This window comes from Antechinus flavipes, chromosome 4 (assembly GCF_016432865.1).
Source record: "Antechinus flavipes isolate AdamAnt ecotype Samford, QLD, Australia chromosome 4, AdamAnt_v2, whole genome shotgun sequence".
In the NCBI taxonomy this organism is placed as follows: Eukaryota; Metazoa; Chordata; class Mammalia; order Dasyuromorphia; family Dasyuridae; genus Antechinus; species Antechinus flavipes.
The window spans coordinates 43639211-43762311 of record NC_067401.1 but is presented as its reverse complement, the minus strand read 5'-3'; the positions used below and the strand labels follow the sequence as shown (position 1 = coordinate 43762311).

General features: G+C 35.6%; 1 protein-coding gene across 1 annotated transcript; it reads right to left on the bottom strand.

Moving 5' to 3' along the window:
• Positions 1 to 5021: 5021 nt before the first annotated feature.
• WARS2 (tryptophanyl tRNA synthetase 2, mitochondrial) lies at positions 5022 to 81052 on the bottom strand. Its single transcript, XM_051992899.1, has 6 exons — positions 76500 to 81052; positions 40336 to 40593; positions 29539 to 29619; positions 27658 to 27743; positions 12798 to 12916; positions 5022 to 10550 (listed from the first exon to the last, which is right to left on the bottom strand). The coding sequence occupies exons 1-6, from the start codon at positions 76587 to 76589 to the stop codon at positions 10102 to 10104; spliced, it is 1083 nt and encodes a 360-aa protein (XP_051848859.1). The 5' UTR covers positions 76590 to 81052; the 3' UTR covers positions 5022 to 10101.
• Positions 81053 to 123101: the final 42049 nt, after the last annotated feature.

Sequence of the window (123101 nt, the reverse complement as noted above, 5' to 3'; positions counted from 1 at the left end):
TAAAGATGAATCAACCTATTAAATTAACTAAAAGAGCTAATGTGAATTTATGCTTTATGAAGAGGCTTAGTGTTCAGGTTGAGGGAAGGAAAGCTGGTTCTCTAATCTTCCCTAGTGAAACCACGGAAATATTGTGTTCCATTTCTGGAAGTCACATTTTAGGAAGTGAAAAGTAGGAGAACATCAAGAGGAGGGTAACCAAAGTAGTGAAGAGCCTTGAAACCATGATCAATGAAGGCTGGCTGAATGATCTAGAGAAAGTCTGTTGGGACTGAGAATTATCCCTGTGTCCAGGTATCTAAAGGGTTATCATGAAAACAAAATGGACTATCTCTGTTTAGCTCCATAGAGCACAAGTAGGAGTGATAGGTAAGAAGTTGTAGGGAGGCCAATTTATGGTTGTTGTATGCAAAAACTTAATGATTGACTTATCCAAAAATGAAATAAGCCAAACCTAGAAGTACTGAGTTAATTTTCAGAGATCTCGAAGTAGAAGCTGACAATTTTTTGTGTATGTTGTAGGGGAGATTCTTAGAATGGTTAAAGAAAGGTTGGACTAGATTCCCTTTGAAGCTATTTCCAAATCAGAGATCAATTGACAGGGAAATAAGGCTAGCAAACGGATGTTATCTAATGGATCTTGAAAATAACTTGGGTAAGAAGTATCATAGGGTCCAATATTCTTCTCCTCCTCGTTCTCATTAGGGAATAACTCAAAGATACTGTTACAGCTGGACTCTTCTTTCCAGCTTGACCATAGCCAAGAAGTTTTTCCCTTATAATTCAAACTATTTCCCTTGGTCCCTTCATTTTTAAGTTCTTTCTGTAGCATGAAATACTACACAACAAATTTGCTTCTTGGAAATGTTCTTTGCATAAAATGAAAGAACCAGGAAAAGTTGCAATGTCAGGAAAAACAATTAGAGCAATCCATTAGTGAAATGGGCTACCATGGGAGGTAATAGATTCCCTCTCAAAGGAAGTTTTCAATTAGAGACTGGTGGACGATTTAGAAGATACGCTTGGTACAAATTCTTCTCTTTTCAAATACAGATTGGACTAGATGTCTGCTAATTTTCTGATTCAAAAATGCTAGAAGTATCCAAATGAGTAGTTATTTACTAAATGATGGATCAAATAATTCAAAGGCATCATTTAGGAGAGGAAGTGTGGTAAGAAGTGAAAAAATTGCTGTATCCTGAGTCATAAGATTTGAGTTCAAATTATGACTAATGGTTACTAACTTTGTGACTATGGACAAATCAATTAACCTCTTTATACCTGTTTCCTCATTGGCTTAATGTGAATAATTAATAGGTGTGTTATCTACCCAGAATTGTAAGTAGTGCTATATATGTGTCCAACTTTGCCTAATGCATTAATTTTCTCTACTACATTCTTGAAATTGGTCATATTGTTTTTATTTGAACACCTAAACAAGGGAAAACTGTAAAATTCTATTTTTGGACAGCTCTCTATATTAGAAATTTCTTTATTATAATGAAGCAAAACTTGTCTCCTTATAACTTCTATCCATCTATCCTACTTTTCTTCTCTTATTTGAACACCTAAACAAGGGAAAACTGTTAAATTTTATTTTTGAACAGCTCTCTATATTAGAAATTTCTTTATTATAATGAAGCAAAACTTGTCTCCTTATAACTTTTATCCATCTATCCTACTTTTCTTCTCTGAGGATAAGCATCACAAGTCTAATCCTTATTCCATTCGGAAAAACATCACTTTAAACCCAGCACTCTAGCCACAACATCATATTCCCTTGCAAATAAATCATTAATGAATGTTTTCTAAATTGTTCATAAGTTGTTAAAATGATTAGGTGACAGTTTGTCTCAAGCTAGGATGGATTCTTGAATATAAAATATAAATAAAATTAAATATAAAACAAGTGTTTATCTATGTGGTAGCAAATCCTAGAGAGATTTGCTTTAAGAGCTGGATTGCAATCTTATTTCTGACCATGAGTTAATCAGTTAACCATTGTGTACTATAAACAGTTCATGACATTTTACTTACTAAGTCATAATTGGCAGAGAGTTCTAACATCTGAAATTCCCAATCGAGGATGAAATAATGGATTCTTTCAAACAATTTATTATTTGAGTGTCTGTGCTAGGTGACGGGGAATATAAAAACCAAAAAAAAAATCAGTCCCTGTCCTCAAGGAGCTTAGCTTTTGCCAGAGGATACAGCCAAGGGCAGAAGTAAATACAAAAGGGACATAACTTTTGTGAAATTCTTTGCAAACCTTAAAGTTCTATATACATGCTACTATTTATCATCATCCTCATTATCAACATCACTGAAAGAGAGAAAGAGGGAGCACTAATAACAGCAGAAACCATGGTAGGCTTTATGAAGCAGATGGCATATAAACTGAGTTTTAGGAAAAGATGAAGACTGAGAGAAGTGGGACTGAGGAAGAATACATTCCAGACATGTTAACAGTTTACAGGATATATGCAGAATATATATGCAGAATGTCAAGTTCAGGCAGCCTCAAGCAATCTGGTTTGCTAGAATTTGTGAAGGGGATAATGTAGAATAAGCCTGGAAAGAAAGACTGAAATCAGGCTGTGAGGACTTTTAAGTTTTATCCTTGAGTTATCGCTTCTTTAGAATAAATAGTGCTAGCCCCTTGGGTCAGTCTTCTAGGATCCTAATATTTAGTTGGAAGGACAATGCTTACATCAAACATAATCTGCTAAATTCAACCCAATCAAGCTTCAATGTTGAGAGAATTCATATTAAGAGTTCATTATTTCTTAAATGGATGAAAAAATCTCATGAAGATTTATGGGTTTTCTGGGGGTTTAGGGAGCATTTTTTAAAGTAGTCCTCAATTTTCTTTTGTAGATAACTAACACTCAGCAAAGGGTTAACTTGTAAGGCAGTGTCACAGATCCTGGTCGGGCAACATAAGTGAACATTATGATGTAATTCTTGTAATATGACCCTTTCCTGGAGAGCTATACCTCCTTTGGAAACTCAGAAACATTTTTATAGCTTGCCCACATAATTCAATTTACTTTCAATAAAAGCTCAATAAAAAGGTTCACTTGATTAAAAATATATTAAATACTTATGAGACACGGGGCTAAGTGTTGATATAGTTTGGTAAAGTGGCAAGAGCTCTAGATCTGCAATCAGTGGATCTGTGAGATCTTGAACAAGTCACAATTTTCCTGGACCTCAGTTTCCTCATATGTGAAATGAAGGGTTTGAACTAGAGAGCTTTTGAGGTTCCTTTACTTCTCTATTATTCTATATTTTAAAAAAAGACATAGACTTTGCTTTTATGGAGTTTACAATCCAGGGGGAAAGATATATAAAACAACAAAACAAAAACAGAAATCTCTCTTTCCCTCAAAACAAATAATGCCATGGAAGATTTTAGAAAAGTGAGATCACTTTCACCTGCAAGGGACAGAAGGATAAGGAAAGGGATAATAGAAGTGAAAGTCGAATTGAGGCTTAAAGAGAGGAATGACAAAAGATACAGAGAAGTATGGGGAACAGTGATAGTAGTAGGAGAGGAGAGGATGAGAAGCAGGAACAGTATAATTCAGTTGTGCTAGAAGGTTAAGTATGTAAAGAAGTAGGATGATAGAAATGGAAAGGCAGGTTGAAGCTTACAGATAAGTATCAAGGATTTATATTGTATTCAATAAATAATGTGGAGTTATTTAGTATATATTAGAACTATTACTTGAGATACAATAGAAAGGAGATGGAAAGACTAGTTAGGAGACAACTATAATAAATTAGTTGGGAAGATAAAAGGGCCTAAACAAGGGTGGTTGCAATGAAGAGGATAAATGTGAATTTATTGTGGAGATCAAATCAACCAACAGGATTTGGCCTGATAAATGGTGGAAATTGGAGTTTTGAAAAAGGGAAGAGGCAAATATGACTATTGGGTTATGAATTTTGATGTCTGGGGAGAAAATATTGCCATCTGTAGGGAGGGGAAGTTTGGGAAGATTGTGAATTCAATTTTGGACATATAAAACGTGAGGTTCTGATAAGATATTCAATTATGGATATATAGGAAGATTTAGGGGGAAGTTGGGAGGGGGAGAGATATAAATTTGTGAGTCATTTGCATTTGGTTCAATATTCAAGAGGAGTTCAATATTCAAGATGAGATCACTGGGAAAAAGGGGGGGTAAGGAAAGAATTTGGGGGGATGTCAATAATCAAGGGAAGGGAGGAAGAAGCTCCAGGAAAACAGAAAAGGTCAGAGAGGTAGAAGGAAAAGTACAAGAAGAGTGTCTCAGAAATCAAGGGAGAAAAGAGAAAAATAGTGGTCAAGGAGGATGAGAACAGGCACAGGGAGAAATCATTAGATTTAACAAGAAACTTTCTACACGGGAATTGGAGACAGAGGATTTAGATGATCTTAGACAAGCCAGTTAATCACTTAATACTGAAGAGCCCTAATTTTCTCATTTGTAAAATGAGGAGGATGAACTAACTGGATTTTAAGGTCTCTTGAAACTCTAAATTTATGGTCTTATGATAGATAGAGACAGAAATCAGGAAACTGAGGTAAGTGCCAAAGCCATAGAGAAAGGACAGTGACTTGATATGACTTTAGTCTCGAGTACTTTTGACTTCAAACACTGTTATCTGGCATGGAAGTCCAAAGTGATGATGCTTAAGAAACCAGGCAGCTTAAGAAGTCTTAAAAGAAAAAAAAAAACGAATTCTGACATGATTTCTATTGCTACAGAAAAATCATACGGGATGAAAACTGGTTTTTCAACAGTGATGAAACCTGAGCAGATTGTTCTAGTAATTCTTACAGCTCTGAGAAAATCAGGTGAGATTGGATATAATAAGCAATGCCCTCTCTTTTTAAAACGGCCAGATGTCAGTTTAAGTTTCAAGCCAAGATGAGTTTTAATATATATTTTTCTTTTTAAACAAATGTTTGCCTACATGACAGCGAATCTAGAGCTTTGGTTTGAAGGTAAAAGTATGACAATAGCAACAAATGCAACACAGAAAAAGTCATTTATTTATGAAAGCATCAATATGGAAAACAAATTAAAGTATATAATTATAAAACTTTGTCCAGTGTCTATCTTTATTTATCATAACATCAATTTTCACATAATGCTTTACAGTTTTCAGAAAATGTTCACATCTATATCATTTGACTTTTCTAATTTTAGATATTGTAGATCAATATCTTAAATCTTAAATCAAGCCCAAGATTACACAACCTTGTGTACATGTAAAAAAAAAACTCCACCATCTAATATTCCATTTAACACCTATAATATGCCAGATATTGTATAAGACAAGGAAAATCAATGAGTCTATCACTTAAGTGCCTACTATATTTGGCAGGTAAAGTTCTAGACTCTGGGGAACAATTCTTTCTCAGGGAATAACACTCAATCAGGTGAATTAACACTTGCATATAAAAACACAAAATCTATACAGTGTAAACACACAGACATTTTAGGAGAGGGATGAGAACTAACAACTAAAGGGCATCATGTAGGAAATGGTTCATGAGCTGAGCTTTGGAGGAAACTAGGGACTCAAAGAGACAGATGTACAGAAAGAATGCGTTTTCAAGAAAATAGAAAATAGACTTGTTTGTAAAAGGAACTATAAATTGGTCAGTTTAGCCTTTTGGCAGAGTGGAATAAGAAGAGTAATATATAATAAGCCTGGAAAGGTAGGCTGGAGTGAAATTGTTAAGGCTTTACATGTTAAAGAGTTTATATTTTTAACCTAGAGGCAATAGGGAGCCACAGAAGCTCTTGGAGTTGGCAATGAAGATAACTAGTATAACTATAGTTATATTATTAAATAGTAAATAACTAATAACTAATAAATAGTAAATAACTAATGAATAGTATAACTATAATTATAGTTATAATATAGTATAACTTTAAAGAGAGAAATTTTAGTTGGATTATAAGGCTAGAAATCAGGTTGGAAGGAGCTGAGAACTGAATGAGAATAATGGAAGGAAAAGAGAGGAAGATGAATGGGACAGTTTTTTTCTAAAACTTTGGCTATGAAAGAGAGGAAAGAGATAAGATAATAGCATAAAAAAGATAGTAGTCAAATGAATGTCTTTCAAATATGAATAAGATTTGGGCATGTGAATAGGGTGCATAAAAACATACAGTACTTTTAAAACAATAATTTACATCTTAGGACAATACATAAATAAGAACACTATCAATGCTTCCATGGCTCAATGATTAATCTAGTACATTATTTTTGTTTTTCGTTTTTTTTTTTTTTTTGCTGAGGCAATTGTAGTTAAGTGACTTACCCAGGATCCCACAGTTAGGAAGTGTTAAGTGTCTGAAGCCAGATTTGAACTTAGGTCCTTCCTCCTGACTTCAGAGCCGGTGCTCTATCCACTGCTCTACCTAGCTGCCCCTAGTAGATTATTTTTGAAAACACTCTGTAAATGTTTACAGATGTTGATAGTATTAATAAAAGATGATAATGATAGGACAATTACCTCTTATGATACTCATTTCAATGTTAATGATACCTTCTGAAAATCATTAACATAATTTTGTGAATCTCTCCTCCATGAATTTCAATTCCTCTCAGACTTATTTACATTTTCCATCTGCATAATTCTGCACTGTGGTAGTTTACTGTTAAGAATAGAAACTACCTTTATGTTTCCTTTTTGATTTAGGGGGTGCTTCCTATTTCTAGTGTTCCAGACTTAGTTCATTGCTCTGAAGCCACCTTAATCCTTAACCATTAGAACTTTGCAGACTTTGGTCACATCCCCTTTCAACCTTCGTACAGGTCCCTGAGGCTATATTTTTAGTTCATCTGCACATAAATGCACATAGAAAAAATACAATCTAAACTGAATCACTTTTCTTTAGCTGCAGCATGAGATTGATGGTATAAGTGCATGGACTCAACTGCAAATTATCATCACCTTGCTGTCATTGGAGAAGAGAATATTGTTCAACTGTTAGTGAAATGTGTATAGGCCAGATTAAAATAGGAAATAATCACAATCTGGAAAAGGAACCAGAAGTGTGTGTGTGTGTGTGTGTGTGTGTGTACATATACATATAGACCTATGTAATTTACATAATATACTTATATGTATTGAATGATTATATATAGCAATACATATATTAAATGCATCATATACACATATTACGCTACATATTATAGCTATTGCATGATATATTACATATGCACCATATACATATATGTATATATTTATGAAATTGGAGGAGTGAAAGTGGTTGTCATTTTTAGGTTAGAATGGATAAAATGGGGTTGTTAATGCTGTTCTTCTCCTCAGCTAATCAAAGTGTCTAAAGGGCTTTGAGGTATACTTCTTAGAAGTATTTCTGCAAAAAGGCCATGTTGAAAAGTAATTAGGTGGTATGATCTCTGAGAAGCTGTTCAAGGTGTAAAGGATAGGGACAAAAGGATGAAAAGAAAGATTGTGAGAAGTGGCAGGGATATTAGGAGGAGTGCTGGTGGCTGTATTTAGAAGAGGCAGCAGAGAAAAAAAAGGAGTTTGGTATGATGAGCAGGAATAGGAAGTCACCCTTAATAACAGGAGGCAAGGAGGAGCTTGACTGGTACATTTCTAAAAGAGAGGGACTATGTAGAAGACAGGAGGCTCTACTAGGAAAAGTGTAAGAGAGAAATATAATAGGAGTGAAGTGGAATTTTTGTAGTTACTTATGGAGATAAAGAAACATGCATCAGAGATGATGGAAGCAGAAGCAGCTGCCGCTGCAGGCTTTAAAAATCAACCTGGATCTGAAGAGTAAAGAGCGTGGTTTCTAGGATGCTCTTGGGGTCAAACACATGGTGCTGTGTGATTATCAAAGGAGCTATGGTCAGCAGGAAGCTGTAATAGTTCATACCTCCCCAGTCCTGAGCATGTGGGAGCCTTAAGAATCTCATGAATAAGGAGTAAGTATTACACAGGCATTGGAAAAAGGCAGGCAGTAAAATCAATGGAAAAAATAAGATCATTCACTGGGGAACCATCAACTTCAAAAATTCCACTGTTGGCTATTTTTCTACTGTGAGTCTAGGAGAGGAAAGGTTTGTTCCCTCAGAGCTGTCATAAAACCCGCCTGTGGTCTTGTATCCATGTGAGTACTTGCTTTCAGTTCAGGTGCAAGAGACTTCTTCTAGTACACCTCTTTATATATCAGAAGAGATCTCCTGCCCACCCATGTCGGCCTCTGGTTTCCACTCTACACATGTCTATTTCTAGAGTCTATTTTTCACTGATATGACTGGGCCAGTCAAATGTCAGTTGGTTATCAGCCAAGTCACCTTTTTTTTTTGAAAGCTCTCAATTTCTGAGGGCTTTTTAGGGGTCCCTTTACTACTACTACTACCTTCGGTTGTTCTCAATAGATTCTCCCACAGGACCCCATAATGAGTTAACTTAGCGGTAGGTATTTAAGATGGTCATTTGTGATCAGTCCCCTTCATTTCAAAACCTGAAATGATAACCTGGATTCTATTTCATGAATGGATGCAATAAATTTATAAAATTATCCCTGCCAATTCTGAATACGGTCACAAATCATTCGTTGGAAGGCATAAAATATATCATGTTTGTCTCCTTTGTTCTAAAGAGTTTTCAAGAGAATAACTGTGGACTTGGTTCAGGGTCAGAGGAATGCAAGATATTAACTTACATCTGCTAAACTCAACATTTTTTTTAAGCAACATCCAAATACTCCGTCCATGTGAGGGCCAAGATATTAGTCTAGAAGCCAAATGTTAATGAGCTAAAATAGCAGATGTAGGAGACAAAAACTATAATCCTTTAAATTGGATTAGAGAGAGGGAGAGAGAGAGAAAGAAGGGGAGGAAGGGAAAGAAGGAAAGGGAGAAGAGAGAGAGAGAAAGAGAGAGAGAGAGAGGCTTTCTTAGAAAGCTACTCCAAAAGATTACAGTGCCTTTGAGCATCTTTAAAGAAGCCTTAAGAGCTGAAGAGAAGAAATGTCTAATTCTTCTGCTTCTCTTTCTTATAGATGTGAATTAGGATTACATGCCTTGGTAGAAATTGTGAAGTAAAAAGTCACTTTTTGTTTTGTGAAAAATCTCTGGACTATTTTCTATCTTTCATTAGATATTTATTGAGAGCCTGCAGTGTGTTCTGGATTGAGACTGGGGTAGACTTGCCATGAGGTGACACCACATAGAAATTTGAACTGTGTGCCTGATACTACACAGATGGCTGACTGGGTTCATCAGTTCCAGTGGTCCATAAAATATGCCAGCAGTATAAAAACAACACACTCTCCTTTTATGGAGTAACTATCATACAGACTTTTTTTTTTTGGATTCAGCTTCTTGGTTTAAAAAAGTTAGTAAAAAGTGGCTATAATATTTTGAAGAACAATATTCCACATATAAGTTGACCCTCCACTGTCTTATTTAATGCTTAACCTTCAGAGAGAAGCTATTACATAAATTGAATGAATGAATGAACAATGTATTCATTAAGCTCTTATTATGTTTAAAGAGAATAATGCTATGTGCTAAAAATAATCAAGGAAACAACTTGTAAAAAGTAGGAGCTTTTAATCTGACTATGTGGCTTAGCACATAGTAGGTGCTGCATAAATGGCTATTTCCTCACGAAATCCACTCTTCTCTGGAAGAGGTCAGCACAAGATATGTTTCTGATTATTCAAAATTACTTTTGTAAAATGAAACAGATGGAGATTCATGGGGGGAAAACCCCAAACCTGCAGGATTATTTGAATCCTAACCCCAAAAAGAAGAAAAAGAGAAAAAGAAAGAAAAAAATGAAGAAGGAAGTTGGAGCAGCAGCAACAACATGGCTTTTTGAATATTTAGCCATGGTTATTGCTTTAATTTCATTTTCCTTTTTTTCTGATGGCAAAATTTTGTTTATAGGATTTGGGAAAGTGCTACTTATTTAGGGTCACAAAACACTGCTTGTTCATCTGAAGTCAGCAGGTAGGGATGGTCCAACAAAAGAGTCATAAACAATACAGTTTTCTATGCCTGAGGTCAGCTCCCTCCGTTAGGGATATACATGATTATTTTATCAGAGTCTTATAAAAAACCTACTAATTTCTTGACTTCTTGGCACACTGGTTTGGCTAGTTCTCTGGCTTTTTCTGCCCCAGCTTGTAAAACCTTTTTCAAGTGATCTTTCTCTACCCTCAGTCTCTCAACCTCTCTTTTAATTGGTGCAAATTTCTGAATAACAGCATCTGCCACCACATCTTTGTAGCGAGCAGTATCAAGGCCGGCACTCTGGTGGATCACTTCTTCCACCGTGAGGCCCGTCACCGCAGCGTGAATGTCCACCATATTGGAGACACCCAATCGAGTAGATGGGTTGTAGGTCACCTCCGAAGTAAAGTCTGTGACGGCTTTACGGAACTTCATCACAATCTCCTCTGGGCTGTCTGTTATCCCAATGGTGGCTAGCTTGTCAGGGTCCGATTTTGACATTTTGGCCGAAGGATCACGGAGTGATTTTACTTTCTTCATAGAGGCTAAGAAAAAGCACAAGAATTGTTAATTAGCTTTTAAAATAAGTGATGGATATTGCCCTAACTGCTGTGGTTCTCCTCCAGGAAGAATGCAACAAGTAGAAAATGGAGAGAAAACCCCAATGTTTAGCACAGTGTAGGTACCTAATGAATGTCTGTTGGATGGAATGGAAACTTATGTGTTTATTAATGACATTGCTGGAAGATTAATGATGATCATAGCAGTGAAAAGTGAAGCATTTCATAGATCATAATTTAACTTCTTTGAATCTTTTAAAACATATATGCTTTATGAATTTTCTTATTTTATATGCTACGAACTATTTGGGTTGCTGTTTTGTTATGTTAATGAGTAGAGAAGCTTAAAAATAAAAATAGGTCTTATTCTAATTTATTCTAGTTTTATTCTAGTTTCAGTGGATTCTTCCCCCACTAATTGGTAATGTACATGTGTATGTTACATATTCAAGCAATTTTTTTTTTTAAATTCAGAAATGACTTCTTTTTTGTTTGAACAGAAATGTAATATTTGGCTTTATCTCACAAAATAGTGTTTCCTGTGCAGTATGCTCTAAAGGAGCTCATTGTCTGGATAATATCTATCAATTCTGTAATAACTTCCAAATATTAACTAGTACAAAAATTATAAAATAATGCATAATTATTTGAAAGAGACTCAAATATAAGGAAAATCTCCCAATAATTATAGGATTACACTACTTACAATACTTCTGAAATTTAAGAATTTTCCTTCTTACATATGTAATCTTCTGTCATTTTATTAATGGGGAAGAAGACCAAGAGAAGTTAAATTATTTGTCCAAGTTGATGTAGCTAATTAGTAGTAGAAATGGGATCTGTAAGTAATCCAGCAGCTAGATGGCACAATGAATTGAGTATTAAGCCTGAAGTCAGGAAGTCTCATCTTCCGGAGTTCAAATCTAGCCTCAAACTCTTATTAGCTGAGTGACACAATTTGCCTCAGTTTTCTCATCTGCAAAATGAGTTGGGGGGAAAAAAAGTGCAAACTACTCCATTATCTTTGCCAAGAAAATTCCAAATGGGGTCACAAAGAATCAGATGCAACTAAAAACAACTTAATAATATAAACAACAAAATCTTACTCCAAATCTGGTGGAGGTTTTTTGTTTATTTTGTTTTGTTTTTTTACTGTATCCTGCTATACCATTTACGTTGGACTGTTCAAAAATTGCATGGACTGCCTTGAGAGAAGATCATCAAGAGCTAGCTATACTATCGTATTATATTTTCATGAACAGAGCCAACTATAACAGAGCCATCAGTATTATAATTTCACAAACATTCTTTTAATTTATTTACTTCTTTGGGTTTTCAGTTCTTCTTTTGGTTCTTATGACTATATGACATTTAGACAACATTTTAAATCTGTGTAGGTATTTCAAACTCTCATAATTTATTTTTTCCAATGGTACGGCCTGTTGTACTATTCCTATGATAAAGAATGAGACATAGAATAGGAAGAAGAAAACCAATTTTCCACAAATCATGAACTGCCCATGGAAGACTATTCATTCAATACAAGTATTTACTAAATACCTAATGTATGCTTGACATTGTCTTAAGCAAAGGAGAAAAAAAGACCAAAAAAAAAAAATTTACTCAAACCTCTCAGATGCTTAAGGAATGGACAGGGATAGCCATAGATTAGAGAATGACTTACCAATCTGTGGCATATGAATATAATGGAATATTGTACAGTGAGAAATGATAAATATTAAGAATTTTTAAAACTATGAGGACATTTGTACAAATTGATACCCAGTGAAATAAGGAGAATTCCTCCCCTCCCCCCACAAAATAAAACAGACATAAAGCCTATGACAACATCAATTAAAAATTCACTAAAAGAAGCCAAATTCTGAATAAATGAAAAACCAATAATGGTCCTGGGAAAGCGATAATTTAATATCCCATGTAATGGCAGTGAAAAAGAGGAGACTTCTACAGCAGAAGTGACTCCTTCACTATTATCAAGCTTTTTTATTTCACTGCCTTTGTTTATTAAAGTGAGAGTTCATCTGGATCCAAGAGAGAGAATATTTCTAGCTCTCTCTCTCTTTCTCTCTCCCCATTTCACTCAAGCATATTCTAAGTTGTCACCAAACTTTTACTTTCTCCGTAGTTCCCAAATTTAATCAGCATGACTTCAAGTACAGATTGGCATCTTCAAATCAACCACAATCTAATAATCACAGACTCACTACTTACTTAAAAGGGATTTGGGTACCGGAAAGAACTCCCCATACTTCTTGTTAAAACGTTGTGCTAGATCTCGGACCAGTTCCATATGTTTGATTTGATCTTCCCCAATAGGGACGTGTGTGGACCTTTTAATAAAAGACAGAAAGTCTCAGAGAAGCTTTTTGGTCATGTTGAAATAACTGCTGTGGCTTATTTCACTATTAGTACTCACAAATGTTTGTCAACAACAGAGCAGGAGTGGAAACCCAAACTAGCTCTGCATGTTACAGATGACAAAGAGATTGTTGTCCAATCAAATTTGTGGGTTTTTGTTTGTTTTTCCTAGATCAATAAAGTACAGAACACTGAGCAACCGCCTGTTTCTGAGGAGATAAAAGATACCTGAAATAGCCTATGCTCTATATTAAGTTGGCACAGTCATAATTTAAATCTATACCCCCCATATATCTTTATCACCCCTACTCTGAATGTCTGACCCGTCTTCATTTTTGTCTCTAAATTTCCAAACAATCTTGAAAGGCTCAGAGAAAAGCAGAGGCCATGACTACATAGAGGGGAGATTTCAGAAAAATTAACTAGTGTCATTTGAAAGAGTTTTTTCCTGTCAGAGTGCTCCTCATTTTCTTGGTGAATTACCCACAGGTTATAGATAATAGATAACATGAGTCACTTTGGATATATTTGGTAAAATAATAAAGAGGAGAAAGTGATAAGTGCAACTTCAAAGCAGAGCAATGAAAATCAGCTTATTATCTATAGAGATAATCTAGAAACTGCATACCCAACTTCAGCAGATCTCTCATCAATTTATGCCAATAAATTACAGATCGGCACAAGAAGCGCCAATCTATCGCAATTCAAAGTATAAACAGTACAGCTAATGTGTGTACCAGCACAACATCAATATTGCATTTTTCAAAACATGAGAAGAGCTGGGTTTTGCTAGCACTCAGTAAAAAGGAATACTTGAAGATTTAATATCGTTTTAATTTTTTATAAGATATCTTAAAACTGAAGGGTGTATTTCAAAACACTGCTTTTTAAAAGCTCATTTTTTTTTTTTTTTTTACTATTATGCTTTACAGTCACATATGGTTTTCTACTTGTTTTCTTGCTTATACTATGTTTTGTACTTATTCTTTGTATAACTTAATCTTTAAAAAGCTACTTTGGTCTTATATGGGCCCAAGGTACATTTTTTAAAACTGAATTTCTAAATAGTGGCACATTTTTATCTCTTGAGAATGGATTTAATTTTTGTAAAACATTCAGAGTCAACCTGGGCAAAAAGATAAGTGATGAGGCTGGATAATCCCGTTTGGATCAAAAAATTATCAAAGTATGTTAAAGGAAGGGGCTCTAAAGCCCCCTTTTAAGAGTAGGTAAACACCTGTTGTGAGAACTGCTACATTCCTGGAAGGAGTTTCTAACCTCCTAAGGTATTTGCTTTGGTAGAGACAGAACTCATTTTAAATGCATGTATTTTTAAATGTTTGATTTAAAAGGGGGAGAGCATACCATTATCTCAGAGTTGTACAGTATGATTAATGAGAAGAGCACTGGACTTGCAGTCCTGGAAGACCGATTTATATCTCTCTTCAGATACTTAGTAGCTGTGTGGATAAGTCACCTAACTTTTGCGGGCCTTATGTAGAAAATACGAGGGTTGGACTCAATAGCCCGCAAGATTATTTCCAGTTCATTTAGAGGTAAGACCTTATGGTCTTAAGTATTACAAATACTGAACTGCTCACTCAAAGTTGTGGAGGCTTTCTTTACTTTCTCTTGATATCCCTCATTCTTATTTACATGACTAGCTCATTTTCTTTTCCTATCATACATTTCCCTTGTGACAGCTTCAAAACTCTTTAATAGTTTTATATTGTAACCTATTATAACCACCACATACTTCTCTATTATCCTCATTTCTTCAGAAAATGTTGTATTCTATCTCACAGACACAAGTAATACTGTTAGAAAGTTGGTATTCACAAATTGAGTCTTCGCGTCTGGAGTCATTAAAACGGGACCTTCAATTTCCTGAGGCAATGAAACTTATTCCCTGCCTTCTGTTTACTCTAGGTCCAAAAAATTAGCCATTTGCACTTTGTTTCAAAGACACACACACACACACACACACACACACACACACACACACACACACACACAAAAGCAAGCTCTTTAAGTTGCTCCTACAACTGCATCTTATAAATAGGACAATCATCCATTTGGTCTTTCTTATGAGCCCAAGTCACTCTAAGTTCCTTTGAATTGCTATGTATCCACTCTAGGAAGTTTTGCTACATTCTTGGATTAAATACAACTTAACTGTCACAATGTCATTCACAAGCAAGAGCATCTGGAAGATTCGATGGGGACTCCCTCTTTGACTTGAAATCTGTGTTGGATTTCATCCAGACAGGGGCAAACACCTTTAGTGTATATTTCTCCCTGATATTTAGCAGCAAAGGATAGTTGAAGAAAGTTAGTTCTGTTATATTATTCAAGGAACCTTGAATGATTTTGATGTATAGATGAAAGGTACCTTGGAAGAGAAACTTTAAGGATCAGTTCCCACCCTCCCATAATTAACAAACAATAAGCACTGTGTGATCTTATATTATCTACATCTTTCAATGAATTGTAAAAGGTAAAAATTAGTTCCATAACAGAATGGAGTTTGTGAAACTCCACCACCAGGAATGACATTAATATGTAAATGAGTTTCATAAATATTTGTATAGATTAAAAAGTAAGCTTACAGTTTGATAGCAATTGTTTTCTCAGTTGCCCCTTTCCAATATTTATAAAGTCTTAAATTTTTCCCCCTATTCCTTTGGTATTTTCTCAGAAATCTTTTAAGAAAATTCCTCAATATTCTTATAATTGTGTCACTTCAACACAAATCTTCTCTATGCTGCTTTTCACATCTTTGTTCTTTTTAATACAATTTCTATGTCACCATTAATCTATCTGGGGCTGTGATACTAGGATTAGAGTGTCTCCACTATCCCTAATGGCAAAAAAAAACAGTTGGATGTCAAAATCTTTGCAGATATTTTCCATTTTCTTTTGTTTGATGTTCTTCCATTTTTATTCTTCAATGCCAGCAGGGTGAATTGGCTAAGTTTGATATGTAGTGTTTCTTGTACTAGATGTTCCTTATGCGTGGAATGCTCTCCCTCTTCCCTTCCTCATAGAAATCAGCCTCTTCTTTCACAATGCATTCTACTAATTATTAGTATCCTCCCTTTCAAAACACCTTGTATTTAACTACTTTGTATTTATTCTCTTCATACTTCTTCTATACATAATAGGATATATTTTTGTTGTCTCCATTGTTAGAATATAAACTCCTCATAAGTAGGAATTGTTTCATTCACTCTGTTTGGATCCCTGACAACATAGGTCCTGGCAGATTTATCAGTTGCTTAGAAAATACTTGATTGAGTGTGGGATTGATCCTTTCAAACTTTCTTTATTGGTTTTACTCTCTCCTGTTTATCTCTGATTAACAAGATTATGCCAATTATATTATTTATTATCCTTTTTTAATAACATCTTACAAACTCTGACTAGTGCTGCCTTTGTTTTGTAATTTTATATATTTTGTTTGTACATAGTTATTTATATGTTATTTTCCCTATTAGAACATAAGATCCTTGAGGGCAGAGGCAATTTTTTTTTCTTCCTTAGTATCCCCTGGCCTTAGCACATAAATGTACAAGGAGTGGACATACAGCTAGTGGAACTGAATGATATGTCTTTACATTCTTGCTATAAGCCATGATAGAAGAAGAAGTTTCAGCTAAATGGAAGGATAACTCACAGCATCCTTGATAGAATGGGGATAGGGGTAAAAAAGAAAAGGGTTAATTTGTTTGTTCATACATCCAAAATGAAGAGGAAACATTATTTTGTTGGACATTTGGTCATTCCATATAGCAGTACTGAAAAGTACTGGGAAAAACTTCAATAAGGTATAAGTGCTTATAAAATGACTAATCTTTGGCTACTATATCTCTACACTTGGCAAGTAAGTGTTTGCTGACTAAAATATTTTCATGGTTCTTTTATTCTTGTCATGGCATCCAATTTATATTGGTTAATCTTCTGCACAATGTTATACTTTGCAATATTGTCATTTCTGTTGTCTACTGCCTGTTTTTTACTAACAGTTGCTGGTTTAAATAATTCAGGATTGAGCTATTGTAATTCCACAGCAACTGTTTCATCTCTGTTCTCTCCTCTTCCTTTTTCTTCTCTTCTTTCTTCTTACTCATTCTCATCTTTGTTCTGACATCTGGTGGTCTGACCATACACAGGCTGCTAATTCCAGGATGTTTTTCACATCAATAATTTTTCCTGTCTGAAAAAATATGATTAAATGCATTTTTTTGGTGATGCTATTTGTTGCTTTCCATGTCTATCATCTACCAATTTTTTTCTTGAAGAAAATGTTTATGATGCAGCCATCAGTATTTTGGGTAGCTTATAAGTATTTGGCCTCTTTCATTTTCTCTTCCTGAATTGTATTTTCTGATATATCTTATCATCCTTATTTATTCTAACCTTTACTTTTAAGTTACTGAATATTAAAGTTTATATTGATTTAATTTGAGGGCCTATAGTTAAAAAAAAATTCAGAAAATTTCTCTATTTCCTCCCCTGCAATCAATGTTGGTATAGTGCAATTATTTACATATTGGTCTTTCTGCAAATATTTATCATGAGTACTATAATATGAGTTAACTAAATATCCCACAAAATAATGTTTCTTGTTACCTTTGGATATAAGAGAAAACTAACCCTGGAAATTACTTTCTTTCTTTCTTTCTTTCTTTCTTTCTTTCTTTCTTTCTTTCTTTCTTTCTTTCTTTCTTTGTTTCGTCCCTTCAAGAAATAATCTGTGACTTGTCCTTCCATTTGGTAGCACCTTTTCCCTCCTTCTGGTTTTCTTTAAAGCAAGGATGTCAAGACTGATTATTTTCTCCAGTAATATGTCCACTCATTGGTCCTTAGACAACAAGAATGTCATTTTTGGAACAACAGCAGTCATTTTTAAAAGTTTATAGTTAGTTTTAAAAATACATACACAAAGCATAAGAGATATAATTATCAGGGCCATGTTTGTCGTTGTGTCCTAGACAGTTCTGAGTTTTTCCCAGTGATGAGCTTTCTGAGTTGCAGTAGTGCAGTGGATGGGAAATGGGTAAAAAGGGAAATAAAAACTGAAGTGATGATTTCATTAACATAAGGAACTCCCAGGAAAGGAAACTTCCTCTACCAGCACAAGGCAGCACCTTCTCTGAAATTTAAAGCCTCAGAGAATTACCCAGAGCACAATAAGATGTTGCACAATAAGTGTGAAGTACTAAAAATATTCCTTATTATTTTATTTTCTCATGTCTAGTCCCCTGGTTTGGCCCTCCCCATTTTGCAATCATTTCTAATCTTTGACCAGACTTGACTGCTCCTCTCGGTAATGACAGTGAAATTGATACCCAGAGGTCAGCATGAACTCCCCAATTCCAAATTAGTCTGCAGGGCAGGTTAAAAAGCAATTGCAGTAGCTCGTAGGAAATCACAATGGCCTGCAACTAACACAGAAGAAACAATGACCATAATCAATGCACTTTAAACACATCACAATGAATATTTCCACATGTCAAAATGGTTCCAGATTCACAAAGCAACCAAACTAAACAGAAAACACATTTAACTTGTATAATAACTCTTTGGGTATCTTTGCTGGTATCTGTTTCTTGCCTCTTTTCTCACTTTTTTTTTGGCTTTTGTTTTTTAAAGGAAAAAATAACAACTCATCTTTTTCACCCGGTCCTGTTACACATCACGGCCATTTCATCCTATGTTAGTCTTTTTTTCCCTCTCTGACCTTTCCTCCCCTGCTTCTGGTATTCTTTTTACCTCCTACAATGGATGTTGGTCCTCACTTCTTGCCCACTGCTTTTACACTTAACGTTATTTCAGTCTGTGTTTAATTTCACAGTTGTGCAGCTCACCGTTTACATTTTCAACCTTTCTCCTCCAGCTCTTCCTTTCACCTCACATGTTTTGGCTTTACTCATTATTCATGTGTATTATTATATCTTAGGGTGTAATGACATCTGTCCTTTTATTTTTTTCTTTCTTTCACTCATCCTAATTAGGTTTTTAAAAATTTACCATAAAATAAACATTTCCTTATTGGGCTGTGTGACTCTAGGCAAGTCACAGTGCTCTGGGTAATTCTCTGAGGCTTTAAATTTCAGAGAAGGTGCTGCCTTATGCTGGTAGAGGAAGTTTTCTTCCCTGGGAGTTCCTTATGTCAATGAAATCATCACTTCAGTTTTTATTCCCCTTTTTACCCATTTCCCATCTGCTGTACTACTGCAACCCAGAAAGATCATCACTGGGAAAACCTCATTGTTCCGCAAGAGGTCATCAGTCCTGGTAATCATAGCCCATCACTTTCCTCCAAGCCTCTTACTATAGCCTGGACATGAGCTCCAAAAGTCCACCAAAAGAGGGGATTCACAGATACCTCATTTCCCACTCTATTTTGGATCTTGCCTGATACGTTCCCTCCACCTTCCTTTTGTGTGCTGTTTTCCCCCATTAGATCGGAAGCAGGGTCTATGTTTATGGACATATGTATGTTTCGATATCTAACACTTAGGCTACTTGATGGTGCAATGGATAGAGTGTTAGGTCTGAAGCCAGGAAGACTCCTTTTCCTGAGTTCAAATCCAGTTTCAGTCACTTGCTGTGTGACTCTGGGCAAGTCAGTTCATCCCGTTTGCCACAGTTTCCTCATCTGTAAAATGAGTTGGAGAAGGAAATAGCAAACCACTCCAGCAATGAAAACACCAAATGGAGTCACAGAGCATTGGACACAACTCAACAACAAGCTCTTACTGTAGTACACGTAGCAGGCACTTAATAAATGTTCACTGATTATTCTAGTTTCCCTTTGATCTCTATCTTTTGTAACTCAATCACTTTAAATTATTTTTAAGCTCACTTTGGACTCTACAGTAGTACAGCCTTGAACATCAGAGCCAACAGAGGATGAATAAAGGAAAAAAGTCTTCTCATCATCACTAAGACTGCTTATGAGCCTTTGTTCTCTCCCATTCTTCAATTACATCTTCAAATTTTCTCCTAGTCTTCTTTGGCTATAAAAACATTTTCTCACAAAAAAGTTTGTACTTTTCTCAAATGAAAACTTCTTCTAACAGCAATAATATTTATTAGAAGAGCATGATCTGATGGAGCTAATCAAGGTCCTTCTAATTTGGTGTCATTTAAGCTACTCAATCATTGCTCCAAAGCTTGCTAAAATCTGTTTCTTTACTGTCTTTGACTTTGGCTGATAATGTTTCCTCTTTTCTAGTTTCCCTACATACTATATTCCTCCTTCTCCAGCTAGCCAAGATCACCCATTTCTCAATGCCATGAATAAGTCTTTCCTTCTTCATAAATTCATCCAGAACTATTCCAGTCCACTGACTTATCTTTTCCCTAAATTCTTATAGCATCAAAAGAACAGCTGGAATTTTCTGTTTTATAATCTTCTTTTCTTGATCATTTGCTTTCTAAATATAGCTTTACTCTTGTAAAGAAGAAAAAGGAAAGAGAAATAAAAGTTCAGAAAAAAAACATTCAATTCATCAAATGTACCCCACCTTTGCAAAAAAAAGGGAGGGAGGCTCATTCAACTCATTTCTAGGACCAAGCTTAGTCATTATCATTACATAATATTCATTTTCATTGTTTTGTTTGGTTTGTTCCTTTGTACATTGGTGTAAACACTGGATACTATTGCCATACTTGGAGGTCTTCCTATTATCTCTATAAATTTTTTATATTGCTTATTTCTCACAGTACAGCAATAATCTATGACATTACTGCATCACTATGTAATTAGCCATTTCTGAACCAGCAGATATTTGTTCTGTTTTCAGTTCTTTGACACCACACAAAGAATCTTTAGTGGCACTCTATAGCATCCAGCACATTGTCATGTATAGAACCCTTTCCAATCTGGATACAGTTTGCCTACCCAAGTGCATTACACATTACTCTCACTCAATATTTTATCTGCTAACTAAATTGGCTTACTTGCTCTCCCCCTGAACACAATATTCTGCCTCCTGGCTTTCTGCTTTTACCCAGGCACCCCACCCCCATCCCTTGTCTAGGATGTTCCTCCCTTTCATCTCTGCCTTTAAGAAACCCTGGACTACTTTTACTGCCATTGTTCCAATCAATGTGTATTTATTTGTCCAAATCCTGTGTTTACTTATCTTTGAATATGATGGAATATAAGTATCTTCAGGGCGGGGATTTTCTGTATTTTGGGTTTTTTTTTAATTCTATTTCTCAGCAAGAAGTCATTGTTGGTAATGCGTTACAGATATATCAATTATAGTTGGTAATGTGGTACAGTTACACTGGTAACTGCCATGCATCACTCCCATCGTCCTTGAGACAATTTTGATACCTCTGAGATCTTGGAAATCCCTAAGAGAATACTCACGTTAAAGACCTGGACTTTGGAGGCAAAGGGCAAGTTGGAGCTTGAGATCATTTAAAATGCTGTGTAATTTTCAGAATTTGATTTAACTCAATCTTTTCTTATAATTTTGGGCTCACCTTACTATTTATTTCCAGTACCTATCCAAGAGAAACACATATATAGATGGGCTAACCCCATGGTCTACTCATATAGCTGCAACAAGCTAAGCAAAAAGCATTTTTCATTCATTGTTTCCTATTATATAGATGATTAAACTAATCTTTTCCCGAAGATAAAGCTCAAATTCCACCTTCTATCTGAAGTTTTCCCCCAAAATTTTCAATAGCTATTGACTTCCACCCCTAATCATCTTTTAGTTATTTATTCTGTACATATTTATTCTACCGTTGTCTTCTCCTATAGAACATAAGTTTGAAAATCAAGATGATTTTTCATTTGTGTTTGTATCCTTAGTTCTGAGTATAACCCCTGAGCATGTTGATTAACTGACTGAAATAGTGATGGTTCTTAAATCAGAAGACTTGAGTTCAAATTCTACAATCGTTGCCTACTATTCAATGGCATTGGGAAAATAATTTTCTCTCCTTGGGCCTCAGTCCCCTAATCTGTGGAATGCAGTGAGTAGAATAGATTTATTTCTGAGCAGTTCTGTACCCATGACCCTGTCAATTAGTATGACTTGAGCTAAGAATGATTTCTACATTTATTTTACTTTATTTTAAAATGTAAAAACAAACAGGTAATAGGCCAGCTTTGTCCCTAAAGATCATGGTTTGCCAATCCCTATTATAAAATCTCAATAAATGCCTTGATAATACTCATTGACCTCATTTCAGTGTGAAGACAAGCAGAGAAGACAGAAAGATCTGCCTTGGGAGGAAAAAAGAAGGATCAAGAAATGAAGGAGTGCAAAGGCTTACAGATTACTTACAAACATCAGACTTACAAATGACGAATACTTTAAGAAGGATGTCAAAAGATAGTGAATATGGTAAATACCAAAACAACGCCATCCAAATTAAAAATGACTTGAATGAAACTCGAAGCCATTTTGGCTTTCACTAATCATGTTTTGATATAAGAAAAGGGTTGGCTTCTTCCACTTCTAACACCAATTTTTCAATTATGAGGTCAGGTAGCAATGGGAAGACTAGGTAGTTAGAAGGATGAGACAACTTCTCTGGGGAAATGGAATAATTTATATTTGTATATTGACAATGACATTTTATGCCTTTGTATCTGAAAATTACATATATAAGAATCAAGTGTTTTCAGTTCTTCAAACATGAATCAGGTTAATGAAAGCCAGTACAAATGCCTTCCCTAATCATAATAATTTCCTCATGCATGCCTTTTTATAGGTGGTGGAAAGCATTTTTGATTTTATTTTGAAGAGGAAAAGGTCTAAATAACAGAGCGTGTCCAGGACCAGGAGATTAAAAAAAAAAAATTTAAGTTTGGGGCAGCTAGATGGCATAGTGGATAGAGCATCGGTTATGGAATCAGGATTTATGTTCAAATCTGACCTCACACACTTCCTAGCTGTGTGATCCTGGGCAAGTCACTTAATGTAATGGGCTGAGGCTTGAGTTGATGCACTGAGGTCCCAAGCACATGAGGCTAAATGGTAATTGGACCATACTCTATTAATATATAAGCTTGGAGAAAGAATGGCCCCCGCCCACTCTTTGTGCAAGTCCTGATGTGTTGTATAGGAAATGACAATTCTGGTGGGTGGAGGCAGGGGAGTGAAAAAGGAAGGGGAGGAGAGCTCAGGCCCACTTTCTCTGCTAGCTGGCTTCCTGTTTGTTTCTCTTCTTCTTTTTGCTTTTTTTTTTTTTGCTGAGGTAGTTGGGGTTAATTGACTTGCCCATGGTCATACAACCAGGAATTGTTAAGTGTCTGAGGCTGGATTTGAACTCAGGTCCTCTTGACTTCAAGGCTGGTGAACAGAAAGCCAGCTAGCAGAGAAAGTGGGCCTGAGCTCTCCTCCCCTTCCTTTTTCACTCCCCTGCCTCCACCCACCAGAATCATCATTTCCTTTATAACACATCAGGACTTGCACAAAGAGTAGGCGGGGACCATTCTTTCTCCAAGTTTATATATTAATAGAGTATGGTCCAATTACCATTTAGCCTCATGTGCTTGGGATCTCAGTGCATCAACTCAAGCCTCAGCCCATTACAACTTAACTTCAATTGCCTCAGCAAAAAAATAAATAAATAAATAAAAATAAGTTCATTAAAAAAAAAAAAAAGATTGAAAGAAGCTTAAAATTTGAGTAGGGAAAAAGAGAATAGTTTAGCCTATGTTTAAAACCAGATACTTACTTAAATGGCAGAAAAAAATATATAACAATTACTGTGTAAGAGCTGTATCTTCAGATTCATAAACTATCACAACCCAAATCAGCAGATCCTAACCTGACAATTTCAGGTCTTAGGAATTCCACTATGTATCAAGACTTTACTCCAGTCCTGGGCTCTGCAGAGGGTTTTGTAAAACAATTTTTGAAAATCTTCCCTAATTTTGCTTGGAAAATGCTTTAATTTGTGGAATCACAGAATTTAGATCTGAAAGTACCTTAAAGGTCATCTAGTAGATTCTTATTAAAAAAAATTCTCATAATATAACTTTCTGAACAACTACATTATATTATACAGAGACAATGTAGATTCTATGTAATTTTAAACTTAATAAGCTTAATATATTACATATATTCATATGGATATATGTATATGTAAAAATACACATATATATGTGTATATGTCCATATTTACATCTAAATTTATATGAAAGAACATAGTAGACAGAGAGCTGGACTTGGAATTAAGAAGAAATTACTTTGAATTCTGCCTCAGATACTAGCTGTGTGACCCTGAGCAAATCACTTACCCCCTCTGAAACTTATTTTTTCTATAAAATAAGGGGTTGGATTGGATGGTATCTTAGGTTCCTTACAGATCTCAATCTTCCCCCTCCACACACTCTTTCTTGTTCATCAATCTCAACAAATGCACCACTGTTCATCCACTTATAAGATAGTTTCTGTGTGGTTGGGGGAGACAGAGAAAAGAAAGGTAGGAATGACTGGTGTCAGCCTCAGTGTTCACCAGTTTACTGGCCCAACAGTTCCAGGCTAACTTCATGGGGTCTGTCACCTGCTGAAATCAAGCCCAGGTGTCAGGTCAGAACTGCAATAGTCCTGACCCAGCCCTCAAGAATCCCGGGTCATTTTTGTGTTCTGGACAGACTGCATAGGATTATGGAGCTTGGAGGGACCATAACAGCCAACTACTTAGTCCAGCCTTCTCATTTTGTAAATGAGGAAGCGAATGCTCACAGAGGTTAAGCTTTTTGTCCAAGGCCTCTTAAAGGGTGAGCAACAGAGTTAAACCAAGATCTTCTTCCTTCAAAATCCCATTTTTCTACAATTAACTTTACTGGGTCAAAGGATCTCCTGAAGGAATAGGTTATTCATAATGTTCACCATGAGACAGGAAAGACATGTTCAGGCTAAGCATCTCAGAATATACAGAACAATGTTCTAACGGGAAGGAGATGGTCTCCTATGCAGGCCAGGTCGGTCCCCAAGGATGATGTTTTGGTACACATCATATAAAATATTTTCAGCTTCCCGGCTGAGGTAGCTAAGGGACCTAGCGTTTTCTCTCTCCTCTTACAAAGAGGGATATAATAGGACAGAAAAGGAATCTTACTGACTTATCTAATAGCCGAATAATTGGCCAGATTACTGAAAAGAAAGGACAACTCACAACAGATAAGAAACACTTGTGAAATCCTGCTACTGGATAAAGAACGGGGATAACATTTTATCTTGTACACATGTTGTTTTTTCCATAGCTTTTTGCATGTTCCCAAGAACGTGAGCTCCTTGAGGGCAGCTATTGATTTTTGCCTTTCTTTTTATTCCCAGGGCTTAGCACAGTGCCTGACACATAACGAGGGCTTGTTGATAACAAGGGATTACGAAGAAATACCACATGTTTCTCATGACAAAATTCCTCCTGTGAGAATTCCGCTTGTCTTTGGAGGCTGAAAGATGGAATCGTTATTGGCAAGTGACACTAATACCTGGGGGACAGAAGTGTAACTTTAGGGCCTGGCAAGGATGGATATCTGCATAATAAGACAGTATGAGCTTACCCAACCGTGTCTATAGTAAATCATAACCAGATGTGGCAACATCTGTTACAATTTTTTTAAAGAAAGGGGAGGGGCATAGTCACTCTATGGAGAAAGACTGGCCAGACTATAAAATTCCAGGTAGCTGATTCTCGCCAGTCTTGCTGAGATCCTTCCTCCTTTCTTACTGTTAATTAATTAATTATCCACAGTGTCTGTGCATGTGCGCAGGCTCTTTCCTAAGTTCTTCTTCTCGCTCCCTTTAAGTCTCAGCCCAGCCTCCATCTCTTCCAAGTGGGATTGCCTGATTTCCTGAGTTATTAGTGTTCTTCCTGACTCCCCTCACTATGTATTTATTTTGCATATAGCTTGTATTTACTTATCTGAATGCATTTTAAGCCCTCAATAGACCACATATTCGTTCTCATCTTTGTGTCCCCAGAATGAAAAGGGCCTTGAAGTATTTGGCACCCGGGCACTGAAGAAATACCTGTGGATGGATTATTCTTTACAGTTTGGTGCCTGATTATATTTTATTGACCAGGACATAAATTGTCCTGGATGGTTTCTGCTTGTTTCACATATGCCCAACTAAACTCTTTATGGACAGTGCCCCAGAATGAAAGAGTAGAAATCCAGATTCTGTCCCTAGCTGGGTAAAGGACAGAGGAAGGAGAAGAAGCAGAGTAAATCTGACCTCTAAAGAGGATTCTTTCTGGCTTTTAAATTCTGTGTGGGCAGCTTTTGGTACATCAACAGGACTTGACATAACACCAGGAACATCACAGATGTTTGATAAATATTTCTTGTTATTACTGCCTTTGGGTCAATGGATTCTCCCCCTTATCATTCTTGGGAATTAACTACTTTTAGGTTTCCCATATTTTTGTACAAGAGTTTTTTTTTTTTTCCATTTTAGTACTTCTATAAAAAATCCTTCATCATAGAATATGAAGATAAAGATATTTTATATTCTAAACAACGCACTTCACTAAATAACCCATTTTTTGGCCTCTGATTCCCTTTGTAGACCAAGAAAATTCAAATTATTGAGCATGAGTTGAAGTCCCTATAATTCTTAAGTTATAATCAATATTGAAATGGTCCCTACATGCCCAAGGATATGCATGTATCATTATGCCTAATTAACTGAAAATTTCCAGAACAGAGGCACAAAAACTCTTCACTAATATTTCTTGGATTACCCTGTAACATGAACCAATATGGTCATTCTAGTTGATGATGAGGCCATCAACTCAAAGCTATTGTACTTCCATATTTTAAGAACTAAAATTGCCCCCTGTTGTTTCTAATGGCCACTCCAAAAGACATGAAATATGAAGTATTATTTACTTTAGTATTCCTACTTGGAAAATGGTAAGATTTCATTCCACATGGCTAAGACAACAATGGACTCAAGATTAAAAATTATAAATAGGATTGCTTTTTATTTCTATATTAATGTTGACTCAGAGCTTTTTAAACAAGCATTATTTTTTGGAATCCCAACCATGTGAAGAGAATATCTTCAGTATGGGAGGATTTTTAGTTGAGGAAACTAAGGTGCAAAAAATGTACATTTGTTCAAGGCCATATAGAGAACCTATGTCTATAGGTTTTTTTATTACATAGTGGTGACTGAATAATTAGTGAGGCAGTCAGGTGACATAAGGGATAAAGAATCAGATGTGGTGTTAGGAAAATCTAAGTTCAACAGATACTTACTAGCTACGTGATTCCAGAAAAGTTATCTAATCACTATCTGCCTTAGTTTTCTCATCCACAAAATGGGAGTAGTAATAGTGTTTACTATCTTCCAGAGTTGAGGAACAAATAAGATACTATTTATAAAGGGCTTTATAAATCTTAAAACATTATATAAATATAATCTACTTAATATTACTAATACATGGAAACTGGACTCAGACAGCTCAATTTATTTCATGTCCCGGATTGATTATTCTCTAATTTAATTTCCACTAATTCAAAATGAACACAAACTAATGCTTAAATGAAAAATTATCCAAGTTTCTAATTTCTTTTAGCATCTTGTCCCACTAAAGTGCAGGGCTCATTCTCATTTATTAGGAAAAAAATCCATCAAACCCTTTTAATTCTTATAGGTTGCTGATAGAATAGACAAGATTGTATGATCCAACTTTTCAAACCCTTACTTACTTGTACAGCAGAATGTCTGCAGCTTGAAGTACTGGGTATGTGAAGAGACCCACTGTCCCCTCTTGTTTCAGGCTGGCATTCTTAGTCTGAGCAGGCACAAAAGGGGAAAAAAATTCAGATATCTTAACCATTGACACTTCCAAGCCCAGGGAAATAGCACAGAAAAGAGGAAAGAGGAATAAGATTAAAGAGACTTGGGTTCTATTCCCCAACTCTGTCCTGCATTTTCCATGTGACACACTTGTATAAATAAACATATAGAGCCTTTTATAAAGGATGTAGGGGAGAACACAGATAAGACCTACAGAAGATGTGTGATCTCTCCCATCAGAAAAAGCTGCCAGGTTGATAGGATCCCAGACACACTAATATATATATATATATATAATATATATATATATATATATATATATATATATATATATATATATATATATATATATATATATATATATATATATATATATATATATATATTTAAGACAAAATTATTCTTTATTAAGACTGTCATATCAAATCATAAAATAGAAATCAATAAATTTAAGTTCAAGACAGCTAAATGTTTTCAACTAAAGGAAATTTAAAATCTTCAAATTATACATTATTATCTCAATTTTATTTTTTTTTAATTGTAGCTTTTTATTTTCAAAATATATACATGGATGGGATAGCTAGGTAGTGCAGTGGATAGAACACCAGCCCTGAAGTCAGGAGCACCTGAGTTCAAATCTGGTCTCAAACACTTAATACTTCCTAACTATGTGACCCTGGGAAAGTCACTTAACCCCAATTGCCTCAGCAAAATATATGTGTGTGTGTGTGTGTGTGTGTGTGTGTGTGTGTGTGTGTGTGTGAGCGAAAATACTATGTTGGACACATTAATATATTGATGGAGAAATGGCTTATGAGATAATGCACTGAGTGATGGTAAAGACTGATGAAGAATACTGAAAAGTATTCTTCACACTCTTCACACTGAAGAGTGAAGAAGTGAATGCTATCCCAGAATTATAGAGGAAGAAGGCGCTTTGGTTTGAGATGATGAGAACCACGCTGAATTTCAGGGCTACCATTTTATTTCTTCCCAAGGATATGGAAAGGATTGGTAACATTGCCTCTTAATTAAGCACTGGAACTTCAACATATTATTGTTTTTCTCTATGTGGATCCTATTTGCAGGCATTGATTTTAGAGGAAAGTGTGGCAGTTCCGGAAACTTGCAAGGTGGAAAGATGCCTACAAATGGGATCAGTGTTGACATGGTTGTAGACTAATTTTAGGCTATCATATTGCAAAAATAAATGGAAGTAAAGTACTGAGAATTATCCCAACTTAACTTATTTAGTTGAGCTTCTTTGAGAAAGTACAGCCTTTATTTTGCTGTGGATTTGAACTGTTGCCTGGACTCATCTTGTTTAAATGTTACATAAAAATGTTATTTCCCTTCTCCCCACAATGAACACATTCTTGCCTAACCATCAATTAGTTCTGGTGGGGATGGAACACAGATTCCAAGGGCAATGGATCCAGACTGTTAATCATAATAGGGAAGGTTCAAGGTCATTAGCAACTTAAACAAAAAGCAGACTCTAGGTCATCCATTCTGAGATACAGAGGAAGAAAAACCATAGATTCATAGAATTCTGAAGCTTAAAGGACCTTGAGATTCTAACTACGTTATTTTAACTGTGGCCTAAAGACATTAGTTCACATACCACTTACTAATTTGCCAAAGTTAGCACAGCTAATTAGATGAGCTAGAAGCTGAGGTTCTTGTGATATGGTAAGACAAGCCACAAAACAGAAGAATATAGAAAAGAGAAACTTCCATAATGATGGCATTTAAGTTCACTTTATGTTTCCTGCTTTGAAAATGTTTACCTTCCACTGGGGTAAGTTTTGTAACCGTGGCATTCTAACCAGACATCCAAAGATCCAACTTAATTCTGAGTGCTCTGGCACCTAAAGAAATGAGAAATGACACTATTAACACATTATTTTAATATTTTAACATATTTTAACATGTATAAAAAACAGGATAAGGGTAACCAAGTATTATCTCCAAACCTGTAGAATACTCAAGAATTTTGACAGTAAATAGAAGAAAAAAGGGCTTATTTTTAATTATTGCATCTAAATTCTAAAGAAAAGTACTGGAATGAAAACTACAGAAACTTGAGCCATTCAATCTAGGAATCATTAGTCTGAAAAGTAACAAAGGTGAGAGATGGTATTCCCACCCCTTAAAGGAATATTTCTTTTCCATAGTTTTTTTTCCCCCTCTTTTTACTGGGGCCTCCCCCATTCCTCCAAACTAGTCTGAGGGCCAACTTATGCTGTAAAGTGTCTCAGCCTTGTGAGATGGGCCCCAGTCAACCAGGGAATGGATTGGGAGCTCTTCCAAATTATTTCCCCAAACTCACTGAACTTATGAGGGGGTTCTTGTCAAATGATTTTGTTAAAAGCTGGAAACAAAGTTGGGGGTGATTCTTGGGTCCAGGACAAATTCCTTCTGATGATCTAGAGTTTTATTTAGGGCAGGGCATCCCATCCCCAGCCCTTGGGATTCCCAGTCCTTCATTAATTGCAGCTTCTTCTCCATGTGATTGCCTTAAAAAGCAAGATTGCTTCCAATTCTGAAAAGTGACACCAAATGTGTTCTTTGTGGGTTCTGTGAAGTGAACAGAGAGAAATGACATTGTTTCAACTCAGGATTATTTCACTAAGGAGGATTCACCATCTGGAAGAGGAAGGTTTCTTTCTCTCTTTTTTTCCTCCTATTAGCCACAGAGAAAGAAGGTTGTTTTTCACTTGTCTGACAAGGACTCCCTCATAAAGCTATGCAAGTCACTGAGCTGCTGCCTCCATCATCTTCCTTCCAAAACAGCATTTGGGTTTCATTGAAGGCAGTGGCTTTGACAACAATGTCTGCAAATTGCTAACTGCTGCTGTAAACAAACATCTGTCAGACAAAAACTGTAGCCTTGGCTACAGCAAAATTCACTCCCATTAGAAATTAATACAATTAGAGTGCTACTTGGCAGGGGGAGGGGAAAGCTCTGGTGAGGAAAGAATTGCTTTTTCTTTAATGAAGTGGGATGAAAGAATGAAAATATAGATAAACAAGTGTGGAAAAAAAAAAAAGAAAATTTTCTGCCTTCCTGACTAGATATGATCCTTTGTTGATGTATTGCAAAAAGCTATCACTGTGTCTCAAGGAAGTCAAGTATTTTCCTTAGAGAAATATTATTTAGACATATGGAATGAAACTTTTTTAAAAATATTTTTGGGATATTCTCTTGCTGTTGCCAAAACAGGAGAAATCAACTTAATTCAAGTAAAAATCATAAAGAAAAACAGGCAAAAGATCAAAGGCAATTTATTTCTCATCTTATTTTTCATAACTGTTTTAGAATAATAACATATTACAAGGTTTGGTTCTTTTGCTCACTTTACATTTTATACAAAACTATAAATATTTGCTAAAATACAGTGTAAGAACAAAAGGAAAATAATAGCAGAACTTAATACAAAGAATCAATCCAAATGTTTTAAAAACTACCCAAATTGTTTTTGACGAGGCAAAATCAAGGCATGGAGTTGATAAAGTGACTTGCTGGACATCCACATGACAAACTAAATGTAGTGATTGGATTATGTTTGAAAATTTCAAATCCTATCACCCTAAAAAAAAAAAAAAAATCACAGAATCTTAGAATCTCCAGGTATTGTTTAGAAAATACTCATTAAAAAATATGCATTTTGACTAAATGATGGGATATTATTTGGGGAGGAGTATCCTCCAAATTTTTTTTAATACAGTATAAATATTTAATTTAGCAGATTAAGCATGACAAACTAATGATTTGAAAAATGAACATAAAATAGTTGCAGAACATTAGATATAAGGAATTAGGTAACACAGCACAAAAGATGCTATCAAGAATTGTACAACCAGAAAAAAGATGATCTCCTCAAACCAGAAAAAAGATGATTTCCTCACCTAATTGAGAAAAAAGAAAATGACCACTGAATGAACCACAAGTTCCACTGGGATCTGTGTAAATTAAGATATTTAGTGGAGAGCCTCTAGTGTATCAATGGATTCCCTTGAGGTGGATATAGGGGAAGACAGAGACCAGATCTGTAAAGCAGAGGCAATTGTGGATGGTTTACAGTATGGATTCCTGGAGGGAGAACTCACACTGTTGAGAACAACAATCCATCCAAATAACCAAGATGAAGTGTTAGTTTGAATTGGGGACAAAAGGACAACTAATAATATTTGATTAGTGTCTGCCATATCGGTCTTACATATATCATGACATAAAATATGCACATAATAACTGTTTGCTTTGTAGTCTTTGAAATCAATTATGACTGTAGCTTGTGGTCGATTTTTACACTGCACATAGTTTCTGCCAATGCCAATGGCTCATAATCACAAACAGGCTGATCTCTAGGTGAAAACAGAAGATGGTTGGGAAAATATGGAGACCTAAGAAGCATATCCAACACAATCACTGGTTCTGATGAGGAGCCAAAGGTTTCCCAGAGTTCAATATTGCAGGTCTTCTAGTTCCAAGGACAGTTTTGTGAATAAGAATTAAGAAAATTTAGAATGTGAGAAGATGCTGAAAAGAGGCAATTGGGCTGAAGAATGAAAGAGATCCTTCCCCAAACACCTGGGAAGAGAAAAAGAAACCCAACATTGCGCCTTCAATGCTGTATCAGATGATGCTAAAAGATACAGCTGCTGGGGATCAATCAGACCCATTCAAGCAATCACCCAGGGCATTAAAACCTGGATGGGAGCCCTGAGATATTTTTTTGTCTCCCAGGACTTGTCTATTTCCTATGTAAATATTATCTTCCCAGGAAGTATTTCCTGCAGCTTGGCTAAGTTGGAAAACTATTCAGACTCACAAATTCCCATTTATCACTTCCTCTCAAAAATGAGCAATTTCATGCTGAGTTATTTTCACTAGACTCATCATCCCCATGACAAATCTCCTTAGCAGGAACCTTGTTCTGGGATCTGATTTTAATTAAAAGGCTCTTGTATCAACTGATAAACCCTCACACCGAATATATAAACTTTCTTTAATTGACCCACTTCTGCTTGGTTTTGCCAATATCCATCTATCACTTTTTGGGCACCCTTGGATTTTCTCATATTTTTCTCCAAGTCAAACACTTCCAAAGTTCTAGTATAGTCAACAGTCTTTACCTGCTTTATTTTTAACCAGAGGTCACCTTCTCTGAGTTAGAATCTGTCTTTTCTCTTGTCTGTTTTTCTTCTATGAATATAAAAAAATCCAGTTTAGTTATTTCAGTTACCTGTATTAACATTACAAAACTTAGTGATGGATAATTAAAAATGGCAGACTGAATCTGATAAAGAATGAAATGATATTTTTGTCATTTAATTTGACTTTGGAATCTATTTTCCACATTTACATTCGTATAGGATAAAAATAATAATATGCAAGATTTGTAAGTGCCAGGCAACTGTGCTAAATGCTTGAAAACTATAATCTCATTTAATCATTCCAACAACTCTGGGATGTGGATGCTATTCTTATTCTTATTTTATTGATGAGGAAACTGAGGCAAATAGAAAGTTAAATTAGTTGTCCTGTGTCTCACAGCTAGTTAAGTATAAGAGGCCGGATTTGAAGGAGGGCCTTTCTGCCTCCAGGCCCAGTACTCCAACTACAGCACCATGCTCAGGATTGAAGATGATGAGAGGTTGTACATTTCCCTATATTTCCCTTTGTTTAAATCATTTATAAAATTTACTACACATGGAGAAAAGTAAAATGTCCTCTAAGCTGATTCAAAGAACCAGGTTAATCAAACTATTCTTGCCCTACACCTGGAATAGTATTAGTAGTTAAATAGTTTGGTTTAAAAGGATTTCCATTCTGTACAATACACTCTATAAGCAACTCAACCTTAGAAATCAACAGAGCCAATAATTAAACCGTCTACTTCAGGGGCTGTCAAAAAAAAAAAAAAAAAAAAAAAAGGAAAGCAAAATTTGCTGGATTATTGATAATCTTTCAGATAAGATTATTGCTCTTTGGACATACATGGATGTTTCACAGGCAAGATCAAAACATTTACCAAAAGCCCAATTCCATAATATTTCCAAATAGTCTGTTATTTTAAGAGTTTGAGTGAATGACATATTTCCATTGGTACTCCATGCTCTTTTCTTTTAAATTCCTGTGAAATGGATAATGAAAATATTACCATTTCCTGCCTACCAAATTGTGGTACATAAATGCAGTGGAATATTATCCCACTGTAAGAAATGAAGAATAGGCATTATCCAGAGAAGCATGGAAAGAGTGTTGCCAAGTAAGCAGAGTCATAAAAAGAATGTCTATGTCTGCAACAATATAAATGAAAAGAACACCAGGAACAATACAAGACAAAATAAAAACAGAGAGATTGAAAGCTCTGGATGAGGGTGACTGTGTAATAATCAGTCCTGCCTTCCTCCTGCCTTCTTTGTAGAGGTGGGGGCTACTGAGTAGCCACTGTCTATACTATAAGATTGAAGTGATGTGGTGGTTAAATTAGTTTTGCTGAACAGCTGCTTTTCCCCACTCCCACCCTAGTTCCCAGATCTTTTAAAATTCTTTATTATAAGTGAATCCTGATTGGGGAAATGACATTGATAGGATAATATAATTTTTAAAAATGCTATTTCCATTTCACAAGAAGAGGCACCAGGAGAATAAGTGATTTTCCCACAGTCACAAAAACAGTGTTGGAGCCACAAGTCAGATCCTCATCCCCAAACTCCAAGTCCAGTGCCCCTTTTCACATAGAAACATGATGCCCTAATTAAAAAGGCTGGAGACACAGTTCCAATGACACATCTTTCACACAGCTACCAAGGATATATTTCTAAAGCAGAGGTCTGACCATGTTCCTCCCCTGTTCAATAAACTCCAGAGGCCTATCTTTACATGGTTATCACATATTTTTTCCCCCTTTCTATGCTCTATAGTCCAGTCAAACTGACTTTCTTGCTATTCCTCTCATGATATACCCATGACAATCCCATTTCCATGCCTTTGCCAAGGCTGTTCCCCACACCTTAAACGCACTCCCTTCTCAACATAACCTTTTAAAATTCCTAGCTTTCTTTGAGATTCAGCTTAAATTTTTATCATTGTTTTCCCAGTACTTAGCACTTAGTAGGTTTTATTCTTTAATATGGTTTGCGGCATGATGCTGTTTTAAAGAGCACTGGATTCTGAATTGAAAAGCCTAGATTCAAACCCTAACTTTGTCATTTACTACCTGTGAGGCAGCCAGCATTTTCAGCAAATCCCTTCATCTTTTCAGTTTCTTCATCTGTAAAAGAAGGGGTCTGATTGGATGGCCCCTAAGGAGTCTATCGGCTCCATACCCAGGATCCTGCGTAGACTCCACTATGAGAGACGTCAGGACGACCATCTAATTCTCATTAACTCATTAGGAGCAATAGGACTCACACATTTAGTTTCATTAGCCTGTCAAATGTGGATGATTCAGAATGGCAGGCTGGTTCTATTTTGCCCTCTCCCTTACTTTCCTTCTCAATTTTGGTTTCTTGGGTAATAACACAGAACTCTATTTTAATTAGAGAATTCAAAAGGAATCCGCAGTCACAGATTCCATTCTCCTTTTCCTCCTACTCCCTTGCCTATCTATCTGCCTGAACTGCTTTTAGACTCACTGAAACAATGAGAAGCCTGACACATCAGGGCATCTCTCTTGGCTCTCATGGTGAGTTAGTGTCTCAAGCTATGTCCTCCACCTTTTATCTTCCATCTGCAGTGATTACAATGTGGAGAAGGCAGCAGTTGGAAATATGGAGACCCACAATTCAGAGACAGCTGTGGGAATCAGAGATTGGATCTGTATACAGGCTTGCTGGAAATAAAAGACCATTGACTCCAGCAACGGGAAGGAAACACCTACCAAACGTGTGTACACACACACACACACACACACACACACACACACACACACACCTTTCAGAAGAGAGGTAGTCAGTAAAATTCTCCACATATGGCAAACATATTTTAAGGAAAGCAACATGACCAGCAGCCAGAGAGAGAAAAAGAAAATAATGAGAAAAATCTTCAATGAGCCTAAATTGTTCCAGTCAGTTCAGAAAGAATGCAAAGAAATGGAGACAAAAACCATTGGCGAAAACAGTATTATAGCTTAGAAAATTATTTTCTCCATGCGTAATTATCTCCAGAAATAAATTAAGATGTGCAGAATTAATAACATACAGGAATAAATTTATTTTTAAAGGAAAATCAAATTTCTCCAAAATATCATTTCAGGTGTATCATACTTTCCATGACAGTTATGTTCTTGAAAAATCTTATATAAATTAATAATATTTTCCATTAATTTGCATAACTTCAGAGATATTTTATTTTAGTTTGTAATATCATCAATTAACAGTGGCTACAAATTTTTAAACAGTTATAATATTAATGAACTAAGGGGCAGGTTGAGAAATCAATATTTGAAGGATTAGTCAAGCTTCATTTATCTTTTTAATAAGTTTGGAATTTTACCCATTAGATTTCATAAAAATCATACATCTATGTTGCTTGTCACAAAAAGAAGAATAAGACTAGAGAAGGGCAAACTAATTAGAAGATTAAAGAGAAAAAGCTACTAGAGATACTGTGGTAAATAATCATGTCATCTTACGGGTTCAGGTCCTGCCTCTACTATTTAATTCCATTTTGTTACTTATAAAACATGAGAATTGGACAAGACCAGTGCTTCATGAGCCCCTTGGGAGTTCACAATGATAGTCTAAATTATTCATGCTAAAAATCCTTTAATGGCACCTTAAGCAGTAAATAATTGCCCAATTACATTACAGATACATTTTTTTCTCTGTGAAAACAAGCATGTGCATGTTTGAAGCACAAGAGTTTTATCTCTGAAGGAATCTGAAATGATCATGGTCATATACACACTGATTCTGGCATTTGGGCACTTGATTATATCAAATTCTGTCCACTTTTGACAGTTTCTTATTCTGTCACCAAATTGTTTCCAAACTGCCACAAAGATTTGATGTTCAAGTGCAAATTGATTCCCAATGGACAGTCAGACACAGGTGCATCCCCTCATTTGCATTCTGTATACAGTACCAGACTAGCAACCTCATTCTTCTGTTATCGTATCCTGTAATCACACAGCATCAACTGTATAATCACAGGAGAGAGATGGGACAAATGTTTGCTTTCTTGCAGTACAAATACCAGGCCATGTGAAATGATCTATGTTTGACCATGATTGCTAGAATTACGTTACAATCCTTGACCATCACTAACGTTCAGCAGAAACAAACTTCATAATACCTCTCATTTACAATATAAGGCTGCTTTTTGATTTTAAACTTATTTTAACTTAGATTATTAGTGTTTTATCTAATAGATTTTCAAATAAACTGTTTGCCGATGGTGGCTAATTGTTTAACAGCCTGTGGGTGATATGACAATGACAGAAGAAAAGAAAGAGAAATTTGGAGGCATTTTTTCCTTAGGCAAGTTTATGTGTAAACATTGTTTAAAATGAAGCAATGTTTGCAAATGAACTTTAAATAAATTTACCATCTAACCCAGCATTTGTCATTCACAATTGAAAAATAAATGTATTACATTGAGATTAGTTGTTCAATTTTATTGGTTGATTAAGTGATTAAAAATTAAACAAACAAGTTTCCAACTCTCAAGTAAGGAAGTTTGTAAAATTTCCCTATCACTTTCCAACACATATCTGTGCAAACAACCATGCTCACTTTATTCTTGTTTTAAATCAAGATATAGAAATAAACTCAGTGCAGAGCAAGATTTAAGATGGTGCCTTTCCACTGTTTGCCCAATATTACAAACCTTTGTTTAAATAAAGCAGAATATTGAAATAAAGTAAAGTATATAAATGATTATGTTATATCAAGCATCTTCCAAGTTGTAGCTTATTCCACTGTAAATGTTGTCAAAAACTTTGTAAAAGTAAGAAATTTAAGTCTTGCAGATAAATAGTAAGCATGCTGAATTCCTTTTAATTTTTATTGAATGTTCCACATAAAATATTTATAATTACTTTATAATTTTATGTTTAGAGTATTCATAATTATATATAGAATAAAATTTTACATTTTATAATTATAATTAAATAATGTACATTTTAGTTTGGGGCTTCATGGGGGTGAAAGTTATTATTGTTATAAGCACTTAATAAGTTAAAAGAATATTATAAACAATATATTACCCTTAATTAGAAAATATCTAAACCTTCCATCCCTAGACTACACTAGAACTGTTAAATTAAAACTCAGAATGATAAGACTGAATATTATAAATGATTTAAATAAAAACAAAAAAGATATTCTTAACAGATCTGAGGATGACACAGTTGGAAGAAAGAACTAATTTAATATTACATAACAAATCAATTTTTAATGATATGCCTAAAACAATAAAAGGACATGCAGTCAAGTTGAATGCAGATTCTTATATTTGGGCTTAAAAATAAACCGTATGATGGACGGCGGACAATCTGCCTTGACAGAAATTTGTGTGGAAAGAAAAAAAAAGATGAAAAAGTTTTCATTAGCTGGAATTTAAGTGCCAAGAATATATATAATGCAACTACTCCAGAAAAAAGCTAATCATATTTTGAGCTGTATATGTTAAAGGAAGGCAATAATCCCAATTATATTATGAATGGATAGATGCAAACAGACCCAATAGTATTGTGTTTATTTCTAAGAACATTTTAAGAGGGAAATTCAATGGATGAGTATTATTATCAATATGATAAAGAATATATAATTCATATCATGTAAAAAAAATTTAGGGAACTGCTTATATTTAACCTGGAGAAGTCATGACTTAAGTAGTTCATGACAACTCATTAAGTATTTGAAGGTTTGAAAGAGAAATTTGGCTCATTTTGGGTGACTACATGGAGCAGAAGTCAGACCAAGACAGATGTTATGGAGAAGCAGAATGTGGCTCACCATAAAGGAACATTTTCTCAAAACTGGAGCTATCCAAAAAATAGAATGAATTGTTTCACCAGGTAGTGAAGACACACCTTGAAGTATTCAGGAAGAGGACAAGTGAACAACTCTCAGCCAGAGATGTTGAGGGGATTCCCTCACTGGGAAGGTGGTTGTATTGGATAACCTCTGGCTCTAGGATTTTATGAGTATGTTAAAAAGTAAAATTCTCCTTCAATCAGGAAATGGCATTAAGGTAATACATACATTTTTCTCTTCAAATTCATTTAATAAATATTTATCAAGCATCTATATTATATATTAGCTACTGTGTCAGGAATTAAGAGGGATACAAAGATGTATAAGTCATAGTCTCTGACCTGCCGAAGTTTCCAGTCTAGCAGAGCATCTAGCTCTCTTCTAGCACATTTATTTATAGTATCAAGTGATAACATTGCAACTGAACTGTATGACACAGATTTGGCCAAGGAACATCATCTTTGACCACCCAGCCCTGACCATTCCTTTACAGAGATGGGAGGTCTACAGAAATGATGAGTGCCTATTTTCAGATGTTTCTTAGATGTGTGGATTAATTTTGTTTATGTATTTTCTCTTCTTTCTCTTTTTTTTTTTTTTTTAAAAAACAATACTTTGTTATAGGGCATGAATGAATGACTTTCTGGAAGGAGGAAGTTGGAGGGATATAGTAAGAAACCTTGTGTATTTTGTTAAGTTGTTTTTCAGTCATGTTAGACTCTCTGTAACCCTATTTGAGGTTTTCTTGGCAGAGATATTAGAGTGGGTTACCATTTCCTTCTCCAGTTCATTTTACAGATGAAGAATTGAGGCAAATAGGATTAAGTGACTTGCTCAAAGGCATGCAGCTAATGTCTAATATGCCAGATTTGAACTCAGGAAAATGAACTTTTTAGATGCCAGGTCCAGCACTCTATGCATTGTATACTATGTACTTGCCATTCAGGTAACATTAAAAACAAAAGATATCAATAAAGATTTATCTTAAAAAACTAGAGTAATTTTTTTTTTTTTAATTAGAAGCCTCCAAAGATCTATACCTTCGTGTTCCTTGGCTAATCTGATGGTCAAAGACAAATTCAAAAGAATATTGTAGAAGTTGCTTTGAGTGGCTTTGCCCTCAAGAATACTATAGCTTGGGTATGGGAACTCTGGACTACCTCAACTTCCTAGCTGGTCTCTCAGAGATCTCCTGAAACACTGTTTTCTGAGAAAGACAATGGAGTATCCAGAGAATCGGATATGCAATAGGGAAATGTCCACATTATTGGAAAATAGTAGGCCCTAAATCTCACTCCATTGTCAACACATTGAATCACAAGGTTCATTTGTCAAATGGTGCTATTCTATGTTAGTAACAAGTAATGGTTTTCCAAGAAAACCCCAAATGGGATCATGAGGAGTAAGACATGACTGAACAACAATGACAGATGGTAAACATAGAAGGGAAGGATCACAACAACATGTGGCTGCTGGGCTCTTAACTGACAGGATCACTTTTAAACCTGAAAGACAACTGAAGGCAGAAGGACCATTTATCTTTCCTCACATACAAGGAAAAGAAAGGAAACAGAATTCTGATGAGTATAACTGACCTGGGACTGTTGGAAAAGAATGCTTTTTTCTGGGTTTATGCCACAGGCAAGCAGGACAGCAGTCATATCCAAGATGCTCTGGTGAAGAACAGCTGGGTCTTGGGGCACAGTGATGGAATGGAGGTCCACAATGCTAAATAAAATTGAGCTGCATTCTTCCTGTAGACTCACCCAGCTCTCAATGGCTCCCAGGTAATTCCCTAGATGAGGGATCCCCGTAGGCTGGATGCCAGAGAATATCCGATGTATGCCATTATTCTAGAACAAAGGAAAACATTACTTCTTTCTTTTGAAGCCAAATCCAGAAATCCTTTATCATTAACCAATAGAAAAGGTGTTGCCACCAGTAGTCACTTGGGAAGTGCCAATTTATTATCTGTAAAGAACTAGAAAAAGATTCAAAGACAAGTTGAGAAAATTTATGATCTATTTTGGGAGATACTGTATATAAATAAAAGATTTTAAAAAAAAAACAAAAGAAGTATATACTAAATGCTACATGAATAAAATAGATAAGTGCTATAAGAATTTTGAGGGAAGGGAGAGGTCACTCTGGGCTAAGGCAGCTGAAAAAGGCTTCCATCAAGTCACCAAGACTAGAGACCAATACTATCTATTTGTGTGAGGCTATTTAAGTGATCTTGTGACTCAGAACATTAGAGTTAAGGTTAGGAAATTTGAGTTTTATTTTTGACATCACTTTGACAAGTCACTCAATTTTCTTATATTTCAGTTTCCTTCTAATTTTTAATAAAGATAATATTTGTATTTTTATATGCTCCAAAGGATTTGAGTTCTGAAGCACATTTACAATTTATGTTTGGTCATGGTTGTTTCTTTGTTGATTTGTACCTCCTAGTGGTTAAATCCATGATGGTAACATGAAAGAACAATGGGCAATAAAAAAGCAGTTGGTTTTGATTTGTCTGAATAATTCTGCATTTCATAATGCAATAAAAAAGAACATTTATCAGAAAATGTGCATTCCTGAAAGAAAGGTGCTACAAAAATAAAATGTATTGTTACTGCTATTTATAACAAATGTGCAGGAGAGAGATCTGGACCACTATGGTCATCCTTTATTCTTCGTGTGTGGAACTTATTTCATCTTGCCTTGTATTATGGTTCCTTATGAACATTTCTTATTTCCCCTATTAGTTCTTTGAGGGAAAGTATAATTTTATGGATTTCTTATAAATTACATAGCATTATATCATATTACCTATTACAGATAGTCAATATAAATATTTGATAAATGAAATATTTTTAAAATATAAATATCATTATAAGACAGAGTTGAAGGGACTTAGGTGTTGACCTTGGCCAAAACTTCATTTTATATAGAAGAAAACCATGGCTTAGAGAAATCAGTCATTTTTTAGTTGTCTGCTAAAAGATTAGAGGTACTCAACTATTTTTTTACATAATCATCTGCTCAGTTTATTGATAGTCTCAGTACATATTACCAGAAAACTCAGAAAGAAAGGTCTCACAAACTACTTAGGTTTTAACTATTTACTTAATTTCCATACTCCAGGATGGTACAAGCTATAAAGATGGCAAAAACAAAAGATATGGTAACTATAGTCTTGTGCCAGGTGGCACATATGCGCTAATCAGACAGACTATAAATCCAATCCCAGAGTAGGGTGGTGTAGAGAAGTGGGAGTTGGTACATTTCCAGCTCAAAGAATGTTAGAATTTGAGAGTTGAAAGGGACATTAGCAAAAGAACCTAATCAGTGGTCATGCAACTTCTGAAGACCTTCAAGGAGATGGGGTTGGGTAGGGGGAATTCACCACTTCTCACAGTAAGTCATGCCACTTTTGTATAGTTCTAATTGTAAGGAAGTTTTCCCTGACATCAAGCCTAAATTTTCTTCTATTTAACTTTTACCTGTTGCTGCTAGGTTCTGTCCTCTGGAGCCAAATAGAAGAATTACCATCTTTTTTCTACATGTCAATCTTTCAAATACTTGAAGTCAATGTATTCTTTAGACATCTCTTGAAAGCTGGATTCATTCATTTGTTTGAAATGTCAAGAGATAACACAATATGTTGTGATGTCCGAGTTAGCTCCCTGTTAACCTCAGGATCAGCCAGAGTCAGGATCAGCAAGACCAGGAGTGTGGTCTTTAGGGGAAGAAGAAAAGGAGATGGACGAAACTCCACGAGCTCTCTACAACCTCCCTTCTCCTCCAAAGTGACTCTGGCTTGTCTTAGCCACCTAATCCCACCTACAATTGTCTATAAACACCAAAAGATAGAGCCAGCACAGAATAGCGGGGCCATTTTCCAAGCATATGCTAATAGAGTATCGTCCAATAGGTAATTAGCCTTAAGTGCTCGGTTGTCTGATTCCAGTGCACCTATTCAGAGTTTCAGACCTTTACAACATATCATAACTGTTTGAGAGTCAATAATCTTAAATTTCCAAGGCACTTCTGATAAATTATACTACCAAGTACAGTAATGACTATTATAACAGCAATAGATTTAATATACTGCTGTACGTTCATCATATTTATACTTTAATAAATCTGATTTCATCAATGGAAGTATACCCTTTAAGCAGTGCAGTTTCATAACTTTAATTTTAGTCCATACTCCCCCATAAATCTTCCAAAAAGAATCTATCTAAGGCCCATAGACTTTCCCCAAAATCTTGTGTCATTCTTTGGGCACGAGTGCAATAGTGGTATTGTTCATTATCCATAAAAAAAAAAAAATAAAATAAACAGAGCACCTACTATATGCCTGGCATTATACTAAGCACTACAGACATATAAAGGACAACTTTCTTCAAAGGCTTTCTAGTCCTGCTGGGAATTCAGGACAGACACATAAAAAGTTAAACAATCCTTTATGGTAGCCAATGCTGGATCAAATAAATTGCATAGATTAATAGTCAGCAAAAGAGTGTGAAAGGGAAAAGTGATCACCAAAGGATGATCACAATTTTGTGAGGGAAGCTGGAGTACAACTGGTAACTGAAAAAAAATGGACTTAAGTAAGAAGGGTATTCTAGGTAGGAAAAATGGCATGAACAAAGGCCCAGAAATAGAATAAGTATTTACAGCCAGATACTCTTCATTTTAACCCCTTAGTTTCATAGATAAGGAGAATATTAAAACTTTAGGAGATAGAATGATTTGTCTAAGACCACACAGATATTAAACGAAAAATTCAAAATTCTTTCCATTGCCACATTTCCTCCAACCCCTCTTTCATATAAGAGTGGGTTATCTAAGATATTCAGATTTAGCAAAAAGTTGTAGATAAGGGGAGAAGCTAGGTAGTACAGTAGATAAAGTATCAGCCCTGGAGTCAAAAGAAGCTAACTTCAAATCCGACCTTAAACCCTTACTAGCTGTGTGACCCTGAACAAGTCACTTAACTCGACACTCCCTACTACTTCCCCCCTTCAAAGTTGGAGATGAAGGAATGAAGTTTAGGGGAGAAATCAAAGTTGAAAAAAATAGATTTAGGAATCATATGCATTTTGATGAAATCATGGAGATCAAAGAGTTTATTTGAGAGTGTGTAAAAGGAGAACAGGAGACCAAGAACTGGACTTTTGAGGCACATTTTGGGGCAAGTTTAGTAGATATAAGTAAAAAAAAAAAGCAATTAGAGAAGTAGAAAGAAAACTAAGACAGTGTAGTATAAGTAGAGGTGGACAATAAGTTAGAAGGGATTAAAGATTGTGGGTTTGCTGAAATCATCATGAATGAAAGAAAAGAAAAATATTTTATTAAAAATTTATTAAGATATCGATCTGGAAGATCAGGGATCCTCAAACTTTTTAAATAGGGGGCCAGTTCTCTGTCCCTCAGACTGTTGGAGGGCCAGACTATAGTAAAAAACAAAAACTTTGTTTTGTGGGCCTTTAAATAAAGAAACTTCATAGTCCTGGATGAGGGGAATAAATGTCCTCAGCTGCCAAATCTGGCCTGCGGGCCATAGTTTGAGGACCCCTGAGTAAGATCATCAGAGTTTCTGGCCAGAAAAGAAAACTGTTGCTATTTACATTCATTCTAAGACATTACTGGACTTTGATGGCTCTAGAGGAGAGAGTGAGGTGATAATTTTGCAGCCTCTGACTCACTTAAATCAAATTCACTGGAAAGTCAAGATAATACCTTAATGAAGTCATTGGTACTCTTCAAGAATGAAGGACAAATAACTAAAACAATTAAAAACACAGTACTGTCCTAAATGCTTGGGACATGAATAGAAAACAAGATAATCTGTATTTTACATGAAAATGTTTTAAAGATGGATATAACCTTGTGAACTTCAAAAGGCCTGAAACATGAGGACCAGAAGTCTAGCAACTGGAAAAATCCATGTCAAGATTTGTTAGAACCAAGACAGTGAGGAACAAAGTCCTGAGCAACCTCCTGGAAGACTCAAAGCTGAATTGAGAAGTGAATTTGATGGGGATAAATGTAGAAACTTCTTTAAGTTTCCAACAGCTAAGCATGTACCTTGATGTATTGGACAGAAATATTTACTAATGTTCTTGCTATATCTTCACAGTAAATATCCCTTTGTGAGAGCTAATTCATGTTAATTGGTTTAAGTTGACAATGGGTTTGCTGGGGGACTAATGGAAACAACAGACAAGAATGGGAGCTCAAACTAATAGCACAATAGAAAAGATACACTTTATTTCCTTCAGAATACCCCTAAAAGACTGAGGGGAAGGTTTAGCCTTGCTTTGAGGATTTTAATTATCTGAGTAGGTAGGAGGAACCATAGAACTCAAAGGCTGGATATCCACAATCACCAGAATGTCCTTAACCTTTCCTCCCTTGTTTTATCTGATGAATTGATAATCTTTGTCTTCTCTAACATCTCAAACTTTACATGTTAAAAAGAAAACTTCTTATCTTTCCCCCAAATCCAAATTCTTTATTACAGTGAAAAGAATCACCATTCTCCCAGTCAGAAAGTTTGCAACTGGATGTTATTCTTAATTCCTCATTCTCACACACTTTAAATGTCCAATCTTTCACCAAATACTATCCTTTCTACCTTCATAATGTCTCCATGTTATGTCTGTCCCCTCTCCACTTAGAGAGCTACCACCTTAGTCTTAACCATTACAGTGTGAGTTCCTTAGGGACAGGGACTTTTTGGTCTTTCTTTGCATTGTCACCATTTGGAACAATGTGTGTGTGTGTGTGTGTGTGTGTGTGTGTGTGTGTGTGTGTGTGTATGTGTATCACACTTGTTGCTCATAAATGCATTGTTCTGACTGATCACTCCTAAAGAGTTCACAATGTAACAGAAGGGATAATACATGTGGGAAGTTTTAGCTACAAGTCAGATAGAAAAGTCCTATGATCTTTAGGGACGAGCAGCAAAGCAGATGGTGATTAAAAATAAAAATGTACATTTCTGATGCTGAACTATTTGACAGTACCCAATTGATGGGAATCCCCTCAATTTCCAAATATTTGTCACAAAAAAAGAGCTCCCTTAGTTCCAACCTCAGGTCTTTGGAGCCTCCTTGCTCTCTAGGCTTCCCTCTAACCAAGTATCTGTAGTTAGGAAGAGATGAGTAGAGGCTAGCAGTTGTGGGTTGGAAAAGCATAAATAAATGTTTTAAAATGTTGAATAACAAACATAATCTTTCCCATTTCACAAATAATGAATGAAAAAATAGTCTTCCAAATTAGGAATGCTGTAGCCTATCATTCAGATACTAAATCATTTTTCTCTTAACAATTTCTGATTCAGACTGATACAGAAAATGAATTTATAGGATGGAAAAGATTAAATTTTCATGCTTCAGAGCTGGAGATGATGCTTAAAAAAAAAAAGAATCCAATTTAGGAAGAAAGGGCTGAGGGGGTTGATTTATGGGGAAAGATATGTTCCAACTGATGCTCAGTATATATGGGATAGTAGGAATTCCTTTCATGTATGGGTTTTGAATGGATGGTCTATGAAAACTATCCAATTCTCAAAAGCTATGATTCTGAGCATTTAGATAGGTATGTACATTTCTGTATGTATTTATATAATATGTACGCATAAATTTTGGGGAAAAAAAAACAGAAAAACCCTAAACTTTGTTCAAGACTAGATATCATGGTGTGGGGGAATGTACCATCCAGAAATCCTTGACCAAGGAATGAGAGGCACTGTTAAGGATTGTGAAAATAAGGAGTACCAAACTGAAACTAAGAATGGGAATATGTCCACACAATGACAGGGAAATTCCCCATGATAACCCAGAAGTCTTAAGGAATCATCTCCCAGGAGAAAAGGTGGAAATTCCAATTCTTGAGAAAACTGGAATAGGAAAAGTAGTGGAGGAGACTGTGGGAAAGAATTCTGGCCATTGGGAATGGACTAGACATGATCTAATATATCTTTTCCATTTTCTGGTTTCTGAGATTCTACACATCAGTGCAAAGGGAATGATGTTATCAAGAAATAAGGGCAGCATGAATTATTTTGCTGAATTTTCAAGGAGCTATTAAAAAAATAAAACCTCTAAATGAATACTGAATTCTTGGTCTTAAAAATATACAGAAATTGTCTTGCTCCTCTGCAGCAAGTTTATGTTCCCGTCTGTTCCCTCTGAGAGTCAGCAGGCAGCCTGGCTGCTTGGCAGGGGAGATATGCTTGGTACCATGAGATCATGGAGTTGGAATGTGGAGTTTGGGGGTCGGGAGGATGGGGGTTCTCTGTTCAAAAGCACTAGAGATGGAAAAGAATGAAAATGAAAGGAGCGTGGGCTTCCCAGTGGACTGGGAGGCAAACCACAAGGCAAACAGGCTTGGGCCCAGCCCACAGGCATTCATTCATTCACTCTGATGTTTGGAGTATCAGCAGACATTGGTCCACAAGGCTGGTCCAGAGAGCACTAAGGATGGAGTCTTTCAGAAAACTGTTCTTAATTTGATGTCAGGTGTGCATTTGCTGCTTTTGCAACAGATCTAAGATTGTCCCAGCATTAGAATTTGATTCATTCCAAAAGAACAAATGAAATGGTCTAAATCAAAAGTGAAGTTGATGTGCTCAACCATTTGATGAAGATAGTTATTGTTATTTCTGCTCTGAGATACAGACTTATCAAAATTAATATAATTTTGATATCAAATCATAACATAATGGAAAATTCAAAATTGTTAAAATAGCCCAATATAATTTTCTGGAATGTCTAAGCAAGTTTCTGTCTTTTATCTAAGGTGAACAAAATACATTTAAAGACATCTTTTAACAAGAGTTCCAATGATACTTAGAGCAAGATCAACAGCCATTGACTGTTCACATATAGTATAACTATATCAACAGTAGCCCTACAAATGAAGGAAAATCAAAGAATTTGGATGTATCCATGTATCACTGGTATGGTATGAAAGCCAGAAGGATATCAAGTACTAGGATCTCAACTCAGACATTATCTGTATGAGCAAACTACTTCATTTTTCCAATCTTGTTTCTTCATCCATAAAATGGGGAAAACACTAGCATCTACATCACAGGGTTGAGAGGAACAAATAACGGAATGTATCAAAAGGCCTTGCAAACAGGGAAACACTCTAAAAATGTAAACTGATACTATTATAATTCTGCAACTATTCCTACAAGCAAATTAACTTAGAAATACTTGGGCTATTTGCTCAGCTATCACCTAAGCAAAAAATGCACAGCTCTTCTAAGCCTCTGTAATATTTTTCAATCCTCTTTTCATCTTATTTTAAGATGCTAGACCTGGGATCCTCTAATGGAGTCTTATCATTTTATCTCAAACCTGATGGAGATAAATTGACCTCTACTTATCTAATGCTTCAATTACTCTGGGTGAATTCTGTACAACACAAAAACTTTTACAAGGACCCAGATAATAATACTTACAGCTCATATTTACATAGTGTTTTAAGTTTTATAAAGCACTTCCTTCACAATCATGAGAAACAGGTAAAGAGTTATTATTGACTTTTTAATCCAGTTTTACAGAAAAAAGACAATGAGGCTCAGGGAGGTTTTGTGATTTTCCTGGTGTCTGAACTGAAACTCAAATACAGCTCTATTGATACCACATTATATGCTTTTTCTACCACTGTGGTTGTAGTTGGCATTAGTCATTCTATTAAATCATGGTTTACACATGTCTACTAAATTTTAAGTAGCTTGGAGGTATGGGTGAGGTCTTATTCATTACAATTTATCCTTTGGACCTAGGACAATGCACTGCAGGTAATAAGATTTTAATAAACATTTCCTGTATGAATTAATTGATACAAATCAAAATGGAAATGCATAAGAGAAATACAACTGCAAGCAAGATCAGATTCAGCCATGGAAAATAATTAGCTCTTTGAAATCATGGGCTATTTTGTACTTTGTTGTATTCTTGTATGCAAGATACCTTTAACAAATATTTCTATATTTGAAGAAATAGATATAAGGAGGGGAGGATATGGATCAATCTAATTTGATAAGAGCATAGAGCACATGAGTTTAGTTGGAGCTCTACTTCAGTGAAATACCTGAAAAATAAAAATAGTATTTTTTATAATCCATATTTAGTTAAATAAAGAAATTATGGCTCTAATCAAAACTAATCAACTCAATAAATAATAGCACAAAAATACAGTTTTCTTCAAAATCTTTTTAAACTGCCTATTATGTTTTCTAAGATTTTTCCATGTGCTCTACAAATATTATCTGATTCTAATCCACACACCTCTGTTTTACAGATGAGGAAACAGACTCTGAGAGGTTATATGATTTATCCATGATTACAGTACTAAGTGTCTAAAGGGGGAAGTCAGATCTCCTGATTTTAAATCCAGTACTCAAAATATTAAATGCCTGCTCTGGGGAATTAAAATACAAACAACAAGAACAATAACAATAAAAAAAAATCAGTCTGTGCACTTAAAGAGTCTACTAGAGTTTTCAGAGTATAATTTATGGAGTGTGACATGATCAGACTATACTTTGGGAAAAACACTTTGGCATGTTTGATGGCATGGAAGATGAATTGGAGGAGAAAAGGACATTAATTACAACATTACAGTGGTAATCTAGGCAAGTGGAGAAGAGGGCCTCAAGTAGGAAAAGGACATGTGAGTGGAGGGAAAGGCATGCTGAGAGAAATGTTACAGAGGCAGAAATCTCAAGCTTTGATGACTGGCTGGATATGTGGAGTGAAAGAAAGAGTGAGGAATTAAGAATAGCACTGAGGTTAAAAATCTAGAATACTGGAAGGATGACTGACAGATATGGGAGTTCTGAATGAAAGGTAATGAGTTCAGTTTTGGACAAGTTGCATTTGAGATGCTTCAGGGTCCTTATGTCCAAAACGCCTAATTGAGTTGATGATGCAGGTCTGGACCTCAGAAAAGAGACTAGCTTGCTAGAAAGGTTAGTTGTTTGTATAAAAGATAATTAAACCCAAGAGGGCAGAGGAGAACTCGAGGGTCTAGGCAGGGGTCCTCAAACTTTTTAAATAGGGGCCAATTCACTGTCCCTCAGACTGTTGGAGGGCCGGACTATAGTAAAAACAAAAACTTTTTTTTGTGGGCCTTTAAATAAAGAAACTTCATAGCCCTGGGGGAGGGGGATAATCGTCCTCAGCTGCCACATCTGACCTGCGGCTGTAGTTTGAGGACCCCTGGAAAGAAGGGAAGAACACCCAGCACAGAAACACCCATAGTTAAGGCACAGGATGCAGATGACAATCTATCAAAGTCTCTCGAAGAATTGTCAAAGACAAAGAAAAAACCCAAAAGAGAATATTGTCACAGTAACATAAGGGAAAGAGGAACAGTGCTCAGGAAGAATGACTGGCCAAGGTGTCCAATGACCTGGAGGGATCAAAGATAAAGCCTGGAAAAAGGTGGCTGAGCCATTTTTATCTCTCCTGTTGCTGTGGTCACAGAGGTAAATGAAGCTTTGAAGGTTAAAGAAAATTTGGCTGAGTCCTACTTCAATTAGGGAGAAAACGGGAGGTGGCCTATGAGGACGAATGGTTATTGTTCACAAGCTGATCCTGTGGGATCCTCAGTCAAAACTTTGATTCCTTCTTAAGTCAGTATGCTGACATAAAGATGGAGCAGGAAAATAAATTTCAACCCTAGAGCCCCCAATAAATAAAATATTGAATGTGGCCACCTGTTATACCTACTTTCAAAACTCTCCTATTAATCTTTGCTAGAAATCCTAAGGCAATTAAGTTTACTGCAATAATGCTGATAAAACATTAAATGAGGCTAAGAGAGCCCTTTTAATGTCCTCTTTCTGAGAAGCTAGTTGGTATCATAGCTTCTGCATATAATCTCATAACCACGATTGCGGTTAAAAAAAAATGCACGTAGAAGGGTATCATAGGCACCTATCTTCTGCTCTCTACTGAAAGCAATGCTGGTCTCATGTTACATGTAAGATATTTTCATCGTTTTAAGTTTTTTGTGCTGCTCTATCATCTCATCTCCTTGAATGGTTTTGAGAGTAATTTTCTTAATTTTCTAATAATCCCAGTACCTATGATTTGGGATGCCATGGTTCTTCTACTACAACACACTTATACAGTTCATAAAACCCAGAACAAACCCTGGCTATGTCATTTGACCACTCTGAGCTTAAGCTCCTTATCTGTAAAATAAAGTGGGTAGAATGTATCTTCTGAATCTATAATTCTGATTCTGACTCTCAACTCCCTCATATTTCTGTTTTGCTTACAACTGAGTTTTGGACACCTGTTTAGGATAATCTGCTGAACAGTCCAGCAGTTGCTGGCACAGATGGGCCAAGAATTTTTAAACAGCTGATAGTCAGGACCTGTGGTTAATGACCCAAATCCACTAGTGACAAGAGGGCCCAAATATTCCAGGCTAAAGTTCATACAGCAGCCTATCTGACACCATTCATTAGAAACTAAAGGCAGCCACAGGCTACTCTGTCTATGAGGATTTCCACTAGGGCAACAGCAATCTATTTAACCTTAGTTGAGGAAAGTCAAATACATTTCTAAGTTCTAATGGCTTTGACCTTGACATAGCCCTTTCTAACCAGGCTCAAACTCCAAAGCTTTCGACCTGGGAAAGAGAAGACGGAGTTAGTTCTAAGAATATAAAGATTGTTTCTGCTTATCTGCTAACCCAGATGCTCTGACCTGGGTTTGAAAGTAGGAAGAAACATGAACTTAGGAGGAACAAGGCACACTTTGTATATCTGAAGAAAAAGAAAGAACATACACCCCAATAATTAAACACTCTCACTTTTGTACACGTGTGGGAAAATGTGAGGAAAATAGCAAATAGTCATTTCTCAGTTGTGATTCCATTTGAAATTTTCTCGGCAGAGCCAATGGAGTGGTTTGCCACTCCAGCTTTTTTTCTCCAGCTTATTTTACAGATGAGGAAACTGAGGCAGATAGGATTAAGTTACTTGCCCAGGGTCTCACAGCTAAATATCTAAGGCTGGATCTGAACTTGGGAAGAGTAGTCCTGACTCCAGGCCTGGCACTCAATCCACTAAGTCACCTAACTGCTCCTATGTTAAACATAGTAGGCTTAATAAATATTTGTTAGGTTAAGCTGTTAAAGTGAACTGAATCGTAAAGTTTTATTTTTAAAAAGAATTTACTTTAGACTTATGTTGCTACCAAATTTCTAGTACTGGGAAGCTTCCTTCACCTACAATGGTGCCTTTTCATTATATAGTGGAATGTTTTTATAGACCTATTTTGTTCCTTGTTATTAGTTCCTCAGATTTTATTGGAAATGGAATTAAAAATAAATTTCACATAATATCTAAAATAACATAAATATATGAGATAGAGGATTTTAAAAGTTCTTATACTAAAACTGCCAGCTGAACTAAATTAGTAAGGAACATTTTATATCCACAAAAATTTATGTAGCCACCATTCCATAGTTTATTTTTACAGGGAGAGGAATATTTACATACAGGAAAGATACCAAATAAATGTGAAAATGTTAAAATATCAGAAATGAACAGTAATGTTTAAGAAAGCGATTACATAGCACAAAGCCTTGTACACAGTAAGAGCTTGATAACTATTTGCTGACTTGAATTGTTTAGAAGACTATCTTTTTTTAGAACAACAAAATCTAATAATAGTCTTAATACAATAGGAATAGTTAAATTCCACTCACCCTTTTCTAAGTAATAAGTGACTTTTCTAACTACTTTTAACCTTCAGTAACCTAAGTCACTAAAAAACACTGATTCCAAGAACTCTTACTTTCAGGAAATCTATGGAGAATATGAGCCATTACAGACAAAATTCTTATTAAATTAGTGGAAAATACAGATTAGAAGTTTATATTGGATACTTAATATTTTCATTAAAAATAACCATCTCCTTCATAAAGATAGTAGGAAAATTAGTAGAGAAGAAATTTTAGCATGCAATGTATGTTCATTACACATATATACTATTAAAATGGCATAGCTTTTTCACCTTGTCTCTAATACCATCTGTTTCTTGTTCACCTCAGATGTAAGCCCAAAGAACAAATCAACTGGAGATGGAATGAATCAAATCTTAACTTCACCTACACTTAGAAATAGGTTAGTTGGGTGGTACAGTGGCCAGCACTGGACTTGAGTAAGGAAAATCCAAGTTCAAATCCCATCTCAACTGTGACAAGTTACTTAATCTCTTGGCTTCAGTTTCCTGTCTGTAACATAGAGACAATAATAGCATATTATTGCCACCAAGCCCCTTTTGCCTACTGGGTTGCCTGGCTTTCTTTAAGACTAAGTTCAAAGCAAAGACCTTTTCTGCCCTCCCCTTTATAGGATGTCCACTCCTTGAGAGCTTAGCATGGTGCCCAGGACACAGTAAGAACCTAAATTTTTATTTACTCCCAGAGTTGCTGTGAGGATCTAGCATGTAGAGTATTTTGCAAAACAAAATGTTATATAAATGCCAGTTATTATCTTCTACAACTTGGTTAAATGGAGTAAAAAAACATGTGGACTCTTCTAAAACATGCTCCTGATCATGATATCCTCCTGCTCCGTAGCTCCCAATTTCTTCCACAAATATCCAATTCTCAGACTGACATTGAAGGCTCTTCACACCTAGAGCCTCTCCCTCCCACCCACACCAGCCATTCCCTCTACAAAGCATTACATACCTTTGCTAAGGCTGTCTGTCCACTAAGCCCCTTTTGCCTACTGGGTTGGCTGGCTTTCTTTAAGACTAAGTTCAAAGCAAAGACCTTTTCTGCCCTCCCCTTTATGGGATGTCCACTCCTTGAGAGCTTGGCATGGTGCCCAGGACATAGTAAGCACCTAAATTTTTATTTACTGACAGAGGAGGCAGGTTCCCTGGGAAGCTCACTAAACCTTATTTAACATGCAATATGCCTGAAAGAGTAGCAGTAATGTACTATTCTAACTAAACCCACTACCACCCACAACATTTTTTTTTCAGGTAAATGGAATTTTTACTACTGTAAAAACAAAAACAGCAATGTCAGTTTCAAATCCCTTCTGTTTAAAATCAGCATTGTCACCTCTCTTTTTCCTCTTTTCACATAGGAAAGGGTCCCAAGTTGGAGGCTGTTATCACATTTCTCTCCAACATCTCTGAGACAAGACAGCTCTCCAAAAGGTCATCACCAGCCAGTGGGGTGCGTTTTGTGAGCTGCTGATAGAAATACCTCATGCCCCACTCTTGGTGTCTATTGTCTTGCTGGGTTTCTCTCTCATCCAACCCTCCTGCTCTTTAAGCACAGGAGTCACACAAGTCAAACTTTTGTGTATCTTCTGAACTGGAGGAACCAAGACTCCCATCATATTTTCTATCCAGCTTATTGATAGGCTGGGCCGGTTTCAGACTCAAGTTGTTTTCCAGAACGAGTGCATCAATCCACAACTGTCAGTAGATTTCATACCACTGAATACCTATCCTTCTAATAATTATAATTTTCCAGTTCTGATAAAGGCCTCGTTTCCAAAATATATAGAGAATTGACTCTAATTTCTAAGAAATCAAGACATTCTCCAATTGATAAATGGTCAAAGGATATGAACAGACAATTTTTATATGAAGAAACTTGAAATATTTCTACTCATACGAAAAGGTGTTCTGAATCATTATAGATCAGAGAAATGCAAAGTAAGACAACTCTGAGATACCACTACACACCTGTCAGATTGGCTAAGATAACAGGAAAAGATAATGATGAATGTTGGAGGGGATGTGGGGAAAACTGGGACACTGATGCATTGTTGGTGGAGTTGTGAATGGATCTAACCATTCTGGAGAGCAATCTGGAATTATGCCCCAAAAGTTATCAAACTGTGCATACCCTTTGATGCAGAAGTGTTACTACTGGGCTTATATCCCAAGGAGATATTAAAGAAGGGAAAGGGACCTGTATGTGCAAGAATGTTTGTGGCTGCCCTCTTTGTAGTGGCTAGAAACTGGAAACTGAGTGGATGCCCATCAAATGGAGAATGGTTGGGTAAATTGTAGTACATGGATGTTATGGAGTATTATTGTTCTGTAAGAAATGACCAGCAGGATGATTTCAGAGCAGCCTGGAGAGACTTACATGAACTGATGCTGAGTGAAATGAGCAGAACCAGGAGATCATTATACACAGCAACAACAATACTATATGAGAATCAATTCTGATAGATGTGGCTAGCTTCGGCAATGAGAGGATCCAATTCAATTCCAATTGTTCAGTGATGAACAGAACCAGCTACACCCAGCGAAAGAATGCTGGAAAATGAGTGTGGACCACAACATAGCATTTGTTCTTTCTGTTGTTGTTTGCTTGCATTTTTCTTTTTCTTCCCAGGTTATTTTTACCTTTCTAAATCTGATTTTTCTTATGCAACAAGAGAACTGTATAAATATGTACACATATATTGTATTTAACATATACTTTAACATGTTTAACATATATTGGTCTACCTGCCATCTAGGGAAGGAAGTGGAGGGAAGGAGGGGAAAAGTTGCAACAGAAGTGTTTGCAAGGGTCAATGTTGAAAAATTACCCATGAATATGTTTTGTCAACAAAAAGCTATAATAATAATAACAATTCCCCCTTTTTTGATTGTCTTTTCCAATCCAATAGAACTCAGAGTTATTTTAATCCCTATTTCTTTCATTAAATGATTGGAGCATTGTTTCATGTGATTGTGAATTTAACAGTTCTTTTGAGAACTGCCTGTTCTTATGCTTTGACCTATTTGTCTTTTGTTCTTGTTCTTCCACATTTATATCAATTCTTCTTATATATTGGTTGCCAAGTTTTTATCAGGGAATTGGCTTGAGGGATTTCTTTTGTCCAGTTAAATGTTTACCAAAAATATATATTTTGAACATATAGAAACATGAATTTCAATTTTCTACATTTAAAAATATACATACTAAATTTCACACAAGTACCACGATTGTTCTGCTTATACGTGTCCTCTTCTATTTTTCTGTTCTCTTTGGTATTTAATGTTTCAACTAATCCATTCTTCATGTTGCTAATGGGAATGGTCATTTCATCCTTCTGTTCAAAAGTCTTTAAGAGCTTCCCAAATAAAAATTTTATTTACCAAATAAAATTCAAATTATTTATTCTGATATTCAAAGCCATCTGCAATCTGGTATTTTCTTACTTTTCACGACTTTCCTCATAATATTGCTATATTGGGCAAGTGATCCAGAAAAAAAAAATTACCATCCCCTACAACCACATGTGACTGCCTACAATTGTGTCTGTCTTTGTTCATGCTGTTTGCTATGCCTGGAATACTCTTCCTTTATTAACTACTAAATTCTTATTTAAAGTTTAAAAGTCAAATCAAATACTGCCTCTTCCAAAAAGCCTTTCAATATTTTAATGGAGGCGATCTCCTAGCCTGACTCTTCTCACTCTGGTGTGCCAGCATCGGTAGTCCTGGACACTGATCAGCAAGCAGTAACTACTACTATAAATTCCCCAAGGAACATGTAGCAGGAAAACACTGATTTGATGACTGACAGCAAAATAATTCTAGAGAGACCCTGGCATCACCAGAGTGAAAAGAAAAAGGAGAAAACCTGTCAAGGAGAGTGACAAGAAGTAATATTGTTCTGATGGTTATAACTTGAAACTTTGGGGGATTTTTCTCTTTTTAGTGCTTTCATAATTTTGATTTTGATGTTCTCTGATTAAGTTTGAGTTGCTAAGGTTTATCATTTTTAAAACATTTCAAAGGGAGATGTCAGGAGAACCAAAACCTAAATTTATATAACACTGTCCTCAGATACTATCTTCAAACAAATGCAAAGCCTCTAAAAAGTCAATTACACAGCTCTCTATCACTGTCATTGGATGTTCAAGCTACTTTTCCTTTAAATTCACTAGTTTCCCCTTTCTTATTGGAACCAAATTCATTATCATGGAACTTTCCTTATGTTCCCATGAAATAACTCCATACCCACCTCAAATATTCTGGGTTTCTTTAATACATAGTGTGAATACACTTCCCTCAAAATACCAAAATTACAGGATAAAAAAAAAATTTATAGGGGCAGCTAGGTGGTGCAATGGATAGAACACCAGCTCTAAAGTCAGGAGGACCCAAGTTCAAATCTGACCTCAGACACTTAACACTGCCTCACTGTATGACTCTGGGCAAGTCACTAACCCCAATTGTCTCAGCAAAAATAAAGATATATGCTCTATAAAATGACTATAGATTGGTGCTAGGTGGTGCAGTGGATAGAGCACCAGCTCTATGAGTTCAAATCTAGCCTCAGACACTTACCACTTCCTAGCTGTGTGACCCTGGGCAAGTCACTAACCCCAAATGCCTCAGCAAAAAAGAAAAGAAATTTATTTTAGATGGAATAACTTCTAAGCCCTACAAATGAGAGCAAGCCATTCATATAGAGCATATCTATTGGGGTGTTGAGTATTACTGTGAACAGGAACCACCGACATTTCTGTCTCTGATAATTTCGATCTGCAGAAGCATAGCTGAGTCATTACAGAGAGTGTCTAATTCAGTTTTTGTATAAGGCACTATTCATAGGTGCTGGGAATTTTTTTTTTTTAATGAGAAAAATCCAAGTCAATAAATAGTAAGCACCTACTATGTGCCAAGCACAATAAAGTTTCCTGCTCTCAAACAGTTCAGTACTATGTTTCAAAAAGTTATTTCAAATGTTAATTGAATTTTTAAAAATTGAATATCTACTATATTTATATTCTCACATTCTTCTCTGAGTGAAACATGTATATGCAAGTATGTACCAAGTAGTACCAAGCCATTGTAAGAAGGAGAATACATTAACAGCAGGAGGGATTTAGAAAGGTCTTGAGCATCACGTGGTACTAAATGGTGCTCTGATTCTGGGGATTCTATGAGGTGGAGGTGAGAAGCCTGGAGAAATGCTTGTTCAGCGGCATGGAGAGTTATGGGAAGAGGAGTAATATGAAAAGAGAATGCACAGATAGGAGGAGAGCTTTAAAGGCCAAGCTGAAGGTTTTGTATTTTATCCTAATGGGAGTTATTGCAGATTTTTAAGCAGTCTCTACTGGATGGCGACCTCTCCCTCCGGATGGGTAGGATTGCTTTTGTTTTTCTTTGTTTCTTTGCTCGATGCAGCACCTGGCACACAGCGGGCACTTAGCAGAAACTTGCTGACTTGATTGCTCTGAGACCTTTTCTCACAGAATAGAGGTGACTTCATGTCCTGCACAGCCCAAGCTCAGGCAGGTGTTCCTGAGCTAGAAAGGCTTTGAGAACACATCTGCCAATGGGCTGTGCATCTGTTGCCTGGGGACCAATCTAGCTAAACTCCGGAAGGTCTCTGACCAAAAACTTGGCTGTCAGGAGATGGTTCTTTTTAGTGTCAGCAACTGGTAGAATTGTTTTACTAAAACATGGAAGAGCTGTGAACTGTTTCTTTAAAAGGAATATACACCTAGGTGATCTTGAAATATCAAGGGAAGCATTAATTAAATTAATAATTTAATTATTAACTTCCAAAATCAATTAATTTTTAAAAATTAGTACCCTCATCCTGTGAATATGGACCTAATGTAATCATCTACATCTTACAGATAAAATCTGAGATTCTGTGTCAAAGTTGCCTCTGACGTCACTGGTAAAATAGAATTAAAACTGAGGGTTTCTTGGTCCCACTGCACTAAATCATCCTGCCTCCTAATGTCTGCATATTTACATTGACATTAATACAATACCACAGAATTCTAACCAGGTGTCTGAAGCCCTCTCTTGGGCTAAAAGTAGAGGGGGAAGGAGGAGAAGGGGTGTGAACCCTCCTTTATATTTGTTTTAACTTCGTCACGGTGGCTCAGAGCAGGGCAGGTGACAGGGACAGTGGAACTTATTCATCTGGGCAGCAGCTTCGATGCTAATTCTAAACACAGGTGGTGAGTGAGCCAGAGAGAACAGGAAGGGGGAAGGAATCTCCGCTGACACGGGCGACAGGGAAGATTGATGGTTTCCCTCTCTCTTTTTCCCCACTGCGTCAGCTTCGGGGTAGGGATGGAGGTGCCGCTGTGCTAGGGACAGTACAGCCCCCACTGCCCTCAAACACTGATTAATGAGAATGAAATGACACAGAAAACAGTTGCTGCTTCAGAAAAATTGCACAGACATTTCTTTCTTTAATATTTTGAACAAAAGCAGTTCCCATAAAATGAAGGATTTGAATTATACTAACCCATGGCTGGAGAAGGGTAGCGGGGGGAATGCAGCAAACAGTTGAAATGGAAGAGTACTATAATGGCACAAAGAAAGGAAATGCATTGAATCAGGTGTCTGGCTTACAGGTTCCTTATTCCCCACTTTATCTACCCAAAAAAATTACGCAATTTTCTAATTGAAGCTGTTACCACTTAAACATATGATGCTATGAGGCTGACACTATTTGTTTTACAGATGAGGGAGCTGGGGCTGATGCAATTAAGTGATTTGCTCAGGATCCCATAGTGGGTAAAGGTCTGAGGCTGAATTAGAATTTGGGCCTTTCTGGTACCCTACCTATTTAATCACCTCATTGAGGTATCTAATGGGTCCAGCCTCAGATACTTACTAGCTATGTGATCCTGGACAGGTTACTTAACTCTTTTCTGTATCAGTTTCCTCAATGGTAAAATGGGCAGCACCCACCTCTGAGGCTTGCACAGTACCTGGTACATAGGAGGTGCTTAATAAATGCCTATTTTTCTCCCCTTTCCTTTCCTTCCCCATAGAGAAGGCCTCCACTAAGTACATAGATGGGACTTTTTTTTTCTGTCAATAACCACCTTGAAATATACATTAGAAAATGGAATCTCTGCATTAAAAAGTATAGACATTTTCACCACTTTATTTGTATAATTCCAAATTACTTTCTATAATGGCTGTACTCATTTCTAAATCCAGCAAATATATATTTAATGTATTTGTGTTTTCACAACCTCTCTACCATTGACTAATACCAACTTTTGTCACATTTGTCAGTTTGCTGATTGTGAGATAAATGTGCATTTTGAGTATTACTAGAGATTTAAAGCATTCTTTCATATGGTTGCTAATATTTGCAATTTTTTATTTGTGTATTATTTACTCATATTCTTTGATCAGTGATGTACTGGAACTAACATATACTTTGATACTAATTGATTTCAATGGAAAAATAGGAGTAGATGAATACAGCAAGAAATGTTAGAAAATGGGGATCAAGCATAAGGAATGAGGTCCAAGACACGTAGACTATACAAGAGTTTCGTGCCTATATATTATGAATACTTCATTTGAGAAAAGAATCAGTAGTATTGACATAGTGATCACTAAATAACATTGGAAAACATTTAATTGATAATTTTAACAGAAAGGAAATATCTTAGTACTGACAAGGAAGTGAATAGTGGAATCAGCTCTCTGTATATCATAAAACCACTAACTCATTATATCAAAGATCACAATATAAAACTAGGAAAATAAATAAAAATGAGAAAAAGGTATATAAAATGAAAAGTAAAAAGAGTCCATGCCCGTGAGGAACACATATTCTAAAAAGGAAAGTGAACATTCAAACAACTGCCCACAGGGGATTGCATCTGGGATGATTTCAGAAGGAAAGCATAAGCAGAATAAGGGTGGAAATGTGGGGAGGGGAAAACTGGGAAAGACTTCTTGTAGAAGAAGCTAGCATTTGAACTATACCTTGACGAAAGTCAAGAAAGTTAGGATGCATAGGCAAGAAAAGAGAGTTTCAGAATGGGAGACAAACAATGAAAACGTGGAGAGAGAGATGGAATGTCATATGCAAATAAAAGCAAATATCTCCCAAATATACATGAAAATGTGTCAAGATTCCTTAAAAAATATAACAACAAGGGTAACAGTGTTTATCATCACTATAAGTTGAGGTATAAACAGGAAGACAGATGCACACTAAAGATCTTCACTATTATCATGAGGCAGATCCAGTACAGATTCCAATGTGAAGTCCTTACAGATGCTGAGATCCTACAGATGCGACCGTTTTCAGATGACTTCCTGTTGCTCAGGTCAAACCTTGGAATACTGCAGTTTCTCACTACATGAGATCTGTCACCACTCAAAAAAATTTTAACAAAATTCAAACATACAGGAAAAAAATCAAGTGGATAAAGAATACCTACCATGTAGAATGTGACATGCAGTTAGATGGACTTTTTTATTTGGACAGACACCACAAATTGGGTGCAAAATTAAACAGAATGATCTCTGTATTCCTTTGGGGAAATTAAAGTCCTTTAATGACCTTCAACTTTTTTCCAGAAAAAAAAATGACCCATCTTTTTAATACTAACATGTGCATTGTCTTCTGTCTGTAAGTTATGTAGTATCAACTAAAAGAATTAAAAATGAGTATAGAACAATGAAGAAGAATGTGCAACACACAATGAATAAACTGTAAAGAAGGGATATCAGAGTAAAGAATATCATCAGAGAAATATCCGATGGATGGATCAGATTTCAAGAGTGAGGGAATGGACAGAATATGTGCTGCTCTCACTCCTTCTGATGTCAGGAGAAAGGTTCCCAGCATGGTGGGTGAACCCTCTGGGGGAAACCAATGGGAAAATATTGATAAGGGATGTGTGATACAGACAAGTGGGTCTAATTTGTGATCTGCTTTGCTGGAAGGGAGAAGCACATCAATGAGTATTCATTTGAGTATACATTTCCAACATAATGTGAAGGTAATAGTGTTCATTTTTTATTAACAAGGTTTTATCCTGAAGTAATGAAATAATTTTATTTACCCTTACAACATCATTTATATAACATATACATTTATGTAACATATACATTATATATAACATATACATATTCATGTATATATATAAAACAATATATATTCACTCACTCATGAATAGATGAATTTTATTCATCCTTAAATAAAGTACTATTAGAAGTAAAAATAATTTAGGAAGCATGAGTATGCTTACCAGGGGGTGGATTCTCTTTCAGCCATCCCTTAAGTGGAATCTTTCCTCCTGGGAAGAGGTTCCTGCCCTTCTCTGGATGGCCTCTCACCTACTGTGACAGGTCATACAAACATAGGTGCCTGTGAACTAGCCTTTAGAAAGTCACACTCTAATAATGGTCAGGCCCACAGTTTGTCATTCAGGCTGGGTCACTGTCCCTTCCTCCTCAGATCATGAAACTTTTGCCCCTCTAAAGAGAACAGAACCTTCCAAGATTCGTTTTAGAGACCAATTTTACTAAAAGAAGCTTTGTTCCCAAAGGATTAGTTAAATCAAAGTAATGCTATTCATTGTCATTGCTCCAAAACACTTTTAAATTCAAGCTTTTAGACAGTGGCATACTGGGACCTATTAATCATTTTTAATAGATGCAGCGCCTGTCCTCAAGAAGGTAAAAATCTGAATTCCACTTCTAACATAATATAAATCTTCCAATTGATAATGCCTTGGCACACAGGCTGATACCTCTCATTTGTGAAATGTGTTGTTAAGAAACTCTAATTTAAGTTTAAATTGCGATTTAATTTGGACCAGAGATTCTTAATCTTTTTTTTTCAGTTAAAAATTTTGGCCCCCTTCTTGAAATAATGTTTTTAAAGGCATAAAATCTAAGAGTTAGAACTACAAAGGAAACCAATGACACTGAAATACGATTCTCTAAATATTTTTTAAAAACAAGTTCACAGACACAGATTAAAAAGCTACAGATTTAGACACTAAAAGAAGATTCTCAAAATTAAGTTATCAGATGATTTAAAATAATTTTTAGATTATCTTGACAAATTTGCCATTTTACTCAGTAAGAAAAAGCAGCAACTTTGCCTTATAATTTAAGGTCACTTTCCCCTTTTGGCAACTTCTTATTATTTTAATGAAACATTGTGATATAAATATAGCATTAATAAGTAAATACGCTGATAGATCATGTTATAATGTTATAATGATGTGATACTTTAGTATACAGAGATTCAGTTTGAAAGAATCCAGTTCCTTGAGACATCATATGTGCCTACAGTAACACACATCCCTGCTTTATTTCACCCATTCCTTCCAAACAAAAGCTGTGTGTTTCTATACTACATTATGAATAAAATAGAGTTCATAAACAAGAGAGGACAAACATAACGGTAAGCACAGCAGGAGCAGGATGTGCTTGATGGAGTTAAGGAATAGCTTTTATGGAAAATGGAGATGGAAAGTGTTTTTTTAGGATAGAAGTTTTTGAGAAGAAAAAAGGTTTAAGAGTTTGGCAATCAATAACAGATGGTATTTGCAGGCTTTGACACAGCAAATAATATTTTAAAGCAAAATATTTTTAAAATCAGTTCCTCCTTCCCTCACCTGCGGATGCTTGGGTTCAAGGGGTCAGAGTTTCCACTGTGACAGTTCATGACATCTCAAAGAGGCAAAAGAAAATGTGATTTGGTGCTTGCGATGTCAGTGGTCATTTGAGAAGAAAAACCAAAATCCCAATATTAATTTGTTAGTAAAGGAGGAATGCATGTTTTTAGCATAAGAAAATAATGTCTAACTTTATGTTGAGACTTTGATTTGTAAGTTTGAAAAGTTTAGTTCACTGATTAAGGAGAAAAAAAAATTAAACATAGGCAAAATTGCTGAGTGGGTTAATTATATTTTATTAATATAGCTCTGTATATATATATATTTTTAATAGAAAGTGTTCAATCATATTTATTAAATGACTATAGGCTCCAAAGGGCAGGTAAGTAGCACAGTGGTTAGTGTCTAGTCTGAAGTTCAGCCTCAGCCACTTACAAGCTTTATGATCCTGGACAAATCATTTAATCCTGTTTGCCCAAGTTTCCTCATCTGTAAAATAAGCTGGAAAAGAAAATGGCAACCCACTCCAGGATTTCTGCCAAGAAAACCGCAAAGAAAGGTCATAGTCAGATTAAACAACAAAACAGGCTCCAAAAGGGCAAAACTATATCTTACCTACATTTTGCATGTTCTTTACTGCCTCGCACTGTGTTCTGCATACAATATATGGCTAATAAAATATTTGTTGACTTATATAATGAAGAAAAGATAGTGGAGGACACCAAAAGTCAAGATTTAAGTATGTTGTCTTTACATAGTGGGCGAGGACGAGCTACTAAAGGTACCTCCCGAGAACAATTATTTGATCAGAATTGCATTATACAAAGCATAATTCAGGGGAAAAATGTAGAGGATAGATTTGGGAGACTGGAATCTGGGAGACAGGTTACAAATTACCGTAATAGTCCAAGGGAGAGGGGAGTAGGGCCCAAAACCAGAGTCTGTGCTGAGAGTTCCCATTCTCCATCAGAACAAATCAGGCCATGCACCTCTGGTGTGACCTTGGCAATGATGAAATTCTAAGCGGTCTAGTTGCTTTTCTTCTCAAGCACATTCCAGAAGAAAGTAGTACGATTCATAACAGATATTCTTCTGCTGGAAGAATGTTCCCAATTTACCTACAGGTCCTAGTAGGGCCCTTCCTGCACAGAATGTCAGTTCTAAATTGAGGACTAACTCTCAAGATGCTCAATGATCAGGATCCTATACCTGGCACTCTAACTTGAAAGAGGTGCTTTCCCCTGCATGGGTTCACAGAACTCAGACGCCAACTGGAGACTGGCACTAGCCCAGGAAAGGCCACTGGGTCTGCCAGAACCAGCGGAACCACTTGGAGTGCCACATAGACACCACAAACACGCCTGTGCGTGAACATGTGGAACTTGACCTCCGCTGACCATGAGGACAAAGGCCATGCATTCAGGTTTTCCTAGTCTAGAGTTTACCCCAAAACTTTGGGAAAAGGCAGCCAAGGAGTTGTGAAAGGAGAGAATCCTGTGCTCTATACATTGCTTCTCTCAAATAAACTAGTCTGGCACCTAGAGAAGATTCTCTCTGGGTTCTTGGAGTCTGTGCTAAAAAGTTCTGGAATTGGCCTAGAATGTAGGATGTGGAGTGGGGAGAATCACACTGGAAGCAAAAATTCCTGAAGTACAAGGTTTAGCATCAACCCTCCTAAGTGAGTGAGAGTCACACTATGAGACAACTGACCTACCAATGTTTCTGCTGCAATAAGCATAAATTCAACCATAACCTGCTTCTATAGGCCCCCAAATCAGAGCACCCCACCCTGGACTCCACATATAAGATGCCCTCTAGTTACTTTAAAATGTAGGCATATGGTCTATTGAGAATATAGGTTCCATTATGCAAAGTTCTTTCTTGATCTAAGCAGAAACCAAATGGCATGCTGTTGCTTCCTATTCACATTTTAAAATAAAAAATAAGAAAAATACAGGGGCAGCTACAATTGGCTCCAGTTGGTGTGAATAATGAGATGTAGTTGTCAGATTCCTGGAGAGTTGCCAGTGTGGTCATTAGCTGGCCAGATATCATGTCTTCTCCACACAAGGGGCAATGAATGCAGTTTTAAATAAAGTCAAACTTTAAGGAAGGAGTTAAGAAGAACTCTAAAATGGGGTGATCTAGGGGAAAGGTAAAGTAAGAAATGAGAAACTTTCCCTATGAATGAGACCTCTTTATGCAGTAAACCATCTCTTTCAGGGAAAAAAAAAAAAAAAAAGGTGGGGAAAACGATGTTGCTTCAGTTTTATAAGAGCAAGGTTTTTCCCCAAATAAAACATGTGCATTTTTTGAAGTATATGATGGAGGAATTCTAGATTTGACAAGCTGGCAGCAATCTTTGTGATCTATTATGCTGGGATATATATTGTCACTGAAAAAATAAAACATACTACAAAACTGGAGAGCAGACACTGCTTGTGATCATTAGACAGACTGGACCAAGTGCTTCAATCCTTTGATGCCCCTGACATATTATTTTCTGGATGGTATCCAGTAACCCAATGCAGAATATATTTTTCTCTACTGTATCCAGATGGCAAATGGAAGAGATCAAATTCAACAGTTTCTGAGCTAACCTTAATGGATGTGAAAGGCTGGCTCCTCTACCAGCTTTTCAGGGGTCTGTAACACGAAAAGCCTTTGAACAAAGAGACAAATAATTGGCTTTTTTTCTCCCTTCAAAACTAAACACTAAATGTGGTAATCTGGTTCAAATCCATCTTCTGGTTGAAAAGGACAGCCAAATATCTGATCACTTCTGATCATTAAAAACTCTCATGACACTTTTTGTAAGACTTAGATGGGTGTTGCTCTTGATATCCTGGGCAATTTTCTTCTCAGGCAATTATTTTCACTCTTCCTTTATTTCCTCTACCGCTTTCACTGGATAGAGTACACTTTTTGGCTTACTTAAATAGCTGGATAACTCTATCATACCATAGGATTTCCTAAAGATGGCGACTAAAATGTAATGGGTGACATGAATTATAAAACTGTGTACTAGAACTTCACAGTAACACTGTATCGAGAGGAATCTGGCATAAGAAGGGTCTGCCTTGGACCTCATCCAAAACTGGATTAATAAAAGCACTTTATCATAAAGCATAAGTTTCACTTATAAGGCAATCTTTGCAGCACAGACTTTAGATAGACATTTAAAGGGTGGGTTCCATAAACATGAATGCCTTTGTACTTCCTATAATTTCTTTATGTAAGAAAGATAAAAAGATTTTTTTAAAAAACCACATTTAAGTTCAGAGGAGGAAACAGGAAAAAATATTACAAAACATTCAAATGTATTTTCTGAGACACTCTGTATATACACATACGTGTATGGGGAGGAAGGTTAAAATGGTGTCAACTAAGAATACAACAATCAAACAAATAGGAATTTACTATCTGGACAAAAATATATTTGCATTCTTTTTTTGTGTGTGTGGAAGAGATATTTTAGTGGGGGAAGGAGAAAAAATAGGTTAGAAGAAGATGGTAGATAGGAACTAAAGGGAGTTTTCTTCTCTATAATCTAGCACTTCCCAAACTTGGAGACCTAGAGCTAGTGGTAAACTCAAGTGAAACTGTACTAGACAGAGGCTCCATGTGTTCATTCAATTCTTAAATTATCATTTATTAAGTGGCTATTATAAATAAATATTGTGCGATATAGGAAAGATCAAAAGAAAATTAAGGAATGGTACAGAGGCCTTGCCCTTAAATAGCTTACAATCTAGTAGAAGGGATATGACACAATAATTCCAGAGAAAACAGAAACATGGGCCAGAATATTATAACCAATCCCCATAAAGGGAAAGAGCAGATAAACATGCACTGATATAGGGGGAGGAACGGACATGTCCAGGAGGTAGAAAAAAGAAACAGGAGTCACAGTCATTATTCTCAGTCTTTCTGTTTGTTTCTCTTCCTCCCTCCCTTTCTCTTTCCTGCACCTCTTTTTCCTTCCCTCCCTCCCTCCTTCTTTTTTTCTGTTTCTATCTCTTTCTTTCCTTCCCTTCTTTTCTTTCTCTCTTTTTCCCTCCCTCTCTCTTTCCTGTGTCTTTCTCCTTCCCTATTTCCCTTCCTTTTTCTTTGTTCTGTTTGTCTCCTTTTCTCCCTCCCTCCCTTTCTTTCTTTTTTTCTTTTTCCCCTTCCTTTCTCTTTCCTGTGTCTTTCTCTTTCCCTACCTCCTTCTTTTTTCTCCCTCCCTCCCTTTTTTTCTTTCCCTCTTTCTCTTTCAGCATCTTTCTCCTTCCCTTTTTCTTTGTTTCTCTTTCTTTCCCTCCCTCCCTTTCTCTTCTTCTCTCCCTTTCTCTTTCCTGCATCTCTCTTTTCCTTTTCTCCCTTCCTACCTTTTTCTTTTTTCTCTGTCTCTATCTCTCCCTCCTCCCCTTCCTTTCTCTCTTTTCCTTCCTCCCTTTTTATTTTTTCTCTGTTTCTGTCTTTCTCCCCTACCTTCCATAGCCTGGACATTCAGACTGATCTTACTTTGGCATAGTAGCTTGGCCTGCCTCAGTCCCATTGTAACTGGGATTAGTGTGCAGCACCACAGCCTCTCCTATTACAACTCATCTATTTTGCTGAGGCCACCTGTTATAAACTGCCTCATGTCATTTACTCCACAACTAAAAACAATATACATTTTCACCCATCCTTCCATCTTTTGCTTCAATTGCAGAGGATGAAATGGTTCTTCTCTTCTACATATGCTCTTGATATTGTTTCCATCCACCTCCTTTTGGGAAGTTACCCTATTAAATTTTCCTTCTTCCTCTTTCATCTTCCATCTCTTCCTACCCGTTTACTCAATAGAATTGCAGGCAACTCAATCAATACCTACAAATATTCTCAGGTCTCCTTAAAAAGAAAACAGAATCTTTGCTAATACTACATGACATAAAGCTAAGGTCATATCTCTCTCTCCTTCTCCACTATTAAACGACTAGAAATAATACTTCACACTTCCATTTGCACCTTAGACCATCTGGCTTCAGAACTCAACAATCCACTGAAACTTTTCTCACAAAAGTTACCAATGAGGCTAAATCTAATATTTTATTTTTATTTAATATTCCTTGACCTTGACCTTTCTGCAACTTTTGATCCTTCTGACCAAGATCCCAATCCAATCCAATCCAACAAGCAACTGTTATGTGTGAGGCACTTATTGTACTAGACACAAAGTTAAAATGCCAAATAGTCCCTCCCAGAGGGGATCTTATATCAGGAGATACATCAGGGCAGGAGACTTTATTGGAAGGAATAGGCAGAATTCAGAGTTAGAAGACCCGAATTTAAAAGCTCACTCTGATTTTTACTATATGAATGATCCTGGGCAAGTCCCTAACCTCTCTGGGTCTCAGTTTCTTTATCTGTAAAAAGAGACTGGACTGGAGCATCTCTATGATTTTCTATTTTTCTGTGTAAATAGATAAGTAGATACAAGAAAATTTGAAGAGATGGAAAGCACAAACAACTGGGAAGATCAGGAAAGACTTCTAGGAGATGTACATGAATTGAGCTTTGAAGGAGGTGAAGAGACAAAGGTGAGGTGGAAAGCCTAAGAGAAAGCATGGAACAATCAGTTCAGTTTGGCTGTGACAGAACAGTGTTTAAAGGGCAGAAATGAGCAATAAATTGGGGAGGGAAGTTTATGACATAATCTGAAACGCTTTAAAGGACGGCTGAGGAGTTCTATTTCTATTCTATTCTTCAAACATTCCAAATTCTGAATGTCCCCCCTACACTGACTGTCCCCTACCCCAGTTCTGGAATGTTCTCCTTCTTCACCTCTGCTCCCTGAAATCTCCAGTTTCCTGCTCAGTTCATCACCTATGACATGTCATTCCTGATCCTCATTGTTGCTAGTGTCTTCCCACTAAAGTGATCTTATACTCATTCTGTGGGCAGCTGTGAATGGACAGATTGTTTTCTTAAGATTGCACCTTAATGATAGGGTTTATTTCATTTTTGTCTGAATCCTAATGCCTGGCAAAGAGTAGACAATTAATAAAGGATTGCTGATTTTTATTTTAAAGACATTAGGGAGACAATGAATTCACTGAAGTGAGTAATGCATTTTCATACCGCACAACTACTTTATCATTTATTTCAATAAAAATTACCTAGAAAGAGAGCTTTTCTGATTTTTTTTTGCAGGAAGTGACCTAAATAGGGACTTTCACCTCTGTTCTCTTCACACATCTCATCTCTGTTTAAAAAAGGGTTCCAGCTATAAATCCTAACTAGGATTTAGATGTATGTCTCTCTAGTCGTCAGTCAGCATCAGTGCTTACCACCTTTTTTCTGCCCTTGGGGCTGCGCTCAAGCTGACCTCTTGGCTGTGAGCTGTGCATAAACAGAACTTCCTACAAGCATCTAGGGACTCATGTGTTAAAAGACTCTATTTTACACAAAGCAAGTCAGGCAGCAACAGCCAAATAGAGACATGGAGATAAACTTACAAGAAGGTTTTGCTCTTTTCTCATACTTCATCTAGACCAAACAACAGTGTAAAAGGAAAGACAGAAAGAGATCTATAATTTTCACTGCTCCCGGCCACCATAATAAGAAATTCAAATGGCCTATGTGAAATTGATCTTTAAGTATTATGAAATTCAAACCTATTGATTAATTTGAAAAATGATACAATGTAATTATACTTAACTCCCTGATACTTATTTTGTATTTTTTCCCATATGCCTTGCCAAACCCTAGCCCTGAGGTACTACTGTCTTAAATAAAACTGGAAAAATTGTGCTGACTGTGTCCCCTAGAAACTTAAGTTACATGACCTCATTTGGACCCTCATAGCAAAGGAATCCTTTTACACCTCCCTAGTTAACTCTCCACCCCCTCTCAAATTTCCCAAAGCCCTCCCTACCCCCAACCTCTCAGCTGAGAACCTTGTCTCTTAGTGCTCTGAAAAAAAAAAAATGAACCCATTCACTGAGTTCTCTCTTCCCTTTTTCCCAACATGGCGATCCCTTTTATTATCTACTGTATACAATTATCACATGAACATGTGGCCCTTCTCTCTCCAAGGCAAACCCTTTTTAATGGCCCAAGTGATTTCATTCCATCCCCTCTTCTTCACCAGACTGCCCCCCTCTCATCTCGACTTTCTCCCTGTATGGCTGCTTCCCTGTTTGTCTACAACCATGTTCGTATGTCCACCAATCAAAAAATCCTGATGTGATCATCCCCCTCTGCTAGTTATCATCCTATAACTCTTCTCCCTATTTTGGCTTAAATTCCTTGACAAGGCTGTCTATAATCCTGCACTTCATTTCCCCTTATTCTTTTCTTAACTCTATGCATAGTCTGGCTTCCAACTTAATTGAATTTTCTCTCTCCAAAATCACTGGGGATCTCTTGTTAAAACTAATGGTCTTTTCTCCATTTTCATTCTTCTTGACCTGAGCAGTATTTAAGCCCCTCAATCATCCTCTTATCCCCATATTCTCTTTTTTATAGTTTTATGACATTATTCCTACTTCTACTACTACTACTACTACTACTACTACTACTACTACTACTACTACTACTACTACTACTACTAAACAGCTTCTTCTCAGCCTTGTTTGCTGAGTATTTACCTAGATCATGTCCACTAATCATGGATATTGAAAGAAAAAAGAAAATATCTAATGCACCAGCCATTCAGATGGATACAGAAGAGAAAAATTTAATGATGTAATTACTCAAAAGAGACAAAAGTCAAGGACAAAGGAAAAGCTATCTGTAGCAAGCACACTGACCTGGTTCTCAAAGAAGTTATGAATACAGATGATCCAGGCCTGCAAAGTCTCAACAAGCCATTAAAGAGATTACAAAAAAGACACAGGTAATCCCAAAGAAATCGATGTCTCAGACAGTTGCTGTGGCTATGCCAGTTTGAGCTGCAGATAAACTAGTACCAACTTATAAAATCTGCTACATACCATCCCAGCAAAAAATGACTTTCAATTCTGGAGCTAAGTAAAGTTCTTTTAACTAATATCTCATAGACATCTTAAGCTCAACATGTGCAAAATGAAATTCATTATTTTTCTTCAAAACCCTCCCTTCTTCCTAATTTCTCTTATTCATGCCAAAGGTACTAGCATCTTCTCAAGCTCCAAGCGAGAGTTTGGGGCCTGGAGTCAGATGTTCAAGAGTTCAAATCCAGCTTCAGACACTCACTAGCTGTGTGACCTTAGGCAAGTCACTTAACCTGTCTGCCTCAGTTCTTCATGTGCTAAAGGAGCTGGAGAAGGACATGGCAAATGGCCAAGAAATCCCCACATGGGATCGAGAAGAGTCAGACATGACTGAATAAAAACAGATTAACTATGCTTATCATGAGTATTAGATAGGTAGAGCTTGAATTACATGGCCTTTGAGATCAATTCCAACTATGAAATGAAAAGCATGATGCTTACCACTGAGAATACAAATACAAAAAGGGAAAGTCAGTCCCAATACTCAAGAGCTTACTTATTAAGGGGAGAAAACATATATTAAGTGGAAGTGAAGAAAAGACAGAGAATTGAACAATAAGGCAGTCAACTGACACTTTTGAGAAACAGCAGAAGTGGTGATGTGACACAGTTTGAAGGGAAGAATGAGGGCTCGAATGCTGATAGCTGGAAAAAGAACATGATCAGGTCTCAGGCTGGCTGGATATAATGAGAAATTTCACCAAACGGGACTGCCCAGCCAGGGCTGAAGTTCCAAATTTTCTCCAAGGCATGGTCCCCAGAGGCCAAGAGGCAGCCACAGTAAGTGGAAAATGGTCACAATAGAAAAACAAAAACAAAACATAATCCAGAAAATATCCCAAGGCACTCTACTAAACATATGTCTACAATTTGATATCCAACAATGAGACACCACTCTCACTCTAGGGATTCAACCAAATTTATAGAGTCCACCAAATTTCTTATCATTACCATTTTCATCCTGTCCACAAGGATTGTGAAACTCTCCCCAATTTCTTTATTTACCTCTTTGAAGTTTACTTATTATACAGCCTTCCAATCAGTTTTGTTTTCTGATATCATTTATAGGATGTCAATATCCATGTGGTTCACTTCCTTCAGTAGTATATTTACAGTTACTAAATGAAGATCTCAACAAATTTTAACTTTATTAATGACACTTGGTTTCCTTTTAGACCACTGTATTCTAAAACCAAGGACTGAGGCATTTTATATCACAGGGCATAATATCCAAATAATTTATCACCTGGTGATCAAACTACTGCTTATAAACGCTCTGTACTTAGCTTTGTAGGCTACTAATTAGATATATTTTCAAAGTCTAAGAGGCAACAAGGCTAAGCAGGCAGGGAGATGGGCTTGAAGATCTGGATTCAAGGCACAGTGATCCTAGACAATTGTGCCAGTTAAATTCTCAGTGATCTCAGTAACTCCTTATGAATAGAAGTTGTAGCGAGGGTGTCAGACTTCATTGGTGGAGTTTCTTATCTAAGTATAGGGATCTTTAGATCAATGAAAAGAGAACCAATCCCTATTTCCATTCTCAAGAAGCACACTCTCCTGATTTTCTAACTACTCTTCCCAACCAATTTTTGCTAGTGACACCTGGGAAAATGAAACCCATTTTTTTCTAGCTAGAATATATCCATAACTTGATAATTGAATATAATGTGCATTCTTATTCATTCCTAACCATATATATTTTTATCAAAAATTGCATGATGCAACTCCACATGTAGCCTTAAAGTATTAGAATATTGAGCTTCAACAATACAAGTTCAATAACAATTTTTTTTTGCCAGTGTATATCTAATTACTTTATATGACCTCCCATTAGTAAATCACTTGTAAACCATTCTTTAAAAATCATGTTTTAGTATGTGTACCTATTTACAAGCATAAATAATGCTATGATTCCTTTATTTTTGTTTCCCAGTAAAAACACTCTTATTTATGGGAAGGATTGTTTGATCATAATTTCATTGTAAACTCAATTCTATACTTTTCTAAAACTGCTAACCCTAAAATGTGAATTTCTTTCCTTTGTTCTCAGCTCAAACAAAATATTTTTCACTTTCTATACATGTTATGAGATATAATAAATGTCTAATGCATCTATTTTAAAGACCCAATTTTCCCTTCACAAATCTTCGCATCTGTTCATGGAACTCTTCAAAGGAAACTTCTCAAAAGGAGAGGAAGACATACACAGGAAAAGTGATCATAAATTTTTACTGGTACTTTTAAAGACCATTTTCGCAATAACACCATTTGACAAACATGTCTCTCAGATATCTAAAAATATTGCAAAGAGAATACTGCCAAACATTTATGTGACAATTCATACTTTTAAAAGAACTGTCCTATACATCACCTCATTTGCTTTTTACAACTCTCAGATATAAATTAAAACTGGACTTATTGTCTTATTCTTGAAAAATTAAAAAATAATTCAGCACAACTTTAACCAATTTTATGTGGATTGTGAAAATTCTATGTAACTGCATCAAGCCTTGTAGCAAACCTGACACTAAACCTGAACAGTTCTTCTATTTAGTTAGGAATGTATCAGCAGCCACAGTAGAGGATGATGGAGTCACTTCTTTAGTATTTATTATTAAGAAAATTTCTCATACCAATCAGACTGTACTTTACCAACATATGTGTTAAATTCTTTCCTTTTTATTTCACCAAGCCTTGCATTCATTTATTTAAAATGGATTTAAGTGCCTAATATTAAATGTGGCAGTTAGATGAGATAGTAAAGTGCTCAGAAAGACCTGAGTTCAAATCTCAACTGAGACATTTACTAGCTGTATAACCCTGGGCAAGTTACCGTCTGTTTCCTCATCTGTAAAATGGTAATAATAATAGCCTCTAATATCCAAGGTTGCTGGGAGGATCAATTAATATACGTAAAGGACTTTGTAAACCTGTAGCACCTTTTAGAGCTATGTAAATTATAAATATTATGTGGCAAAGTACTGCCAGAAAAAAGATTTTAAAGATTACTTTTATATTATATATAGAATATTATTTTATTTTATTTTGTTAGCTACAACTTCTGAGATGAAAGAGAGAATCTAGAATCAAAGCTGAGCTACAGGATCAATTACCTATAGAGTTTAGTAAGTGTGTCATTAATAAGCTTTTGATCAGTCAAGGTGAAAATGCTGTAATAATAGTCTAACATTTTCAGGACAATTCAGAATTGTAATCTTGTCCTCAGCTAGTTTCCTACTTTTAACTGAAGGGCCTGTAGTGCAGAAATGCTGGACTGGCAGCCGCTCTTGATTTCTCCCAGTTCCACCCTATATCTTCCCCACATATTCCTGGCCTCATAATTAAAGCACCCCAATTAATGTGAAATGAGACTAAATTAATCCTGGCATGACTATCTGTCATATCTCAGTCTGATAAAAATGCAAACTCCAATTTTTTTTCAAGTTCTCATACTAGATAGGTTCTGAAGAAAGCCATTTTTCTTTATCTCTCCAGAATCCATCACAAATTCTTCAGACTTTCTCTACCACACAAAAAATTCTTCAGCCTGGAAACTCAACTCTAGCACCAAACTTTTCACAACAGGACACTCCACTCCTGGAGTCTCTTCCACTTACTGGCTGCTTCCTCTCAGAACTTCTGTTTTAAAGAGACTACAATATATTCATTCCTTCCCAGGCTGCACTATCTGATTTCTGGTACCTGCAACCTACTTTTCATCCCACTTTCTGTTTCCTTTTATTGCTGCTATTTTCCCCACCCTTAGAATATTAGCTTTTTTTTTTTCTTTTCTGAGCAGGAACTGTCTTTCTTTTGCTTGTATCTGTATTCCCAGCATTTACTACAGTATCTGGTGTTTAAAATTCTTGTTTCCTTGCCCTGCCTTTCATTATAACATGTTGTTATTCCTAGATGTAGATTCTGTTAAATTGGAAATCCTTTAAAAATGGCAGATATTGTCCAAGAATCAACCTTGTTAAGTGAAGACTCCTCATCAAAAGGCTAAACACCAAACGTTAAAAGCCACAGAAACTGGTGATTGGCTACTAGAAAAGTTTTAATTTATGAGTGTAGAATTCAGATAAAGCTGAAATTACAAATCTTTATTGAGAAAAAAGTATGATGACCCCTCCTCTGGATACTGAATACTTCCCATCCTCGATTCCAATATCTCAATTCAACAAAACACTTTGGCTACTTAAATTGTCATAATGGAACTATGGAGTGAAAAATGTAGCTTAAGTTCGGCATTTCGGATCATGTGCCAGCAAGGGTGAGTTAGAGCAGACTGATCAGACAAAAATCTATTAAAACATCATTCTTTACTGTTCGGGTCTGCACACATATATTGTTTCTAGGATATACTGCAACATATTTAACATATATAGGACTGCTTGCATCTAGGGGAGGGAGGGGAAAAAATCGGAACAGAAGCGAGTGCAAGAGATAATGTAAAAAAATTATCCTGGCATGGGTTCTGTCAATAAAAAGTTATTATAAAATAAAATTAAAAAAAAAAAAAAAAAAAAAAAAACATCATTCTTTTACCCTTCCCCCTGACGGCAGCCACCTGAGACCAAAATACCTTTGAGATGTAAGCGGGCTGCTATGGTGGGATTTAGAACCCGAAGGCAAAGGTTTGACTCTAGGTGTGATCTTGGACAGATTACAGAAGACATTTCTGTGGGTGCCGTAGCAACGAGGGTTTCCGATCTCTCAGTTAGGGAAGGAAGGCGCAACTACCAAGAAGAAGTCTAGCCAGATTTAGGAACAAGGCTAGAGTAGTAAGTACAACGAAAGACCTGGATTCCAATCCGTCCTAGGTCAATTACTGGCGAGCTGGGTGCCCCTGGGAAAAGCGTTAATTTCTCTGGGTCTCAGTGTGGCCATTGGCAAACACTGGGGTCTGGGACAGGTGATCTCTAAGGTCCCCTCCCGCGCCTGCTCCAACCACCAAGGAAAGCGCGCCCGGAAGCGCCGGAAGAAGGGGAAAGGGGAAGGGCCGGCGCCCGTAGCTCACGGCTCCTTACGACTATTCTGGCGCAGGGGTAGAGAGGAGGTGAAAGTTGTGATCACGTGAACAACGTCAGCGGAGTAGTCTCAAGCAAGCGCGATCTAAACGTCCATACGTCACTTAACGCCATCACGCACAGGGTCAAAGGCAACTCTTCCAAAATGAAAGTTACCGCACAAGGGGAGAGCCGTGCTGTCACCGCACTTGCTCTTTCCCAAAGAAAAAGCAAAACAGGAAGAATCAGAAGAGCCGTAGAGGGATGAGAAGGGCCGCGAGGCAGCGGTGACTGGTGGTGGAGGGGCTTCTTTCGGTTACCTGGGGGACGGGATCCGCTACGGTTCCGCCATGAAATGCTCGAATGAAGCTGCGGCATGCACGCGCCTTCCGCACCAAGTGCAGCGCCATCTTTAGTGGGACAGGCGCCCGTGGGCTTTTGGAGACGTCATCGGGCGGGCGCCGGAAGTTAGGCTTAAACACCCCTCCCTCCACCTGCGCGGCTGAATTTCTGTTATTGTACTTGGCTGCCCCTCGGGTTCCTCCAATCTTAAGGGTTTTCGGAGTTTGCGCTCCGCTGTCACCCTCTAGGCCTGGCCAGAGACCTTCTCTTGCACCTTGCCTTTTTACAGGAAAAAAAAAAAAAAAGAAAGGGGGAGAAGTCTGGAGAGGCGAAGGCGGGAGGAGGGGGTTTGAGGGGCGGACGAGCTCTTGGAGATTGTCTTGTGCCAAACGGGTCGGGCGGAGGTGGGGGGAAGTTGCAAAGGTTGGGGGAGGGGAGCAAAGCAATTAGAGAGAACCAGAAAAGAAAGAACTGTTTCTGCATATATTAGAATGTCCCGCCATACCGAGGTGGCTGGGGACGGAGGCGGGCCCCTTGGATGTTAGTGAGGCTTAGAATGAACGAAGTTGTTTTCAATGCACAGATTTCTGTGTTTGCTTTCCTGATGTGGAAAGCCTAAAGCAGCAAACAGAATAGTAATACCTAGCTTTCTTGCAAAGGTATTTTTTCTTTTTTCTTTTTTTTTTTTTGGGGGGGGGGGTGCCAAATAATTATACTGACAGTAAGGATGCAAATAATAACCAATTCGTATTATCATCGCTAACAGGATTTTTTTTTTTTACTGCAATTCATTCAACATTAATGTTTGCTACTTTAGACTCTATGATAGGTGGTATGTAAATAAAAAGACCCTGATCTCTACCAGATTATAATATAATAATAAAAACTATAAGAGCAGACATAACATACAGAGCCCAGAGGAGGTAATGAGAAAGTACTTTTTACATTTAGAGTGATTTGTTGTATACAGTATTTTGGAATTTATTAAAAATAAATTAGATGTGTATGTTAAATATTAGCAAAATATTTGTATTGCCAAGTTACATATCTGATTTGTCTTTATTTTCTTCCCTATCCTGCCTGAACTTCAGGTATGGTCAACCTTGGCACCATGCTAGAATATCAAACCATTCTTGACTTTTGTTATACTATACTGTTATCCCCAACCCTGGATAAATTACCATTATACCTACTTTCTTTTTTGTAGTTCTCATTCTACCAAGTTTTCCTGGAGAAAGTGGGAAAATTTCAATGATTATTCTTGATCTTTACCCTTGGCTGAGAACCCATATTATTCAGCAAACCTTTTGATATTTATTGACTACTTATACCCCTATAAAGGGTGGTCTAAATATTTTTCTCTTACTAAATACTCTACTCTAAGCCTTGTTAAACTCCCACTTGAGATCCTTTTTCACCCAAGAAGTTTCTATGTTATCCCAGGTATGTAGATTTATAAATTAGATATACACAAAAAAATTGACTAAGGATTGGGACCCCCACATTGGGGTCATGACCTGCAGTTTTAAAAAGCTAGGCTCTAGTCTACCTTAGCCCCTTCATAGCAAGTAATCTGGCTGACAGTGGTATTGAGAGAAGACCAATCCATCAGATTTAGAGTGTGATCCAAGTTAAAAGAGAAACTGGCCTTAGAACCAGGAAGATGCGAGTACAAGTCTCACCTCTGACACAAGGACTATGTGATCCACAAGTTGCTTCTCTGTGTTCTTAGCAACTGCTGAGACCTGGATTTCAGAGAAGGGATCACTTTGATAGGAATGCCATATATCAGTGAAATGAAAGAACCATGCCAGTTTCTATCCCTGTTCCTATCGAATTCACCTCCACAACTATCCATATCTGTCTTCTTTTAGCCAAAGTTAGCTCTTCCATCAGAATCTTGAGTCATGTCCCCTTCAATCTCTTGTGAAACTTCTTTCTTGCATCTTCATCTGCCTCCTTACTGACCTCTTCCTTGAGTGTATTAATCTTTCTAATTGCCATCTTAACTCTTTCACTTGGCTAGGGATGTTTCCACTTATACACACACAACCCCCCTTCTAATCAATCTTTGTCACCAAAGTAACCAAGGATACTAAATGATCTAATTGCCAAATACAACAGCCTTTCTCAGTATCCAATTTTTTGCTTCATAATATTCTTCTAGTTATTTTGAAGACAAGAATGTCTTTTTTTCCCCATTTCTTTGTACTCATTAGGGAAAATCATCCTCAAAATCAAAATCTCAGAACCTTGTTGAGCATGATGCTTTCTAATTGAATTCAATATTTCATATTTTTAATTCGTAAAACTGTGTCTTAAAATTCTAGAATATAGAAATAGAAAGCAGACACTGCCCTCATAGGGTTTGCAATCTTATTTTGGAAAAAATCCTATGCATATATTTAAAAGTGCAAAGATGCAAAAAGGCAATTAAAGTCACATCGGTAATAAGGCAGGCAAACTAGGGACAATTCTTGGCTCACACACATTCTTTTGAGACATTCTAGTATGGAGAAAATAAGACTGGATGGACAGAGCACCTAGGCCTTTATCTTGACTGTTTCATCTACTAATTGGACTCTCAGGTGAGTTATTTCATTATCTCTTTGAGCCTGGGCTGGAACAAAAATTACAGCTCAACTTCCATCCTTAGAAAAATGAGGTTGAGGTGCTGACCCATCTTAAGTGTTCCCCCAAAAAGGGAATGAGATCATTGTGCCATCACCTCTTTTTTGGGAAGCTATGCTGATGGTTAGTCATCATGGCTTCCCTTTCTTGGGTCTCACAACTCTCTCCTTCAGAGTTTTTCCAGGAATAAGAGTCAAGCATACATTGGAGAGAAATTATTCTATTGAATTGATGCCTGATTATTAAATTAGGATTGATATTTTTCCTTTCTACTTGCTCATTCAGAGACCAGTGCTTACAAATCATTCGGTCAGTCTCTGAAGGGCATTGCTGATAGACGAGATTGCCCCAGATCCTCTGGGTCCATTCTCTGTGATTTTGGCTGAGCCCCACCAACTTAGAAGGTCTATGGTCAACCTCCCCACTGGAAGTTAGGGTAACCCAAATTATGAAGGAGAAAACCAACTAGAGTGATCTGAAAAAAGATGGATTCCTTTGTCCCAATTGCCGGAGGAAGCTGCTGCCATTTATCCTTTGTTATCAAAGAGGACCATGCATCAGAGAGAGGATGCCATGACATGCAAGTGAATGGATTGAAGTGAGGGATGGTGTGCAAGATAGTGGCCTTGCTTTCCCCTCCAGAGCCATCTGGACCCAGTGGCCAGATAAATCAGGATTTATCTGTTATAAGGTTTTTCTTTTTTTAAAGCAGTTAGATGGTGCTATTTAGTACTGATCTGGAGTCTGGAAGACCTGTGTTCAAATGCAACTTCAGTTGCTTATTATGTGACCCTGGGAAAATCACTTATTCTCTTTCTGCTTCACTTACTGCTTCCATAAAATAGGGATCATAATAACAACTACCTCTCAGGATCATTTTGAGAATCAGATGAGATATTTGTAAAGTATATAGCAATAAAGTGCTAATTGGGAAATCGAGATAGAGGAAAATGAACAATAATCAACAAAGATGCCCACTGAAACATTTTTTGAAAATATATGAGAACACAAAAAGAAACACAATTGAAGAGGCCAGTTTTGAAAGTAATATAAAATTGATTGTATGCTTTTAAGTGTATATAATGAAGGTTCATAATTTCTTGCACATTTTTTTTTGTGTATTTTTATGTGTTTATGGAAAAGCTCATAACTGGGTTTTTTTGGTCTTTTAAGTTCAAAATAAAAATAAAATTAAAAAAAAAAAGATTAAGGCTCGGTAAGAAATGATGCAGAGAATGGCCTGAATCTCATGATCCAGTCTTTTTTTTTTAAATAACTTTTTATTGACAGTACATATGGTAATTTTTTACAACATTATCTTTTACACTCCTGTTCCGACTTTTTACTTCTCTCCTTCCATCCCCTCCCCTATGTTATGATATATCCTAGATACAACATATATGTGCAGAACCGAACAGTTCTCTTGTTGCACAGGAAGAATTGGATTCAGAAGGTAAAAATAACCTGAGAAAAAAAACAAAAATGCAAGCAATTCACACTCATTTCCCAGTGTTCCTTCTCTAGGTGTAGCTGATTCTGTCCATCATTGATCAATTGGAACTGAATTAGATCTTCTCTTTGTTGAAGATATCCATTTCCATCAGACTACATCTTCATACAGTATTATTGTTGAAGTGTACAATGATCTCATGGTTCTTCTCATTTCACGCAGCATCATGATCTAATCTTGATCTTAGCAAGAGGAGCTGAAGATTTTTAGCCCGTCTCATTAATATGCCCATCCCCTTTTTAATTGTTAACCAATCAGGCTTTGATTTTCATCTGTTGGGGGGACCTTTTCCAAAATTATTTAAGCATAATTTGATATCCATGGTTTTGTTTTTGGTGGCTAAAGTTTTTATTACTTGCTAGCCTAATTAATAAAGTGTTTATTAGTTATCCAGGAACTCTGTCTCACAGTTTTTCATTCCTCTCAATTTCTACAACAAATAACTTTTGACAATCTTTTTTGGGGACTGCACATTGCAATCAGAAAACCTAGATTTTTGAATTTTGAGCTTTCTGTCTCATAAAATGAGAAAAATTAGATGATCATTTAGATTCTGTGAGTCTGACGTTATACTTATGCTATTTGCAACTCAAACTAAAGTGTTTATAGTGACAAATTACAGTCCATGTGTCTGACTTTGAAGGTTTCATTTTCTTCATCTTTAAAGTGAGAATATTGAATTGGTGACATATAATTTAAAGTTTGAATTCAGGCGCCATGTTTTATATCCTCATAGCTGTAAGTTTAGTTTGAATAAGTATTTTGCTTTTTAAAATAGATTCTATCAATAAGTTACAATAAGCAATTAGAAATAATAGCTGATTGTACAGAATCAAAAGGTTTATTTAAAAAGATTAGACTAGTTTTTTGTTTTTGTTTTTGTTTTTAGCATAGCACTTAAGCCCACTTAGTATAAGAGCAAATAGACAACAGATAAGAGCAAAAGTTCCTGAATTTTTTTTTTTTTTTTTTTTTAAGGATAAATTGTATTCATCCTGTTCAGGGTAAAAAGCAGACTCTTAACAGTTTTTATAAAAATATCTATCATAAAATTTTTAAAAATCTGGTATTCAAAATGGTATGATTGAAGTATTGGGGTTATTAGCTTATTATGTAACATTTTATTTCCCAAAAATGTCAATAAGAAAGCACAACAAAAAAAATTGGATGATGTGCAACTATCCAAAAAAGTTTAAAAGAAAAAAATGCTATATTGGCATATGTCAATATACTGATATAAATAAAATACTGAATAAATATAAAAGAAAATAGGGTCATAGAATATGCTATGTATCTATGTGCATATAAATATAATACATGTATATGTAATGTGGGTTTTTAATCAATACCATTTTATTTTATTGTAACTTATAGTAGTTTTTCTCTCTTAACATTCACTGTAAATCCCAGCTTCCTTGAACAAGCAGATTAAAACCAGACTGGCAGAGGGGGAAAGGTTTCTATTGCAACCATGTGTGTCAGAAGAAAGGATTGGGTTTCTTTGCCTGAGAACATCAAGGGGAACTTGCACCTCTGCAGACACACCTCTATTCCTCAGTAATGGAGAGTTTATACTGACTTAGATTTAAATGGGGATAAGGAAAGAGTTTAAATCCACTCTTAGCTCTGGTACTCTGTACAGCCCTCACGTCTCAAGGTATCCAGTTCTGTTTCTCTAATTCAATTCAAAGTGTCAGGTTGGCATTCAGATGATGATCAAGGTAATGGAGAGAGTTCCCATACACATTTATCCACTTAGAAGAAATTTTCAGTCTCAAAAAGAGTGGATGGCATCTGTGTTCAAAACTGACTTCAAGCATAAACCATTCAGCTCTGACCTTTCATCTATTGTTGTATATTCATCTCAGATATGGAATAGGAGATGCCATGAGAAGAATACACACATTTGTCCTCTCACTGGGAATTTCTTGACTATTGTCACCTTTTGCTGAGTGAACTCAGAAAATTCCAAGTCATAATGAACACCCTCAGGGTCATTCAGTCGCCTTTTAAACTGTCTGTGATTCAGAAGGTTTGATCTTTGGCACTGAGAGGGGAAGGTAAAGAGGCTTAGGTAGGTACTGTATAGTAGGAACTTTCACCTATTCCTTTTTTTTTTTTTAAATTTTATTTTATTTAGTAATAACTTTGTATTGACAGAATCCATGCCAGGATAATTTTTACACGACATTATCCCTTGCGATCACTTATGTTTCGTTTTTTCCCCTCCCTCCCTCCTCCCCCCCCCTCCCCCCCGCCAAGATGGCAAGCAGTCCTATATATGTTAAATATGTTGCAGTATATCCTAGATACAATACATATTTGCAGAACCGAACAGTTCTCCCGCTGCACAGGGAGAATTGGATTAAGAATCACCTATTCCTAAATAAACCTCTGGTATGAGTTTAATCCCAGTATCTGAGTCAAATTCTGTTTCAGATGATCAAATTTCATTAATTTGCCTAAAATATACTAGCAAATGCAATCCTTTGTATTTTTATCAAATGGCAGGGAATGTGTGATACTCAACAAAGCATTAAACTCTTGTAAAATAGCTGTAAAATGAGAATAATATCATCTGCTTTAGTAAATGGTTAGAAGTAATTAAATTTTCTCTGACTTGGCCCTCTAGCCTAATGGTCCCAACTTTGGATTGTATGAAGTTGTAGGAGAAAATCCCACAGATGTTTGAAAGAGAATATACTAAATTTCTTTCCCTTTGAGTGGAGCAGTTCTCAACAGGACAATCAACTTTCATTTCCCATTGAATAAGGAGATAGGTACCATGTGAAGTCAACAAGCTTTTATTAGGTACCTATTGTATATTCATCATAAAGGCAAAAATGACTCTTTCTGTCAAGGAGCTCACACTACATGGGGAGACTACATGTCAACAACCATCTATGGAAAAAGATAGAAATAGTGTAAAGTAGATATAATCATAAAGTAAAGGTATGACCATTAAGGGAGACTAGGAAAGATTCTTGCAGAAGATGGATTTTATTTAGATTTGAAGGAAGCTCAGGAGGCCGTGAAGGACAGAATCCCAGACATCGATGGCTATTCTTATCTGTTTTCATATTCTAAAAAGCAGATTAATTATCTCTATAATTCTGCTATATTACAATGTATTTTTTCTAAAATTTATGGGGGGAAAAGGATTGGAGCGGGTGATCATGCCTCTAGAATGCCATCTTCACATGAGAAATTTTCTCAATTTCAGTAAAGAATCCAATCAAAAGAATTCTGCCCTCTCTGTGACTTGGTGTGGTCCAAGGCTGCACTCAGTATAACCAAAAAAAAAAAAAAAAATTAAACAGCATGGAGATAAGTTTTGTGCATAGAATTTTATTATTAATGCTTTGTGCATTGTTAACCAAAAAAGGTTTTTTTTCTATGCTTTTTATGAAAATTTTTCAAGTCTTAAGTTATGATTAGGCCATAGTCTGAAAATCAATAAATATTTTATTGAGTCTACTTTGTTTAAGTTACTGTGGTAAATAATTTGCAGGCATTTAAGACTGAATAAGAGCCAGCATGTGCTAATGGTTTGAGATTCAGCCTTGCAGTTAGTAAAAAATTTGGGCTGAAATCTGGGCCACAGGCCAATCACCTCTGAAGTGGCCCTAGATAATTCACTAAGATTAGCAGTTAATGAGGTCATTTGCTGAATTACATTGGCATCTTCACCATTCATGCTGGAAGTAGCCAGTGTAGGGAAGGGGAAATGTGATTTCCTCCATACTCTTTAAAGTCAGTAAATGTAGTCATACATGGTAAGGTATTTTATTTTGTTTTTTAGTTTTAAGAACCTTAACTATTTTTCTTAATTTTGAAATCAATTTTATTGATATCTTTTGTTTTTTATAACACCATAATTTCCAATGTCCCTTTTTCCCCTCCCCTTTTTCAAGAAAGCCATCCCATTAAAAATAATATTTTTAAAAGCAAAAAAGGAGGGGAAAATTAACAAAGTCAAGCAGCATACAGATAAAAAATAGAACAATATATACAACGAACCATACCTATGTCTCTCTGCAAAAGAATAGCATGGAATTTCTTATATCTCTTCTTTAGATGATGCTTATTCTCTGTTATTTTGCAATATTTATTATTATTTCATTATTGTTCTTTCCAAATATATTTTTGTAGGCATATATTTTGTTTTTCTTTGCTTCATTCTGCATCATATTACATAAATCAGTGCTCTTCTATATTTCTCATGTTTGTTGTTATGGTATAGTAATATTCCATTATATTCATGTACCATAAATTGTTTGATCATTCCCCAATCAGTGAATATTTTGTTTCTAATTCTGTATTACTGTTAAAAGTATATAAATATTTTGTTGTATGTGAAGACTCTTTTTATTAATGACCTCCTTGGCATATAAACCTAGTAGTGGGATCTCTGGATATGTTTTGTCATTTTATTTGCAAAGTTCCAAATGACTTTCCAAAATAGACTAGTTCTGCTTATCTTCCCACAACTCCTTCAACATTAAGTATTCCCATTGTTTTTGATCATCTCATGAGGCATTAATGTGTAAACAAGATGTCTCAAGCCTTGTGATCCCTTTATAAAGTGAGAGTCCATTTGTATGGCAAGCAAACAAATTATACATGCTTTTGAGGCTTTAAATTTCAGCATTCCAGTTCCAGAACTGAGAAATCCTTGTTTTGTTAGGGATACCCTGAAGGGCAAAGATATGGGGAATTAAAGGAGCTTTCTCTCTAGCTTCTCTCTCATCAGGGTTACCGGACCAGTAGGAAACAGTGCATTCAGCTTGATGCACAAACACATACCTGAAGCTAGACATAGATATAGAAACACTCAGCAGATGGAGGATCTTGACAAACAGACAGCAAGGAAGAATCTTAACTCTGGACTCGGGAAAAGGAGCAGACTTTGGAAGTCCAACTGAGCCTTCTACCTGAGACACTGCACCAAAATTGAGCTTTATGGAGACCTCACAAAAAGAAATTTGGAGTTATCTTCAAGGAACCCAACCCTCATAGAAGTACAAAGTGGGGGAATAATCCAGAAGGTGACTGCTACCTTAAGTTCTAATAACTACTTTTATTATTGTAATTTATTAGCTTCCATCAATGTGCTTCTCATTAAGAATTAACCAGTGAACTATTAGCTTTTGGGGGAAAGCATTTACTATTAGGGCATAGTAAAAATAATTGGTGCAAAACATTCCCCCTCAAAACCCTGGGAGGGACTCTCACAAATACAATGTCCATAGAAAGAATGGGTTCAACATGGACTAAAATGCTATTAAGACAGATATGTAACATATATGTATATAGGGTAATTCAAAATTCCTGTTAATACCCAGCATGAAACCCTTTCACAAAGTTTTCCTTAGAAATAGTGGTGCTTGTTGGTCAGACTACTCAGCTAGGATCCCAGTGCCTGATCCTTTCCTGGGGCTATAGATGACACTATTCTCTGCTGAGTCAGGTTATACTCCTTAAATCTTGTTTTCTCTTTCTGGTAACTACTTTTATATCTATCTTTGCTCTAAGCTAGATTCATTGGTTCAGCAGCTGCAATGAAATGTCATAGTTACTACTCCTCCCTCATCTTGTAGCACATTCTTTAGTCTGATCCTTTCCTGGGGCTATAGATGTTTTAACTCTGGTACTGGAACTCCAGAAATTCATCCAGGTTTTTAAAGCCCTGAAAGGAATAAATAATGTTTAATTAACTAATCATTATGTTCTCTTCATGATGGAAAGATGTTTGAACCCCAAAAAAGGATAATAGGATATAGCTGCATCTTACTTACACACTTTATTGTGTACTATTTATAGATCATATATCACTCTACTTTATCAACTGGGGAAAAATCATTTCATTGCTCCCTTACATATGCAAGTCCTGAGAAAAAGAAAATAAACAGGGAAACAGGGCAAAGCTTCAAGGAATTTACAATCTATGAGAAGAGACAGGATATATCACATAAGTGTTTTAAAAAAATAAATGGCTATAGGGCAATCACATAGCATTCAATAATATATGTAGACAATGAAGGCCAATTTGATTTTTTAAAAACAAAATAGAATTAACAAAAATAAAAATTATGAAAGAGGTTATAATAAATGGAGAGGAAGTAAAGAAAATAATCAGAAACTGCTCTATTGAATTATATGGTTATAAAAACTGAACATCTAAATGAATAAATGCTTACAAAAATATAATAGAACCAAAACTAACAAAACAAGAAAAAGATCTGAAATAACTGTGTTAAAATGAGAAATTGTACAAGCCATTAATGAATTTACAGGGGAAAAATTTAAAACAACACTCTCCAGATAATTTTAGAATGGGATTCTTAAAGAAAAATTTTCATTCTATGCCTTCAAACATAAAGAAGGTATTCTGCCACATCTTTTTTAATGAGATGAACATGTTCCTGATTCCCATAACAAAGAAAAAATACATCAGAGAAAGAACTACAGACTACTGTAATTAATTGAAATTGCTACAAAATAGTGTTTAAAATACTAGCAATAAAAAACTTTTCAATATGATCAAATTGGAATTCTATCAAGAATTTAAGATTGGTGTGTTAGGTAAGGGTGGTGCAATGGATAGATTGATGGCCTGTAATCCAAAAGACCTGAGTTCAAATTTGATCTCAGGCTGTATTAACTGTATGACCCTAGGCAAGTCCTTTAACCCTATTTACTTCAGTTTCCTCATCTCCAAAATGACCTGGAGCAGTAAATGGCAAACCACTCCTGTATATTTGCTAAGAAAACTCCCAATAGGGTCATGAAGACTAAGAAATGACTAACAATGAGAACTTTAAATGATAATAAAAGAATATCATTATCAGTTACAAAAAAGAGCATTCATTTTTTAAAATAATAGATAGAAATAAAAAGACTTTTTTCTTAAGATTAAAAAAATATCTAAAATCAAGAGCTAACATCATTTGCAATAGAAAAACTTTAGAAGCTTCTACAGTTAGAACAGTAGCAAAGTGTAGGTCTGACCATGGTAATCCCACTCAATAAATTCTGATGATTTCTTATTATTTCTAGGACCAAAAATGAAGCCCTCCATTTGGTATTTAAAGCTTTTCACAATCTAACTTCCTCCTATCTTTTTACACATTGCAACTCTCCCGGAACCCTACTCTAGCCATTTTGACCTACTTGTTTAACTCAAATCTCACCTTCTGCAAGAGCTCTTTCTCTGTTCCTTTAGCTACTAGTGCTTGATATTACCTTCTATCTATTCTGTATAGTTCTTGTGTGCACTGATTTATTTTAACTTGTTCCTCATCCCATCTCTTAGAATGTGAACTATGCCTAAAGGGCTATAAAACTCCATATTCTTTGATCCAGCAGTGTCACTGTTGGGTCTGTATCCTAAAGAGATCATAAAAGATGAAAAAAGACCCACATGTGCAAAAAATGTTTGTAGCAGCTTTTTGTGGTGGCAAGGAATTGGCAATTGAGTGAATACCCATCAATTGAGGAAAGGCTGAATAAGTTACACTATATGAATGTTATGGAATATTATTGTCCTATAATAAATAATGAGCAAGCTGATTTCAGAAAAGCTTGCTGAGTAAAGTGAGCAAAACCAAGAGAGTACACAGTAACAATAAGATTATGTGATGATCAACTGTGATGGACTTGGCTCTTCTCAGCTATATAGGGTGATCCAAGACAATTCCAATAGACTTGGGATGGAAAATGTCATCCACATACAGAAAGAGAACTATGGTGACTGAATGTGAATAAAGGCATAGTATTTTTATCTTTCTTGTTGTTGTTGGCTTTCTCATTTTTATGGTTTTTCCCTTTAATTCTGATTCTTCTTTCACAACATGACTAATATGGAAATATGTTTAAAATGAAAAAAAAAAAACATATAAGTATCAACTTTTTTAAAAAAGTGAACTCCTTGAGAACAGGTACTATTTTTGCCATTCTTTGTATCCTCAGTGCTTGTAATGGGCTGAGGCTTGAGTTGATGCACTGAGGTCCCAAGCACATGAGGCTAAATAGTAATTGGATCATACTCTATTAATATATAAGCTTGGAGAAAGAATGGCCCCGCCCACTCTTTGTGCAAGTCCGGATGTGTTGTATAGGAAATGACGATTCTGGTGGGTGGAGGCAGGGAGTGAAAAAGGAAGGGGAGGAGAGCTCAGATCTCTATCTCTCTGCTAGCTGGCTTCCTGTCGCAGCTCCCCATACTGCTATCGCAATCCTTCTTGCCCATATTGCTATCACAATCTTTTTTCACCTCTCCATTTCAATAAAGACTGAAGATTTTTCCCTTAACCTGAGTTCCTGACTCCGGCTGATTTTAAATACGCGATCATTACAAGTGCTTACCATAATTACTGGTAGTTAGTAAGTGCTTAATGAAGTTTGACCAATTGGCTCACTAAAGCCCAATTAAGTTCATGTCAATTCCTGGTAAAATTTATAACTGTTAATTAAAGGGATTATTTAAGAACATTTAAAAATATAAGAATTAATACTTGTGATCAGTATTAGTTCATTGAGTACAAATCTTAACCTGATGAGACTAATTTCTTTTTTGACAGGTTTACTAGATCAAAGAAATGCATTAGATACAATATTTTGGATTTTCAGGAAGGAATTGACAAAGTATCTCATGATATCCTTGTAGAAAAGATAGAAAGATGTAGCCTTTATGATACATACTGTGATGTGGGTTTCAAAGTTCTTGACTATTAGATCAAAAAAGTGTTGATTAATTTATTTCAACTAGAATGGAAGTCTGTAGTGATATGTTCTGTTTAACATTTCTATCAGTGATTTGGATGAAGTCCAAGACAAGCATGCTCATCAACTTTATAAATGATGACAAGCTGGGAAGGATAAGTGTTGAATGAAAGAGAGTCAAGATCAAAATAAGATCAAATTGGCTAGAACTGTGGATGAAGCTAAAAAGAGCTAATAGCTTTGTATTTAATAGAAATAAAGTTCTGAATTTGGATAAAAAACTTTATAAGCACAAGAAGGTGGAGTATATGGCTAAGAAGTAATATATAAAGAATTTGGAGTTTTAGTAGTATTGTGTACTATCTAATAAAGCTGATCTAACAATAGTAATATAATGTTTCTGAGAACAATTGGATTGTATTTAAAGTACTGGAGTTGGAGTCAGAAAGACTCATCATTTTGAGTTCAAATCTAGCCTCAGATGCTTATTAGCTGTGTGATTCTAGGCAAGTCATTTGACCCTGTTTCCCTCAGTTCCTCATGTGTAAAATGAGCTGGGAAAGAAATGGTTAACCATTCCAGTATCTTTGCCAAGAAAATCTCAAAGGGGTCACAAAGAGTTGGACATGACTGAAATGACTGAACAACGTTCAGAACGAGAGACCTGATAGTCCTCTACTTGCCAGATTACATCTAAGGTGTTGTAAACCCCATAGGATTTTGATAAAGTGGATTATGCCAGAGGAGGACAACAAGGTTGGGGAGGAAATTTAAAATCCTGCCAATATGATGGTCTGTAAAAGAAAACTAGGAGAGTTCATCATGCAGATAAGGAGCTTTAGAGGAAATTGGGATAACTCTCTTTAAATATTTGAAAAATAGAAAAAGATTATACAATCACATTTAAAGCTAGTATGATTTTTAGAAGTCATCAAATTAGCACTCTCCTTCCACCTACCCTCAGTAGTGAGAAGCAGAATGTTTAAGGGAATTACACAGGGTCCCATAGCTAGTGTCTGAAGAAAGATTTGAACCTAGACCACAATTCAGTACTCTTATCTACTGTACCACACTTAGGAGCAGTAGGTGACAAGTATAGGAAAGCAGATTTAGACTTAGCTTAAGTTAATACATAGTTCTCAGAGATGGAATGAGCCTTTTGGGAGGCCAAGTGGCAATGAGTTCCCTATTGGTAGAGATTTTCATGCAGAAGCTAGATGAGATTCTTGCTTCTGGTCTGAGTTAGAATATATGAGGCTCTAGTTCTCTTCCAAATCTTTAATTCCATGGGATATCAGTGGGAGGGAGGGAGTGGACAGGAAGTAGAAGGATTTGTGGTAGTCTATTCAAGGGAAAATTTTGAGCATCAAATGGAGTGATGAAATTATGCCTGAAAATGGACATGAGAAATAAACAGAATCAAGTGAAGATCTGAAAATAAGGGAATCAAAATAAAGGAAGAATAAGATGGCAAATAAAAGCTCAGAGATGAAGAAAAAGTATAGGAGAGAAGATTAAATATATCCTTATTTAGCAACAAATCCTTGGAAGTTCTTTTTATTTCAGACTGCAAGATCCAGGAGAATAGAAGCATTTCCTTAAATATATTCTCATTGGATAATAGATTTAGATCTGGAAGACATCTTAGAGATTATCTAGTACAACTCCCTGATTTTATATCTGAATAAACTTAGTTCTAGAAAGGCTAAATTATTTGCCCAGGTTATGTAGACAAGAGATGGTAGAGTTGAGATTTGAATTCAGTTCATCTTTAAATCTGCTTCTTTTTATCTTTTCCAGTGGCCAATGTCATATGTAATCACCACTTCATAAAACTTTATTAATTTTATTGATTTGTATCTGTGAAATCCTAATCCTAACCTGTTTATCTTGTAGTCTATTTCTTTCTTCTAAAAGTCAATGCATTTTTAAAAATATCTGATTAGTTGAAGATTCTTGTAATTTGTGTTTGATTAATGTGTATGTAAATCCAAAATATTATTACCATCCTTCTTCCCTAACTTTGTTTATGTCAAATCCTTTTGGGAACCAGCAGCATTCCTATGGTGGGTAAAATTATTTCTATAGAAATTACAATGCAAATATGCAACTTTAGTTATTCCTCAGTTTCTCTTGTTAGTGAACACTCAAATGAAAGAGTTGGAAGAGCTGGCTTTATTGTGAATCAAAGGACAATAAAAAGTATAATTTCATGGGACATTTGGTCATCTCATATTGCAATACTCATGACAAATATTTGCAAAAAGATGACCATGAAAATGACTACAACTTAAGCACTGCCATCTGTTAAAGAGGCTGAAGAAATAGAAAAACTCTATGGATGGATCCCAAAGAACTTTTAGATGTGATTGCTGAACTGTTAAAAGTTTTGGACAATAAATGAAAGGTTACAGGACTTGCAGAGAGTAACCATTACCTTTATTTTCAAAAAGAAAAAAGTATATACTTCAAACTGCAGGCCAGTAAAGTCTATGACAATTTCTGGCAAAATTATCGGAATTGATCATGTGAATGACCTTTGTTTTGCTAAATAAAATTACTAAGAAGAATCTGTGCCTAGAATTTCTGAAAATAGAAAATAAGATTTTGAGGCAAAATGGAGATGGGGGAAAGTGTGCAGAGAAAGGTCTAGATTAATAGTAGTCTGCATATACAGGGATGCGGTATAGAAGGGCCTTTACCATTAGACAGTGTCTTCTGTTCCCTGAAATAATTGGGATTGTTCTGGGAGTGAGGCACAATGGAAAAGGGGAATCCACTGGACATGCTTCTATAAGACAGTATAGAAACCACCTTTGGGGTAGAATCCAGAATATGTATCTTGGAAGATTGATTGTGTAGGGAATACAGAGGAAAGAGAGAAAACAGTTAATTATAGATATCATGAATCAGAAAATGAAACTTTATAGCAGACAGAAAGGATAAATAATGAAGAGTTAGAAATAAAAATAATAACTTAATGAAGGGCTAATTGAAGGAGAGAAGGTGGGAATGTACTTGACTGAGGAAAAAAGTAAATAAAAACAAGAGAGAAAAATCAATGTAATCATATTAAAAAATAAAACATTTCAAATTATATGATCATCTCATTATATACCTCAACAACGATACTGTATGAGGATGCATTCTAATGGAAGTGGATTTCTTCGACAAAGAGATCTAACTCAGTTTCAATTGATCAAGGATGGACAGAAGCAGCTACACCCAAAGAAAGGACACTGGGAAATGAATATAAACTGCTTGCATTTTTGTTTTTCTTCCCGAGTTATTTATACCTTCTGAATCCAATTCTCCCTGTGCAACAAGAGAACTGTTCAGTTTTGCACATATATATTGTATCTAGGATATACTGTGACATATTTAACATGTATAGGTCTGCTTGCCATCTGGGGGAGGGGGTAAAGGGAGGGAGAGGAAAAATCGGAACAGAAGTGAATGCAAGGGATAATGTTGTAAAAAATTACCCTGGCATGGGTTCTGTCAATAAAAAGTTATTTAAAAAAAAAGAATTATATGATCATCTTAATAGATGCATAAAAATCCTTTGACAAAACACGACTCTCATACTTTGAAAAATCCTATAAAGTACAAGGATGAAAGGGTCGTTTGAAAAAAAATCATAAAAAATATCAGGGTGGAAGCAAAAGCAAGCATCATGTGGAAACACATGAGAATCTTCTAATAAATACAGAATTGATGCAAGAATGCCCATTCTTCTTCTTATTATTTCTCATTATTATTATTTAAGAAATATTGTTCTGGAATTCTTAGCAACAGCAAGATGACAAGAGAAAGAAAGTAAATACATAAAGATAGATGATGAGAAGATAACATTAAATCTACTTGTTGATAATATGATGGTTTTACTCAGAAAATCTTCAGAAATCCACAAGAGATTAATTGAGACAATAGCTTCAGCAAAGTTGCAGGCTACAAAATAAATCTTAAAAAACCAAAAGCAGTTCTATATAATAATAACAAAACACAAGAAGCAATAATAGAAAGGGAGATATCATTCCAAATAACTACAAAATGCATAGAATATCTGGGGATTGACCCACAAAAGTACACAAGAGACTTGTATAGATTCAGTGATGAATTGTTCCTTAAAGAAGGAGCAACTAAGAAGTATTGCTAACAAAAAGGTTAGTAGAGGTGACAGAATTCCAGCTGAGCTATTTAAAATTAGTCTAAAAGTTGATGCTGTTAGTGTTTTACCCAGCATGCCAACAAATTTGGAAAACAACAATGATCACTAAATTGGAAAAAATCAGTTTTGGTTCCCATTCTAAAGGACAACGCCAAGAATGTTTAAATTACCATCCAGTTACCCTCATTTCACATGCCAGTAAGGTTATGCTTAAAATTATACAAGCCAGACTTTTGCAAGTAAACCAAAAATTACCAGAAGAGCAGGCTGGTTTCTGAAGATGCCAAGGAACAAGAGAGCAAATTGCCAATATTTGCTGGATCATGGAAAAAGCAAGGGAGTTGTAGAAAAACATCTACTTCTATTTCATTGATTACACAAAAGCCTTTGACTGGGTGGATCACAAAAAAATATGACAAATCCCCAAATCATTTTACCTGTCTCTTGAGGAACCTCTATGTGGATTAAGAAGCAATAGTTAGAACTTAAAATGGACAAGTGATTAGTTTAATAGTGTAAAAGAAATACAATAAGGCTGCATATTATCTCTTTACTTATTTAACTTATATGCAAAGTACATCATGCAAAATGCCAGGCTGACTGAATCAAAAGCCAAAATTAAGGTTGCCAAGAGAAATATCAACAATCTCAGATAATACAGATACTATGACTCTGGTGACAAAAAAAAAAAATGAAGAATCAAGCAGCCTTTTGATAAGGGTTAAAGAGGAAAATGTGAAAGCTGGCTTGAAGCTTAACATTAAAAACAAACTTAAAAACCCTAAACTTGTGGCAATTGGTCCTATAATTTCCTGGCAAACATAAAAAGAAGACATTATAGCAGTGTTGGGTATTATATTTTGGGGCTCAAAGATCACTGCAGATGGCAACTGAAGCCATGAAATTAAAAGACAATTTCTTCTTGAAAGGAGAGCTATGGCAAATCTAGGCAGTATACTGAAAAGCAGAGATTCCATCTTACTAGTGAAGGTCCACATTGTCAAAGCTCTAGTTTTTCAGTAGCAATGTATGGCTGTGAAAATTGGACTATAAAGAAATACTGCAGTATCAACACTGTCAAATTGTGGTGCTGAGAAGACTTTTGAAATTCCCTTGGACAACAAGGAAATTAAATCAATCAATACTTAAAGAAATTAACTCAGATTATTCACTGGAAGATTAAATACTGAAGATAAAGCTTACACTATTTGGCTACATGTAAGAAGATAAAACTTATTGGGAAAGATTGAAGGCAAAAGGAGAAAGGGATGATAGAGGTCAAGATGGATAGATGATGTCATGGAAACAATGAACATGAACTAGAACAAGAACTAGTGGAGAATAAAAGTCTGCCATGATATGGTCCATGAGGTCATGAAGAGTTGGATACAACACAATAATTGCACAACAACAACAAATAAATATCTAGAGGAATATTTAGCACTTAAAGCTAAGCTGTGTCAATACAACAAAAATTGCTATCAAAATTAATTTGTACTTTTAATATTCCAATCAAATTGCCAAGGGAAGAGTTTACTAAACTAGATAAAATAATAAGAGAATTTTATTTGGAAAAAGATCTAAAATATCAAGGGAATTAATGAAAAGAAGTAGGGATAAAGGGGGAATAACACTTTTGGACCTCAAACTATATTGTAAAGCAGCAGTCATCAATAATGGTTTTTTAAAACCATTTTTAAAACCATCTAATAATGGTTTTTTAAAAGTATACACATAAAGGGAGAATTAGAAACAATAGACCTCAGTAATGTTTAATAAATTGAAAAAATACTTAGAAAAGGAATACAAATACAATATAATTATAAATTATAATTATAAATGTGGATAGCAATATGGAAGAAATTAGGCTTTGGCCAATACTGTACTTTATTCTAAGTAGATTCATAACTTTAATATTAAACATTATCCTTTTTAAAAATTGGAAGAGTAACAGATAATATATTTCTCACAGGTATGGTTAGGAGATGTATTTTTTTCTTTTAAAAAATCAGTATGCATTACTAAAAACTATGTGTCAGGAACTGTGCTTGGTGCTGACAATACAAATACGAAGATATGACAGATCTTGCCTACAAAAAGTTCACATTCTACTGGGGAAACATTCAAGAGAAATAAGTATAGTCCAGATGAAAGAGGAAATGATTTGGGAAGAAGGGCATAAATAAATTAGGGAAAAAGAAATATTTGGAGAAAAACATCGAGACAGATAAAGAGAGAGATAACAATAATTGCTAATATTTATGATGTGCACTTAAACCGAGTTTATTTGCTATGTATAGTAGAATTGCACATATTTTAACATATACTGGATTATGGCTGTCTAAGGTAGAGATGGGGAGAAGGAAGGGAGAAAAATTTGAAACACAGAGTTTTGCAAGGATGAATGTTGAAAACTATTTTTGCACATATTTTGTTTTTGTTTTAAATTTTATTTTTAAAGCTTTTTATTTTCAAAACATGTGCATGGATAATTTGACAACACTGACCCTTGTCTTGTTGTTTCATATTTTTTCTTCCTTCCTCCTCCCCCCCCATGCCCTCCCTGAGATGGCAAGCAATCCAATATATGTTAAACATGTTAAAAATATATTAAATCCAATATGTATAAACATCTTTATATAATTCTCTTGCTGCTCAAGAAAAATCAGATCAAAAAGAGAAAGTAAATGAGTAAAAGAACAAAATGCAAGTGTATAACAAAAAGAGAGAGAATGTTATGTTGTGATCCATCCTCAGTTCCTACAGTCCTCTCTCTGGGTGCAGATGGCTCTCTTCATCACAAGATCATTGGAACTGATCTGGATCATTTCATTGTTGAAGAGTTACATCCATCAGAACTGATCATCATATAATCTTGCTGTTGCCATGTACAATGATCTCCTGGTTCTGCTCATTTCACTTAGCATCAGTTCATGTAAGTCTCTCCAGGCCACTCTAAAATCATCCTCCTGATCATTTCTTGTAGAACAATAATATTCTATAACATTCACATATCATAACTTTTATTCAGCTATTCTCCAATTGATGAGCATCCACTCAATTTCCAGTTTCTTTTTGCTTATATTTTGAAAATCAAAAACTATTATTAAAAAAAAACTGAATTTATTTGGTCCCCATTATCAGGATAAAGAAACCAAATCCATCCTGTCTTATTTGAATAGAATGTTGTGAAGCTGGACCTCACCAGGCTTTCTAACCATCCTGTCTCCAACCTCTGAGATTGTCTTATTAAAATGTTTTCTTGACCAACCAAAAACAGTGGCAATTACAAAAGATAAAGATAATTTTTGATTACTTAAAACTCAGAAGCTTCTTCACAGAAAAAGTTAGTGCATATAAGTTGAAAGGAAAATGGTTGAATGGAAAAACATTTTTTAAAAATTTTGTATATTTCTTTGGGAAGCATTGGAATTCAAGAGATAACAAAAGTACTATATATGTATGTGCATATATCTATATATATGTATGTGCACACATGCATATTTGTACAAACGTATGTGACTAAAACATTCTCCAATAAATAAATAAAAGATATGACAAACAGTTCTAAAAAAAAGAATTGCATAGTATTCACAATCACATGAAAAAATATTTTAAGTCACTAAAAATAAGAGAAATGCCCACCAAAATAATCCCAAGATTTTTCTTTAGCCTGCAAAAAAATGGCAATACTCAATGTTGGAAAGGTTGTGGAATGATAGTCATACTAATATATATCTACGCAAAAATGAGATGGGATAGGCTTGTTTCTTTATCCTGACAATGGGAACCAAATGAACAGTTTTTTTTTTTAAATAATAGGGTTTTTTTTTAATTTTCAAAATATATGCAAAAATAGTTTTCACCCTTGCAAAACCTTGTGTTTCAAATTTTTCTCCCTCCCTTCTCCCCACCCTCCCATAGACAGCAAATAATTGGTGGAGTTGTGGAAAGCACACAATCTAGAACTGGAGAACCTGAGTTTGAAATCCTGCTCTGATACCACAGGGTGATATTGGATATGTCATTTAGCCTCCATTGTCCTTGTTCTCCTGGTCTATAAAATGAAGGAATTATATTAGATAATTTCTAAAATTACTTCCATTTCTAAGTTCTGTGAGTTTATTTATATACCCAATCACTCTTCCAGTAAGTGATTGAGGAGTCCTCAGCTGAAGGGTATGCCTGTGGACCACAAGCATTAGAAAGCCCAAACTAGGTTGAACAGTTTGATTGACATAGTAGATAGATGACACTTAACTTTAAATCAGGGAGACCTGAATTCAAATCCTGCCTCTTAGAATCTGCCTCAAATGCAGACATTTAATTGATTTTATGACCTGCAAAAAGAGGCAATCTCTTTTTGCTTCAGTTTCCAGATCTGTAAAACAGGATCTGCTTTGATGGGTTGTTGTTAGGATCCTGTAAAGCAGAGCTATCAAAAACATTGGTTCATGTATCCTATAATCTTCCTGAATGGGGGGGTTAGATAAGATTAAAATATAATTGGGAAATATTTAAGAAATAAAAATGAAATAAAACATAATGTATGATTTTCTAAGTTACTAAGTGTACCCACAGGAATTCTTATGTATAATTTTATGACCACCATTTCTATTTTGAGTTTGACATCACTCTTGTAAGAAATATTTTATATAAATATTAATTATGACAATGAGTATTATTAGAGGCTCAGAGATGGATTTTTGTGTTTTTCTTCTGAAGACCAGCCTAGCTAACTATGGAGAAGTTCATCACCAGAAGATTGATTAAGAGGTAATTAATTCATTTTTCTGTTCACATATTTCCTGAAAAATAAAGAGGATGCAATCTATATTAATGGAGAGAGTGTCGACACCAGTGAAATGATAGATCATTTGAAATCTTGAAGCATGCACAATGTGAGAACAATTCATCTTGGTACCATCTTGTTCCATTCTCAACATTTAGTATTCAACATTTGACATTAGTTGGTATTTTTAGTAGTGATTCCTAACATTCCAGGGAGTTTTTACTCATCTCCAGGGGTATTGCAAAATAGTTTAAAAATGAATTAATATTCTCTTTCTAAAAACAATATGCCATGTGGTGCTTTTAGAAGCAGGGAGTACTCACTGTGAAATCAAACATATGACATGTCCCAACTCCAGAGAGATTAGGAATCTAACACATTCATATGATGATCTACAGTGAAATCTAAACATGTCAGGTTCAAGTGAAATAATGTATGCAAAATATTTTGTAAACATTAGAATTCTTTATAAATGGTAGCAAAGTAACAAATAAGTAATTTTTTGCAATTTTCCCTATTTGTAAACATATTTTTATTATTGATATATCATAAAGAGGTTAATTGCAGTAAATTCCAAACTTCCTCTCAGAGAACCTTATTTCTAGACCAGGTAATCTGAGGGCCAATATTTTCCGTTATGAATACTATAATAACAAATTTCATAGAAATTATTGAATTGATATTTATATTATTTACCTATCATAATATTTATTTGTTATATTAAAATTTAATTTTTACTTGACAGAAAGAATGCTTTACAGAGATTAATTCATTTGAGCTTCACAAGAACTTTGTCTATGTTCACACAGCCAGTTAGATTCAACAGAGGGATTTTTAACTCACTATGTATATCACTCTAACCTCTATTCCACCCTTTATCTTAAGATTCCCATGACCCTTCAAGTCCCATAGAACCAATTTGTCCCTATCTCTAAATATAATTTCAGTTCAAACTTCAATAACAAACAACATGGCAACCACATTTTAAAGTTGTAGGAGAATATTGTTCTAATTAGTATACTTATAACTCCAAAGCTGTGCTTTCATTTTGTCATGTCCTTTTCAATTGTTCCAGATTTTTGATCCTTAAAAAAATATCAGCAATCATTTGTTTATATCTAACCACTATATCAATTGTATTTGTTTTTCTCATCTTCCTTGTTAGGCTACTGGAGGTGAACCACTTTTCACAATTGTTACTATTTTCCCCTAAAACTTGGCACAATGTAATGTACATTTTAGGAGCTCAAAAAGTACTTATGACTGATGTCAGTAGACAAAGTTGCTTATTTTTATTTAACAATTTTTATTTTTCTAAGAATTCTGGTTATTAATCACTTTGATCTATTTTCTCTCACAAGGCCTCTGTGAAGTAAGTGGGCGAGAAATAACATCAACCTTATTTTATTAATGGAGGGATTTTTCTTTCCCTTGCAACCTCCCTGAAGAGCAGGACCATTGATTAGTATCTTGTGGAGGAACCAAGCTGGAGCATGCTGCATGTAGTTTTTTTTGCCTTTATACCAGATAGTCTAATTCATCCTTCTTTCTAAACATAGCAGTAGAGATACAGTGGTGAATGCAAGAACATAAGGTCTCCACTATTCAATCACTCTAAAATACTCATACATTTCCCACAAGTCAGAAGGAACTGTATTATGCACTGAGTGGGAAATCCTATGTTGGCAACATAATACCCCTCACTTGTTGCTTTGGGTTGGGGTTTTTGCTTGTGTTTTTTTTATTCGGGTTGTTGGGGTTTCAGGGTTTAGGGCTTATGTATGAGGAATGGGGTAGAAGGGCAGATACTTGGTTTTTTCAGTATGGGGATTTTCCTGATATGGAAACTCCCCCATCACTACAGATTACAAATTTGTCTGTAACTACAATTTTTGAAGGTTACCCTGACCACTCAGGTTAAAACTTATTTGGCCCCGGGAGGAAGAAATGGAAGTTTCAAAGAGACCAATTTAGGCTTGATGTAAAGAAAAACTTCCTACAATTAGAACATGCAGGAGTTGATTGGGCTTCCTTGACACTGATGAGATCTCTCTCCTAGGTGTCTTTAGGCAGATACAAGGTGACCACTTGTCTGGTGTGTGATGGTGGAGATTCCTTTTGTTTATGGGTTGATCCAAATTGTGTCTGAGATGACTTTCAGCTCCTAATCCATGATTCTGTGATTGATTTAGGAATACATGGGATATAAAGTCCCTTTTCGCCATCAATCTTTGACTGCTCAAGGGCACCAAGAATGACCATTTAGGAGCAATGAGAAAGAAATACAGTTAGTGAGATCTGTGAAACTATGCCTGTAGCAGGAGGGTTTGACAGTGGGAATTATTTACAACTAGACCAAACCGAGATCAATGTAATATTGAGAATCAGCCTGAAGGACATCCCCGGGAAAGAACAGGCCAGTTGCACTTGATATCTCCTTTCTGATCTCAGTTCAACAGTAGAGATTTGTCTTTGAGTCAATAGGAGCTGGAATCACATTCTTTTTGATGCAAACTGCCATGAGATGCTGAGCCAGTCACTTAACCAGTGCACCAGAAAACTTGTGAAGATCAGGATAGCTCCTGATTTACAATGATAAAAGAAATTTTCCTCACAGGGGAATTTCCAGTACTAATGAAATCACAAGTTCATTCCAATAATGTAATAGCAATCCAGTAGTGATTGGCAATTTCTATCTGAAAAAATTAAAAAGGTAAAAGGCTTCTGTGATGTACAAAGTAAGTTTCTTAAAAAGAAAAGCAGTCTTGTGTCTGTGTGTTTATATGTGTATATATAAATGTAGTGCACATACATACAGATAGCTATTTGTATTCTTCATAGTTCCTAAAGCAGCATCTTGCAAGCATAAGGTAATATTTGTTGATATATATATGTATGTGTATATATATGTATTTGTTGAATTGAATTGTCTCAAAGGAAAGATATAAAGCTTAGAGTATAAAAGATAGATAAAGCAATCTTTTTTTTTTCTTTTGTAATTAATTGTTTTTCTTTAGCAACAATTTTCTGTTTATCTTTTAGTTAGAAGATCAGAGTTTGGCTCAATTTTAAAGATTCTCTTCTTGGAACACCAATGTTCCTTTTCTGTGAGGGTTAGACCATATTGGAAAATTGGCCTGCATGAGAAAACTAGCTGAGAGAATCACACTGCAAGGTACTGAGAAGGGACACCTTCCCAGGCAAGCAAAATTTGCCCCTGGGAAATTAAGGGGGCCTGGTGCATCAGAGTCATTTCTGCAATGTAACCCACTGGAAATGTGCAGCCAGGCACAAGGGGAGAAAGGGTAAAACAAATAAAGCTGCTGCCCATTTGGAACACACTCTGTCTCCTTCCACATCTGCAGGACATTTAGCTGCTTGCATCTGGTTGTGTTTGTGCAAATATAATTCCATATTCACTAATAATTCCTGGGGCTAAAGGCCCCCCCCTCTGGTAACCTTGTTAATATTCTCTCAAGGCCTGGTGTGAACGCCTCACAGCATTTTGATTAGAATTCAATCTTGTGTTTTTTTTCCCCCCTCTGTCTCTTTCTCTCTCGCTCCTCTTATGCTTCTCTGGCCTCCAGTTTCCTGGCCACCCACATGACGAGACATTCTCCCTCCCTTTCCCTCTCCATTCTCAGTTTCAAGGAATTTCCTTGTGTCAAAGGCAAAGTGTGATTGACATATTTTCCCCCTCTTAAGAGCAATCTTTTTAGTGCTTGATTTAACCATCTCCTTATGGGGCTCCTATAATCATTACCTAGGTGAGTCTGAGAACCCCTGCTCACCCTTTATCCTTCATCCCAGCCCCAAAGCAAAGCTGCTCTTTAACATTATTTTTAAGAGATAGTGGAATTTCCTCTTTTTATTACTGTAGTTTAAGGCCCTTCACTAGAGAAATAGGGCCTTTGGAAAGTCGGAACAAATTTGGAAGACCATGAAGTTGGACTGGCAAGCCTTGCAACTGTCATCAGTAGTAGTCTAGATAAATGCTGAGAGCCTCATTGTAAGAAATTAGGTCACCAAGTTGTGGTAAAATCATTATCTGCCATATAGTCTTAAAATGTATGGAAACCATCATTATTTACTTACTATCCATACTTAATTGGCTCAGTAGAGTAATGCTTTGCCATTGCTATAACTTCCTTGTAGCTTTAAGTCAAAGCCAGCTCTTGAGGAGGTGGGTCCCTTCTGCACTAACATGGCCCATATAGAGGCAATATAGCTGAGATAAACTTAATGTCGTATTCATGCTGCATATTCTTCTGTAAGCCTAAATAAACCTTCTTTTTTGTTAACTGTTAGATGGTCTACAAGAGTCTCATTTGGTTCCAATCCACACCTAAAATATCAGACCAACTCATGGAATTGCCTATTAAGGAAAGAACAAAGAGCTTATGATCCACTATGAAAATGATAACAAAAAGTCTTGGAAAGTATTTTATGGGCAGTTAGGTAGCACAGTGGATAGAGCACTGGGCTTAGGAATAGGAAGAGTTATCTTCATGAGTTCAAATCCAGCCTTAGCCACAACTGAAAAATTACTGGACAACAACAACAACAACAACAACAACAACCACAACAAAACAAAACAAAAAAAAAACACAATATTTTATCAGGAAATTCAAATGGTTATTTAGTGATTTGGGCCCTGAAATTAAAGTTATTTCCAGAACAACAACAGCTCAAGCAAAGGAGATTCCTTGTACCCCATTCTGTTTGCCAGTGTTTTTGGGTATCCTGAAGGGAGTACTGCCAATGTGCAAACTAGGATGACACTTGTGACAGTCAGTTAGGGATGCTACATTTTATTAAAGCCACTGGCAAGCTAGAGAGTAGCCAAAGAATCAGAATGACCAGAGTGGGAAGGACCCTGGAGAGCAGCCAGAGGAAGAGGATGGCAATGGGGAGGACCCCAGGCAGCATATCACATAAAGATCACATATTAGGACAGCGAATTGCTACCCTGGAGCAGAGTTCCTAAGGAAGGGCATAATAATTGTTTTCAAATATCTGAAGGTGAGTCATAGAAGAATTGTGTTTGTTCTACTTAGCTTTCAGTGGCAAAAGGAGGAGCCAAATCATGTGATTTCTGTCTTTTAGTCTCTTACTTGATTTTCCTATTCTGTCTTCCTAGAGGCCAAAACAAAAGGAAAAGAATAAACTAGAATGATTATGTTTACACTTAATAGTCAATTGTCTTCATAAAGACTTCTCTAATTTCCCTTTAACTGTGAAATGACTTCAACTTCCTTTAAAATTTTAAGGCCCTTGTACAAACCTTCTCCAATTTACCTTGCATTAGAATTAATTGTTTTCTGTCTTCCTCACCACAACTTCCCTCCCACACACACACACTCCCTTCACCACTTCTACACTGTAACAGACTATAAAGACATTTTTCCTTGCATATAACAGGTGTTCATTAAATGTTGTTAATTTGATCTGGTAATCACAAGAACAAGAATTTCTGATAGGGAGGGTTGTTGAACATTGGAGAAAGTAGCCAAGGAAAAGGACTAATTCCTTGGAAGTCTTAATTGAAAAAAAAAGTTATTTTCATCTAGTTAAGTACTTATCTGACTGAAAGAGGTGGACTAGATCAGATGTCAAATATGCAGCCATGCTGAATTGGGAAATAGTGAAAAAAATTAAAATACAATGAAACATAGATAATGTTAATAATATGTAGTTTTCTGGCAAATATGTTCCAGGCATGGAACTTTATGTACGATTTAGTAGCCCCATTTCTATTTGAGTTTGACACTGTCATTGGACAAGATAACTTCCTGAGTTCATACACAGCCTCTAATCTTGCGATTATATGCTTCAATACTTGTAAAGACACCATATGTTATGGTATTGCAGGAAATTTACAAATAACTTTAAGGTCCATTGCAGTTGGTATAAAATATACTAAATGATAACTCATATATATGAAATGCTTTAAAGTTCTTTCTTCAAACTGTAAGCAGATAGTATAAATATCCCCATTTTGCACACAAAGAAATTGAGGTTCAGAAGGGAAAGGAGATTTGCCTATGATTACATAATTAATAGGACCAGAACTTGAATCTGAACCCTCAAACTTCTTACTTCCTGATTGGAATTCTTTTTAATATATCATGGTACTTCTTCCCTTCATTTCATCATAAGCAAATTACATCCCTTTTTAAGATGCTGGCTCTGTCTTTATTAATAGATCATGACTACATCTACTTGAACATTATCATAAAAATATAGGTGTGGCTGGCTTCCTTATTATTTGTTGTTCAGTCATTTTAATCATGTCTGATTCTACATGACCCCATTTAGGATTTTTATGGCAAAGATACTAGAGTGATTTGTGATTTATTTACCATTTTCTCTACTTACCATTTTTGTCATTTCCTTCTCCATTTATCACTTTGCTATTTTTTTCTCTATTATTTTCTTTCTCATGTAACAGAGGAGAAAACTGAGGTAAACAGGGTTAAGTGACTTTTCCAGGCTCACACAGCTAGTCAGTATCTGAGATTTGAACTCAGGTCTTCCTGACTCCAGGTCCAGGGCTCTATCAACTGGGCTACTTAGCTGCTCTAAGCTTCCTTGAAAAGCTGCAATTGCATCAGGGTGTTGATGGGCATTGTACCACTTGGAAAGTCTAATTAGGAGCCATTCATAGATATTTACATTTTTGTATTGTCCATAATGATTTCCTGGAGCCTCAGTACAATATTTTTTATATGTGACTTGGAGTCCATAATATCTTGTATCAGGCCATAGTCCATCTAGGCCATTTTTCTGTTTCTAATAATGGAACTGGGAGAAGGAATATAGAAAGGTAGTGGTAAGAACAACTAACAGCAAAATGAATAATTTTGAAAGATTTAAGAATTCTGATCAACACAATAACCTAATATAATTCCAGAGAACCCATGATGAAAAATTTAACTTACCTCTTGATACAGAAGTGACAAATTAAATATGTAGAATGGGACACATGTTTGGACAAAGCCAATGTTGGAATTTGTTTTTATTTACTATGAATTTTTGTTGTAGGGGTTTTCTTTTTTCTTTTTTTAGGGGAGAGGTGGAAATCAGAGCAAGAAAAGGTGAATACATGATAAGGGAAATAACAATAAAAAAAGAAACATCATAATTTTCTTTCATGATATCAACCTTAAAATATTAGATGTGCCTTTCCCCTCCCCCTCAAAAAATTCTATGTCTCTGAGAAAATTTATTTTGTAGCCATCATGCATTTCTTAATTTTAAAACTTCTTGAACTGTACATATTTAATGACTATACCATCTTTAGTGAAAATGCAACCTTGTGGCATATTGAATAAAGCATTGTAACTAGAGCCAGAAGACAATTTGGATCCTGGCTCTAACACTTGTTTGTTGAGTGATGTCGGGCAAGTAACCCAGTCTCTTCTTCCTGTCTTTAAAATTGAAATAAATAGAATTTGCCTCACTGAGTGTTGTGAGGACCAAATGAGGCAATTCATTTAAAGCATTTATAAATTGTAAAGCACTATATAAACACCCTAGTTGTTATCATTACCCACAGCATAGGGTTGCACTTCTTTTTATTTTACTTTTCTTCCTTTTATTTACTTTTTGCCTGCCTTTTTTCAAGATTCAAACAATATCCTTACTTCTCTATAATTTGGTAAACATGTTCACCCTGTTTATATTCTTCCTGAATATACCAATATTGGCTTTATCTTTCCCTTTTTCATTTTGCCAGATTGAAAATCTCTAAATTTAAAAGTCTGCCACCATTTAGGTACAGCATACAACAGCCTGTCACTGAAGCTATACTTGACACTTCTTCAGTTTGATGGCAGCCCACCCTGCAAAGTTCTGCAGCAGGACTGACCATCTCTGGAAAGATCCAAAGTGAATCTCTTTGTGGTTTTTTTAGTGATCTGATTTGGAGCCACAGGAGTAGACAATTGTTATTAAATTGATCAGATTTAGACAGTTTGGGACTAAAATGAACAGTTCAGTAAGGAACTGCTAACATGATTAGGTAGATTAGGGAGATTTATGAAAGCAGACCCTAAAAAGACTATGATTTATGAGAGAGACCTCATGCACAGGTGTCATTGATGAAAACATGAGAGGGCTATTACTTGTGATTTTCTAAAATAAAACAGTGGTTGACTGAAACATGTAGACAATTCAAAATCCTTTTGTGATTATTATATGTTGATTTTTTTTAGCATCTAGCATAAATTAATACTAATTTAGCATTAGCAAAATAATGCCTTGTAAAGAATGAATAGAGATTTCCTGATCTGTGTCTATAAAGGAAGTGCCATGTCAAGGGAAAGACATTTTTTTCAACTGCTTTTTTTTCTCCCAAGACCTGGACAAGAATTACATAGCATGGATAAGTACAGATGTGTTATACTCCCATAATTGGAGGAAATGGCCAAAGCCATAAGATCACAGATCCATGTATTTTGAGATGTTCTCTAAATAATTATAATTGAGGGCTACACCAAGGGCAATGGGAAAAGAATGTAATAGGTATGAGAAGTTGTAAGACATTTCCACTAAAAATTGGGCCGTAATTGTGTAAAAGGACATCAATAGATACATATGAAACTAAAGAAAAAAGATAGGTTACACTTAGAGACTGAAGACTAATCAGTGGACTACCCTTTTGTTCTCTTGGTAATCACATAATGGCAAGAGTTCTTAATGATAGCTTACATCATATTGGAACAACCTCTTTTAGCATATTTATGGAAGGGGATAGAAAGAGTTGCAAAGGATGGATAAACAGAAGTGACTTGTTCTTTACATTATTGAATGAAATACCATGTTGTTGAGACTATGGATCTATTGAAGTATCTAAGAATTATTTTCTGAACATTTACTCATGTCAATGGGTATTTTAAAACTTTTAATTTTAATGCAATTGTAACATTTTTCTTCTGTGATAGTATAGGAAAACTATTTTTTAAAAAATATGTAAATAAAACCAATTAATGGGGAGGAGGAGGAAAGTCAATTCAAAAGGTCAGCTCCTACATTTAACTCTTAATGAGTTTGCTTTTCTGTATTGTGAGCACCAAGTGATTTTCTTGATTTTTTTCTACTGTATTCCAACATTCTGAGGATGCTGTCCCTGGGGCTGTCTACATGGTGGGAGTGGGGTATCATCAGCCATCCTGATCTATATCTTGCCACTCTGAGGGTCTCCCCCTCCCAGACTGATGTTTGTTTGTTTGTTTTTTTAACTTTTTTTTTTTTTTTGCCTCATTTCCTACCTATCTTTAATCACTGATTAGTCATTGCTTCAGTTCAATTGAGGCCTGGGAAAGACCATAACTTAAAAATGCTAAGATCTCCAACTGAATTTCTCCAGTTATGCTGATCTCTTTCTTCTCACTGAATACAAATGTCTCTGGAGAATTGAGTGAGGTTGATGACTTTGCACAATCCTCTCTTACTTAAATTCAATTCACTTGCGAGTCATGGCATCATCTTCCTGATGTCATGATCTTTTCCAAGAATGAAAGAGAAATCAGATCTTTGGAGAAGGGAGGAATTTATGATCAAAGAAGAATTAGAGAACATTATGAAATGCAAAATGGAAAATTTTGATTACATTAAATTGAAAAGATTTGGCCAAACAAAATCAATGCAATCAAGATTAGAAGGCAAGCATAGCTGAGAAATAATTTTTACAGTCAGTATTTCCGATAAAGCCCTCATTTTTAAATTATATAGGAAATTAGCCAAATTTACAAGAATACAAGTCATTCCTCAGTTGATAAATGGTCAAAGAATATGGAACAGGTAGTTTTCAGATGAAAAATTAAAGCTATCTATAGTGATAGGAAGAAAATGTTCTTATTCACTATTCATTAGAGAAATGCACATTGAAATACTTCTGAGGCACTACCTCACACATATCAGATTGCCAAAAAGATATTGATAAATGAGGAGGGGATATGGGAAAACTGGGATATTAATGCATTGTTGGTGGAATTGTGAACTGATACAACCATTGTGGAGAACAATTTGGAACTATACCCAGAAGGCTACCAAACTGCATAAACTTTAATCTAGCAGTGTCACTATAGGGTCTATATCCCAAAGAAATCATAAAAGAGGGGAAAGGATCCACATGTGTAAAAATATTTGTAGCAGCTCTTTTTGTGGTGGCAAGTAATTGGAAACTGAGTGAATGTCCATCAATTTGTGTATGTGTGACTTATTTTTTATTGTACTTTATATTTTCTGGTTATACATGTATATTAATTTTTATTTATTAATGTATTAATATAATACATTATTATTTAATCAATTAAATAATCGATTGACCAATCAATTAATATAATATATTTATTAATTTTTTTATAATACACATTTTTTATGAATCCTATTAGGAGAAAAAAATCTGAACAAAAGGGAAGAACTACAAAAAAAAAAAAAGAAGAAGAAGAAGAAAAGGGGGAGAAGGGGAACATAGCATGTGTTGATTTACATACATTCTCTATAGTTCTCTCTCTGGTTGCAGAAAGTGTTTTGTATCCACAGTTTATTGGAATTTATTGGATCACCAAATTTCAGAGAATCAGGTCTTTCATAGTTGATCATCATACAATCTTGCCATTACTGTGTACACTGCATTCCTGGTTCTACTTATTTTGCTCAGCATCAATTCATGTAAATCTTTCCAGGTCTTTTTAAAATCAGTTTGCTCATAATTTTTTATGAACAATAATGTTCCATTACCTTCATATACCACAACTTGTTCAGCCAAAATCCAATTGATGGTCATCTACTCATTTTCCAATGCTTTGCCACCACAAAAAGAACTGCTACAAACATTTTTGCACATGTTGGTCCTTTCCCCTCCTTTATGATTTCCTTGGGATACAGACCCTGTAGAAGCACTACTGGATCAAAGGGTATGCACAGTTCTATAATATAGCCCTTTGGGTATAGTTCCAAATTGCTCTCCAGAATGACTAGTTCACTTCACAACTCTACTATCAATGCATTAGTGTCCCAGTTTTCCTACATCCCCCTTCAACATTTATCATTGTCTTTTCCTATCATCTTTGCTAGTCTAAGAAGTAGGCCCTAGTACATCAGAGTTGTTTTAATTTGTATTTCTCTAATCAATAGTGATTTAGAGGATTTTTCATATGACTATAGATATCTTTAACTTCATCATCTGAAAATTGTTTGTTCATATCCTTTGGCCACTTATCAATTGAGGAATGACTTGTATTCTTATAAATTTGACACAGTTCTTTATTTATTTTAGAAGTAAGGTCTTTATCAGAAAACTGGCAATAATTTTTTTCACAGCTTTGTACTTCCCTTTTAATTTTGTTTGTGTTGGTTTTGTCTGTGTAGAAACTTATTAAATTAATGTAATTGAAATTGTGCATTTTGCATTTCATAATGTTCTCTAGTTCTTCTTTAATCATAAATTCCTCCCTTATCCAAATAATCGATATCTTGCTCTCCTAATTTGCTTATGGTATCATCCTTTGCGGCAAAATCATATACCCATTTTGATCTAATTTTTGTATGGAGTGTGAGATGCAGGTCTATGCTGAGTTTCTGACATATTATTTTCCAATTTCCCAGCAAACTCCAGAAACTGGAGTTTGAGGATTTACCAAATACTAGATTACCCTAGTCATTGATTATTGTGTCATGTGTATCTAACCTATTCCACTGATCTATAACTCTATTTCTTAACCAGTACAAAATGGTTTTGATAACTAATGTTTTATAATAAATTTTAGATATAGCACTACTAAGCCACCATCCTTTGTATTTTTTCATCAATTCCCTTGATATTCTTTACTTTTTATTCTTCCAGATGAATTTTGTTATTATTTTTTTTTTTTTTTAGCTCTAGGGCAGTTTGATTGGTATGGCACTGAACAAGTAGACCAATTTATGTAGAATTGTCATTTTTTATTATATTAGCTCAAACTACCCATGAGCAATTGATATTTTTCCAGTTGTTTAGATCAGGCTTCATTTGTGTGAGAAGTATTGCAAATGTGTTCATATAGTTCCTGGGTTTCTCTTGGTGTCCATCAATTGAGGAATGGCTGAATAAGTTATAGTAAATAAATATAATGTAATATTATCATCATATAAGAAATGATGAGCAGGCTAATTTCAGAAAAGCCTGAAAAGACTTATATGAACTGATGCTGAATGAAGTGAGCAGAGCCAAGAGAACATTGTATACAATAAGAAGATTATGTGGTGATATGCCATGATAGTTTTAGCTTTTTTCAGCAATGCGGTGATCCAAGAGAATACCAATAGATTTAGGAGGGAAGATGCCATCCACATTCAGAGGGAGAATGAATTCAAATCAAGTATACTATTTTCACCTTTTTGTTTTCTTTTCATTCTTATGTTTTTTCCCCTTTTGTTTTGAGTTTTCCTTTACAATATAACTAATATGGAAATATATTCAAAATGATTATACATCTCTAACCTGTAAAACCTATATCTGATTTTTATTGTCTTGGGAAGAAGGGAAATAAAAGAGACGGGGGGAAATTTGAAACTCAAAATCTTACAAAAGTGAATGTTAAAACTATTTTTACATGTAATTGAAAAAATAAAATACTAATATATACACATATATGTATGTATAAATAAAATAATGAAGGACAAACAACAACAATAGCAGTTGGTCTCAAATTCCTATGTTGATTTTAAAGATAATTTTCTTCATTACTAGTACCGGGAACTCAAAGCCTATGATACATATGTATAGTTTGGGTGATTTTTCCTCAGATCCCGATAAAGCTCTAAATCTATGGTCCTATGATTCTTAAGTGCTTTATCTTATAATTGTCCTTCCAGAAATTCAAATACTCCTTTTTTGCTTATTTCATTTTATTTCAATTCTTTCACTAATTCTTCTTTTACTTTTTCTCTTCAGACTAACTTGGGGTCAACTAAAATTTTAGTTTTACTGTGTTCAAAAATGTTAAATAATATTGATTTTATCATGTCTTCCCCCACTGTTAATATTTCTCCATCTAGAGCACTCAATCTTTTTGTGTCATGAATCCTTTTGGCAATCTTATGAAACCTGTGAACCCCTTCTTAGAATAATGTTTGGCAATGCACGAAACAAACTATATAGAATTACAAAGGAAACCAAAGTTTTATAAGAATAAAGTTATCATATTTCCCACATACAAGCTGATATATTCCTTGAAATCTACTCAAATTTCCCCAAGGACCCCAACTTAAAAACTCATAATATAAAGAAATGCCTCTTTAGTATATCTTCCTTTTGTGTACTTTCTCTAAACCACTTCCTTATCTATTATAAAACAGGTATATCAACATGCTGATGAGCACATTTATGCACAGATACAATATGTGCGCATAGATACAATATATGCGCATAGATACAATATATGCACATAGACATCCATATGCTGATACAAATGTATAAAGATACACACATTCACACTCATTTGCAGATAACTTGGCAAAGAGAAACACAAACTCAAAAGAATACAACCCAGCCTCTTCCTAGTACACTATGCCCAAATAATTTTTTCTCATTAGTAAACCCTGGTCTCAACTCACTGGAGTTGTCTTTAGGTTTCTAAAACTTTAATGATCAAGTTCTCTTTGTATTCCCTAAATCCCAGACCCTAATTGAGAAGAAGTTCTCCAAGGGTTACCTTTTCCCATGCACCTGGATAACAACATACCAGCTGTTTGGGTTATTTAAAAGGATATAAAATCACAATACTACAGGGGAAGAAACATTTAAAGGCAAAGGGAAATACACAGTAGCATATGACAATTTATATTGTACAAAGCTCTTGTAGAATAATAACAAATCTTAAATATATACTACAACTCAGACAGCCTTTTTTTTTTTAAATAAAGATTTTTATTTTCAAAACATATGCATGTACTACTGGGCTTATACCCCAAAGAGATACTAAAGATGGGAAAGGGACCTGTATATGCCAAAATGTTTGTGGCAGCCCTGTTTGTAGTGGCTAGAAACTGGAAATTGAATGGATGCCCATCAATTGGAGAATGGCTGGGTAAGTTGTGGTATATGAATGTTATGGAATATTATTGTTCTGTAAGGAATGACCAGCAGGATGAATACAGAGAGGACTGGCGAGACTTACATGAACTGATGCTGAGTGAAATGAGCAGAACCAGGAGATCATTATATACTTTGACAACGATATTGTATGAGGATGTATTCTGATGGAAGTGGATTTCTTTGACAAAGAGACTTAACTGAGTTTCAATTGATAAATGATAGACAGAAGCAGCTACACCCAAAGAAAGAACACTGGGAAACGAATATGAACTATTTGCATTTTTGTTTTTCTTCCCGGGTTATTTCTACCTTCTGAATCCAATTCTCCCTGTGCAACAAGAGAACTGTTCGGTTCTGCAAACATTTATTGCATCTAGGATATACTGCAACGTATCTAGCATATATAGGACTGCTTGCCATCTAGGGGAGGGGGTGGAGGGAGGGAGGGGAAAAATGGGAACAGAAGCAAGTGCAAGGGATAATGTTGTAAAAAAAATATTACCTTGGCATGGATTCTGTCAATATAAAGTTATTATTAAATTAAATTAAATTAAATATTAAAAAAAATTAAAGGTGCTAAGGAAATGAAAAAAAAAACATATGCATGGATAATTTGATAACATTGACCCTTGCATAGCCTTCTTTTTCAGATTTTCTTCTACTTCCCTCCACTCCCTCTCCTAAATGGCAAGCAATTCAATATATGTTAAACATTAAAATATATGTTAAATCCAATATGTATAAACATATTTGTACAATTCTCTTGCTGCACAAGAGAAATCAGATCAAAAAAAAGAAAGTAGATGAGTAAGAAAACAAAATGCAAGTGAACAACAACAAAAAGAGTGAGAATGTTAAGTTGTGATTCACATTCAGTTCCCATAGTCCTCTATGTGGATGTAGATACACCTATTTTTCTTAGCTCTCTCCTGTCTAATTTTTCTCTTTTTTTTGAGACTTGAAATTACTTTGTCCTAGGACTGTCATTTTCAGCTTTCCATGGTCTGTTTTCTCTCTCAGACTCTAAACAAAAACTTGCTTTCTATTACAATTTCAAGTTTGGTCATCCTATGATAAATTACTCTCATTCTACTGACCAAGGTCTAGATGAGGGCTTTTTAAACTTTTTCTACTCACCAACCCTTTTTGCCTAAGAAATTTTTACATGACCTCGTATGTACAATTTATAAAATGGGTATGCAAATCAAACATATACTGATAATCATAATTTCATGACCCCCATATTTTAGTTACAAGACTCCATATGAGAGCCACAGCATAAGAAGCTGGGTTCTAGACAAATCTATTTTTCTCTCAAAAGAAAATGACTCCTTCCTATCCTCTCCTTCACTCCCATTAAATATTGTTAAACATGTCTTATGTGACATGCACTATGGTAGGTTCAATTATAAAAAGAAAAAGACAAAAGCAAAAGTTTCTGGCCTCAAGGACATTACATGGAGGAGGAAGGAGAGAACATAAGGGAGGGGTATATACTGCAGATATAACTGTAGATAAGTAGATAAAGAATAATTTGAGAGGGAAAGACAGAAGGTTAGAGAAGGCTTCCTAGAGATGATGAAATGTTAAATAAATATTGAAAGGAAAAAATTCTAAAGGGTAAGATGGGGAGAAAGTATATTTTTTGGCATGGGTGATGGCTTATGTTAATATTTGGAATTAGAAGATAGACTATTAAATTCAAGAGATACTTAGTTTGGATAGTAATTTGGCAGTAATCTGAAATAAGGCTGAAAAGATAAGTGGAACTCAGATAAAGAAGGAACTTAAATGTTAGGTTAAGAAATTAGTATTTTTGTCCTTTGAAGAGTTTTGAGTCTGATGGGGGGATGGGATGATTAAAGCTGTATCTGAGAGAAAATGTTTGTAGCTATATAGAAGATGAGTTGGAAGGAAGGAAGACTAGTAGCAGGGAGAATAGTTAGATAAGTATTGCAGGAATCTAGAGAAGAGGTAATAAGGACTTGAACAAGGAAACTAATACTATGAGTAGAGAGAAGGAAATAGGAGAGATGCTATGGAGATTGAATTGATAAGATATGGAAATTGATTCAATATAGAAGATAAGAAAGAAAGTAGTATAATAATAATTTCATGTATCAAACTTGGGTGTCTATGATAATGATGGTGCCTTAAACAAAAACAAAGAAGTTTTCATGTCAATCCATTTCTGTTCTGACTTAGTGCCTGATTCTAGAAGCAAGATATTTGAGTCAATATAACTCCAAGTAGAAACCTTGTATGCTTTAGATCCCATGCTTTGGACTTGTTCATCTACAATCTTACTTCAGGATTGTTCATTTATAACTTGCTTTCTATTTCTGAATTTATATTCCTACAATGGCCAACACATAACTTCACACTGTATTATGAGCCCTGCTGAAAATTTCTCCAAAGGGCCAAAACAGATTAAATCTTTTACTCTTGTCCTCAGCCTCTGGGAGGCTAATCAGTTCTTTAGCTCAGGGCTATACACTTGGCCTATAGAGATAGATCTTTATATCTAAATATTGTTACTATAATTACAATCCCAAAAATTGCAATTACAATTTTAATACTAATAATAGCTGCCACATGTGTGTATAAAATCTTTAAATTTTGCAAAGTACCTTCCATTTGTTGTTTCGTATGAGCTCCCAACAATCTTGTGAGAAAGGTACTACACAGGTGTTATCACCATTGTACACATGAGGACTATGAAACTCAAAGAATTGTAACCACATTATCAATATTTTCTCATGCTCTCCCACCCCAGTAATCAGACAGGATCATTTCACCATGGTAGACAAGTGGAAATGAACGCACAAATGGTTTGGTAGTTATTTGACAAAAGATAAATGAATGGATGGATTTATGATATAGTAGGGTGACAAAGTCTAGGTAATTGGATGAGGGAGAGAATGTAGGAGATAGAAGGAACCACAGGTTGCACCATTAATGGAACTGAAAAAGTGACATGTTTTTCCTCCCTCTGTCTTTGTTTCTTTGTCTCTCTTACCATATCTCTCCTCAGCAAGTCACAGTGGATAGAATGTTGACTTTGGAATTAGGAAGCCTGGGTTTAACTCCATTTAGATACTTGTGTGTGACACTTTCACACAAGTCACTGACATTTTTGTGCCTCAGGCAACTCCCTAAATTGTACCCACTAAGTCTTAGATAGGTTACCCTCTCCATAGAAAGACTTTCATGTAGGGCGTTTCCTATATTGATTAAATCAGAGATATCCTGACTGTGGTGAAGAAGATCATAACATCAGGGAGGTGATACAATTGAATTAGATTTAAGCGAGGGAGGGCTCTGCAAGATTACCTGCCTCAATTTTCCCTCCAGAACCATCTGGATCCAGTGCAAGATATAGATCAAGATCAAGATGACTGAGTTTTGGACTAGGTGAAAAAAAGATCCATTGCCTCAATTGCTACCTATCCTTAATCACTGGGTGGTATATGCAAGGTACTGAGGCTAGTCAGAGCTACAAGACTAACATCCTTGCTGTTGGTCAGCATGGGAGCTGTGTGGGGCAACCCTTCTCTCAACCAACCGATGAAAAGTGCCTCAGAACCTTAAACTTTCATTGTCCTTGCTTTATATGTATGACAGTGTAATGGAAAAGCCGAACTGTGCTTGGAAATCATAATAATAGAGTTTCATTCTTTGCATAGTCATCACTCTAATTTTCAGATCAGGCCAAAGAAGACAAAATGAGAAAGGCAGCAGGTATATATCACACACATTTGAATGGAGTGGAAAGAACACTATATTTGGCATCTAGAGGAACTATGATCATATTCTGTTTCTGCTCTTTATTTTCTGTCTGATCCTTCTTCTGGCCTTGGTTTACACTTCTATAAAATAAACTAGATAGATTCTAAGATTTCTTCTACCTCTGAATCTGTGGTAATTGTAAGTGACATAGGAAATAAACTGTCAAGCCTAAAGAAAGTGGAGAGAAAAAAACCTTCAAGAAACTTCTGTAGATTAGGAGCTGCCATGATTTAATTTTTCAACTACAACTTTCTAGGGTTTTATCTGAAGAACAAAGCTCTCCATGTTTCTCCAGAGGGTCTGTTTGATAGACAGATATACAGGCTTCTTTGGGTGCCCCTTCATTTTGTTTTTCTATTCTATTTCCTCCCAATTATCTCAACAGTTCCTCTCTATGTCTGGTGTCTGAACCTTTTAAATATTTGCTTCTAGTAATCACAGTTTTGCTTGCCTGTCATTTAGCCAAATTACACATGTTGAGCACTTTTCATCTTTCCACATAAATCAGCCTCTTCATCATTTTGGCAGTTCTATTCTGAATTTCACCCAATTTGATAATGAACACAAGTCTCCAATCCCAAAGGCCCAGAGTAGGCTCTTATCAACCCATGGAGAACGCTGTTTTGGAGAAAGGAAAGAGATCATCCTGTGAAGAAAGCCCCATTGCTCTTAACTCTTGCTCTTAAACAGTCTTAGAAGGGTTAGGGACAGACAAGGCTTGTATGAGCAGAACAAGAATAGAATGATTTTGTGGGTAGTATATAACTGAATGATTGCCACCACCAGAAGGTCCAATATTTAATTATCTTTGTACACAGTCATGATTTTTATCATCATTGCTGCTTAAATTAGATTCTTATAGAAATATTGACATATCTTTTGTATTTCATAACTATTGCTATCTATATATTGATTGATCTATATGCCCATATGTTACTCTCTAGATATCTCTTTATTGATATCTATATTTTATATCTACAGATATCTATATCCATATTTTATTATTTCCTGCCAGATCCACATGTGATTTTGGGGTTATTTATTCATTGCAGTTGAAATTTATGCCAAAGTTTTTGCAGGCTCATATTCTCCTGAAATGCTTTTTGCTGTTTTGTAATGCAATACTACTATTTACATTGACCTTTCCCTCTAACCAGCTAATGATTTGACTGCAAACAATTGATTCTAAAATGACTACCACATATCTAACTAGTAGCTTCCTGTCATTTAGATTTAGCTTATGTGTCTAAAAGCCATAGCTAAGTGGTTAAAGGATATGAATAAAAAATTCTGACTATTAAAAACCATATGAAGGATTGCTTCAAATCAGCAATAATAAGGGAAATGTAAATCAAAGCAATTCAAGAGGTTTTATAGAGAACCTAAAAAATTGATGTTGAAAGGGGAATGGCTAAACAAGTTGTAACTTAGAATATTACTGTACTGTAAGAAATAATGAATAAAATGAATTCAGAGAAACAAGAGAAGACTTGTATGAACTAAAACAATGAGAAGTAAACAGAGCCAAAAAAATATATAGACCATGAACAGTGAAAATGAAAAAAAAATTAGTAATAATAAATATTCTAAACTGAATGTTCTAAAATATTAATGGCCAAGCTTTTCCCAACTTTCCCTACTTTCAGGGTTGGAGACTATAAATGCACTTAATTTTGATGAGTCACCTTTTTTCCTTTTTCTTTTAAAATGTTTGTTATAAGGAATGGCTCTCTGGCTGAAGGAAACATAAAATCAGAATGATGTTTAAAAAAACAAGTTAAAAATAAAAAGAATGTAAAACCTCAGTTCTACTATTTCTTCACTTTTCTAATATTGCCATCTTGGTAAACACTTGATATAGTGCCTGGTACGTAGCAGGCATGATAAACATGGTTATTCCCTTCCCATGACTTCTTTATAGACAACCAAGAAAAGGCAAAGACATATTTCTGTGGCCATGGGGCAAAGTGTAGTTAGGAAAAAAATAATTGAAACAGTGACTGTGTCTGATAGTTTTTATTTCAATTCACATGTATAGTCTCTGATCTTTCTAAAGGTAAAAGGCAGGTCCCTTGAAAGCAATTAATAGAATTTGGGGTCTAGAATTAAGATCTGAGTTCAAATCTGGCCTCCAACTCTTCCTAGCTATGTGACCCTTAGCAAGTTACAACTTCTGTTTGCTTAAGTTTCCTCAATGATGAAAAAAAAAAAAGAAAAAATAATCATTATACCATTTATCTTTTAAGGATCAAATGATATAATATTTGTAAAAATCACTTGGTATAGTGCCTGGTACATAGTAGGCATGACAAAAACTTCCCAACACATCTTTATAGACAACCAAGAAAAGGCAAAGATAGATATGTGGCCATAGGCCAAATATAGGCAGGGCCTGTGACTTCTAGTGCACCTCTTTGATCAAAAGTTGCCATGGAGGAAAAGCAAAATGACAGACTGACCCTGTTGGTTAGTTACTTTTGAATGCATCCTGGTTCTGGCTCAAGAGTAAATCAAAATAGGTTCCTTTTTCTTTTTAGTTAGCAAAGCAAAAGCAGTTACAGAATATCAGAATATGCTCCAAATTGGGGAGCAAGGCTCTTTCATTATATCATAATGCTTTTCTGGAATTGACCTTCCAAGCTTTTTCCATGTGGTAATTTCATCAGCTAAATCCATTGTGATTGCTCACCAGCCCCCTGTTACTGAGATATAATTTAACATTTATTAAATACTTACTATGTTCCAAACATTAGAAGGCACTGAGGATTGAGAATATATGTATTTAAATAAATAAGGATCATCAGATGGTTTAGGTTTGGTTCATCATCTTCACCTGTGAACATGTATCCTCCAAGAGAATATAAGCTCCTTGAGAACAAAGTTTATCTTGCATTTTGCCTTTATGTCTCTAGCACCTAGCAAAATACTTGGTACATAGTAGGTACTTGATACAAGTTGGATAACTTTTTTTTTTAAATAATAGCTTTTTATTTTCAAAATACATGCAACATTTACTTTTGCAAAACCTTGTGTTCCAAATTTTTCTCCTACTTTCCCTCTCACTCCCTCCCCTAGATAGCAACTAATCCAATATAGATTAAACATGTGCAATTCTTCTATACATATTTCCACATATCATGCTGCACAAGAAAAATCAGATCAAACAAAATAAGAAAAAACAGCAAGCAAATAATGACAACAACAAAGATAAAAATACTGTAGTGATTCAAAATTCAGTTCCCACAGTCCTCTCTCTGGATGCAGATGACTCTCTCCATCACAAGTCTATGGAACTGGCCTGAATTGCCTCATTGTTTAATAGAGCCCAGTTCATCACAGTTGATCGTAACCTTGTTTCTGTGTATAATGTTCTCCTGATTATACTCTCTTCACTTAGCATCAGTTCATGTAAGTCTCTTCAGGCCTTTCAGAAATCATCCTGCTGATCGTTTCTTATAGAACAATAACATTCTATAACATCCATATAGATATATAACTTATTCAGCCATTCTCCAAGTGATGGGCATCCACTCAGTTTCCAGTTTCTTTCCACTACAAAAAGAACTATTACAAACATTTTTGCACATGTGGGTTCTTTTCTCTCTTTTATGATCTCTTTGAGATATAGACGCAGTAGAGATATTGCTGGATAAGAGGAATGCACAGTTTGATAGTCCTTTGGACATAGTTCCAAATTGCTCTGTAGAATAGTTGGATCAAATCACAACTCTATCAACAATATATTAATGTCCCAATTTTTCCCACATCCTCTTCTTGTTAGATAACTTTTTCATCTTTAATACTACTGCATATCAAAGTTATTTCCAATAAGGGTCCAAAAGTAATAGGTTTTTTTGTCCCATAAATGGAGTGTTATTCTTTCACTATGGTAAACTGAGGGGGTGGATTGAAATGTTCACAATAACTTCCATAAGCAAGTAAATTTTTAAACAAGTATAGTACTTTTACTTATGATTTTCTAAGTTTAAGAATCACAGAATTGAAAGGGCTCTTAGAGGCCTCTAGTCCAAAGTCTAATTTTTACATATGATGAAACTAAAGCCCAGAGAGGTTATATGATCTGCATAAAATTATAAAGCTAATTAATGACAGAGCTAGGACTTGAGTACAGGTGTCTCAACTCTCAGGTCAATGTTCTTTCTGCTTTGCCACTGAATTTTTGTAAACCAATTTGATTCATTATGGGCCTAAACAGTCATATCATGTTTTGTTTTGTTTCTTTAAGAGGAAATGAAGCTTGAAAATACTCTTTGAAAAATATTACCATATCTCCAGAGACTGTTTGGATATTACATAGCTCATAAAAAGCAATATTTGGATGACTTAAGGGGAAATGAATCAGAAATTTATGGGGTCAGTTTTCCTTACATGACACATACTTTTGAAAAAAAATATCAATGGAAAAAATCCTAAGGGTAAAACACATTTTGTATTTTATTGAGTCCAAAATATTTTAAAAAGCATTTGGAGACATTAATAAGTCCCTCCTGAAACATGTTGATTTTAAAAACATATTTAGACCATCAACTAAAGATTTAACAATAAATTAATAAGTAACAATCATCTTCTCATAGTTTTTCAGAAGAGATTATTTCTCACCTAAAATCTCAATGTGTGCTGTTCTGTACTTCAAGGCCAAATGGAAATATGATCTCTGCTCCTGTGAGTCGCCATTTGCACTGAGTTTCTTGTAAAAGCTATTTTTAATACTTCAGTTACCCACCCTAATGTGGTGATGATAGAGTTTATAATCCAAGGATTCCATGAAATTTGTTGGTAAAAATTTAAATCTGGTAGTTCATCGTGTACTTAAATTTGTTTCTTTCCCTCTTAATAAAAAAGTTTCCATCAGACCTTTGGAAAACAAGAAAATATAATCAAGTAGAAAGTGGATAAGATTAAAGATTACCTCTTATTTCAATTCAATAATCATTAATGCCATTTTAACTTAAACTATGCCAAGTATTAGGGAATACAAAAGACAAAACAGCAACCACCACCAAAAATCAGAACAGTCCCTTCCCCTAAGGAATTTATATCCTATTCTTATATTCTATTCACATGATATCATGTAGAAAGCAAAGGATTATTATTATGCCAGGCTTAGGACACAGCTTGCTTGCTAGGCCTAAGTTCTGGAAAACAGGGTATCTCCAAAATATTTTGATACTCTAAATGGATAGTGGCAAGAGGTTGGTTGGGTGCATGGAATTTTATGATGAATCTTCAAGTTTGCAGAAGTTCCATCTAGAATCAAGGATTTCAAAGAAAATTGCATTGTTATGCCCAAAAAGTTATCAAATTGTGCATACTCTTTGATCCAGCAGTGTTTCTATTGGGCTTATATCCCAAAGAAATACTAAAGAAGGGAAAGGGACCTGTATGTGCCAAAATGTTTGTGGCAGCCCTGTTTGTAGTGGCTAGAAACTGGAAATTGAATGGATGCCCATCAATTGGAGAATGGCTGGGTAAATTGTGGTATATGAATGTTATGGAATATTATTGTTCTGTAAGAAATGACCAGCAGGATGAATACAGAGAGGACTGGCGAGGCTTACATGAACTGATGCTAAGTGAAATGAGCAGAACCAGGAGATCATTATACACTTCGACAACGATACTGTATGAGGATGTATTCTGATGGAAGTGGATTTCTTTGACAAAGAGACCTAACTGAGTTTCAATTGATAAATGATGGACAGAAGCAGCTACACCCAAAGAAAGAACACTGGGAAACGAATGTGAACTATCTGCATCTTTGTTTTTCTTCCTGGGTTATTTTTACCTTCTGAATCCAATTCTCCCTGTGCAACAAGAGAACTGTTCGGTTCTGCAAACATATATTGTATTTAGGATATACTGCAACATATCTAACATATATAGGACTGCTTGCCATCTAGGGGAGGGGGTGGAGGGAGGGAGGGGAAAAATCGGAACAGAAACGAGTGCAAGGGATAATGTTGTAAAAAAAAAAATTACCCTGGCATGGATTCTGTCAATATAAAGTTATTATTAAATAAAATAAAATAATAATAAAAAAAATGCATTCTGGAATTCCAATGTTGTCATTAGACAACAGAGAGCATAGTTTAATGAAATATTTCAGGAAGGATCTCTATAGCCAATTGTGGTTAAACTAACTGCTGCTCTCACTCCAGCCCTTGATTAAGAAGTAGTAATCTTCTTCAGCCAAAGTCCTTGGCTCTTTCTTCATAATTAAGTTTTATGCCAAAGAAGTCACTTTAGGCTTCACTTGAGTGGTTCACAGATTAACTCTTGAGGGCATCTAGATTTGGGCTTCTTATCCCCAAGCTGGATGACTTTCAGACAATATTTTAACAACTGTATTTCAATATAATTGGTTTCCTTTGTAATCTTATATATTTTATTTTATAACTTTAAAAACATTACACTGAAATGGGGTGCATAGGCTCCAACAGACTGACAAAGAGGTCCAGGACATGAAAAACATTACTGATTTCAATTGATATCTGTCCTTGGATGGAGAGAAGCAGCTACACCCAAAGAAAGAACACTGGGAAATGAATATAAACTGCTTGCATTTTTGTTTTTCTTTCCAGGTTATTTCTACCTTCTGAATCTAATTCTCCCTGTGCAACAAGAGAACTGTTCGGTTCTGCACACATATATTGCATCTAGGATATACTGTAATCTATTTAACATGTAAAGGACTGATTGCCATCTGGGGGAGGGAATGGAGGAAGGGAGGAGAAAAATTGGAACAGAAACGAGTGCAAGGGATAATGCTGTAAAAAATTACCCTGGTATGGGTTCTGTCAATAAAAAGTTATTTAAAAAAAAAAAAAAAGAAAAACATTACTGATCCCTGAATTAAATG

What these genes read in the sequence shown, in the direction of transcription:
- WARS2 (XM_051992899.1), bottom strand. Translation starts at nt 76,589, where the DNA reads ATGGCGCTGCACTTGGTGCGGAAGGCGCGTGCATGCCGCAGCTTCATT. An exon ending in TAGCGGATCCCGTCCCCCAG is followed by an intron (nt 40,594 to 76,499) that starts GTAACCGAAAGA and finishes CCTTTGTTCTAG; the next exon opens with AATAATGGCATACATCGGAT. An exon ending in TTCTTTTCCAACAGTCCCAG is followed by an intron (nt 29,620 to 40,335) that starts GTCAGTTATACT and finishes TCATTTCTTTAG; the next exon opens with GTGCCAGAGCACTCAGAATT.